The 144,179-nt window shown below is 44.0% G+C and overlaps 1 protein-coding gene, 1 long non-coding RNA gene and 1 pseudogene across 4 annotated transcripts; all 3 read right to left on the bottom strand.

The window, feature by feature from the left end:
• Positions 1–42,647: 42,647 nt before the first annotated feature.
• LOC112253823 lies at positions 42,648–78,696 on the bottom strand. Its single transcript, XR_002954072.2, has 8 exons — positions 78,345–78,696; positions 77,115–77,210; positions 76,527–76,616; positions 76,180–76,312; positions 75,829–75,914; positions 45,043–45,183; positions 42,849–42,990; positions 42,648–42,779 (listed from the first exon to the last, which is right to left on the bottom strand). It is a non-coding gene; the product is annotated as an uncharacterized LOC112253823 (long non-coding RNA).
• Positions 78,697–86,277: 7,581 nt separating this feature from the next.
• On the bottom strand, positions 86,278–92,995 carry LOC112253813 (fibroblast growth factor 8-like). 3 transcript variants are annotated; one of them, XM_024425836.2, is made up of 5 exons: positions 92,139–92,995; positions 92,004–92,040; positions 90,802–90,949; positions 88,785–88,891; positions 86,278–87,578 (listed from the first exon to the last, which is right to left on the bottom strand). In XM_024425836.2, exons 1-5 carry the CDS (start codon positions 92,168–92,170, stop codon positions 87,294–87,296), a joined length of 609 nt encoding a protein of 202 aa, XP_024281604.1. In that variant the 5' UTR covers positions 92,171–92,995; the 3' UTR covers positions 86,278–87,293. The 3 variants fall into 3 exon arrangements, with proteins under 3 accessions (XP_024281604.1, XP_024281595.1, XP_042179392.1); XM_024425827.2 differs by having other exon boundaries at positions 90,802–90,982; positions 92,139–92,993; XM_042323458.1 differs by lacking the exons at positions 92,004–92,040; positions 92,139–92,995 and adding an exon at positions 91,390–91,794 and having other exon boundaries at positions 90,802–90,982.
• A 27,530-nt stretch (positions 92,996–120,525) lies between these two features.
• On the bottom strand, positions 120,526–143,605 carry LOC112260751 (annotated as a pseudogene).
• Positions 143,606–144,179: the final 574 nt, after the last annotated feature.

Raw genomic sequence — 144,179 nt, 5'->3', positions numbered from 1 at the left:
TTGTCTCAGAATCTACGTTCTCTAAAAAGCTCCCTCTGAGTTTGCAAGAAAGCCTAGGGCTGTTGCTGAAAGACCCAGGTGGAAGGCTACTGAATTCAGACAGTTTTTGTATACATTGGGCTAGTTGTGCTGTACAATGTTTTGAGTGCACCAGTGTACAATAATTTCATAATCCTTTCAGTTGCAATATCAATTCTTGCTAATCCTTCCCTATGTGTTCGGATGTGTGACTTTGCTAAAACTTTGCTGGTGTCTTTTGTAGAGCACTTTGGCCAGCTCTATGGGGATAAGAATTGATGATGTGAAACAGCACGGTCACGTTAATACCATCTTGGGTTTTCCTTTTGAAAACTTCTTAGGTCAATTTTTTTTAAATGGTTAGAAGTCCACACTTTCCTGTGGCACAAGTTATATGGCACAAGTTATAAGACGGATATTGGAGTTGGAACACATGACCATGGTTGTAGTGACATTTCTTACCGTTTTGGAAAAAATATCACAATGATGGTCCTATTCCACATGTTACCTGTCCAGTCAGTGAATACAAGGAAATATATCTAGCCACATTCTGCATCAAGGTTGTCAGTGGTGACAAATGCATCAAAAGCAAAGACAGTATAGGTTTAGTTAGAAATGTAATTTTGATTATCCATGTGTTGTATATAATGAGTTCATTTCTGTCACAGACTTTGTTGACGATCCAGTTAAATCATCACAGTTGGGAGTCTTCCTTCTGTCAGATATGTCTTTGAATCTGAAATGTGTCAAGGTAGATGAAAGCCTTCTGAAGTATGTGCTCTTGCCATGTAAAAACAAATATGTGGGTATGCGGCTTCTTCATTTGGTTGAAGGTTTTAACAGCTGCAATCTGTAATCTAACAGATATTGCCAGATACTTGATACTTTCACAAACATAATATATCAAACTGCTGCATTTTGGTTGGATGCCAGAGCTGAGAAATTGTTTTTTGTAACAGTATGTAAATTCTTGTATAAAAAGTGTGAAATAAATGTAACTATTCTAAATACAAATATGTCTTAAGTAATGAGCACTACATCATTCATATCATATTGAAATTTTAAGTAATACACATATATACTGTGATCATACATAAGTCACCAACGAGCATGAGTAAGTAAACCATGTCTAAAGAAATAACCATGACACAAATACACGATCTAGTGGGTTAAATGTGGGACATTCAGTCAGTAAGGGTCAGCGGTTACAATCAACACCAACCACAGCCTGCGTTTGGCTGGTCAGCAGAGCTAGTCCTCTTATGAGAGTCTTACTTTCAATACTATAAATGATGCATATTCATTCTCAATTTACACAGCACGTTTCACATTGTGGACTTTACACCCGTGGAGAAGAAGGAGACCAAAGTTGTGCCTTCACCATGGGCCATGGGTCCAGGATGGCATGTGCTACTGGCCCCCCCTTATACATCCACACAACGCTGCACAAGGGCAGTGAAACGTCAAGAAGAACCCGACGAAACAGCAGCTCCATAGAGATGATGATGATGACGACTTGGAATGAAATAGTAAAGTCATCAAATAAAACTCATTGAATAGCTAAAATATTTGATTAAAGTCATCAATGGTTAGTAAGTGATAAGCAGTAATGGGTAGTCACTACCAACATGGGACCTTTATGAGTTGTTTTATTCTGTGTTGTTGCAGCATTCAACTCACATAATGCATACATTTAACGTAAAAACAATATATTTCAAAGTGAAAACCGTGATTATTTTTTAAATAATCGAACTGAAACTGAACTGACCTCAGTGTTGCCATTTAGTGAGTTTTCAGAACCCTCCAGCAACCTTTATTGGTAAGAGAATAGCGACAAATGTAGCTACTTTTTAAGGCTGCCCCGGCGACTTCTGGTTGGTTTAGCGACTTGCGTGTGCTTGCTCGGTTGAGCTCAGCTGTGCAGCTCTGCAGTCTACTTCCTCTCAGCAGTTCCACCTCTACCGGCTGCTGCATATGTGTGCACCCATCACTTGCAACCCTTTCCCCACCTCTCATCACTCTAGCCCAGTGGTACTCATTGCGTGGTCCGTGAGCCCTGGTTTTCCTATTTTACATTCTTAATACATAACAATGATACAATTTCAATTCAATGTGTTTAATGCAGGCCTGAATCACTTCAATGAATATAAACTCAGCAAAAAAAGAAAACGTCTGTCAGCAAACTTAACATGTGTAAATATTTGTATGAACATAACAAGATTCAACAACTGAGACATAAACTGAACAAGTTCCACAGACATTTGAGTAACAGAAATGGAATAATGTGTCCCTGAACAAAGCGGGGAGGGTCAAAATCAAAAGTAACAGTCAGTATCTGGTGTACCAGTACCAGCTGGATTAAGTATTGCAGTGCATCTCCTCCTCATGGACAGCACCAGATTTGGCAGTTCTTGCTATGAGATGTTACCCCACTCTTCCACCAAGGCACCTGCAAGTTCCCGGACATTTCTGGGGGGAATGGCCTCAGCCCTCACCCTCCGATCCAACAGGTCCCAGACGTGCTCAATGGAATTGAGATCCAGGCTCTTCGCTGGCCATAGCAGAACACTGACATTCCTGTCTTGCAAGAAATCACGCACAGAATGAGCAGTATGGCTGGTGGCATTGTCATAATGGAGGGTCATGTCAGGATGAGCCTGCAGGAAGGGGAGGAGGGAGGAGGATGTCTTCCCTGTAACGCACAGAGTTGAGATTGCCTGCAATGACAACAAGCTCAGTCCGATGATGCTGTGACACACTGCCCCAGACCATGACGGACCCTCTACCTCCAAATTGATCCCGCTCCAGAGTACAGGCCTCGGTGTAACACTCATTCCTTCGACCATAAACGCGAATCCGACCATCACCACTGGTGAGACAAAACCGCGACTCATCAGTGAAGAGTACTTTTCTAGTCCTGTCTGGTCCAGCGACGGTGGGTTTGTGCCCATAGCTGACGTTGTTGCCGGTGATGTTTGGTGAGGACCTGCCTTACAACAGGCCTACAAGCCCTCAGTCCAGGCTCTCTCAGCTTATTGCGGACAGTCTGAGCACTGATGGAGGGAATCTGCATTCCTGGTGTAACTCTGGCAGTTGTTGTTGCTATCCTGTACCTGTCCCGCAGGTGTGATGTTCGAATGTACTGATCCTGTGCAGGTGTTGTTACACGTGGTCTGCCACTGTGAGGGTGATCAGCTGTCTGTCTTGTCTCCCTGTAGCTCTATCTTAGGCGTCTCACAGTACGGACATTGGAATTTATTGGCCTGGCCACATCTGCAGTCCTCGTCTCTCCTTGCTGCATGCCTAAGGCATGTTCACGCAGATGAGCAGGGACCCAGGACATATTTCTTTTGGTGTTTTCCAGAGTCAGTAGAAAGGCCTCTTTAGTGTCCTAAGTTTTCATAATGGTGACCTTAATTACCTACTGTCTGTAAGCTGTTAGTGTCTTAACGACCTTTCCACAGGTGCATGTTCATGAATTGTTTATGGTTCATTGAACAAGCATGGGAAACAGTGTTTAAACCCTTTACAATGAAGATCTGTGAAATTATTTGTATTTTTACGAATGATCTTTGAAAGACAGGGTTCTGAAAAAGGGACGTTTCTTTTTTTGCTGAGCTTATATATGGGAGATACATATGGTTGCAAAGGGTCGGAAACTTTCCGGTAAATTTCTGGATTTTTTTCTGGAAATTTTCCATTAAGCTGATTTGACCAGCAGCATACCACCCAGCATACCACCCTGCATACCACTGCTGGCTTGCTTCTGAAGCTAAGCAGGGTTGGTCCTGGTCAGTTCCTGGATGGGAGACCAGATGCTGCTGGAACTGGTGTTGGAGGGCCAGTAGGAGGCACTCTTTCCTCTGGTCTAAAAAAAATATCCCAATTCGTGATTGGGGACACTGCCCTGTGTAGGGTGCTGTCTTTCGGATGGGACGTTAAACGGGTGTCCTGACTCTCTGAGGTCATTAAAGATCCCATGGCACTTATCGTAAGAGTAGGGGTGTTAACCCTGGTGTCCTGGCTAAATTCCCAATCTGGCCCTCAAACCATCATGGTCACCTAATAATCCCCAGTTTACAATTGGCTCATTCATCCCCCTCCTCTCCCCTGTAACTATTCCCCAGGTCGTTGCTGCAAATGAGAACATGTTCTCAGTCAACTTACCTGGTAAAATAATGGATAAATAAATAAATAAATAAAATTTTAATGACCAAAAGCTCGTATTTCTGTGTGTTTATTATAATTAAGTCTATGATTTGATATTTGATAGAGCAGCCTGACTGAGCGGTGATAGGCAGCAGCAGGCTCGTAAGCATTCATTCAAACAGCACTTTACTGAGTTTGCGAGCAGCACTTAGCAATGCTTGGCGCATAGCACTGTTTATGACTTCAAGCCTATCAACTCCCGAGATTAGGCTGGCAAAGGTATATCAAAGGTATATGAAATACAAATGGTATAGAGAGAAATAGTTGACGTGTCATAATTCCTATAATAACTACAACCTAAAACTTCTTAACTGGGAATATTGAAGAACTGGGAATATTGAACCACCAGCTTTTATATGTTCTCATGTTCTGAGCAAGGAACTTAAATGTTAGCTTTTTTACGTGGCACATATTGCACTTTTACTTTCTTCTCCAACACTTTGTTTTTGCATAATTTAAACCAAATTTAACATGTTTCATTATTTATTTGAGACTAAATAGATCTTATTTATGTATTATATTAAGTTAAATAAAAGGGTTCATTGTTCATTCAGTATTGTTATAATTGTCATGATTACAAATACATATAAAAAATGTCCGTTTAATCGGTGTCAGCTTTTTTTTGTCCTCCCAATAATCAGTATCGGTATTGGCATTGAAAAATCAGAATTGTTTCGACCTCTACAAAAGAGTTGTTTATTCTTACTGCTTTACTATTTATCTGTACATGGAATTGTATTTGGAGGTTTTTTTTACTCATTTTTTTCTAATCTTTACAGCAGTGGTCACCAACCTTTTCTGAGTCAAGATCATTTTCTGAATCAAAATGCATGCCGAGATCTACCGCTCAGACTGTTTTTATTAACATGACTTAAAAAATGTAAGCCTATGCAACATTAACCAATTAAAAACAGTACTGTAGCAATGAGGTTTGTGCAGTATGCTATAGGCCCATGAATAGCTTTCATTTCTCAGAACAAGAATATACTGACGAGTTTCAGAAGAAAGTTCTTTGTATCTAGCCATGTTGAGCCTGTAATCGAACCCACAAATGTCTAAAGAAGGCCAGTTTTATTGCTTCTTTAATCAGAACAACAGTTTTCATCTGTGCTAACATAATTGCAAAAGGGTTTTCTAATGATCAATTAGCATTTTTAAATGATAAACTTGGATTATCTAACACAACGTGCCATTGGAAGACAGGAGTGATGGTTGCTGATAATGGGCCTGTGTAGATATTACATTAAAAAAACTGCAGTTTCCAGCTACAATAGTCATTTACAACATTAACAATGTCTGCACTGTATTTCTGATCAATTTGATGTTATTTTAATGGACAAAAAATTTGCTTTTCTTTCAAAAACAAGTACATTTCTAAGTGACCCCAAACTTTTGCATGGTAGTGTACATTTAAATAATTTGCTTTTTATTTTACTGGGCTGATGGTGCCAGCATCTGATAGTCAGTCTCAGCGGAGGGAGAGAGCAGCAGACTGAGGGTCCGTCTCTCAACATCCCTCTGCTCTCCCTTTCCTCCACTGACACTGACCAAAAAGGACACCATCTTCCAGCTGATGGCGAAACTCGAGTCACACCGCATTATTTCTGCCTCATGCACAAATTCATGTTGTTACTCCTATGAACAGAGAAAGTGAAATATTCCTTGATATTAAAAAAGACCCAATCCACTAATAATAACAATAACACAAGCCTATAGATACACTTTCCTACTCATTTTTTACTGCTGCACTGCTTGTTGTAGCGCTGAGTGGAAATAGGAAGAACGCGCATTTTATGGCTTATAAAAGTGTTGAATACAAAGTGTTGACAGTGCTGAGTAAGAACTTAAACATGAACTCACTCATAAAAACAGCATTCAGCTCTTTGCTGTATTCGTTGATATTCTCCCTCTGGTTTTAAATGTTTTGAAATCTCACAGTATCAATTTTGCTGTAGCATTCTTTTATGCCTGCTATGTTACTACAGACTCAGTCAACTGAGCAATCTGATTGGCCAGTTGTAGCATAGTGCACTTGATTTCCTCTCCAGGACCACAGGGAAGGCAGAGTTTGTACCTTTATACACATGAAATGGCAACAGTTTGCCTACCCGGCACGCAGGGCAGCTGAATTGGCTGCACCTACCACCAACAGCCCAAGACAAATTTTAAAAAATGTGATCTTTATCTTTGTTTTTTTTACAGAAATGCTAGACTAGAAATGCCTTGGAGTTCGACAAGTTGATCGCGATCGACAGGTTGGTGACCACTGCTTTACAGGAAAATGCCACGGGCACTATCTGATGTGTGGAGACATTTCACTGCAGCTAATGTAGAAGGAAAAGCTGTGCCAAATCATATGTGAAGAATGCAACAAAGATGCAGAATCATCTGGCCAAGTGCATAAAGTTCCCTCAGCATTCACAACAAGCAACCTCTGACAAAAGTCACTCTACTTCTATTCGAGGTGAAAATGATGAATCAGACACCTTATCGATAGCAAGAGCTCATGGTCCTCCTGGAATCAAAAGTTTTTTTGACTCAGTGGAGGAACACAGTCAGAGAAATGCTGATGAATGTCTCGCTCGAACTGTGTATGCAACTGGTTCACCTCTGATGCTCACAGGCAATGTGTAAGAGATTTCTGAATATTCTTCACCCAGCATACACCCCTCCAACCAGACATGCTTTATCTACTCATTTGCTGGATGCAGAGTTCAGAGTTCAAGTGAAGGTCAAGTAAATCATAGAGAAAGCGTACTGTATTGCAATCATCTCTGATGGGTGGTCGAATGTTTGTGGAAAATAAATAATTAACTACATCTCCACATCTCAACCAGTATTCTACAAGAGCGCAGATACAAGGGACAACAAACACACCGGTCTCTACATTGCAGATGAGCTGAAGGCAGTCTTCAATGACCTTGGACCACAGAAGGTATTTGCACTGGTGACAGACAATGCTGCGAACATGAGGGCTGCTTGGTCTAAAGTGTAGGAGTCCTACCCTCACATCACACCCATAGGATGTGCTCTTCATGCATTGAATCTGCTCCTCAAGGTCATGGCACTGAAAACAAGAGAGCCAAGGAAATGGTTAGGTATGTGAAGGGTCATCAAGTTATAGCGGCAATCTACCTCACCAAGCAAAGTAAGAAGAATAAGAGCACCACATTGAAGCTGCCCAGCAACACCAGTTGGGGTGGTGTTGTCATCATGTTTGGCAGTCTCCTGGAGGGGAAGGAGTCTCTCCAAGAAATAGCCATATAACAGTCTGCCGATATGGACAGCCACATCAAGAGGATCCTGGTGGTTTAAAAAGTAATAGTAAATCGATCAATAATATAATAATACTCTTGGCAAAATGTTTATCTTAATTTACAATATGTAGAATCTATGAGAATAGATAGGTTCAGAACTTTAACTGTGAAACAGCACAGTTAAAAAATATATGGCAAATAGAAATCAAAACTGGATGGTGTTCAGAGATAGATGGGAGGGGTTGAGTGGAGCTGGGACTAAAGGATGGGACTAAAAACAAAACAAAAGATAACTTTTGTAAAATAAACTGTGTCCATAAAATGTGTAAAGTATGTACAGTTGAAGTCGGAAGTTTACATACACCTTAGCCAATTACATTGAAACTCAGTTTTTCATAATTCTTGACATTTAATCCTAGTAACAATTCCCTGTCTAAGGTCAGTTAGGATCACTACTTTATTTTAAGAATGTGAAATGTCAGAATAATAGTAGAGGTAATGATTTATTTCAGCTTTTATTTCTTTCATCACATTCCCAGTGGGTCAAAAGTTTACATACACTCAATTAGTATTTGGTAACATTGCCTTTAAATTGTTTAACTTGGGTCAAACATTTCAGGTAGCCTTCCACAAGCTTCCCACAATAAATTGGGTGAATTTTGGCCCATTCCTCCTGACAGAGCTTGTGTAACTGAGTCAGGTTTTTAGTCTCCCTTGCTCGTACACGCTTTTTCAGTTCTGACCACAAATTTTCTATAGGATTGAGGTCAGGGCTTTGTGATGGACACTCCAATACATTGACTTTGTTGTCCTTAAGCCACTTTGCCACAACTTTGGAAGTATGCTTGGGCTCATTGTCCATTTGGAAGACCCATTTACGACCAAGCTTTAACTTCCTGACTGATTTCTTGAGATGTTGCTTCAATATATCTACATAATTTTATTTCCTCATGATGCCATGTATTTTGTGAAGTGCACCAGTCCCTCCTGCAGCAAAGCACCCCCACAACATGATGCTGCCACCCCCGTGCTTCCCGTGCTTCACGGTTGGGATGGGGTTCTTCGGCTTGCAAGCCTCCCCTTTTTCCTCCAAACATAACAATGGTCATTATGGCCAACTGTTTTTGTTTCATCAGACCAGAGGACAAAAAGTATGATCTTTGTCCACATGTGCAGTTGCAAACCGTAGTCTGGCTTTTTTCTGGCGGTTTTGGAGCAGTGACTTTTTCCTTGCTGAGCAGCCTTTCAGGTTATGTTGATATAGGACTCGTTTTACTGTGGATATAGATACTTTTGTACCTGTTTCCTCCAGCATCTACACAATGTCCTTTGCTGTTGTTCTGAGATTGATCTGCACTTTTCGCACCAAAGTACGTTCATCTCTAGGAGACAGAACACGTCTTCTTCCTGAGCGGTATGATGGCTGCGTGGTCCCATGGTGTTTATACTTGCGTACTATTGTTTGTACAGATGAACATGGTACCTTCAGGCGTTTGGAAATTGCTCCCAAGGATGAACCAGACTTGTGGAGGTCTACAGTTTTTTTTCCGAGGTCTTGGCTGATTTCTTTTGATTTTCCCATGATGTCAAGCAAAGAGGCAATGAGTTTGAAGGTAGGCCTTGAAATACATCCACAGGTACACCTCCAATTGACTCAAATTATGTCAATTAGCCTTTCAGAAGCTTCTAAAGCCATGAAATCATTTTCTGGAATTTTCCAAGCTGTTTAAAGACACAGTCAACTTAGTGTATGTAAACTTCTGACCCACTGGAATAGTGATACAGGGAATAATAAGTTAAATAATCTGTCTGTAAACAATTGTTGGAAAAATGACTTGTGTCATGCACAAAGTAGATGTCCTAACCGAATTGCCAAAACTATAGTTTGTTAAAACTTTTTAGGGCTGAAATCCCGTTATCGGGATCGATTTGACAACAGCCAGTGAAAGTGCAGGGCACCAAATTCAAAACAACAGAAATCTCATAATTAAAATTCCTCAAACATACACATACACATCTTATACCATTTTCAAGGTAATCTTGTTGTTAATCCCACCACAGTGTCCAATTTCAAATAGGCTTTACAGTGAAAGCACCACACATGATTATGTTAGTCACAAAAAGCAGAAATATAGATAAACTTAATCACTAACCTTTGATGATCTTCATCAGATGACACTCATAGGACTTCATGTTGCACAATACATGTATGTTTTGTTTGATAAAGTTCATATTTATATCAAAACATCTCAGTATACATTGGCGAGTTATGTTCAGTAGTTCGAAAATATCCGGTGATTTTGCAGAGAGCCACATCAATGTAAAGATATACTCATTATAAATATTGATGAAAATACAAGTGTTATGCATGGAAATTTAGATACACTTCTGCTTTTTTTTTTAACCTTTATTTAACTTGGCAAGTCAGTTAAGAACAAATTCTTATTTTCAATGACGGCCTAGGAACAGTGGGTTAACGGCCTGTTCGGGGGCAGAACGACAGATTTGTACTTTGTCAGCTCGGAGATTTGAACTTGCAACCTTCTGGATACTAGTCCAACGCTCTAACCACTAGGCTACCCTGCCGCTTAATGCAACCACGGTGTCAGATTTAAAAAAAATCTTTACGGAAAAAGCAAACCATGCAATAATCTGAGTACGGCGCTCAGACAAACAAATACTTATATCCTCCATGTTGGAGTCAACAGAAGTCAGAAATAACATTATAAATATTCACTTACCTTTGATGATCTTCATCAGAATGCACTCCCAGGAATCGCAGTTCCACAATAAATGTTTGATTTGTTCGATAATGTCCATCATTATGCCCAAATAGCTACTTTTGTTAGCGCGTTAGGTAAACAAATCAAAACTCACAAAGCGCGTTCACTAGTTGCAGACGAAATGTCAAAAAGTCAGTAGAAACAGTCCGTAGAAACTTGTCAAACGATGTATGGAATCAATCTTTAGGACATAAATCTTTAGGACATCTTCAATCTCTGAACATAAATCTTCAATAATATTCCATCCGGAGAATTCCTTTGTCTTCAGAAAAGCAAAGGAACGGAAGATACCTCTCATGTGAAATGCGCATGGCCAGCGCGTGACTACTGGCAGACCTCTGACTCATTCCCATCTCATTCGGCCCCACTTCACAGTAGAAGAACCAGGAACTAAGGGGTTCTTGGCATGCCAACCGCTACAGGTCATCTGCTTCCATGGTAACAATTAACAGTACAGTCAAAGCACTTTCCAGGCCTGGTCTTAGTGTGTTTGTGTGTCGTGTGTGTACTTGCACGGGTATGTTATCCACTTACCATATCCATACCAGTTTAATTTCAACTGTCCACAGAGGACACGTATAAATCCTTCCCCGTGTTCCAGTGTGTAGGCCCTATTACTTGCTTTGTCAGTCTCACCATATAAATCTGTCTCCCTCTCTATGAACACTGAGAGACTGCACTGTAGCTCTGTCCCAGTGAGTATATTACTCTGTACTACAGTAACTGTATCTCTAGCCCTGCTTGCTGCAGTGCATAAATCACCTGAGTATGAGTTGCTGGGATTTGACCTGACCGTGGTACGTCTTGTCCACGTCGGTTACCCACAGGAGATGCTCAACTTTGTCTATGACCCTGCCTTCCCCACCAGGTCTGCCTGGCTGACATCACAAGTTTACATCAGTTAGTAATTAGGTTTATGTTGTTCCAACTGGCTCATTAATCCCCGCTTCCTCTCCCTTGTAACTATTCCCCAGGTTGTTGTTGTAAAAGAAAATGTGTTCTCAGTCAACTTACCTGGTAAAATAAAATTCTCATTAATACCTTTTATATAGTTGTCTTTGACTCTATTTATAACTCTATTTCTTTATGTTGTCTAACAGTATTTGGTTTGAGCTGAATTCATTTCACAGATATTATTTCAAAATAATAACTTAGGGTTTGAGAAAATACCCCCCCCCCCGGTCTGGCCCAGGTTAAGAGTTATACATCTCAGTTAGTAGGTCCTTTTAGAGATGACGGCTGTCCCTCCTATCTCCCACACATACAGTATACACTGTTCTGACAAGTTGTCCTGCCACCCTCTGGTTCCAGGGACCTGGTGTTTGACACGATGCACAGGGATCTGCTCAAGGTTGACCCATATGACAAGATCCTGGTTCTGTGCCTACGGCTTCAATTTCATGAGGGGGTAAGTTCTGAAGCTCATAATTATATCACACTCATATGCAACATTTACCATGTACTCATACTAAATACCCTCATATTGCACCTACTTACACAGTATAGTCGTATCATACTCATTCACTCACTCTCTGTTGTTCCTTTAGGCCTGAGATCAGGGAGATGCTACCCAACAAGTTTATCCAGCATGGAGACACTGACCGCTTCTACATTCTGATCACACTGTTCACAACCTCCATAGTGAGAGACTTCACTGTAGCCCTTACAGTGACCTTCACTAAACTGTGTTCACAGTCTCTCTGATACCGTCCACATTGTAATACTTCTTACACGTAAATAGTCCACTGTTTGTTAGTTTGTTTGTTTTCTTCAGAATGTACAGTACCAGTCAAAAGTTTGGACACACCTACTCATTCAAGGATTTTCTTTATTTTTTAAATAATTATCTACATTGTAGAATAATAGTGAAGACATCAAAACTATAAAACAACACATATGGAATCGTGTATCAACCAAAAAAAGTGTTCAACAAATGAAAATATATATTAGATTATTCAAAGTAGCCACCCTTTGCCTTGATGACAGCTTTGCACACTCTTGGCATTCTCTCTTGTTATTAAAAGGCACATGAAAGTTCACATTTTCAACAAGGCATGTCTGAAAAAAAGCGTTAGTTCAAGTGCCTCATGTGCAGCGGTGCCTTGTGTCATACGGTCAGCCTTCTGTAACGGAATGTACCACAGAATGTTGAGACAAGTATAGATTAATATAGCTTGACTCAACCAAAGCCCAATTCAATAGAACGTTCTCAATGTCCACAGACATCTTGACAGCAGCAGCAACGAGAGACCTGATATCAATTCCCTCCAGCACAGAATCAAGGTACAAACACACCAGGGTTTCTGTTAGCTGGTAATAGCCGGCTTTTGGCCAATGCAAAAAATGTAAAGCAAATAAATAAAATGAGCGCTGGCCAATTGTCCGGGAGAAGAAAAAAGATATATGTTTTTGGCTATTCATTGTTTGAAATACCAGTCGATAGCGCGAGAGCTGCTGCTACACTGTTCTAAATAACAGAGGTTCTAAATAACAGGGTAAAAACAGACGGACAACTATAAAAGCTCAAACCAAGTTTATTCACCCAATGGGTCAGACAGCTGAACAGACAAAGACATGTTCCCACCAGCACAAGTTTATATATAGCCCTAATTTGGGTGAAGTCTCCTGCTTCCCTCTAAACATGACATATTCATTGCTAGGCAGGAAGTTAAGTGATGAGGGGAATAAACTGTTCATTCTCTCTTAATGTGACCTGACCTGATCTCGGCCCCCATTCCTCACTAATCTACAGCTCTCCACCCTTATTAGTGACCGCAACCATATACATTCCTCCTACAGATAACCTTTAACATCTGGTGTAGAAATCAGACTGTGGCCCTTCTCCTTTCCATAGGCTACCTGATGATTAACAATATTTCAAGTTTAGAAGTCAGAACCCATCACCACCAAGACTCTTCTTAGAGGTGCCTGCTCGGCCAAACTGAGCAATCAGGGGAGAAGGGCCTTAGTCAGGGCGGTGACCAAGAACCCGATGGTCACGCTGACAGAGCTCCAGAGTTCCTCTATGGAGATGGGAGAACCTTCGAGAAGGACAACCATCTATGCAGCACACTACCAATCAGGCCTTTATGGTAGAGTGGCCAGAGGGAAGCCACTCCTCAGCAAAAGGCACATGACAGCCCTACGGTGAAGCATGGTGGTTGCAGCATCATGCTGTGGGGATGTTTTTCAGCGGCAGGGACTGGGAGACTAGTCAGGATCAAGGCAAAGATGAACAGAGCAAAGTACAGATAGAGCCTTGATGGAAACTTGCTCCAGAGCGCTCAAGACCTCAGACTGGGGAAAATGTTCACCTTCCAACAGGTACACAGCCAAGACAACGCAGGAGTGGCTTTGGGATAAGTCTCTGAATGTCCTTGAGTTGCCCAGCCAGAGCCTGGACTTGAAACTGATCGAACATCTCTGGAGAGACCTGGAAATATCTGTGCAGCGACGCTCACCATCCAACCTGACAGATCTTGAGAGGATCTGTAGAGAAGAATAGGAGAAACTCCCCAAATACAGGTGTGCCAAGCTTGTAGCATCATACCCAAGAACACGCTGCCAAAGTTGCTTCAACAAAGTACTGAGTAAAGGGTCTGAATATGTTATATTTCCGTTTTATATTTTTAATACATTTGTAAACATTTCTAAAAACCTGGTATTGATTTGTTATTATGGAGTATGTATGTGTAGATTGCAAACGATTTAATCCATTTTAAAATGGCTCCCGATTGGCGCAGCGGTCTAAGGCACTGCATCTCAGTGCTAGAGGTGTCACTACAGACCCTGGTTCGATCACAACCGGCCGTGAGCGGGAGTCCCATAGGGCAGCGCACAATTGGCTCAGTGTCGTCCTTGTTAGGGGAGTGTTTGGCTGGGGTAGGCCGTCATTGTAAATAAGAATTTGTTCTTAACTGACTTGCCTAGTTAAATAAAGTAAAAAATATATAATAATAAGGCTGTAACGTAACAAAATGTGGAAAAAGTCGAGGGGTCTGAATACTTTCCGAATGCACTGTATAGACAAGTTCAGTATATCTGTGTGTAACTTTTGAATAATGTTTGAAAGGGAGACAGCCCAGGTAAAAGTAGTCCTGCTGTTTGTCATTTACTGTAAAAGGGTTCTGAAGGGATGTGTTGATGTTGTATTTAATGTGCATTTCAAATGGCTGTGGTTCAATGACGTTGCATTAGTTCATGGCATGCTGCCTGAGTACCTACTGTATGTCCAGAGACAATATCAATATCAACAAATGATTATTATTGTTATTATTATTATAAAACTCATCAAATTGGAGGCATTATGTTGAGAGCTGGAAAAACATGGTATTGAAAGGCATCTGCGCTTCCTCAAACCTGGCTTAACTACTGTAAGTATTCAGCTGCATTAATATATTTTTCTAAGAGGTAATTCTGCACTGAAAGAATCGTTTTCTTATTCCTGCAATAGTATAGGGTTCCTGAGTATATCCGGCGTCTCTCTTTGGGCGTACAGTTGTGTACGAGTGTTTATGGTTGATGATGAGTCATCAACCATCAACCATAAAAACATAGCATGACTCAGAAACTGGTTCATGTTGCCCCAACCCATTTTCCCTCGAATGGTTTGTTCCCACACTTGGGACTGACTCTCTATTGGTTACACAGACTTATGGCCTCCCATCCTATTCTAACCACCTCTCGTCGGCTATGTATTTGTGTTATCTGATGAAATTGCTGTACAATATGATCTTGTTGCCATCTGATGCACATTCAGATGTCATAAATCAGCACTGCAGAGCTCTCCCTGTCCTGTGCCGTGCCTTGATTGTATTACTGTTGATGATGTCTGGAAATGTGCATGTACACCCTGGCCCATCTACAGTTGCTAGCCCCAATTCTGACTTGTGCTCTGATATCTGCTTCACTGATTTCTGCTCTTGTAAAAGCCTGGGTTCTCTGCACCTTAACACTAGAAGCTTATTACCTAAAATGGATCAGTTGAAAGTGTGGGTTCTCAGCTCCAATCTAGATGTGTTGCTTATTACTGAGACGTGGTTAAGAAAGAGTGTTTTGAATGCTGATGTTAACCTTTCTGGTTATAACCTTTTTCGGCAAGACAGACCTTCCAAAGGTGTGGGAGTGGCAATCTTTGCCAATGATCACCGTCAGTGCTCAGTTGCCTCCACCAAGTCTGTCTCCCAAAACTTTGATTTGCTGGTTTTAAGCAAATAGCTCTTTGTTGACTGTTGCTGGGTGCTATCGTCTTCCATCAGCACCGGCCTGTACCCTACCTGCCCTAAGCTCTCTCCTGGCCACTTACACTAAGTCTGAATTTGTCCTGCTAGGTGACCTAAACTGGGACATGCTTAAACCACCTGACCAAGTCCTAAAGCAATGGGACTCCCTAAATATTTCTTAGATTATCACTAATCCCACAAGGCATGCCTCTAAACACCCAGAAAAGGGTAGGGGGCACTATTTTAGGGTAGGGGGCATTATTTTCACCTCTGGATGAAAAGTGTGGCCAACGTAAACCGCCTGCTACTCAGGCCCAGAAGATAGGATATGCATATGATTGGTAGATATGGATAGAAAACACTCTGAAGTTTCCAAAACTGTTAAAATAATGTCTGTGAGTATAACAAGACTGATTTCGCAGGCGAAAGCCTGATGAAAATCCATCCAGCCATTACAGTATCCATTGACTTAGGACTCAAATTGCAGTTCCTATGCCTTCCACTAGATGTCAACAGTCTTTAGAAATTGTTTCAGGCTTGTATTCTGAAAAATGAGGGAGTAAGACCAGTCTGAATGACTGGACCCTAAAGTGTCACAGAGCTTTTTCATGCGCAATCCTGAGAGCGCGCCTTTCTTGTTCACCTTTTATATTGACGACGTTATTGTCCGGTTGAAATATGATTGATTATTTAGGCTACAAAACAACCTGAGGATTGAATATAAACATCGCTTGACATGTTTCTATGAACTTTACAGATACAATTTAGATTTTTTTTCTGCCTGTTGTGATTGCATTTGAGCCTGTGGATTACTGAAGAAAACGCGCAAACAAGGTTTTTGGATATAAAGAGAGACTTTATCGAACAAAACAAACATTTATTGAGTAAATTAATGTCTTCTGAGTGCAACCATATGAAGATCATCAAAGGTAAGTGATTAATTTTATCTCTATTTCTGACTTGTTTAACTCTTCTACTTGGCTGGTTACTGTTTGTAATGATTTGTCTGCTGGGCAATGTTCTCAAATAATCGCATGGTATGCTTTCGCCGTAAAGCTTTTTTGAAATCTGACCCCATGGTTGGATTCACAAGAAGTTAATCTTTAAACCTATGTATAACACTTGTATGTTTTCTGAATTTTTATAATGAGTATTTCTGTTTTTGAATTTGACGCTCTGCAATTTCACTGGATGTTGGTCAGGTGGGACGCTACCGTCCCACGTACCCTAGTTAAGGAGCAGTTCTCTCTCTGTGGGTTTAACCCCAAGAAGTTCTGGAAAACGGTTAAAGACCTGGAGAATAAACCCTCCTCCTCACAGCTGCCGATGTCCCTTAATATTGATGATGTGGTTGTTACTGACAAAAAGCACATGGCTGAGCTTTTTAAATCAGCACTTAATTAAGTAAGGATTCCTATTTGACTCAGCCATGCCTCCTTGCCCGTCCAACATTTCCTCATCTCCCACCCCTTCCAATGTGACTATCCCTGATGCTTCTCCCTCTTTTTCCCCTGCCCCCGCTACAAAGTTTCTCCCTGCAGGCAGTCACAGAGTCAGAGGTGCTAAAGGAGCTCCTTAAACTTGACCCCATCTGGGTCAGATGGTTTAGACCCTTTCTTCTTTAATGCTGCTGCCCATATCATCGCCAAGCCTATCTACAACCTTTTTAACCTGTCTCTCCTTTCTAGGGAGGTTCCCATTGCTTGGAAGGCAGCCAGAGTTTGCCCTTTATTTAAAGGGGGAGATCAAGCTGATCCTAACTGTTACAGGCCTATTTCTATTTTGCCCTGTTTATCAAAAGTGTTGGAAAAACTTGTCAACAATCAACTGACTTGCTTTCTTGATGTCAATTTATATTGTATTAATTAATTAATGAATTTTAATCCCAGGCCCCCGTCCCGGCAGGAGGCCTTTTGCCTTTTGGTATACCGTCATTGTAAATAAGAATTGCCTAGTTAAATAAAGGTTAAATAAAAAATCTTTGCATTTTACCAGTAGGTCTCATGAGTCTTCTCAAGTTCCCCCTTTGGGGTGGAAACCACTGTCCTCCAGTATGGAACTGGACAGACTCCCTCTACTGGAAGTGTGAAGACTGCCATTGACTCAAATGTTTAAGTTCAGAGGTCCGTTTACCTTGAGGCGGATTTAGCTGCTGTATAAAAGCACCGCTAACTGTGCCAATGAATGTAATGTTTTCCAAATTTAAGAATGATCATATTTTTTATATGTTCTGAGTTTTTCAAAAGTTTGGAGACAGCTGTTTTTTAAAATTAATTGTAGAATGTGATAGACTTCCTACAAAAGAAAACCGTGCCAAAGGATTTAATGCAATTTGTTTGTGCATGTTCTGCAGTTGCTGATTGTTTTTAAGTGTGTATTTTGATTCAGAGAATGTTAGTTTTACTGGGGAATATACATTTTGATGTTAAATAAAACATATTGCTCTATCACAATAGGTTATATGCAATGTTCCCGTACTCTACACAGACCAGTGCGCCATAACCAATCAGAGCTGCAGTAGGCCTATATGCAAATAGACCATTGCCATATATGGATCTGTGCCAGTCACTTTGAACTGGACTGTTTCTACAAAATGAGCGGTCATGAGTAGATGAGTAGCGCTTGTTTTGAGATCAAAGCGAGAGCTACATGTAGCGACGTGTGCACATTTGTACTTATGTTCATATCCTTCGCTAGTTAGTGAGTTATTAGCCCAGTTATAGATCATTTGTAGTCAGCAATGGGGGAGTGATTGATTCCTACAAGAACACAAAATGTATGCATTTCTAGATAAGCCAGTCAGGTAAATTGTTTTTTTGTCTTAAAGGGGCAGTGTTGTATTTTGAGACAGGTTTGAATAAGATAATTGGCCAATAGGCAGAGGGTAGCATAATCTGTCTGATTATCTGTAATAATGTTATGGAAATAATGATGCGTTTTATTTTGTAAAGTGGTTTCGTGCATCAAACAACACAACATTTTCAGTCACCTCCTTGTCTGAAGGACAAGTGGATAAACAGGTTAATGTCAAGCTCTGTTTGTTTTTTCCAGAAGTCTCATGGAATGTAGGCTTACACTGAACAACACACATTGGCTGCTACTGTAGGCTGAACGATAGAACAGCTATTTCAATGTTAAAATGTTATGGGATGCATTTCCTCCATTGTTTTTGATGGTAGGCCACACTGGTAGGCCTACACTATGATCAAATAGCCACAGTAGCCTACCTGACTAATGTTAAAAATCATTTAAAATGGGTACAGCCTCAGTACTCACAGAAAACGTGCGCCGGAAGTTGCACAGAATTTTCACAATGTTCAAGTTTGCGCTCAGCAGACCTGAAATTTACTCAGTGACGAAAAATGTTTGACGGAACATTGGTTATACAGTATGTCACACCTTTTACTCCATTGAGTAGCTTACAATATCATATTAAACTCTGCCAAACAGCAGGACTAGTCCAGACCCTATTCAGGTACTGAGGTGACAGCAATCTCTGGGGTTATTGATTGTGGGAATGTGGCCAATTTATTAGGTACAACCATCTATTACTGTGTCAAACTCCCCTTTCTCTCCAGAACAGCCTGAATTCTTCAGGGCATGGTTTCAACAAGGTGTCAGAAATGTTCGTTGCTCAATTATTTTCAAAGGACCTACCATCTGCCAGGAAAACATTCCCCACACCAGTACACTATCACGACCAGTCTGTACCATTGAAACCAGTCAGGATGGGTCCATGGACTCATGCTGCCTACGCCAAATGCTGACTCTGCCATCAACATGACGCAACAAGAACGAGGGATTCGTCGGACCAGGCAACATTTTTCTACTCCTCAATTGTCCAGTGTTGGTGATCGCATGCCCACTGGAGCCACTTCTTCTTGTTTTTAGCTGATATGAGTGGAACCCGTGTGGTAACCTGCCTAAATGATTACCGCCCCGTAGCACTCACATCGGTAGCCATGAAGTGGTTTGAAAGGCTGGTCACTGCTCACATCAACACTATATTCCAGAAACCCTAGACCCACTCCAATTTGCATACCACCCCAACAGATCCACAGATGACGCAATCTCAATTGCACTCCACACTTCCCTTACCCACCTGGACAAAAGGAACACCTATGTGAGAATGCTGTTCATTGACTACAGCTCAGTGTTCAACACCATAGTGCTCAGAAAGCTCATCACTAAGCTAAGGACCCTGGGACTAAACACCTCCCTCGGCAACTGGATCCTGGACTTCCTGAAGGCCGCCCCAGTTGGTAAGGGTAGGCAACAACACATCACTGGGGCTCCTCAGGGGTGCGTGTTTAGTCCTGTACTCCATATTCACCCACGACTGCGTGGCCACTTTAGCACCCTGCACATTGACTCGACACCGGTACCCCCTGTATATAGCCTTGTTATTGTTATGTACATTTATTGTGTTACTTTTTGATTGATTCTATATATTTTTTTACTTTAGTTAATTTAGTAAATATTTTATTAACTCTATTTCTTGAACTGGATTGTTGGTTAAGTGCTTGTAGGTAAGCATTTCACGGTAAGGTCTACATCTGTTGTATTCGGTGCATGTGACAAATACCATTTGATTTGAACACTCAATCGAACAGTAACAGAATGCCATCCACAAAGTTTTTAATGCTTATCAATTGCCTTGCACAAAGTATCAAAATACTACACAATAATTTCATTTACATGTTCATTGTATTTTTTGATTACAGAAACAATGAGAAAATATGGAAAAATAAATATTTAAATGTTCATTATATAAAGCATCCCGTGTAATCATCTGCCAGAGAGTAGCAACAATCGGCCCGAGCCGCAAGTTGTCACGCCCTGACCTTAGAGAGCCTTTTTATGTCTCTATTTGGTTTGGTCAGGGTGTGATTTTGGGAGGGCATTCTATGTTTTGTTTTCTATGATTTTGTGTTTCTATGTTTTGGCCGGGTATGGTTCTCAATCAGGGACAGTTGTCTATCGTTGTCTCTGATTGGGAATTGTTATATTATTTTTAAAAAAATATATATATATATATATATATATACTTTTTAAAACAATTTCTTTATCTCATTTGCAACTGCGACCTGGCCAAGATAAAGCATAGCAGTGTGAACAGACAACACAGAATTACACATGGAGTAAACAATGAACAAGTCAATAACACAGTAGAAAAAAGGGGGAGTCTATATACATTGTGTGCAAAAGGCATGAGGAGGTAGGCGAATAATTACAATTTTGCAGATTAATAACACTGGAGTGATAAATGATCAGATGGTCATGTACAGGTAGACATATTGGTGTGCAAAAGAGCAGAAAAGTAAATAAATAAAAACAGTATGGGGATGAGGTAGGTAAAAATGGGTGGGCTATTTACCGATAGACTATGTACAGCTGCAGCGATCGGTTAACTGCTCAGATAGCAGATGTTTGAAGTTGGTGAGGGAGATAAAAGTCTCCAACTTCAGCGATTTTTGCAATTCGTTCCAGTCACAGGCAGCAGAGAACTGGAACGAAAGGCGGCCAAATGAGGTGTTGGCTTTAGGGATGATCAGTGAGATACACCTGCTGGAGCGCGTGCTACGGATGGGTGTTGCCATCGTGACCAGTGAACTGAGATAAGGCGGAGCTTTACCTAGCATGGACTTGTAGATGACCTGGAGCCAGTGGGTCTGGCGACGAATATGTAGCGAGGGCCAGACGACTAGAGCATACAAGTCGCAGTGGTGGGTGGTATAAGATGCTTTAGTGACAAAACGGATGGCACTGTGATAAACTGCATCCAGTTTGCTGAGTAGAGTGTTGGAAGCAATTTTGTAGATGACATCGCCGAAGTCGAGGATCGGTAGGATAGTCAGTTTTACTAGGGTAAGTTTGGCGGCGTGAGTGAAGGAGGCTTTGTTGCGGAATAGAAAGCCGATTCTTGATTTGATTTTCAATTGGAGATGTTTGATATGAGTCTGGAAGGAGAGTTTACAGTCTAGCCAGACACCTAGGTACTTATAGATGTCCACATATTCAAGGTCGGAACCATCCAGGGTGGTGATGCTGGTCAGGCGTGCGGGTGCAGGCAGCGAACGGTTGAAAAGCATGCATTTGGTTTTACTAGCGGTTAAGAGCAGTTGGAGGCCACGGAAGGAGTGTTGTATGGCATTGAAGCTCGTTTGAAGGTTAGATAGCACAGTGTCCAAGGACGGGCCGGAAGTATATAGAATGGTGTCGTCTGCGTAGAGGTGGATCAGGGAATCGCCCGCAGCAAGAGCAACATCATTGATATATACAGAGAAAAGAGTCTGCCCGAGGATTGAACCCTGTGGCACCCCCATAGAGACTGCCAGAGGACCGGACAGCATGCCCTCCGATTTGACACACTGAACTCTGTCTGCAAAGTAATTGGTGAACCAGGCAAGGCAGTCATCCGAAAAACTGAGGCTACTGAGTCTGCCGATAAGAATATGGTGATTGACAGAGTCGAAAGCCTTGGCAAGGTCGATGAAGATGGCTGCACAGTACTGTCTTTTATCGATGGCGGTTATGATATCGTTTAATACCATGAGCGTGGCTGAGGTGCACCTGTGACCGGCTCGGAAACCAGATTGCACAGCGGAGAAGGTACGGTGGGATTCGAGATGGTCAGTGACCTGTTTGTTGACTTGGCTTTTGAAGACCTTAGATAGGCAGGGCAGGATGGATATAGGTCTGTAACAGTTTGGGTCCAGGGTGTCTCCCCTTTGAAGAGGGGGATGACTGCGGCAGCATTCCAATCCTTGGGGATCTCAGACGATATGAAAGAGAGGTTGAACAGGCTGGTAATAGGGGTTGCGACAATGGCGGCGGATAGTTTCAGAAATAGAGGGTCCAGATTGTCAAGCCCAGCTGATTTGTACGGGTCCAGGTTTTGCAGCTCTTTCAGAACATCTGCTATCTGGATTTGGGTAAAGGAGAACCTGGAGAGGCTTGGGCGAGTAGCTGCGGGGGGGGCAGAGCTGTTGGCTGAGGTTGGAGTAGCCAGGCGGAAGGCATGGCCAGCTGTTGAGAAATGCTTGTTGAAGTTTTCGATAATCATGGATTTATCGGTGGTGACCGTGTTACCTAGCCTCAGTGCAGTGGGCAGCTGGGAGGAGGTGCTCTTGTTCTCCATGGACTTCACAGTGTCCCAGAACTTTTTGGAGTTGGAGCTACAGGATGCAAACTTCTGCCTGAAGAAGCTGGCCTTAGCTTTCCTGACTGACTGCGTGTATTGGTTCCTGACTTCCCTGAACAGTTGCATATCGCGGGGACTATTCGATGCTATTGCAGTCCTCCACAGGATATTTTTGTGCTGGTCGAGGGCAGTCAGGTCTGGAGTGAACCAAGGGTTGTATCTGTTCTTAGTTCTGCATTTTTTGAACGGAGCATGCTTATCTAAAATGGTGAGGAAGTTACTTTTAAAGAATGACCAGGCATCCTCAACTGACGGGATGAGGTCAATGTCCTCACAGGATACCCGGGCCAGGTCGATTAGAAAGGCCTGCTCACAGAAGTGTTTTAGGGAGCGTTTGACAGTGATGAGGGGTGGTCGTTTGACTGCGGCTCCGTAGCGGATACAGGCAATGAGGCAGTGATCGCTGAGATCCTGGTTGAAGACAGCAGAGGTGTATTTGGAGGGCCAGTTGGTCAGGATGACGTCTATGAGGGTGCCCTTGTTTACAGATTTAAGGTTGTACCTGGTGGGTTCCTTGGTGATTTGTGTGAGATTGAGGGCATCTAGCTTAGATTGTAGGACTGCCGAGGTGTTAAGCATATCCCAGTTTAGGTCACCTAACAGAACAAACTCTGAAGCTAGATGGGGGGCAATCAATTCACAAATGGTGTCCAGGGCACAGCTGGGAGCTGAGGGGGGTCGGTAGCAGGCGGCAACAGTGAGAGACTTATTTCTGGAGAGAGTAATTTTCAAAATTAGTAGTTCGAACTGTTTGGGTATGGACCTGGAAAGTATGACACTACTTTGCAGGCTCTCTCTGCAGTAAACTGCAACTCCTCCCCTTTGGCAGTTCTATCTTGACGGAAAATGTTATAGTTGGGTATGGAAATCTCAGAATTTTTGGTGGCCTTCCTGAGCCAGGATTCAGACACGGCAAGGACATCAGGGTTAGCAGAGTGTGCTAAAGCAGTGAGTAAAACAAACTTAGGGAGGAGGCTTCTGATGTTGACATGCATGAAACCAAGGCTTTTTCGATCACAGAAGTCAACAAATGAGGGTGCCTGGGGACAAGCAGGGCCTGGGTTTACCTCCACATCACCCGCGGAACAGAGGAGGAGTAGAATGAGGGTGCGGCTAAAGGCTATCAAAACTGATCGCCTAGAGCGTTGGGGACAGAGAATAAAAGGAGCTGATTTCTGGGCATGGTAGAATATATTCAGGGCATAATGCGCAGACAGGGGTATGGTGGGGTGCGGGTACAGCGGAGGTAAGCCCAGGCACTGGGTGATGATGAGAGAGGTTGTATCTCTGGACATGCTGGTTGTAATGGGTGAGGTCACCGCATGTGTGGGAGGTGGGACAAAGGAGGTATCAGGGGTATGAAGAGTGGAACTAGGGGCTCCATTGTAAACTAAAACAATGATAACTAACCTGAACAACAGTATACAAGGCATATTGACATTTGAGAGAGACATACAGTAATCACAGGTGTTGAATTGGGAGAGCTAGCTAAAACAGTAGCTAAAACAGTAGGTGAGACAACAACAGCTAATCAGCTAGCACAACAACAGCAGGTAAAATGGCGATGACTAGGCAGGGAGGGTCGGATTAACTACACACAGAGCCTGAGTGCGGCTGGGGCCGACAGATAAAACATAAACAAGCAGAATGGAGTACCGTGATTACTGGACAGTCCAGCATGCATCAGCTATGTAGCCAAGTGATCAGTGTCCAGGGGGCAGCGGTGGATCATACAAGTGTTTACCTATGTGAAAATGGCACATTCCTATTATCTGAAAAGATAAGAAAGGTTCTTTAAAAAAATCCTAAATGTAAAGAACGGTGATTTTCAAAACCTGCAATTCGTTTTTAGCCGGGGGAGGGTGTTTTCTTGCTTCCCACGTCACCGCGAATCTCAGTGTTGAAATATTTGAACTTTTAATGACGTCATCAGACACACACCAAATGTTGACTTTATATTTTTTGGTACAAAACATAGAAACGTGCAGTATTGTGCTGGAGATAATGAATATCAGGTTGAAAAGTGGTGGAATTGCACTATAACTAAACCGCTTGTATCTGTGGGGTGGAGCAACTAAAGTAACGTTAAAGGGAAACTTCACAATTTTTCAACTTCCTATTCATCCTCTCCAGCATCACCCCAACATCAACATATGTGAAAATGGTGCGTTTCCATGTTTTGTAGTAAAAAAGATAGATAAATGTTTCCTTTGACATCATTGGTGTACATTGTGTGCTTTTGACCAGTTACTAGATGTCTACTAATTGTCTACTAATTGGTTGATGATGTCATTGAAATCACATCACATTTTATTTGTCACATGAGCCGAATACAACAGGTGTAGACCTTAAAGTGAAATGCTTACTTACAAGCCCTTAACCAACAATGCAGTTTAAAGAAAATACCTACAAAAAAAAGAAAGAAATTGGAATAACAAATAATTAAAGAGCAGCAGTAAATAACAATAGAAGGGCTATATACAGGGGGTACCGGTACAGAGTCCATACCGGTACAGAGTCAATGTGCGGTGGCACCGGTGTCGAGGTAATTGAGGTAATATGTACAAGTAGGTAGAGTTATTAAAGTGACTATGCATAGATAATAACAGAGTAGCAGCAGCGTAGAAGAGGGACGGGCAATGCAAATATTCCAGGTTGCCATTTGATTAGCTGTTCAGGATGGCTTGGGGGTAGAAGCTATTTAGAAGCCTCTTAGACCTAGACTTGGCGCTCCAGTACCACTTGCCATGCAGTAGCAGACAGAACAGACAGAATGACTAGGGTGGCTGGAGGCTTTGACAATTTTTAGGGCCTTCCTCTGACACCTCTGTCACCTCTGACACCTCTTCCTAGCGCCTTGCGGTCGGAGGCCTAGCAGTTGCCATTCCAGGCAGTGATGCAACCCGTCAGGATGCTCTTGATGGTGCAGCTGTAAAACCTTTTGAGGATCTGAGGACCCATGACAAATCTTTTCAGTCTGAATAGGTTTTGTTGTGCCCTCTTCACAACTGTCTTGGTGTGCTTGGACCATGTTAGTTTGTTGGTGATGTGAATGCCAAGGAACTTGAAGCTCTCAACCTGCTCCACTAAGGCCCCATCTATGAGAATGGGGGCATGCTCGATCCTCCTTTTCCTTTAGTCCACAATCATCTTCTTTGTCTTGATCATGTTGAGGGAGAGGTTGTTGTCCTTGCACCACATGGTCAGGCTGTCTGATTGTTATCGGTGATGAGGCCTAACACTGTTGTGTCATCAGCAAACTTAATGATGGTGTTGGAGTCGTGCAGGAAGTCAGGAAGTCCAGGATCCAGTTGCAGAGGGAGGTGTTTAGTCCCAGGGTTTTTAGCTCAGTGATGAGCTTTGAGGGCACTATGGTGTTGAATGCTGACCTGTAATCAATGAATAACATTCTCACATTGGTGTTCCTTTTGTCCAGTGGCGAAAGGGCAGTGTGGAGTGCAATAGAGATTGCGTCATCTGTGGATCTCTTGATGCGGTATGTAAATTGGAGTGGGTCTAGGGTTTCTGGGATAATGGTGTTGATGTGAGCCATGACCAGCCTTTCAAAGCATGTCATGGCTACAGACGTGAGTGCTACGGGTCAGTAGTCATTTAGGCAGGTTACCCTAGTGTTCTGGGGCACAGAGGCTATGATGGTCTGCTTGAAACATGTTGGAATTACAGACTCAGACAGGGAGAGGTTGAAAATGTCAGTGAAGACACTTGCCAGTTATTCAGTGCATGATCGGAATACACATCCTGGTAATCTGTCTGGCACTGCGACCTTGTGAATGTTGACCTGTTTAAAGGTCTTACTGACATCGACTGCGGAGAAGGTAATCACACAGTCGTCCGGGAACAGCTGATGCTCTCATTCATGTTTCAGTGTTTTTTGCCTCGAAGAGAGCATATAAGTTATTTAGCTCGTCTGATAGGCTCATGTCACTGGGCAGCTCTCAGCTGTGCTTCCCTTTGTAGTCTGTAATAGTTGCAAGCCCTGCCACATCCGACGAGCGTCGGAGCCGGTGTAGTATGATTCGATCTTAGTCCTGTATTGACGCTTTGCCTGTTTGATGGTTCGTCGGAGGGCATAGCGGGATATCTTATAAGCTTCCGGGTTAGAGTCCCACTCCTTGAAAGTGGCAGCTCTACCCTTTAGCTCAGTGCGAATGTTGCCTGTAATCCATGGCTTCTGGTTGGGGTATGTACGTACAGTCACTGTGGGGATGACGTCCTCGATGCACTTATTGATAAAGCCAGTGACTGATGTGGTGTACTCCTCAATGCCATCGAAAGAATTCAGGAAAATATTCCAGTCTGTGATAGCAAAACTGTCCTGTAGTTTAGCATCTGCTTCATCTGACCACTTTTTTATAGACCGAGTCACTGGTGCTTCCTGCTTTAATTTTCGTTTGTCAGCAGGAATCAGGGGGATAGAATTATGGCCAGATTTGCCAAAAGGAGGGCGAGGGAGAACTGTGTGTGGAGTAAAGGTGGTCTAGAATTTTTTTTCCCTCGGTTGCACATTTAACATGCTGATAGAAATTAGGTTTAACTGATTTAAGTTTCCCTGCAATAAAGTCCCCAGCCACTAGGAGCACCGCCTCTGGATGAGCGTTTTCCTGTTTGCTTATGGAGGTATATAGCTCATTAAGTGTGGTTTTAGTGCTTGCATCGGTCTGTGGCGGTATGTAGACAGCTACGAAAAATACAGATGAAAACTCTCTAGGTAGATAGTGTGGTCTACAGCTTATCATGAGATTTTACATTTTTCCTCAGGCGAGTAAAACCTTGAGACTTCCTTTGATATCGTGCACCAGCTTTTGTTTACATATATGCATAGGCCCTCGCCCTGTGTCTTCCTAGAGGCTGCTGTTCTAACCTGCCGATAGAGTATATAACCCGCCAGCTGTATGTTCATAATGTCGTCGTTCAGACACGACTCGGTGAAACATAAGAAATTACAGTTTTTAATGTCCCGTTGGTAGGATATACGTGCTTTCAGTTGTTCCCATTTATTTTCCAGGGATTGAACATTAGCTAGCAGGATGGAAGGCAAAGGCAGATTAGCCACTCGTCACCTGATCCTCACAAGGCACCCTGATCTTTTTCTTCATCAAGTTGAACGCAGACTGCGCATCTCGCCCACTTGACAAATCAAAGTAGCTCAAGAAACGTTCCTGAATAAAGCCCTGATCATCCACATACCTGACGATAACTGACAACTGTGAGCAGACTGGTGGCACCATAGGTCCCAGAGCGGTGGGGCAATTTTTACCCTGTGGGGCCTGGAGTTGTTCCCTATATGTTAACCTAACTAGGAAAACTCTGGACCCTATAAGGAATGACAGTCATTAATCAGTTGTAAAAAGGTTTCATATTGGCTATGATGGGACCAGTTTTTCCTTATCAAGTCACATGGTTTTAAAAACTCCTGAAAAAAACTCTGTGGGGGGGTGAGGGTTTACAGATTTACTCCCGTGTACACCTGTGTCACGGCTGGGGTCCGCCCCTATATATAGACCCCATGGCCGCGACACACGTTCTCTTTCATTTTCTCATGTCCGTATGGTTTGAGGTCCAATCTTTCTGAAGTTCGCTTGGTAAGTCACTGGTAAGTGCAATATATTGCATGGACGTATACTCACTGGCTGTTTGCAGCCTGGAGCAGCCGGCCACAAGGCCAGCCCCTCCTTTTGGGTTCTCCACTTGCTGCACGGGGTTGACCCGAAGGTTACGTATGTAACCACGATTATGTGAGCTATAGGGATCACTCCAAACCTCTACGGTGCTAGAGGTGCCTCAAAAATGATGTAGAGAACTTGTGTCCTTGCCATATGGTCTATATATAGGGGCAAACCCCAGCCATGACACAGGTGTACACGGGAGTAAATCTGTAAACCCTCCCCTTGGATTTATCCCTCCGCTGCGGAGTGATACCAATATATTGGAGTGATCCATATAGCTCACATAACCGGGATTACATAATCAACCTTGATTATCATCCTTGCTAAATAAATACCGGAGGAAAGTGCAAAGTCTACTTGAGCACATGCAAAAAAAAGTGCTGCGTATACCTCTCTTTAATATAACCTTTATGTGATGGAAGCTATCAAATCATTCTGAATTGTTTTTGACATCCCAGAAAAGATGTTCAGCATGTAAAGAATCTTAACGTGCAATTACAGGCGGCTTGATGATAGGCTCCCTGTTAACCAGCTATATATTTGATACCAGTTGGGTATTAAAAGCCCTCACCTTTTCATCCTTCTTCATGAAACTGATCTCAGGCAGTGGTCGACCCTCACTTTTAATTCGCACCTTTTCCGTGTACCCCAGAGAATGAAAGGGGTTCTTCAACAAAAAGTCCATAACATTTCCAGCAGCGTTGGCCATTCTACCATTTTGGCAGAGAGAAATGCACACTCGCACTGGTAGCTAGCCAGCTACTGAAGTTATCAAGGCAAATTTAAATCATTGCACTAACTGGACACAAAAAATAAAGTTCTAAACCCAAGAAAACAATGTATAATATACCTCCTCCATCTCCTGTAATTTGAAAAAACTCATTTGAATTGAATAATGTCGCAAAAATACTCAACTATCACTGTTAATCTCTATCCAACAATGTCACCAAGCTTCTCAACACATAGAACCCCATAATGCTCTGTGGCACAATCCCAATACAACACACTAGGTTCATTCTCTGATCCTACATCTATGATTGGATGAACATGTCAGTTCATACCGCAAAAGCTTTGATTGGTTGGAGGACGTCCTCTGGAAGTGGTCACAATTACCATGTATGTCTATGGAAGGGAGTGAGGCCTACCAGCCTCCTAGGTTTTGCATTGAAGTCAATGTAGCCAGAGGAGGATGAAAGCTAGCTGTCCTCGGGAGGACACCATGGTAATAGCCCAGACAGTGCTGTTGAAGTTACTGTAGACCTTCAATGCAAAACAGTGTATTTTAACCAGTTATGTAGTGACATATGAATATATTTAATATAGTTTTATCTAAAAAATATAACTTTTTTAATGCTTCACTATTTTTATTTTTATGGATGTTCGTCCCCTTTATTTTTATGGATGGTCCTCCCCTTCCTCCTCTGAGGAGCCTCCACTGGTGTGTGCCTTTCCAAATCATGTCCAATGAATTGCATTTACCACAGGGGGACTCCAATCAAGTTATAGAAACATCTCAAGGATGATCAATGAAAACAGGATTTACCTGAGTTCAATTTTGAGTCTCATAGCAAAGAGTCTGAATACTTTTGTAAATCACGATTTTAATGTAAAAACATTTTATTTATAAACTCAGAAAAAAAGAAACGTCCCTTTTTCTGGACCCTGTCTTTCAAAGATAATTCATAAAATTCCAACTAACTTCACAGATCTTCATTGTAAAGGGTTTAAACACTGTTTCCCATGCTTGCTCAATGAACCATAAACAATTAATGAACATGCACCTGTGGAACGGTCGTTAAGACACTAACAGCTTACAGACGGTAGGCAATTAAGGTCACAGTTATGAAAACTTAAGGCACTAAAGAGGTCTTTCTACTGACTCTGAAGAACACCAAAAGAAAGATGCCCAGGGTCCCTGCTCATCTGTGTAAATGTGCCTTAGGCATGCTGCAAGGAGGCATGAGGACTGCAGATGTGGCCAGGGCAATAAATTGCAATGTCCGTACTGTGAGACACCTAAGACAGTGCTACAGGGAGACAGGACAGACAGATGATCGTCCTCGCAGTGGCAGACCACGTGTAACAACACCTGCACAGAGTCGGTACATCCGAACATCACACCTGCGGGACAGGGACAGGATGGCAACTACAACTGACAGAGTTACACCAGGAATGCACATTCCCTCCATCAGGGCTCAGACTGTCTGCAATAGGCTGAGAGAGGCTGGACTGAGGGATTGTAGGCCTGTTGAAAGGCAGGTCCTCACCAGACATCACCGGCAACATCGTCGCCTATGGGCACAAACCCACTGTCGCTGGACCAGACAGGACTGGCAAAAAGTGCTCTTCACTGACGAGTCGCAGTTTTGTCTCACTAGGGGTGATGGTCGGATTCGCTTTCATCATTGAAGGAATGAGCATTACACCGAGGCCTGTACTCTGATGCGGGATCGATTTGGAGGTGGAGTGTATGTCATGGTCTGGGGCAGTGTGTCACAGCATCATCGGACTGAGCTTGTCATTGCAGGCAATCTCAACGCTGTGCGTTACAGGGAAGACATCTTCCTCCCTCATGTGGTACCTTTCCTGCAGGCTCATCCTGACATGGCCATCCCGCATGACAATGCCACCAGCCACACTGCTCATTCTGTGCGTGATTTCCTGCAAGACAGGAATGTCAGTGTTCTGCCATGGCCAGCGAAGAGCCCGGATCTCAATCCCATTGAGCACGTCTGGGACATGTTGGATCGGAGGGTGAGGGCTAAGGCCATTTTCCCTAGAAATGTCCGGGAACTTGCAGGTGCCTTGGTGGAAGAGTGGGGCAAGAACTGACAAATTTGGTGCAGTCCATGAGGAGGAGATGCACTGCAGTATTTAATGCAGCTGGTGGCCACACCAGATACTGACTGTTACTTTTGAGTTTGACCCCCCTTTGTTCAGGGGCACATTATTCCATTTCTGTTAGTCACATGTCTGTGGAACTTGTTCAATTTATGTCTCAGTTGTTGAATCTTGTTATGTTCATACAAATATTTACACATGTTAAGTTTGCTGAAAATAAACGCAGTTTAGAGGACGTTTATTTTTTTGCTGAGTTAAATATCCGGATTTTGTTTTGTCATCATGGGGTATTGTGTGTAGATTGATGAGGGGAAAAAACTATTTCATCAATCAAATGTATTTATAAAGACCTTTTTTACATCAGATGTCACAAAGTCCTACCCTAAAACCTCAGACAGTAAACAATACAGATGTAGAAGCACGGTGGCTAGGAAAAACTCCCTAAAAAGGCAAGGACCTAGGAAGAAACCTAGGGAAGAACAAGGCTCTGATGGGTGGCCAGTCCTCTTCTGGCTGTGCTGGGTGGAGGTTATATGAATACATGGCAATTAAGAACAGATTGTTCTTCAAGATTTTTAAACATTCAAAGATGACCAGCAGGGTCAAATAATAATTACAGTGGTTGTAGAGGGTGCAACAGATCAGTACCTTAGGAGTAAATGTCAGTTGGCTTTTCATAGTAGAGCATTCAGAGGTCGAGACAGCGGGTGCGGAAGAAAGAGAGTGAGAGAAAAACAGCAGGTCCGGGAAAAGGTAGTACGTCCGGTGAACAGGTCAGGGTTCCATAGCCGCAGGCAGAACAGTTGAAACTGGAGCAGCAGCATGACCAGGTGGACTGGGGACAGCCAGGAGGCATCAGGCCAGGTAGTCCTGAGGCATGATCCTAGGGCTCAGGTCCTCCGGGAGGGGAGGGACAGAGAGAATTAGAGGGAGCATACACCAGATATAACAAATTACACCAGATATAACAAACTGACCCTCGGCCCCCAGCACATAGACTATTGCAGCATAGATTTCCATTTTAGAATAAGGCTGTCACGTAACAAAATGTGGAAAAACTCAAGGGGTCTGAAAACCTTCCTAATGCACTGTATTTAGTTGGGCCAACTTTTTGAATGTATAATATTGTATGTTTCTGGTTGTGGTACACTATAGCTTTGTTTATACAGGCAGCCCAATTGTGATATTTTTCCACTAATTGGTATTTTGACCATTCACATCAGATCTTTCACATTAGATCTTTTCCAGATTTGATTGGTGAAAAGACCAATTAGTGAGCTGTGTCAGACACGGGATGTGTCGGTCAGGGTGTGTGTGTGATCAATGAATTCAGCTAATTAAAAGCACATTATCTCCATTACAAAGTTCTACCATTGTCCCAAATGATACCCAATTCCCTACATAGGGCACTGCTTTTGACCTGGCCAATAGGGAATAGGGTGCCCATTTAATAACGCCATAGTGAATTCAGGGGTATCTCTGACTAGGACTCAAACGCGTGTCCAGCGACTGACATCCCAACACCTTAGCAGTTACACTGAGAGAATTGGAACTCTCGATGAGGTTGTTAGGTGTTGGGGTAAGGTCACTACTCCCCCTCCTTCCTTCTGAAGAGCACTACCTCCTTCCTTCTTAAGTATACATGCCCCCCCGATGGCCTTATGGGCGCCCTCCCACCACTGACACGAATAGCGAATTCGGGGGGGATTCTTAGCCGTTACGTCAAGAGATCTACACTTGACGTGGTGTTGGGTAAGTAGTGCTCATATTGTTATACCTTGTTATATTTGTTAATCACTGTTTACACTCTATTTCATACATTGCAGTAAATCAATGGTCAATCAATAGATTTGTTATGTGGATCACTTATTTTTGTGTTAGGTTAATTTTATTGTCACCATTTGTAAACAAATGAAATATTTTGTGGGTACATTTGTGTTTATGGCGGTCCAATAAAAGTTACTGCGTTAGAATTGTTTTGTCTCGCCCACAGGAGAAGCACCTTCCACCCGTAGCTGCGGGGAGTAGGGATGTTGTGGGTGCTGCAGCACCCCCTGAAAAAAATGTATGAAGAAAAAAAAGGAATTTATTACTCCTGTATTAGTAGATAAAAATACTCCTCAGCACCCCCAACCCAAAACATCTTCCCGCTGCCATGCTTCCACCATATAGTGCTTTCAAACCCAAGGAGGAGCTGAGTGAAGGCATGAGGAAGTCCAGAAAGCACAGGAGAATGCAAACTACTGCAGTGAAGGGTAAAATGTCCCATCCACAAACTGCACCTCAGCTTCCCTTGTGGTCCAGCCTTCTGTTTCGGATGCAGTCTCACCTTACGGAGCAAAGGACCAGATTGATGTTCACCTAAGAGACCTTTTCTGATGTAATAAATTGGTCTCATTACTTGCCTATTTATTTTGTAGCTTATTTATTTTCCACCGATGAAGGACTCAAAAACTGTGTGAAACAAAGTACAGAAATCTGGCCAGTATGATGCATTTTGCATCATATGATGTAATTTGCATCATATGGGCCACATTTTGGTATTCTGAAAGTTACATATCTTGAAAACGTGATTGCTGACAGGCAAAATATTTTGGGACTATATCAACAATGGACTAATGAAACAAATACTGTACCAAAAAATAGTTTTCGGGTGGAGTTTTCCATTAAGTTTAGTTTTTGCTTTAATTTCGGTTTCGTACACCAGCTTCAAAAGGCTGAAAATACAATATTTTTGCTTCGGAAAAATATATTTCACTTTGGTTTAGATGGTAAAATGATTCTCTACACTATACTTGTTTTGTCACATACTCTGAAAATAGGCGAACTATTAGAATTTTAGCAACTAGGAAATGGTGGTTTAAAACTTTCTTTAAAACTTTCTCGATACCTGTAGAATAGTTGTACCAGTGTAGATAGCTGTAAACTTTCCTTTGGTTATATCTATATTGTTTATTACATGTTTATTATAATATTAGGCATATATGTTGTTATTAATAATAATATATTGAACTTTCATACAGAGTCTCAAAGTTGCTTTTCAAAAAGCTGGCAGTTCAAGGGAGACTGTCTTCCACAGCTGGATTATACAAAGAAACACATGTCAGAGAGAATAGAAAACCTTATGATAACCCTATAACCTTATATAACTTCCCTGGCCGGCCCTGTCCACCACACGTTTTCATTGGTTGAGGCGCATTCGCATACTCGAGTTGGTATTCATGTCATAAGAAGGAATTCCCCCCGACCATGCCCATAAATTGGGGAAAACAAACATTATTTCCCATTGACCCCCATCGTAAAAGAGCAAACTTTGTTGTCTATTTTTTTCTCATACAATTTTTTTTTTTAAATGCTGAAAAGCTGCTCTGTTGTTCAATGCACATGTAACCAGGTCAACATGCTCCCACGTAGGGAAATGGAGCCTTCGAGAAGAGCTCTGTGGCTTCAAGCTATTCGGCGTGGGAGAGTGGGAAATGTGGGGAACCAGTGTCCAAGTAGGTTACATGTAGCTGTGTGTGGAAAATATTTTATGGATGGAGTTTAGGGTTAATTTCTGGATGACTTGATTGAGATTGATTCCATATCTCATTCTCCTGGAATCTATAGGAAGTGTATACTGGATGATGATCAATGGCTGGAGAAGAAAAATGGGTAATTCTAGGAACATGGTAAAGGCAATACATTAATGTAATATTGTACAAAAAAAACAAGAAAGCCCTACATGCTTGTTATAGAAATGAGATGTGGATCTCTTCCTCTCTTTTCCTCTGTCCCCCCTCTCTTTTTCTTCCCCTCTCTCTTTCCCACCCTCACTCATTTTCTTTCTCCCGCCCTAGTTCCCTCTCTTTCTCCCTTTCTTTCTTTCTTTCTCTCTCTCTACCTCCATCCATCTTTCCCTCCCTCTCCCTCTCCCTCTCCTTCGCTCTATCCCTCTCTCTGCGCTTGGTGGTTTCCTTTCCTCAGGGGAAGCCCTTTGAACCTTTCAGCCCAGTTAAAGGGAACAAAAGCAAACAAATCACATTGTTCTTTCAGGAATTTTTCTTGTTCACTGCCTTTCATTGCCTCTTTTTTTAGGCACTTCTCTCATTCATATCCCAGAAGTCAATGGTTCCTTACATCCCAGCTTGACAAGTCAGGAGGATACAAGCTAATCCCCTTAATCTGGTTTTTCTCCCGCGCGCAGCCACAGGGAGAGAGGGACCACAGAGAGTAATCCTATAGAGGACACAATAGGATTAGGCTGTGACTCTCAGAGTGACAATCAGGTATCTACTGACTGATCTGCAAAGTAGGGCCGACTTTCTTAAATTTTACTTATTTTGGCGGGGGGGGTTCTTTCTTTGAGGGCTGCTGGAGGTCCCTCTGACAGGCCTGTGTTCCTCAGCCCAGGGACCCGTGGATGACTGACAGGTGATGAGGGTGGAGTTAGAGTTGGGGGTGTGTGGGGTGGATGGAGGGGTTGTATGTATGTGAGTGGGGTGGGGGGGTAATGGTTGCCTTTCTTCATTCACATTCTGGTACAAACAGCGGTAAACACACACGCATACATTCACAATTAACACAATTAGCTCAATCTTGCTGTGTTGCAGTTTTTTGGTCTTCAGCTGAGACAATTTCACAATCACATAGTTAGACAAATAATACCGAAATGTTCTAAATAAAAATACAAATAAATACACAATCCCAATAAGCTAAATTACGCTAAAAAGATGTCTATTAGACGTCTTTTCCAGACGTTGACATCAAGTGGATTTCAGGTGCTGAATGAAAGGTTATAAGACATCTTTTTCCGACGTCGAAAATATGTACAGTATATCACAAAAGTGAGTACACCCCTCACATTTTTGTAAATATTTGAGTATATCTTTTCATGTGACAACACTACTCAAAAGTGAGTACACCCCTAAGTGAAAATGTCCAAATTGGGCCCAATTAGCCATTTTTCCTCCCCGGTGTCATGTGACTCGTTAGTGTTAAAAGGTCTCAGGAGTGAATGGGTAGCAGGTGTGTTAAATTTGGTGTCATCGCTCTCACACTCCCTCATACTGACTGGTCACTGGAAGTTCAACATGGCACCTCATGGCAAAGAACTCTCTGAGGATTTAAATTGTTTTTAAATTGTTGCTCTACATAAAGATGGCCTGGGCTATAAGAAGATTACCAAGACCCTGAAACTGAGCTGCAGCACGGTGGCCAAGACCATACAGTGGTTTAACTGGACAGGTTCCACTCAGAACAGGCCTTGCCATGGTCGACCAAAGAAGTTGAGTGCACATGCTCAGAGTCATATCCAGAGGTTGTCTTTGGGAAATAGACGTACGAGTGCTGCCAGCATTGCTGCAGAGGTTGAAGGGGTGGGGGGTCAGACTGTCAGTGCTCAGACCATATGCTGTACACTGCATCAAATTAGTCTGCATGGCTGTTGTCCCAGAAGGAAGCCTCTTCTAAAGATGTTGCACAAGATAGCCCACAAATAGTTTGCTGAAGACAAGCAGACTAAGGACATGGATTACTGGAACCATGTCCTGTGGTCTGATGAGACCAAGATAAACTTATTTGGTTCAGATGGTGTCAAGCGTGTGTGGTGTCAACCAGGTGAGGAGTACAAAGACAAGTGTGTCTTGCCTACAGTCAAGCATGGTGGTGGGAGTGTCATGGTCTGGGGCTGCATGAGTGCTGCCGGCACTGGGGAGCCATTGAGGGAACCATGAATGCCAACATGTACTGTGACATACTGAAGCAGAGCATGATCCCCTCCCTTCGGAGACTGGGCCGCAGGGCAGTATTCCAACATGATAACGACCCCAAACACACCTCCAAGACGACCATTGCCTTGCTAAAGAAGCTGAGGGTAAAGGTGATGGACTGGCCAAGCATGCCTCCAGACCTAAACCCTATTGAGCATTTGTGGGGCATCCTCAAATGGAAGGTGGAGGAGTGCAAGGTCTCTAACATCCACCAGCTCCGTGATGTCGTCATGGAGGAGTGGAAGAGGACTCCAGTGGCAACATGTGAAGCTCTGGTGAGCTCCATGCCCAAGAGGGTTAAGGCAGTGCTGGAAAATGATGGTGGCCACACAAAATATTGACACTTTGGGCCCAATTTGGACATTTTCACTTAGGGGTGTACTCACTTTTGTTGCCAGCGGTTTAGACATTAATGGCTGTGTGTTGAGTTATTTTGAGGGGACAGCAAATTTACACTGTTATACAAGCTGTACACTCACTACTTTACATTGTAACAGAGTGTCATTTCTTCAGTGTTGTCACATGGAAAGATATAAATATTTCCAAAAATGTGAGGGGTGTACTCACTTTTGTGATATACTGTATATTCAGAACATTGTAAATATGTATTTTCTGGACGTTGAAGCAATGTCTTATGCGGACGTTGAAAATAAGTCTTATGCGGACGTTGAAAATAAGTCTTATATGGACGTTGAAAATAAGTCTTATGCAGACGTTGAAAATAAGTCTTATATGGACGTTGAAAATAAGTCTTATGCAGACGTTGAAAGTAACTCTTATGTGGACGTTGAAAATAAGTCTTATGCGGACGTTGAAAATATCTATTTTTTTGGTCATCGACTCTATGGAGAAATTTCAACTGCACCTACATTACATTCTCAATGAAGTTAGCATTATATCACAATAATATAGGAAAGAGGAGACAACTGAAGATTGCAACAGATTATGTATTTTTGCTCCTATCTGTCACATTCAAAATCTTTAGAACTGGCAGTGAGGACGTTTAAAGTAGTCCAACCTACAGACCACTTTGAACAACAATACGATTTGCAGTAAAGGACGGTTACAGATTTGTTTATTATCTTGCTACGATTGTAATATGTTGTTGTTGACCGACCTTAGTTGAATGCACTGACTGTCAGTCACTCTGGATAAGAGTGTCTGCTGAATGACCTAAATGTAAAAACAAACACTCACAAAGCATGCTGTGTATTATTCTAATGAGCTCTGCCCCCAAACAAGTACATATTCGGCCAGTGTGGACCAAGTCCTAATCTGAATGAATCATAGGCTTCACAAGTTTGAACATCACAAACAATTATCACAGTAGAGTACTGTACAGTACGGTACAGGACAGTAGAGTTTAATTCAGTATAGTACAGTACATTACACTGTACTCTAAACATGTGAAACATAGATGTCTATGATTAGTTCAGATTTGGTCTGATCCGGATGAAAATTAAACTTCTGTAGACATTGAAATGAAGGCTGGTTTGGGCTCCACCCACCCAAAACAGAAAAAAAGACAGCTAGTCTGGGGGATATCTTTTGATCCAGTTTTCCTCCATTACTTCAGTGTTTTGGGAAAACATGCATGTCCTTTTTTTTCTTTTAAAAGGTGGAAGTTTGTGTGAAAATAAAATAAATGGAGATATTTTCATCGTGCCAATATACAGGTAACTGCCCACCCCAAAAAACACTCGAGTAAATGAGCGATGAAAAGTATATTGAAAGCAGGTGCTTCCATAGGTGTGGTTCTTGAGATAATTAAACAATTAACATCCCATAATGCTTAGGGTCATCCATAAAAATGCCCAGCTGCTCATTATTTAGGCTACCGTAGCTAGAAGAAAAGATTTCAGTGACTTTGAAAGAGGGGTCCCAAAGGATCATAGCGGTTTAAAGTGTGTGTGTGTGTGTCTCAGTCAACAGATCTCAATTGATTCTGGAGCGGAAGCTGAGACAGAGTTTTTCACCACAATCAACAAAACACAAAATGATGGAATTTTTCAAAATGATGGAGTCCCAGACACGTATCCTATTAAGACACTTTATGTTGGTGTTTCCTTTATTTTTGGCACTTACCTGTATTTTGTCTGCCTGCAACCAATGGTGGCAGATGTGAGTGGTAGTGGCAGTCTGGTAGTGGTGTCTTGCATGCATTTACTCTCATCATCTGTAGATGGCAGCATTGGTACAAGAATTCAAAGCTCCAGCACCTTTCGGCACATAACTGCAGACTGGTAAATCAGTGTAAAAACCTGCCAGCTCATTTATAACACAGTTCAACCACCTCCATAAAACCAATCTCAACCCTGGTATGATGCTCTGATGCTCAGCCCAGCATTGCTCTGATATCTGATCCTCTCCATAGTTGTACCACAGCCCACTGAGCCCACGGAAACAGGGCTCACCTCCACTGAAAGGGAAGCCCTTCCTTCCATTCAAGTCCAATGAACTTGGCCCAAGAAAACACTGTGTGATTCTTCACATGTTCTCATGTTACTCTGCTAGTCTTGCTAAGTGCTGAGGGTAAATGACAGGTTATCCATTGTGTGAGAAAACAAAGTCCAGGGATGTTGGATTGCTCTGAGACAGGTGCCAGTGGGTTACTCTGTTGATCTCGTGTGAACAGTAACAGTAGTGGTACGGAAATGACAATTCTAATTGGCCAAATCATATTGTGTTGAAAAAAGTTAACCACTATTCCTTCTCACATACAGCCTGGTTTGTTCCATCAGCTGTCATCTGCTAACACGTTTTGGCATAAAGCTAATGCATTTTGTTGCGAGTCATGCTCCACTGCAAGGTCGCGGCAGTACCAGACACCTTTATTTCCTCATCCATCATCTGCATGATCCAAGTGTGTGTGATTTACGTCTTAAACCAGGTCGCCACTAACCCAGACGCACCCCGATGCTCTTCACATGGTTCCCTCAGCTAAATATACCCTGCGTGTCTCAGCTGGCTGTGTTTCAGTTGAGGTCACGATGGTTTGCCCACTTCACACTTGCTACATGCCATATTTAGCCGCTGACTCTTCATTTAGAGATCCGGATAAACAAAGAAAAAGCCACCAATGCCAGAACATTTAGCTGAATCTAATAGACCTGCATGACAAGAACAAACCATTGATTTGATTATTTACGTCTGCATTTCTGACATGGGAATCATATTAATGATGTAACCGAGTTAATGTCACAAGAATGAAGGTATTGTGGCAGAGGGTGAGGTGAAATCCTTTGTCCCCCTGCTAAGCTCACCGTCACCTGTGTGACAGAGAGGTTTGTACAGGTGCCCTCTGCACCCCCCTCATTCTTCCTCATCCGTTCCCTCCAAACTGACACTACTGAGGGAGAAGGGCAGGTACAGGCAAAGCCCACATCACTCACTCCTGAGTCTGTGAGACGATGGTGTGTGCAAGTGTTACTAGGTGAGTGTGGTGTGTGATTGGGCTCTTTAGGTGTGACGAGAGGCACCACAAATACCCTTCTTGCAACCCTCAACCCAGCCCCCCCTCCACCACTTCTGTCCCAAATGGAAGTCTTAATTTCAGCCTTTTCCTGAGAGGGAGTTAGTTGGTTGGTGGGGTTGTGTGAGTCACTGTGTTGACCTTGTGACAGAACCTCAGACAACAGCACTGCATCGTTGGTACCAAGTAGTGTGGCCTGATGACACTTCAGTCTGTGGCATCCTCAGTGTGTGCGTGTGTGATTCCTTACACCTGCAAGGTCAGGCATTTCATACCAAGCCACACAGCAGGTGAAGAACGACGTTCTACACAATCAAATCATCATCAGTGCACAACCCGTATTTCAGTCTACTGCGTTACAGATAACAAAATACTGGCCACACGACTGAACAGCTTCTGTGGGGCCCCTCCCTGGGTCCATATGATTAATTCAACTCTGCACAGTCCCTGGGGGCCACATCTCCTGCATGGTTGTGCAATGTCTTTACGCAGCGTGGCCATTCCTCTTATCTGCTACCGTAATATTAGCTAATGGGAATATGATCTAATATATGCCATTAATGGCAAGCAGGAAGGGTCTCCGGGAATTCACAATGGAACCAAATGCACACACACCACAACCCCCAAACCACCCTCCCTCCCTCACAACCCCAAGCACAACACAGAATAAACCCCCAACTATCTCTCCCCAAATGAAATCCGAGGAAAACGTCAAAATGAGACCCGTTTATATCTACAGTGTATGACGCACCACCAGGTGTAAGTGGGGTTTGGATATGTGTCCAGAACTTTGATATGCCAGATGTGAGTGTATTTTATCTTTGTCCGTCAAATGATCCTCACATTATAACGTGGATTTTCAAAGGTTAAACACTTCAATCCTGACTGACTGCAGGTGTTGAGGTCAAATGAATGGAAACCCCAAACACTGTTTTCCTAAGTTACTGTCAGTGGCTAATATGGTTTTATCCCCTCAAAGCATCCGACAGAGCCCATAGTCACTCAAAGTGTGAGGTGGAAACACCTCCCTGTGTGTTCTTCAATGGAAGCGTTATCTAGGCTTCATCGTGTGTGTGTGTGAGAGAGAGAGAGAGAGAGAGAGAGAGAGAGCCTCCAGGCCACTAGATTAGTCCTGTAACAACATGTTCTTGCCTGCCGTCTAGTCCAGGATCTGTGTTGCCCTGGCAGAGGTTTCCATGTTGGTTTCAGGGCGTAGTATCCGCATATACAGTACCAGTCAAAAGTTTGGACACACCTACTTATTCCAGGGTTTTTTCCTTATTTTTACATTGTAGAATAATAGTGAAGACATCAAAACTATGAAACAACACATATGGAATTATGTGGGTAACCATAAAAGTGTTAAACAAATCAAAATATATTTCATATTTGAGATTCTTCAAAGTAGCCACCCGTTGCCTTGATGACAGCTTTGCCCACTCTTGGCATTCTCTCAAACAGCTCCATGAGGTAGTCACCTGGAATGCATTTCAATTAACAGGTGTGCCTTGTTAAAAGTTAATTTGTGGAATTTCTTTCCTTCTTAATGTGTTTGACCCAATCAGTTGTGTTGTGACAGATATGACAGATATGACTATCTTCTGTAAACCACACCAATCTGGAAAGAGACCAAGTCCATATTATGGCAAGAACAGCTCAAATAGGAGGTGTGATGGGCTCTCATGAAGACCCAGAGTTAGCTCTGCTGCAGAGGATAAGTTCATTAGAGTTACCAGCCTCAGAAATTGCAGCCCAAATAAATGCTTCACAGAGTTCAAATAACAGACACATCTCAACATCAACTGTTCAGAGGAGACTGCGTGAATCAGGCCTTCATGGTCGAATTGCTGCAAAGAAACCACTACTAAAGGACACCAATAAGAAGAAGATACTTTCTTGGGCCAAGAAACCCGAGCAATGGACATTAGACCGGTGGAAATCTGTCCTTTGTTCTGATCAGTCCAAATTTGAGATTTTTGGTTCCAACCGCAGTGTCTTGTGAGACGCAGAGTAGGTGAACAGATGATCTCTTCATGTGTGGTTCCCACCATGAAGCATGGAGGAGGAGGTGTGATGGTGTGAGGGTGCTTTGCTGGTGACACTGTCTGTGATTTTTTTTAGAATTCAAGACACACTTAACCAGCATGGCTACCACAGCATTCGCAAGCGATACGCCATCCCATCTGGTTAGTGGAACTATCATTTGTTTTTCAACAGGACAATCACCCAACACACCTCCAGGCTGTGTAAGGGCTATTTGACCAAGACGAAGAGTGATGGAGTGCTGCATCAGGTGACCACACTGGGCTGCTCACAGCGGAGGATAACTGCAACATCTGTGGCAAGGAAAACAACAGTCATAAATGGCCGTCACCCACACACAAATTGATTTTACACACACATACCTCTACGCAGCAGGTCTGCCACTTATCCCACATCTGCATGACGCCGTCGTAGGAGGAGCCACTGGCAATCATGTGATTCCCGTCCATCTGGATGCAGTAGAGGGCACTGTCGTGAGGCTCCTCCCACTCCATGACACACTTCCTGTTGGACAGGAGGATGTTTTTGAAAAAGTAGACGTGTTTCACTTGAAATACTATGAATTGCAGGAGGTGAAATAGTCCAAAACGAAAGCTTTACAGCATTCATTAGGTTCAACTTACTTTGATGACCTAGGCAAGGACCACTACTTCACAGTGCGGAATGTGACTGGATTTTGGAGAGTGTACTTTGAAGAATTTTAAGAAGGCAAATGTGTGTGTGCATGTTTTGAGTAAGTTAGATTGTGTATGTTGGTGTGTGTTTTGAGTAGGGTGTATGTTGTGAGGTTTGTGTGCGAGTTGTCTGGGGATGCTGAAACTTCATCTGTTGTTTACGGAAAGGCGCTGGGGTGTTGGGAGTGCTGGCTGGGTTTGCGGTGGGGAAGGAGGTGGTGGTAGGAGAAATATTTTAGGAGTTCTGCCAATGGAGATCGATCATCCATTAGAGCCTCATCAATAAGTGATGCACAGGGACCGGGTGCAGACAGCAAGGCAACAGAGGCGTCTGGAGTCAGTCTCACACACACACACACACACACACACACAGGCGTGCACACACACACACACACACACACACACACACACACACACAGGCACACACCGTTTCTTCGTCCTAATTTTAGCAATCCAATGAGCACGAGGTCAATTCACTGTCATTGGGTCCTAAAGTGTTGAGAGACACCAGATATATCCACATATAGCCCTGATTCGACCAGCCTCAAAGGAGTGTCCCTGTCACCAGACCACTTTACCTGTCTTGGCAACTGAGGTTAAAGTCAAGCAGTAACTTACTATTGTGTGTCTCTGAGGGAGTTTGGGCTGTGTCGGTTTCTTGGAGTGTGTTTTTCTGGGACAATGTGAGTCAAGAGTGCATGAGGTAGACAAGGCCCATTGGGCTGACTTCTCTTTCTCTCTCGTTTCCCCCCTCTCTGCCAAACCTATAGCCGACATGGTGAGAATGCAGCAGAGTTTGTAGAGAGAATGCATACACACTCTGACCATCTCACCCAGAGAATGTCACAGCCACGACACAAAAACCGACATCTCTACATAAAACTAAATAAAACAATACCACATCACATGAGAAAACTATTTGCCTTTACCCAATTCCAAAAAAAACATATTATAAATATAAAGAAATAACCCCAAAAATATGATGAAACAACGTGATACACAAAACGTACATATTCAACAAGACCATGAGATGATAGATCAATCTGATAAAATACACAACAACACTACACAACATTAACCCATAACAAGAGATAGGTGTTTGACAACACCAAGACAATAGTGTATATCAGACAGAGAATGAACTGTGTGTGTGTGTTGCTGTCCGCTGGTCGGATACCCTCCAGGCATCTGCAAAACTCAAAGTCCTGCTTTCAGCGGGAACCCAACGTCCAGACACCCCGCGCATCCTCACTGTCCCAGGGAGCCTCCTGGGGGTGCTGTGTGTGGTGTGAATTATTGATGTCTAAAGAGGGACCCCCATCCCAGCCCAACCCTCCACTCAACTCCCCAGAGCTAGCTGACAATCAGCTTTTATTTGTGTTACTTGACTGGACCCCTCCCCACAAAAACACCTCACACACATACACACACACCACCCAAATCAAATGGCCCCGTCTCCTTTGATAGCAGGACCAGGTTTGTTGTGGAAACGCTCCGCATCAATATGGGCACCGCCCAATGCGGACTGGATAGTAACATACTGCGCTCTTTCTCTTTGGAAGATGGAGGGGAGGCAGAATGACTAGACTGTGTTGCTAGTGCTCTTATGTGTGCTGTGCTGACTCATAGCACGTGTATTTAAGTGTATGATGTAGCCGTGACGTTAATTCTCATTTTGGCACGGCACAGAACGCTTTTTTGCAAATCATAATGCGTGGCCGGAATGAACAGTTTTATAATGTATATTGATGCATGTGCTATATTGGTAGCGGTACATTTTGCCATACAATATGAGCCACAGTACATTGACAATTTATACATACGTGAATACGAAAAAAAAAATATATTGATTGACAGCTTGCTTGATGGACGGACGGCGTACCTGGGGCTGAGGCGGAGGTCCCAAGAGCGGATATAGGCGTCGTAGCCACAGGTGAGCTGCTGGAAGGGCGACTCATATACTATATCCACCACACCTGCTTCCCTCTGGGACTCTGAACCTCGACAACACAGCAACTCACACCTGAGACAGTGAGAGGGAGGAGGGAGAAATAGAGAGAAAGTAGGAAAAAGCAGAAAGATGAAGAGAGAGACAGTTCAGTTCCTGCACCTAAGATCACAGACATGTTACATGTACACTCTTCCCTCTGTATCAACAAATGCCCGCTGGCTACTTTACGTCGAATACAGGAGGTCCATAGTGCTTCAAATGAGGATGTACAGTGTTCACTTACACCCATAAGCAACCACGAATAATCAATGGAGTCCTTACCAGGTATAACTCATCTTATCTCAAAGTGAGAGGAAGACAACACACTTTTGTCACCGGTCTAAGTCTTTCTTGGAGTTGATCCTTGATTCACCCCTAAGCTCTCTGTGTATATCTTCATATTCCCACAGACAGCCCTCTCTCCATCTCTATATTCCCAATCCCACCGGCTCCAGACCACCCAGAGGAGATCAAAGTCAACACCTCTCTATCTGGGAGAGGGCTCTGAGGCCGATTACAGGGATCCTCCCACGCTACGACACTGTGCGGGATGGAGGTGTGTGTGTGTGTGTGTGTGTGTGTGTGTGTGTGTGTGTGTGTGTGTGTGTGTGTGTGTGTGTGTGTGTGTGAGAGTGAGAGAGAGAGAGAAAACGGCGTGGTGTGTAAAAAAATATATATTTGTGTGTATGGGTACACAAAGGACGTGTATGGGTGGGTGTGTGTATGAGCAGTACCATGCTCTTGTGATCACAGTCCTCTGTTGGCTGCCCCCTCAGCGGCTCTGATTATTGGAGAATAACTTGCCCTCCACAGTGCGGATTATTGCAGAATAACTGTCTCTTTGTTGCTGTTTAATTCCTCCATGACCGTGACTGTGTGCGAATCGCAGACCTTTGATACCTGCTCCCTAGCAACCATTTAAAGGTGCCCGCTGGCCCTGGTGACCGCACTCCCTCCCCCTCCTCGCTCGTGCCCCCACTGCCCCAAACACCAGGGGCAGACTGGTAATCCGCCAGCCTCACCCCAGGGGGCCATCTTATTGGACGAGGGCTTTCCTCACGGGGCGTCTTATTGGATGAGAGCTTTCTCAGCCCTGGGGTCTAAGCCTGGCCAATGGGGAGTCTGTGATGAGGCTCTCTCTCTGGGCTATGTGTCTGTGTGGGGTACCGACCTCTCATTTTCTTTTTACTGCTAAAACCCAGGGCTTAATGCATGCCAGACAAAGAACACCTATACCACTCAAGCCACACGTGAATAATTGACTCATAACTCAAACGTGTCTTATAGAGAGCCCCCTATATCCCTCAACCCACAAGGATATAGGCCATTCAATTCATAGCCTGAATACAACGTCTCACAGACACAATTGAGCTGATTGCACTTGAAGGTCTTCGTGGCCCTCTGAAACGTCCGACACCAAGGTGAGATGATAAAAACCCGGATCCATGAAAGCGCTCTTCACATCTGCGTCAATATATTAAAGCCCGTAATAGCACTGTGTGACGGATGGCGAGCAGCAAAACGGGATTCTCAAATTGTTAGGTCACCACTTTTGTGAGCCTAGGAAAGGATTACAGGATGGAGCATAACCATATAATCTGTCAGAAGGACTGTATCTGCATGTGGGGCTGCCACTTGCCTTTGAGAGCTGCGGCTTGATTGTGTGATCTGACCATCTCATGTCTGGGTCCACACCGTCACATACCTGAGTCTGGCCCAAAGCATGCCTGAGTGGAAAGTCACATGGTTGAGACTATAAAATAACACTGACGAGTCATTACCGTCACATAACAGAGTCGGGCCCATGAAGTGAGCGAGTGCCTTTTGTGTCCCTTTGACATACAGTACCAGTCAAAGGTTTGGACACGCCTTCTCATTCAAGGGTTTTTCTTTATTGTTTGTATTTTATACATTGTATAATAATAGTGAAGACATTAAAACTATGAAAAAAAAACACATATTGAATCATGTACAGTAGTAACCAAAAAAAGTATTTATATTTTTCATTCTTCAAAGTAGCCACCCTTTGCCTTGGGACTCCCGAGTGGCGCAGTGGTGTGAGGCACTGCATCTCAGTGCAAGAGGTGTCACTACAGTCCCTGGTTTGAATCCAGGCTGTATCACATCTGGCTGTGCTTGGGAGTCCCATAGAGCGGCGCACAATCGGCGCAGCGTCGTCAGGGTTTGGCCGGAGTAACCCGTCATTGTAAATAATATTTTTTTCTTAACTGACTTGCATAGTTAAATAAAGGTTTTTAAAAATGAAATGACAGCTTTGCACACTCTTAGCATTCTCTCAACCAGCTTCATGAGAAATGCTTTTCCAACCGTCTTGAAGGAGTTCCCACATATGCTGAGCATTTGTTGGCCCCTTTTCCTTCACTCTGCGGTCCAACTCATCCCAAACCATCTCAATTGGGTTGAGGTCGGATGATTGTGGATGCCAGGTCATCTGATGCAGCACTCAATCACTCTCCTTGGTTAAATATCACTTACACAGCCTAGAGGTGTGTTTTGGGTCCTTGTCTTGTTGAAAAACAAATGATATTCCCACTAAGAGCAAAACAGATGGGATAGCGTATTGCTGCAGAATTCTGTGGTAGCCATGCTGGTTAAGTGTGCCTTGAATTCTAAATAAATCACCAACAGCGTCAACAGCAAAGCACCTCCACAGCATCACACCTCCTCCATGCTTCATGGTGGAAACCACACATGCGGACATCATCCGTTCACCTACTCTGCACCTCACAAAAACACGGCGGTTGGAACTAAAAATCTCAAATTTGGACTCATCAGACGAAAAGACAGATTTCCACCAGTCTAATGTCCATAGCTCATGTGTATTGACCCAGGCAAGTCTCTTCTTCCTATTGGTGTCCTTTAGTACTGGTTTCTTTGCAGCAATTTCAACACAGAGGCCTTTGTAGCAGGCCACTGTGTTCTTTGGGAACTTCAATGCTGCAGTAATTTTTTGGAACCCTTCCCCAGATCTGTGCCTCGACACAATCCTGTCTCGGAGCTCTACAGACTATTTCTTTGATGTCATGGCTTGGTTGTTGCTCTGACATGCACTGTCAACTATCAGACCTTATATAGACAGGTGTGTGCCTTTCCAAATCATGTCCAATCAATTGAATTTACCACAGGTGGACTGCAATCAAGTTGTAGAAACATCTCAAGGATGATCAATGAAAACAGGATGCACCTGAGCTCAATTTCAAGTCTAATAGCAAAGGGTCTGAATACTTATGTAAATAAGGTATATCTGTTTTTATTTTGAATAAATTTGCACCTCAAAAAATGTTAATCGCTTTGTCATTATGGGGTATTGTGTGTAGATTGATGAGGGACACTTTTTTTGAATCAATTTTAGAATAAGGCTGTAACGCAACAAAATGTAGAAAAGAGGAAGGGGTCTGATTATTTGTAATTACACTCCGGCCCCCCAACCATCCGCTCATCTAGTTGATGATCCCTACCCTAGACCCACTACAATTTGCATACCGCCCCCAATAGATCCACGGACGACGCAATAGTCATTGCACTGCACACTGCTCTATCACACCTGGACAAGAGTAACACCAATGTGAGAATGCTGTTCATCGACTACACTCAGCCTTCAATCCCATAGTTCCCTCCAGGCTCATCACTAAGCTCAGGGCCCTTGGTCTGAACCCCTCCATGCTTAACTGGGTCCTAGACTTCCTGACGGGCTGACCCCAGGTGTTAAAGGTAGGCACATGGATCCTCAACAGGGGGGACCCACAGGGGTGCATGCTCAGCTCAGCCCCTCATGTACTCCCTTTTCACCCATGACTGTGTGGCTCCGTAAGTCTCCAACTCAATCATCAAGTTTGCTGACGACACAACAGTGGTAGGCCTGATTACCAACAATGACGAGACAGCCTACAGGGAGGAGGGCAGAGGCCTGGCGGAGGGGAGCAAGGAAAATAAATTCTCCCTCAACGACAACAAAACAAAGGAGCTGATCGTGGACTACAGGAGACCGTAGAGAGAGCACACCCCCATCCACATCAATGGGGCCTAAGTGGAGAAGGTTAAAACCTTCAAGTTCCTCTGTGTGCACATCACTGAGGATTTGAAATGGTCCCTCCACAACGACACTGTGGTGAAGAAGGCGCAACAGCATCTCTTCAACCGAGAGCATTCTGTCAGGCTGTATCACCACCTGCTACAGCAACTACACCGCTTGCAACTGCAAGGCTCTCCAGAGGGTGGTGCGGTAAGCCCAATACATCACCGGGGGCACAATGCCTGCCCTCCCAAGACATCTACAGCACCCGGTGCCACAGGAAGGCCAAGAAGATCATCAAGGACATCAGCCACCCGAGCCACAGCCAGTTCACCCTTCTACCATCTAGCAGGCGAAGACAGTACAGGGGCATCAAAGCAGGGACAGAAAATTGAAGATGGCTTCTATCTCCAGGTCATCAGACTGTTAACCAGTCATCACTGGCCGGCCTCCGCTCGGTACCCTTTCCTGCACCTTAGATACTGTCACTAGCCAGCTACCACCTGGTAATCTTCCCTGCACCTTAGATACTGCCACTAGCCAGCTACCACCTGGTAATCTACCCTGCACCTTAGAGACTGATGCCCTAGGTACAGTGCCTTCAGAAATTATTCACACCCCTTGACATTTGCCACATTGTGTTGTGTTACAGCCTGAATTTAAAATGGATTAAATTGTACAGAAATTGTCACTGGACTAGACACAATACCTCATAATGTCAAAGTAGAATTATGTTTTATTTTTTTACAAATTCATAAACAAATTCATAAAAAGTTCAAACCTGAAATGTCTTGAGTCAATAAGTATTGTTATGGTAAACCTAAATACAAATTTGAGAGTAGGGAGTAAAAATTTGGTTAACAAGTCACATAAGTTGCATGTACTCGTGTTCAATAATAGTGTTTAACATTATTTTTGAATGACTACCTCATCTCTGTACCCCACACATACAATTATCTGGAAGGTCCCTCAGCTGAAAAGTGAATTTCAAACACAGATTCAGCCATAAAGACCAGGGAGGTTTTCCGATGCCTCGAAAAGAAGGACAGCTATTGGTAGATGATTTTAAAAAAGCAGACATTGAATGTCCCTTTGAGCATGGTGATTTTTTAATATATTTTTTCGAACCTTTATTTAACTAGGTAAGTCAATTAAGAACACATTCTTATTTACAATGATGGCCTACCAAGAGGCAAAAGGCCTCCTGCGGGGATGGGGGCTGGCATAAGAAATAAAAATGTAGGACAAAACACATCATGACAAGAGAGACACCACAACACTACATAAAGAGAGACCTAAGACAACAACACAGCATGGTAGCAACACGACATGACAACAACACGGTAGCAACACATGGCAGCAGCATAACATGGTAGCAGCACAAACATGGTACAGACAGCATCGCGCGAAGCAGCCACAAGTGTCAGTAAGTGTCCATGATTTAGTCTTTGAATGTAAAGACGGAGATAAAACTGTCCAGTGTGAGCGTTTTTTACAACTTGTTCCAGTCGTTGGCTGCAGCGAACTGAAAAGAGGAGTGACCCAGAGATGTGTATGCTTTGGGGACCTTTAACAGAATGTGACTGGCAGAATGGGTGTTGTATGTGGAGGATGAGGGTTGCAGTAGGCATCTCAGATAGAGGTCTTGCGCTGGGTATACAGAGATGGCCAGTTTACAGAGAAGTATAGAGTGCAGTGATGTGTCCTATAAGGAGCATTGGTGGCAAATCTGATAGCCGAATCATAAAGTACATCTAGCCACTCAAGAGCACCCTTACCTGCCGATCTATAAATTAAGTCTCCGTAATCAAACATGTGTAGGATGGTCATCTGAATCAGGGTTAGTTTGGCAGTTGGGGTGATAGAGGACCGATTACGATAGAGGAAACCAAGTCTTTATTTAACCTTAGCCTGCAGCTTGGATATGTGTTGAGAGAAGGACAGTGTACCGTCTAGCCATACTCCCAAGTACTTGTATGAGGTGACTACCTCAAGCTCTAAACCCTCCGAGGTAATCACACCAGTGGGGTGAGGGGGGAACCACATGACCTTTGTTTTGGAGATGTTCAGAGCAAGTTTAGTGAAACCTTGTTGGGCACTAAGAAAACTTTGTTGTAAAGTGTTTAACACAACATCTGTTGAGGGGCAAAAGACTGTATCATCTGCATATAAATGGATGCGAGAGCCTCCTACTGCCTGAGCTATGTTGTTGATGTAAATTGAGAAGAGCATGGGGCCTAGGATCGAGCCTTGGGGTACTCCCTTGGTGACAGGCAGTGACTGAGACAGTACATTTGCTGACGATACACATTGCACTCTTTGAGAGAGGTAGTTAGCAAACCAGGCCAAAGACTCCTCAGAGACACCAATACTCCTTAGCTGACCCACAATAATTGAATGGTCTACCTCAACAAGTTATTAATTACACTTTGGGTGATGTATCAATACACCAAGTCACTACAAAGACACAGGCATCATTCCTAACTCAGTTGCCAGAGAGGTAGGAAACCACTCAGGGATTTCACCATGAGGCCAATGGTGACTTTAAATCAGTTACAGAGTTTACTGGTTGTGATAGGAGAAAACTGAGGATGGATCAACAATATTGTAGTTACCCCACAATACTAACCTAACTGACAGAGTGCAAAGAAGGAAGCCTGTATAGAATAAAAAATATTCCAAAACATGCATCATGTTTGCAACAAGGCAATAAAGTAATATTGCAAAAATGGGCAAAGCAATTCACTTTTTGTCCTGAATACAACATATTATGTTTGGGGCAAATCTAATACAACACAGTTACTGAGTACCACTCTACACATTTTTAAGCATAGTGGTGGCTACATCATATTATGGGTTGGCTTGTAAACATTAAGGATTGGGGAGTTTTTTTAGGATTAAAAATAAAATGTAATGGAGCTAAGCACAGGCAAAATCCTAGAGAAAAACCTGGTTCAGTCTGCTTTCCACCAGACTCTGGAAGATGAATTCACCTTCACGCATCGCACCGATAGAAACAAACATCTCTCTGGTAAGAAAAAGGGCGGGGGGGGTATTCCTTATGATTAACAAGTCGTGGTGTGGTCATAACAACATACACAAACTCAAGTCCTTTTGTTCACCTCACCTAGAATTCCTTACAATAAAATGCAGACCGCATTATCTACCAAGAGAATTCTCTTCGATTATAATCACAGCCATGTATATCCCCCCAACCAGACACCTCGACGGCCCTGAAAGAACTCTATGTAAACTGGAAACCACATATCCTGAGGCTGCATTTATTGTAGCTGGGGATTTTAACAAGGCTCATCTGAAAACAAGACTCCCTAAATTGTATCAGCTCATTGACTGCGCGACCCGGGCTGGAAAAATTCTCGATCATTGCTACTCTAACTTCCGCGACGCATACAAAGCCCTCCCTCGCCCTCCTTTCGGCAAATCTGACCACAACTCCATTTTGTTGCTGCCAGCCTATAGACAGAAACTAAAACAGGAAACACCGGTGCTCAGGTCTGTTCAACGCTGGTCTGACCAATCTGATTCCACGCTTAAAGATTGCTTCGATCACGTGGACTGGGATATGTTTCGAATAGCATCGGACAACAACATTGATGTACACACTGATTCGGTGAGTGAGTTTTTAGCAAGTGCATCGGTGATGTTGTACCCACGGCGACAATTAAAACCTTCCCCAACCAGAAACCATGGATTGATGGCAGCATTTGCGTAAAACTGAAAGCGCAAACCACTGCTTTTAATCATGGCAAGGAGACCAAAAACATGACCGAATACAAACAGTGTAGCTATTCCCTCCGCCTTGGCAATCAAACAAGCTAAGCGTCAGTATAGAGACAAAGTAGAGTCACAATTCAACGGCTCAGACATGAGACGTATGTGCCAGGGTCTACAGACAATCACGGATTACAAAAAGAAAACCAGCCCCGTCGTGGACACCGATGTCTTGCTCACAGACAAACTAAACAACTTCTTTGCTCGCTTTGAGGACAATACAGTGCCACTGACACAGCCCGCTACCAAAACCTGTGGCCTCTAATTCACCGCAGCCAACGTGAGTAATACATTTAAACGTGTTAACCCTCGCAAGGCTGCCGGCCCAGATGGCATCCCTCACCGCGTCCTCAGAGCATGTGCAGACCAGCTGGCTGCTGTGTTTATGGACATATTCAATTAATCCCTATCCCAATCTGCTGTTCCCACATGCTTCAAGATGGCCACCATTTTTCCTGTTCCCAAGAAAGCTAAGGTAACTGAGCTAAATGACTATCGCCCCATAGCACTCACTTCTGTCATCATGAAGTGCTTTGTGAGACTAGTCAAGGATCATATCACCTTCACCCTACCTGACACCCTAGACCCACTCCAATTTGCGTATTGCCCCGACAGGTCCACAGACAACGCAATCGCAATCACACTGCACACTGCACACAGCCCTTACACATCTGGACAAGAGGAATACCTATGCTGTTCATCGATTACAGCTCAGCATTTAACACCATAGTACCCTCCAACCTCGTCATTAAGCTTGAGACCCTGGGTCTCGACCCCGCCCTGTGCAACTGGGTCCTGGACTTTCTGACGGGGCGCCCCCAGGTGGTGAGGGTAGGAAACAACATCTCCACCCCGCTGATCATCAACACTGGGGCCCCACAAGGGTGCGTTCTCAGCCCTCTCCTGTACTCCTTGTTCACCCATGACTGCGTGGCCATGCACGCCTCCAACTCAATCATCAAGTTTGCAGATGACACTACAGTACTAGGCTTGATTACCAACAACGACGAGACGGCCTACAGGGATGAGGTGAGGGCCCTCAGAGTGTGGTGTCAGGAAAACAACCTCACACTCAACAAAACAAAACAAAGGAGATGATCGTGGACTTCAGGAAGCAGCAGAGGGAGCACCCCCCTGTCCACATCGACGGGACAGTAGTGGAGAAGGTGGAAAGTTTTAAGTTCCTCAGTGTACACATCACGGACAAACTAAAATGGTCCACACAGACAGCGTGGTGAAGAAGGCGCAACAGCGCCTCTTTAACCTCAGGAGGCCGAAGAAATTTGGCTTGTCACCAAAAGCACTCACAACTTTTACAGATGCACAATCGAAAGCATCCTGTCGGGCTGTATCACCGCCTGGTACGGCAACTGCTCCACCCACAACCATAACGCTCTCCAGAGGGTAGTGAGGTCTGCACAACGTATCACCGGGGGCAAACTACCTGCCCTCCAGGACACCTACAGTAACCGATGTCACAGGAAGGCAAAAAAGATCATCAAGGACAACAACCACCCGAGCCACTGCCTGTTCACCCCGCTATCATCCAGAAGGCGAGGTCAGTACAGGTGCATCAAAGCTGGGACCGAGAGACTGAAAAACAGCTTCTATCTCAAGGTCATCAGACTGTTAAATTGCCATCACTAACATTGAGTGTCTGCTGCCAACATACCGACTCAAATCTCTAGCCACTTTAATAATTCTAATAATAATAATAATAATAATTTAATTTTAATAAATGGGATGTAATAAATGTATCACTAGTCACTTTAAAAACAATGCCACTTTATATCATGTTTTACATACCCTACATTACTCATCTCATATGTATATATTGTACTCTATACCATCTACTGCATCTTGCCTATGCTGTTCGGCCATCGCTCATCCATATATTTTTATGTACATATTCTTATTCATTCCTTTACACTTGTGTGTATGAGGTAGTTGTTGTGAAGTTGTTAGATTACTTGTTAAATATTACTGCATGGTCGGAACTAGAAGCACAAGCATTTCGCTACACTCACATTAAGATCTGCTAACCATTTGTATGTGACCAATAAAATGTGATTTGATTTGAACTTTCAGCAGGACAATAACCTAAAACACAAGGTCAAATCTAAACTGGAGTTGCTTACCAAGAAGACAGTGAATGTTCCTGAGTGGCGAGTTACAGTTTTGACTTAAATCTATGGCAAGATCTGAAAATGGTTGTTTAGCAATGATCAACAACATATTTTGACAGAGCTTGAAGAATGTTGAAAAGAATAATGTGCAAATGTTGCACAATCCTGGTGTGGAAAGCTCTGAGACTTACCCAGAAAGACTCACAGCTGCCAAAGGTGCTTCTACAAGTATTGACTCAGGGGTGTGAATACTTATGTAAATTAGTCATTTCTGTATTTAAATTTCAATACATTTGCTAAAATTGTGTCATTATGGGGTATTGTATGTAGATGGGTGACATTTGAATTTAGGCTGTAACTAAATTTGAAATAAGTCAAGGGGTATGAATACTTTCTGAAGTCATTGAGCACTGGTAACATTAATGTTTGCATAATGTTTATTGTTGTGAAATAGTTTATTTGGTTAGAAACGGATAAGGTTAGCATTCCTGCAACATTATTCTGCTGAAACATAGTTTGATTTAACTACACTGAACAAAAATATAAACGCAATATGCAATAATTTCTACGATATTACTGAGTTACAGTTCATATAAGGAAATCAGTCAATGGAAATAAATGTATTAGGCCCTAATCTATGGATTTGACATGACTGAAAATACAGATATGCATTTGTTGGTCACAGATACCTTAAAAAAGGAGGCGTGGCTCAGAAAACCATCTGGTGAGACCACCATTTGCCACATGCAGCGTGACTTATCTCCTTCACATAGAGTTGATCAGGCTGTTGATCAAGCTGTCTTCAATGGATGTGCGAAGTTGCTGGTTATTGGCGGGAACTGGAACACGCTGTTGTACACATCGATCCAGAGCATCCCAAACGTGCTCAATGGGTGAAATGTCTGGTGAGTATGTAGGCCATGGAAGAACTGGGACATTATCAGCTTCCAGGAATTGTGTACAGATCATGCTGAAACATGATGGCCACTGGCAGTTAGAAAAGCCAAGGCTAGCCTTTTTAAGCAGAAATTTGCTTCCTGCAACACTAACTCAAAAAAGTTCTGGGACACTGTAAAGTCCATGGAGAATAAGAACACCTCCTCCCAGCTGCCCACTGCACTGAAGATAGGAAACACTGTCACCACTGATAAATCCACCATAATTGAGAATTTCAATAAGCATTTTTCTACGGCTGGCCATGCTTTCCACCTGGCTACTCCTACCCCGGTCAACAGCACTGCACCCCCAACAGCAACTCGCCCAAGCCTTCCCCATTTCTCCTTCTCCCAAATCCATTCAGCTGATGTTCTGAAAGAGCTGCAAAATCTGGACCCCTACAAATCAGCCGGGCTAGACAATCTGGACCCTTTCTTTCTAAAATTATCTGCTGAAATTGTTGCCACCCCTATTACTAGCCTGTTCAACCTCTCTTTCGTGTCGTCTGAGATTCCCAAAGATTGGAAAGCAGCTGCGGTCATCCCCTCTTCAAAGGGGGGACACTCTTGACCCAAACTGCTACAGACCTATATCTATCCTACCGTGCCTTTCTAAGGTCTTTGAAAGCTAAGTCAACAAACAGATTACCGACCATTTCGAATCTCACCATACCTTCTCTGCTATGCAATCTGGTTTCAGAGCTGGTCATGGGTGCACCTCAGCCACGCTCAAGGTCCTAAACGATATCTTAACCGCCATCGATAAGAAACATTACTGTGCATCCGTATTCATTGATCTGGCCAAGGCTTTCGACTCTGTCAATCACCACATCCTCATCGGCAGACTCGACAGCCTTGGTTTCTCAAATGATTGCCTCGCCTGGTTCACCAACTACTTCTCTGATAGAGTTCAGTGTGTCAAATCGGAGGGTTTGCTGTCCGGACCTCTGGCAGTCTCTATGGGGGTGCCACAGGGTTCAATTCTTGGACCGACTCTCTTCTCTGTATACATCAATGAGGTCGCTCTTGCTGCTGGTGAGTCTCTGATCCACCTCTACGCAGACGACACCATTCTGTATACTTCCGGCCCTTCTTTGGACACTGTGTTAACAACCCTCCAGGCAAGCTTCAATGCCATACAACTCTCCTTCCGTGGCCTCCAATTGCTCTTAAATACAAGTAAAACTAAATGCATGCTCTTCAACCGATCGCTACCTGCACCTACCCGCATGTCCAACATCACTACTCTGGACAGCTCTGACTTAGAATACGTGGACAACTACAAATACTTAGGTGTCTGGTTAGACTGTAAACTCTCCTTCCAGACCCATATCAAACATCTCCAATCCAAAGTTAAATCTAGAATTGGCTTCCTATTTCGCAACAAAGCATCCTTCACTCATGCTGCCAAACATACCCTTGTAAAACTGACCATCCTACCAATCCTCGACTTTGGCGATGTAATTTACAAAATAGCCTCCAATACCCTACTCAACAAATTGGATGCAGTCTATCACAGTGCAATCCGTTTTGTCACCAAAGCCCCATATACTACCCACCATTGCGACCTGTACGCTCTCGTTGGCTGGCCCTCGCTTCATACTCGTCGCCAAACCCACTGGCTCCATGTCATCTACAAGACCCTGCTAGGTAAAGTCCCCCTTATCTCAGCTCGCTGGTCACCATAGCATCTCCCACCTGTAGCACACGCTCCAGCAGGCATATCTCTCTAGTCACCCCCAAAACCAATTCTTTCTTTGGCCGCCTCTCCTTCCAGTTCTCTGCTGCCAATGACTGGAACGAACTACAAAAATCTCTGAAACTGGAAACACTTATCTCCCTCACTAGCTTTAAGCACCAACTGTCAGAGCAGCTCACAGATTACGGCAACTGTACATAGCCCACCTATAATTTAGCCCAAACAACTACCTCTTTCCCAACTGTATTTAATTTTAATGTATTTATTTATTTTGCTCCTTTGCACCCCATTATTTTTATTTCTACTTTGCACATTCTTCCATTGCATAACTACCATTCCAGTGTTTTACTTGCTATATTGTATTTACTTTGCCACCATGGCCTTTTTTGCCTTTACCTCCCTTCTCACCTCATTTGCTCACATTGTATATAGACTTGTTTATACTGTATTATTGACTGTATGTTTGTTTTACTCCATGTGTAACTCTGTGTCGTTGTATCTGTAGAACTGCTTTGCTTTATCTTGGCCAGGTTGCAATTGTAAATGAGAACTTGTTCTCAACTTGCCTACCTGGTTAAATAAAGGTCAAATTTAAAAAAAAATGTTTAAATGATGTGATGGCAACGGATGAATGGCACGACAATGGGACTCAGGATCTCGTCACGGTATCTCTGTGCATTCAAATTGCCATCGATAAAATGCAATTGTGTTCATTGTCTGTAGCTTATACCTGCCCATACCATAACCCCAACGCCACCATGGGGCACAACGCCATACACGCTGTCTGCCATCTGCCCGGTACAGTTGAAACTGGGATTCATCCATGAAGAGCACACTTCTCCAGCATGCCAGTGGCCATCGAAGGTGAACATTTGCCCACTGAAGTCGATTATATATTCATTTAAGGAGATGCGTCGTGCTGCATGACGCAAATGGTGATCACAGCAGATACTGACTGGTTTTCTGATCCACGCCCAACCTTTTTTTTAAAGTATCTGTGACCAACAGATGCATAGCTGTATTCCCAGTCATGTGAAATTCATAGAATAGGGCCTAATGACTTTATTTCAATTGACTTATTTCCTTATATGAACTATAACGCAGTAAAATCTTTTAAATTGTTGCATGTTGAGTTTATATTTTTGTTCAGTGTAACTACTGCTGTACATACCTTTTTTCTACTTATATTCTGCCCATACTATCTATACACTTCACATATTTATATCCCGTACTCTGACATTGCTGGTTCTGATATTTCTTAATCTCTTGTTTTTTCTTATTTTTTCTTTTCTTTTTTTGTTGGGATTATTGGTGTATTATTACTATACTGTTAGCCATTTGCTGCACTGCTGGAGGTAGAAACAAAAGCAGTTTGCTGCACCTGCTTTAAATTCTGCTAATCTGTGTGTATTGCGACAATTAAACTTTGATTTGATACCTATTAGATAGACAGGTTACAAATGTTTTAACAATTTGCATTCAATTGCCCTTCCCTGTTACAACAAGCTTCCATTTCCTCTGTCACAAAGAGATTTAGGGCTGATTTAAGATGAAATTGTCAACCATGTTACAGTCAACCCTGTTACTTTATTTGGCACTTAATAGGCACTTAGTAAAGTTTTACAAAATGATTGAACCTCTTGAGATGGGAAAACGTGTTTTTTTTAAAGTTTGAATTTTTTCATGACAGAATGTTTAAATTAGGTGAAATCCTAAAAGGCATCGAATTGGTGTAACAACCTATCTGAGTTTGTCCAAATGTAGCCTGTCACATTATTGAGTCTGTGAAATCACAAGGTGAGTCATTATAGCATGCCGCCACGGATGATGTCTAACATTTGGACTGGGTTTGGACACATGGGAGTTCAGAGATCAGTAAGGGACACTAGGGAGGCGTGTAACCTGCAAAAGAGATCGCATGGGCAGTATACCCCAGAAAGATAGAGAGACGTGCTGCTCTCACACCAATGTTCTGTGACTGTGACCCTACTCAAAAACTACAGAGCAGCTTCAAATCAAAATCAAATCAAATTTTATTTGTCACATACACATGGTTAGCAGATGTTAATGCGAGTGTAGCGAAATGCTTGTGCTTCTAGTTCCGACAATGCAGTAATAACGAGCAAGTAATCTAACTAACAATTCCAAAAAAAAAACTACTGTCTTATACACAGTGTAAGGGGATAAAGAATATGTACATAAGGATATATGAATGAGTGATGGTACAGAGCAGCATAGGCAAGATACAGTAGATGATATCGAGTACAGTATATACATATGAGATAAGTATGTAAACCAAGTGGCATAGTTAAAGTGGCTAGTGATACATGTATTACATAAGGATGCAGTCGATGATATAGAGTACAGTATCAACGTATGCATATGAGATGAACAATGTAGGGTAAGTAACATTATATAAGGTAGCATTGTTTAAAGTGGCTAGTGATATATTTACATCATTTCCCATCAATTCCCATGATTAAAGTGGCAGGAGTAGAGTCAGTGTCATTGACAGTGTGTTGGCAGTAGCCACTCAATGTTAGTGGTGGCTGTTTAACAGTCTGATGGCCTTGAGATAGAAGCTGTTTTTCAGTCTCTCGGTCCCAGCTTTGATGCACCTGTACTGACCTCGCCTTCTGGATGACAGCGGGGTGAACAGGCAGTGGCTCGGGTGGTTGATGTCCTTGATGATCTTTATGGCCTTCCTGTAGCATCGGGTGGCGTAGGTGTCCTGGAGGGCAGGTAGTTTGCCCCCGGTGATGCGTTGTGCAGACCTCACTACCCTCTGGAGAGCCTTACGGTTGAGGGCGGTGCAGTTGCCATACCAGGCGGTGATACAGCCCACCAGGATGCTCTCGATTGTGCATCTGTAGAAGTTTGTGAGTGCTTTTGGTGACAAGCCGAATTTCTTCAGCCTCCTGAGGTTGAAGAGGCGCTGCTGCGCCTTCCTCACGATGCTGTCTGTGTGAGTGGACCAATTCAGTTTGTCTGTGATGTGTATGCCGAGGAACTTAAAACTTGCTACCCTCTCCACTACTGTTCCATCGATGTGGATGGGGGTGTTCCCTCTGCTGTTTCCTGAAGTCCACAATCATCTCCTTAGTTTTGTTGACGTTGAGTGTGAGGTTATTTTCCTGACACCACACTCCGAGGGCCCTCACCTCCTCCCTGTAGGCCGTCTCGTCGTTGTTGGTAATCAAGCCTACCACTGTTGTGTCGTCCGCAAACTTGATGATTGAGTTGGAGGCGTGCATGGCCACGCTACTTGTGCTACTGACCTTGGTTTTTGAGTCAATACAAAAATGAAGCCCAACAGTTATTTTGAGAGGTGAGTTGACTGTCCACCATAGGGGGACTGACTGATTGTTATGAGACGGTAGTGACTGTCTGTAGTCTGTAGTAGAGGGTCGCACACTTACTAGACTTTTCACAAAAATACCCTCGGCTACACATATTACTGCAATGTAAACTTGTGAACTTGTCACGTCTGGAGTAGCGCATAGACCAACAGTTGCCCCCCTCTAAGCAGGGCAGAGTAAACAGACTTGTCTCGTTGAGACAACACTCTTACAGTTAATACCAGAGCAATGTTTTTGAAACAGCTGAAATGTACAGACATTGTTCTTTATTTTTTAGACTTATTTAATAGATTTTTTTTTTTTTACCTGAAATTGTAGTAAACGCCTGTCACATTCTGAAACTGTCGCCGTAGCTTCAAATCTCCCCAGGAAATTACCATGGTTTACAGTCACAATTTGCTTTGACCTAATATAACGACATCCATGATATTGATTAATTTGAAGCCCGGTTTGTTCTAAGGTATCTTTAATACACTAGTTTAAGCCTAAGAGCTCCTATTTAGCTAGCTATGGTTCAGCTAAACATCAGCATTCAGATAACAGCCAGCACGTTGATGTGAGGATGCAGAAATTATGTTTAGCTAGTTAGCTAGCTTGCTAGTTAACGTAACCTAGCTGTGTAGCCTATATTATAATACGAATGACACTGTATAACGTTTTTACTGTACATTTATATTCGTATTGGAGGGGTAAACGTTCATTATTTATACTCTAATGTTACTTGATCCTGAAGCATGTTGCTAGTTAGCTAGCTAGCTAGCTAGTGGGAGTTATCTGTGTATTGTCAGCTAATTTAATGTGTATGGACAAGAAAATAAACCCTTTAATTGTCTGCACATACTTGTGAATTCTTCCATTATTAAAGAGTGTAATATGGTTTGGTTGCATTATTCAATAGTGTAATATGTTTTAGAAGAAAAGTTGGTTGGATTGTTAAATAGTTTGTGCATAATGGCTTGTGCTCACTTTTGATATTTACGGACAATTTGAGCTACGGACCAAGAATGTAGCATTGCCAGCCACAACGAAAGGTAAGGCAAAGATGTAATATGAATTGAAAAGTAGAAATCTCTTTTGCCACTCCTCAGACTCTCCTTCATTTTTATTAGTGGGAATAGGGCCTGTATGGTCTCACTGCAGGAGTCAGGTTGGCTTTAGGGCCACACACACTCACACACATACACACACCCAGTGTGTGAAAGGAACCATTAATGAATTGACAGACTTTTAAAAGGGAGAAGCTAAGGGCATTCTCTCTTGGTGTCGGGGGACTATTGAAAAGCAGTATGGGTGGGGGGGGCTCTTGTAAGGTTAAGTCTGGAGTCTAAACTGGGCCTGGGGACGTCCGCGCTGGGAAACAGCCACTCCTCTGAAAGGACGTCAGACAGGTAGAGAAAGAGTCCTGCTGGGGTTTTCAAGCCCTAAAACAAACAGAGGGGACTCAGGGAGCCACGCAACCCGCTGCACGTCCACCTAATTTAGCCCCGGTGCTGGGAGAACCGTGGGGCACAGAACTGGGCAGGAATGTACGGGTGGAACAATAGCCACCTTTAAATGTCACACGCGTTCTCTCCAAAAACAATGCCCGTGCAATTTGTATGACAGACCGACCTCCCAACGCAGACATTTAACCCCCTCTTTTCAGAGCGGAATGCCAGGAATCAGCCAGGCGATTGTGGGGCTCCTTTGACGGGAATCTCGGAGGGATGGTTGGGATCCTTTGATGCTTTTTCCCTGTTTATCCATGAGAGAAGGCACCATGAAAAGTTGGGGTGCGCTCGGAAGCGCCACTTGTGTGGGATCCATCTGTATGGCTGATCATAGGCTTTGTGCCATTGAGATGAAAAAGACACAGAATTAATTGCAATGGGTGATAAAAGAAACGTGTTAAATTAAATTAAAATCAAAGCCACAATGGGTGACCGGTCAAGGTTCCTTTGCCCCAGGTTCCTTTGCCCCACTTCTAGTGGCAACACTAGATGTATCAAGAAAGAGGAACTGATTCAAGAAAGAGGAACTGATTTTAATGAGACTGTTCTAGAATAAAGGCATGTATCTGTCATAAAAAGGTCCTGATTTCTTGAAAAACAAAGGGTACAATTCTTGATTTGTGAAACTAGAACAAATCAGACCTACCATTGTAATAGACAGAACAAATTGCTCCCTCTCTTTCTCCCCGGTCTCACTCTCTCCTCTGTCCCCTTTCCTCTCACCTTTTTTCTCCCTCCTATCTCTCACCCTTTCCCTGCATCTATATTTCTTCACCTCTTTCCCTCTCTTAAAAAACTGTGGCAGCCCATGACTTGAGCATCAGCATATTTGATCTCAGTCACATCCTGTGCCACTATTTTCCACCATCGGAAGACAAGTCATTCCTGGAATCAGCAGTATATTTTGGTTCCTTTCTTGTTCAGATCCTGATGCACCAGCTGCTTTACTGGCTATGTTTGGTGCTGCAGGTGTAACATTGTCTTAGTTATGATGTTTTCTCTCTGATGTGTCTACTGTCAAAGGGAGTGTGGTCACGCTAATGCACAGGGTTGGGGTGGGCTGATGCTGGTAGTCTTAGTTTGGGGTGGAGGAGGGGGGTGGATAGTTATGGTTGTGTGTCTGGAGAGGTTGAAGGTGTTTTGTATGTGTGGGAGGGGATTATCACGGTCTGGGTGGGGGGTTGCTGTGTGTGTGTGTGTTGTGTGTGTGTGTGTGTGTGTGTGTGTGTGTGTGTGTGTGTGTGTGTGTGTGTGTGTGTGTGTGTGTGTGTGTGTGTGTGTGTGTGTGTGTGTGTGTGTGTGTGAAAGCATCTGAGATATGGGAAATAAAAGACAGTTGCAGATACACAAAGTGCCACCATAACCCTCACCCTGCCCTCTCCCAGACTGCTTTGTGTACCTCAGCTGATTACCAGACAGGAAGTAACAATGGGGGACACAGATCAGCCAGGCCACTGGTGCCAGTCATCACACTACAGTAAAAACATCATATTTTTCAGGACTGGGATCTTTACTCCTCCGCTGAGAGAAAAACACAAACCACAAAACAAAAGACCTGAATACTATACGACATGTATGTACTACACAAGGGCATGTTGTTCATGTTGTCTAGCAAGAACGAGCTCAGGTACACCTTGTAACCGTGTCAATATACAGTACCAATCAAGTTTGGACACACCTACTCATTCCAGAGTTTTTCTATAGTTTTACTATTTTCTACATTGTAGAATAATAGTGAATACATCAAATCCACAAAATAACACATACGGAATCATGTAGTAACCAAAAAAGTGTTAAACAAATCCAAATATATTTGAGATTCTTCAAAGTAGCCACCCTTTACCGTGATGACAGCTTTGCACACTCTTGGCACACTCTCTTTACACACTCTCTCAACCAGCTTCATGAGTTAGTCACCTGGAATGCATTTCATTTTTAAAATTTTATTCAACCTTTATTTAACTTGGCAAGTCAGTTAAGAACAAATTCTTATTTACAATGGCGGCCTACAACGGCCAAAGGGACTGCAGTGACGCCTCTTGCACTGAGATGCAGTGCCTTAGACCGCTGCGCCACTCGGGAGCCCACAATTAACAGGTGTGCCTTGTTAAAAAATTAATTTGTGGAATTTCTTTCCTTCTTAATGCATTTGAGCCAATCAGTTGTGTTGTACAAGGTAGGGTTGGTATACAGAAGATAGCCCTGTTTGGTAAAAGACCAAGTCCATATTATGGCAAGACCAACTCAAATAAGCAAAAAGAAACGACAGTCCATCATTACTTTGAAAGTTTCTTCAAGTGCAGTTGCAAAAACCATCAAGCACTATGATGAAACTGGCTCTTCAGGAAGACCCAGAGTTACCTCTGCTGCAGAAGATATTGGAGTTAACTGCACCTCAGATTGCAGCCCAAATAAATGCTTCACTGAGTTCAACAGACACATCTCAACATCAATCGTTCAGAGGAGACTACGTGAATCAGGCCTTCATGGTGAAATTGCTGCAAAGAAACCACTACTAAAGGACACCAATAAGAAGAGACTTGCTTGGGCCAAGCAACACGTGCAATGGACATTAGACTGGTGGAAATCTGTCCTTTGGTCTGATGAGTCCAAATTGGAGATTTTTGGTTCTAACTGCCGTGTCTTTGTGAGACGCCGAGTAGGTGAACGGATGATCTCGGTGCGTGTAGTTCCCACCGTGAAGCATGGAGGAGGAGGTCTGATGGTTTATTGTTTCAGTGGGGAAGAAAAAAATAGGAAAAACTAAAATACATGTGCTCCTTTGATTGGATTGACAGGTCGGAATTAGTGGCCTAGGTATGCATAGTGATGCATGGGAGGGACAGGGGTGAAAGGAGAGGAGAGGGGGGTGGAGGGGTGTAGTAGGGTCTGTGTAGAGGGTGGGGTGGATCCAAGGGGAGAGTGCCGGTAGGGGGGCTTCTGTTGGGCTCTGCCCAGGTCTCAGGCTTAGGGCCTCCTGCAGATTTGACTGACAGGGGGAGGTCCAACACCCTGGGGCACAACTACCATTTGATTATCTTTTTTCTTTCTTTTGTACAACTAATTAATTTACTATTTTTCCATTTTACTTCACAGTTTCAGAATCAACTGCTTTGGCATACAATGTCAAACTAAACGCGGCAGATCTCAAATGAAAAACAACGAGACAGAATAGCCAGAGAGAAGGAGAGATGGACAGACAAGTTGACAGATAACTGTGCTGATGCAATGTTAGGTGGTTTGGTTGGCGTTTCTTCCTCTTGACGGCTGGGTGGGTTGGCAACAAGCCCCCAGTGTCCGGTCTGGGGCGTGAAGTCACTAGCTCTGCTGGTCAGCTACTACGTACCTAGCGGTGCCAAAAGCCCTTGTCTGCCCTAGAAAGCCTATGTAAATTACGATTGCCAGAACGCCCCCCCCTAAAACATGTAGATGACCGTTTTGGGCTCAAAATGTTGTTTTTTATAATCGCTACTGTGAATTATTTTAAAGTTCACTACAAATCGTGATATTGAATTAAATAGTGATCCATTTCCGACTACTACATTTGTCGTCACACAGGAACACGCGCTGATACAGACCAATCAAGGGCCGGCAGGCTACAAGGAGGTTCGCGCCCTCATGCACAGATCTTTGCACGTGCACTTAAGGGGGTGTGGTGTGCTATCCAGATGACAGCGCAGAGTCAACGAGCCTGTCAAGTGGAGATGGAGGGGCTTGACCAATGTCTACGGGGCTGACAGAGGATGACAGAGCAGAGAACAGAAGATGGACATGGAGATGGAGGATTGTCCTCACACTATGTTCGAAATATCAATTTGGTATGCAATTATAATTGAATAAGTAAATTATGTATCAATTCCAAAACTACATCGTATGTCCAAGGTTATTTTTTATGATGACAAAATGATGCAGTTGCACAAATGATAAAGAGTCTATAATCATATAAAAATAGAGATAAAATAATATAGTCCACTTTTTTCTCATGGGGTAATCCAATCTAGCCTAACCGAGTTGTGATTGGTTGTTGTGTTTTCAGGTGGAACAATCATGGTCATATGATATCCAGACTAGATAAGGTACTCGCGCGCACTTCACTTGAGTTAATTTGAGTCTGATTTTACAAAGAGAGTGACCATGCCGGCATGTTCTGTATTTAACTGTACTAATCGTCACTCGAAAGAGTCTAATCTTCATTGACTCTCTCCGGCAGGATGAAAATGACTACATCGACCATGATCCTTTGCTAGTTAAGGCCACTTTCATCATGAACCTTAGCAATTTTTTGGTGCCGCTTAGCTCCATTCAGCAATATGGAGCGTTTCAAATTCAAATACTTCCGGCTTCATATGCCATCGGGAGTTTTCTTTAGGATGACGCCAGCGCTATCACTATCTGTTGGTTTTAATGTCTAATGGTTTGGCGTTGAGACAGGGCGTAGCATGGGGGGGTACTGAGGCACAGGGACAGCTGTCAGGCCCGTTAAGTGGAGAGGTCCGTTAGCGAAGCCCATGTTAATTAGTGTTGGGTAAACTAATTTGGTCCAATCAGGGTGGCGGGCCCTCAGCGAGTATGACCTCTGACCCCTGGTGACACAGGATACAATAGGGTTAAGGTCACACTCGCTGGCTGGCCCTTATTACTCTCCATTACTCAGATTACTCACCACTCACTGGGCTCTGCTCTGCTGGGGCAGGAAGGGGGGGACAAACAGCACAGACTTACAATGAACCGGTTCTGTCCCTCCGAGCACTGCCCTGATGTAGGGTCAGACCACTCACTGATATTATAGCTGCTAAGGTCAAAGCCTCTCTCACCTGATGTGAGACAGGAGCCCCCTCCTTAAAACCCCTCAATCCCCAATCACCTCCCTGAGCTGCTACTACCACTCCATCCTGAAGTCATCACATAGCCCGCCCCCATCTCTGTGGCCCCCAACCCTTCTCCCTTTCCTTCCCAGTCCACTCCTCATCATTAGGACATGCTGCCGTTTGGGTAGACTCATCAGCTGGCTGCATTATCTAAGGACTTGTGTGGAGGGGTCACACAAACTAACTCAGCTCCTGCTGGGAACTCAGCCAAACTAATATACACACACACAATCACACGGTCAAGCATACACGCACATAATTACAAAAGAAATACACAGAGGCATGCACATGTGCACATTGCCACAAGCATGCATGCACTCGCACAGGCACACGCGTGTTCTCCTGCTGGGAGACGATCCCAACAGTACCAACAATGTTAGCTCCAAATCAACAAGCTGACTGCACAGGGCGCTCCACCCCTTCCTAAGACCACCGCAAAAGCTCCACTTGTGGTAACCCATCCCCATTCTTAGCCACAACATCACTTTCATTTTCCCTAGGAATCTATTCAAACAAATTAAACGTTCTGAAAATTATTTCTCAGTTAATAGGGGATTCTCCGACCCCCCTCCCCGGAAATAAAAAAAAGTTACCTATTTGAACCCACTTGGAGTCAAAATACAGGAAATCTAAATGAATTCTGAAAGTCAAACACATCAAAATGTAAACTTTGTGTCAAACACCATAAAGTCAATGTATGGACTTAGGGAGCAGCATTTCATCTATTCGCCCTCTGGTCTCTGGCTCAGTGACTCAGTGTTCTAATGACATGTCCATTCTACATCGCTGTGGGTTAGTGGTGTTCTTTGGTGTCAGGCTGCACATTTTAAGCCACCAGCGTGGCTTTAGCATTTGGCTTGCATCACAAGTCACTACAAAAGTATACCGTTTCCATGTGTATGACTTTCAGCTTACTACCTAAACCTTCTGAGAGATGGGCTACAAGGGAAACAGATGGACACAATGTATCCTTCGCAGTATTGTAGCTTATGGGCAAAATAAAAAAGTGAAGCTTCATGCAAAATAAATAAAGTTTAAACGTATAGTTTAAAATGGTATGTGGCTATCTGACAGCAAAATAGAAGGTTACATTTGACCTGACTCCAATACTTATTGCTAAAGATGTAAAGGACTGGCACCACTTCTGTGAAATTCCAAGAATCCCACACAAACCTATCACATGAAAAGGAATACTCCAAACAAAACTAGTAAGTCACCATTTATTTAAACTAAGCCCTAGCCAATTACAGAAGAATAGGCTAAATAGTAGAGACGAACACAGACCCATGCAGGCGCTGGGAATGTAGAGGCATGGCGATGGACTCCAGGGGCAATTTAGCTATGCCCCCTGCCCCCCTCTTCCTCCCTCCTCTAGCCAAAAGAGGTTGTTAATTTGTTGCGCTTGACCCCCGGCATTGTGTCCACTGTGTATCTAGTTTGTAAAAAAGTGCTTTTATCTGCTCTCTAAATATGTCTAAGCTCAAAGGGTTATGATGCTTTTATATCAGCCGGGAGGGGGACAATGGCAGGGGCTCGCCCTGACCCAACCCACACCCCCTCTACTCTCATACACACACACACACACACACACACACACACACACACACACACACACACACACACACACACACACACACACTGTCCCCAAGCCCACCCCCATACCCCCTCTTGGCCCTTTTGGCTTCTGTTTGTGTCCCCTCTGTCTGAGGTCACCAGGACAGCACCAGGACATTCCACACCCAGCCCCTCTGCTCTGCTCTGCTCAGCCAGCTGGAACAGAACAGAACAGCCCGCCACCATGTATTGAAAACACAAAACACCATCCAGTCTCGCTATAGTAACGGCTATCCTCTAACTAACAACAGTTCAACATTACATTTCCGATTATGCCGATTATGAGCAAAGTGGATTTCTATAATGGATTACAACAATAGACTATGCCATTTAGCAGATTATTTTATCCAAAGTGACTTACAGTCATCGTACATATATTTTACACATGGGTGGTCCCGGGAATAGAACCCACTATCAAATAGAACAACACCTCACAGCAAAACTCCCCTATCTGACCTAAATAACTCGTATGCATATGTATCTATACTGGTGTATGTATGTTTTTAACTGAAAGATGCTACTGAATGTAAATGAAATATATGAACATGGAAATGTAGCATATGAACGTATTTGGATGGAGGCCTAAAGTAATGGGTCTCTCTTGTTTTTCTCAGTGTTGTGTCAGTAGAACCTGTTTAGGTTCTGTTTGTTCTTATTAAAAATGTGTGTAGTTCAGTCCTTGAGCTATTCTTGTCTATTGACTTTCTGTTTTATGTCATGCTGCATGTTTTGTGTGGACCCCAGGAAGAGTAGCTGCTGCTTTGGGAACAGCTAATGGGGATCCTTATAAAATACGAAATTCTATCCGGGCGCTGCAAGTGCCAAGCTCTACCAACTAGGCTTTTTCCACATTTTGTTAGGTTACAGCCTTATTCTAAAATTGATTAAATTGTTGTTGTTTTCCTCATCAATCTACACACAATACCCCATAATGACAAAGCAGTTTTTTTTAGAAACGTTTGCACATTTATTTAAAAAATGAAAAATGGAAATATACATTTACATAAGTATTCAGACCCTCTACTCAGTACTTTGTTAAAGCACCTTTGGCAGCGATTACAGCCTTGAGTCTTCTTTGTTATGACGCTACAAACTTGGCACACCAATATTTGGGGAGTTTATCTCATTCTTCTCTGCAGATTCTCTCAAGCTCTGTCAGGTTGGATGGGGAGCGTCGCTGCACAGCTATTTTCAGGTCTCTCCAGAGATGTTCGATCGGGCTCTGGCTGGGCCACTCAAGGACATTCAGAGACTTGTCTCGAAGCCACTCCTGCATTGTCTTGGCTGTGTGCTTAGGGTCGTTGTCCTGTTGGAAGGTGAACCTTCACCCCAGTCTGAGGTCTTGTGTGCTCTGGAGCAGGTTTTCATCAACAATCTCTCTATAGTTAGCTTCATTTATCTTTCCCTTGATCCTGACTAGTCTCCCAGTCCCTGTAGCTGAGAAACACCATGCTTCACCTTAGGGATGGTGCCAGGTTCCTTCCAGAAGTGATGCTTGGCATTCAGGCCAAAGAGCTCAATCTTGGTTTCATCAGACCAGAGAATCTTGTTTCTCATGGTTTGAGAGTCCTTTAGGTGCCTTTTGGGAAACTCCAAGCGGGCTGTCATATGACTTTTATTGAGGAGTGGCTTTCGTCTAGCCACTCTACCATAAAGGCCTGATTGGTGGAGTGCTGCAGAGATGGTTGTCCTTCTGGAAGGTTCTCCCATCTCCACAGAGGAACTCTGGAGCTCTGTCAGAGTGACCAGCGGGTCCATGGTCACCTCCCTGACCAGGGGCCTTCTCCCCCGATTGCTCATTCGGCCAGGTGGTCAGCTCTAGGAAGAGTCTTGGTGGTTCCAAACCATTTAAGAATGATGGAGGCCACTGTGTTCTTGGGGACCTTCAATGCTGCAGAAATGTTTTGGTACCCTTCCCCAGATCTGTGCCTCGACACAATCCTGTCTCGGAGCTCTACGGACAATTCCTTTGACCTCAAGGCTTGGTTTATGCTCTGACAAACCATTTCTGTGCACGGGGCATTGTCATGCTGAAACAGGAAAGGTCCTTCCCTAAACTGTTGCCACGAAGTTGGAAGCACATAACCATCTAGAATGTCACTGTATGCTGTAGCGTTAAGATTTCCCTTCACTGGAACTAAGGGCCCTAGCCTGAACCATGAAAAACAGCCCCAGACCATTATTCCTCATCCACCAAACTTTACAGTTGGCACTATGCATTAGGACAGGTAGCATTCTCCTGGCATCCGCCAAACCCAGATTCGTCCGTTAGACTGCCAGATGGTGAAGCGTGATTCACATATATACGGTGTACCATCCCATGTTCACTGGGCAGTTGTATCAATGACCCACTGTATGCTATGATGTAGACCACAAGTAGTGTTGTATCCATTCTGTACATTGAACAGCAGGCCTTGTCTCTCAGGTAGAGCAAGTGAACACCAGGAACACCTGTATGAGGTGTTGTGTAATGAGAGGCCTGTGAGATGTGTGTTTGTGAGGTACGTATGAGTTGTGCGCATGGGTGTGTGTTTGAAGTAGCTTAGGAGTGTGTAAATTTGAGGTACCATATGTCTGTGGGTGTTAGGTGTGTATGTGAAATGTGAGTTATGTGTAAAGTGTGTGTGTGTGTGTGTGTGTGTGTGTGTGTGTGTGTGTGTGTGTGTGTGTGTGTGTGTGTGTGTGTGTGTGTGTGTGTGTGTGTGTGTGTGTGTTTGTGTGTGTGTGTGTGTAATGAGTGGTTCAGAGGAGCTGTGATTATTCTCGCCTCCTGCAGTGCGGGTCCTCCGGCTCTGTGGGCCCCAGAGAAAGCGCCCTGTATTTAGCGTGTGGGAACGCACATTCTGCCCCTTATCGCTGCATTGTTGCAGTCTCTCTCTTTTCTTCTCTTTTTTTAACTAATTGAATTCTTGACTCCTGAGCCACAGGCCCAGCCTGAGAGAGACAGAAGAGAAAGACATGAATTTCAGGCTTTTTCTTGCGGTTGAGTGGGGCAGAGCAGTGGGGGTGAAATTGGAGTGGGGGGGCTGGAGGGGGCGTCTCCCTGTACTTTGATACTAGAGGTCAGAGGTCAGCCTCCCTCCGTGGTGAGAAAGTGGCGAATCGGGGCGGTTTATCCAACAATCATTTTCTTTGGAAACTTTCAAAGGCATTGCCCCTGCAACATCTTTGTAGTTGTGCTTGAGGAATTCTAGACAAAACAAACCCCAAAAAAGCGCCCCTTTCTCACCTCTCCTCAGGGTAGCTTCTCCCTCCAGTGGCTTCCAGCCCCCTCTCCTTTACGAGTGGTCAGTGTAACCCCCCCTCCCTCCCCCACCCCCTAGTCTTCCCGACATACATTGTGTGCCTGCATTTTGGCGCTGAGAAATGGATTGATCTCATTGGCTCTTTGACACTGAGCGTCAAACCCTAATTGGTCCTTTGAAGTAGTCTGTTATTGGCTATCCCTTGCTGCTCACCCTGTAACACGGTGTAACACATGCACACAGGTGATTCTCTGGGTGTGTGAGTGACAGCTTTTGTGGTGACTCTCTCATGGACACACAGTTATCTGATTAACTGATTAACACCAGAGTTCCAATCAATCAATTTATCAAATTGTATTTGTATGGCTGAAGTTTTTCAAATAAGCCTATATTTGTGACAAAGTGTCCGACATAAACCCACAATGAAAGAGCCAAGGTGACAATGGCAAGAATTCCCTAGGAGGGATAAACCTAGCTTTCATTACATTGGTCCTAGACCATTTCCTTACTCTTCCTACAGAGCAACACAGCAGCAGTAAACAGCACCACAACTCAACGCAACAACCTATGGTAGGAAATCCAATCAGCTGTGACGCCATGCTCTCTCCCGTTGAATAGTGACCTGCCTCGGCAGCTCCAGCGCCCAACCTGTTCGTTCTTGTTGGCCCAAGCCTGTCTGCAGGAAACACCTCAGTCAACTATTAACCACCTGCCCCGCTTCCTTATAATTCAAAAGCACATCACCAAGAGTGGAAAGTGAAGACCAGTAACTGAACCCATTTTCACCCTCATCCTCTGTCACTAATACAGCAAGTCCTCATATCTAATGTGTAGTACGGGGTTGGGGAGTAGGTCTGTCCCTGATCATGTCAGAGTCAAGTCCAAGACCCGATTCGACCCCTTTCACTCAATTGCTGATCGATGACAGAAAACCTCTTGGACATGGACCCAACAGAGCCCAGGCCTATTCCAGTAACCACGTGCCATATGAGGTGGGCCTCTGGACACATACAGTATCCCACAGCGTGGTGTGGAAAGATACACTTGATTGAGAAAAGCAATCTGAGAGAAAAGGCCAGGGCCAGATTTACTGCTGGGATCAATCTCGTCCAGCACAGGCAGGGACAACACGGAGCCGCATCAGCCTTGGCATTTCACTGCGGCCACAATACACCTCTCTGTAATCCTCTAACAGACCTTGAGGTGATTTTCACTGTAAAACGAGAGAGAGGGAGATGGAAAACAAGGGACACCGAGAGAGGAAGATTACACAGAGAAAGGGGGAGCGGGGAGGACGAAGAGAGGGAGAGGGAAACATTTCAAAGCCCCCAGCCTGAACACTAGGGTCAATATAAAAAGAGCAGTGGCAGTGTAGTGTAGCGGAGCGGAGGGATGACCATTGGGTAATAGCAGTATAGAAGTGGTACTATTGACAACAGAATATGGATATGACCATTGTTGGTTAGCATACACTCAATGGCATGACAGCATAACAGATACTGTGGGAAAGCAGCTCTAGAGGAGTAGTGAAGCTACAGTACGGTAGCATCGCTACAGCAAGGCATAGCCACGTTAGCAATAGTATGGCAACCCCCTGTCTCCTGCTGCCCCCCCCTCTCTCTACTCATTAGATTTCTTCATTTTAGAAATGTATGTAACCTTTATTTAACTAGCCAAGTCAGTTAAGAACAAATTGTTATTTACAATGACGGCCTACCCCAGCCAACCCAAACCCAGACGATGTTGGGCCAATTGTGCGCCGCTCTATGGGACTCCCAATCACGGCCGGTTGTGATACAGCCTGGAATCAAACCAGGGTCTGTAGTGACGTCTCTGAGACGTCACTACATGGCACTACTGAGATGCAGTGCCATAGACCGCTGCGTCACTCGGGAGCAGGGACAATTATATTGACAACACAAGGGGCTCCCTCCCTCTCTCTCTCTCTCTCTCCCTACAACACCAAATCAAAAACATGGCACCACCACCCCGTCGCTTTCGACTGTCCTTTAAAACAACATTAAACCAACTTTAAATTCCATGGTTAAACCATGTCATGCAACACAGTTGGAAGAGTGGAAAGCTGTACAAAAAAAATAGTTGTTTATCAGATTTATTTTGAGCCATGTCCTTATTGACAAGACCTGTGTCATGCAATCACTTACAATGTATTGGCGGTACCATCACATCACTGACTCTGGCTATGACATCTCTCTCCTTGTATCCCCCTAGCTCTAGAAGTGATCAGTTTGAAGGGGTAGGTGAGTTTATAGGTTTATCAGTGAGTTGACACCTTGATTCCAAGGGGCCTTTTAATTAACCAGGTCATTGGCCAGTGTGTGGAAGGAGCAGATCCATTATCAGGGGGCAGCAGGCTGAGGCACGGCTGCTATTTCAGCCAGCAAATTGGAGAATTAATGAAGTGGATAATCGGCCCGTACTCTCAGAGCTGACGTCCTGGCTGAGCAGACAAGGCCACCGGGGCTCAGCGTGAGTGTGTGTCAGTGTGAGAGTAATATATACTGAAGGAGTGTGTATGACAGAGAGAGCGAGTGAGTTCATATTGTCCGTGACCCTGTCTGTGTGTCTCTAAAATAAAAGTGTGTTTGTGAAGTTGAGTTTCTGTACTGAATGAATGTATGGCTGAGGGGACAGGGGTCAATGAGCAGACACAGCCAGTCTCACTACAGTATCACAGTCTTCCAGGTCTACCCCATTTCTATTCCAGTCAATGAATGGAAATGGAATGCATGAATCTGAACAATCCACCCAGAAGATGATGGGTGTCTCTGATCACCTGAATTGAACGGAGTTGACCCAGGGCCTGTTATCCGAGGGGAGCTGCTCTCTGTGATCGTGACTCATGGTGTTTCCACTCTGCTGCGGCTTTAAGGCCAGTTTGACGGATCAGCTGCCTGCCGGTCTGGGGCAAGTGGTGAAGCAGGGATACTGTTACAACCTTGTGCGTCTGTGTGTCATTAAGGGTGTCTGTTTCTGTGTGTGTGTGTGTGTGTGTGTGTGTGTGTGTGTGTGTGTGTGTGTGTGTGTGTGTGTGTGTGTGTGTGTGTGTGTGTGTGTGTGTGTGTGTGTGTGTGTGTGTGTGTGTGTGTGTGTGTGTGCGTGCGCGTATGTGTGTGCGCAAGCAACATTAAGTGTGTGGGTGTGTACATGGCTGAGCAATCAAAGGGCCTATGAAGGCAACCCCGCTTTGCCTTGATATCCTGTTTTTTCACCTCTCTCGATCCCTCTTTCACTGTTCCCCAGACCACCTGAGGGAAAGAAATATCGTCCTATGCAGTAAAAGAGGACAATGAACCCACTGCTAGGGTTCATCTAGCCCCAACCTCGACCATCACCTAAACCCAAATTGGTGGCTGACAATTGTTCACATAATAATGGCATTACCGAAGCCAGTGTTGTACTGGACCATGGGGCTTGTCCTGAGGGGGCAGGACTCTCATATATGATGTTAATGTAGCTGTCCGACTATATTGGAACATTCTAGGCATGTACGTACCTCTATGTGGGACTAATAGCCACAGACCACACCTTGTCATTCATGGGGATAGTGCCTCCGGGGCAGTTGGAAGACAATGTCCAAATCTAAAAGAAAACGTTAGGAAAATACTAACATTATAACCATTGTAAATGTGATAAAACCATAGTTGTCTGTGGTTGACAGTTAATATGCTAATATGCCACAGGGTGGAACACACAGAGTTTCTGATGGCAATTTATTCGCCCAGCTTGCATTTGACACACACTCTTGGGTTGCCACCCAATGGGACACTGCAGTAGAGCTCTGTCAGCCAGTATCATTTCAAAGAAACTGACACATTATGTGCTAGCACACTAGTGTGTGTCTTACCCGGGCTTTTCTGTCTCTGGAGCCGCAGACCATCAGTCCTCCTATGCAGCCCGGGCAGTTCACCTCCTGCTTGTGACCTGAGTACTCTACAGAGAATCCATTCCTCCTGTGGTGCACCAGGATCTTACCATCTCTGTAAGAGACAGATAATAGTTCACCATAACAGACGCGAGTGTGCTTCGATGGCCGTGGGTCTGCAGTAGTGATGATGCTTCTATTTTCGTTAGTCTAAATATGTTCACAGCAGGAATTGGCATATGAGTACTGAAGCAAAATGCTGGACTGATAATAACCACTGATAATATTCCTTCCAGGAATTTGGGTCAAGGCGATTATTGCTCGTTTACCTTCCTCCACTAACGAGGTGCACACTCCGATGTCTGCAGCCTGAGACAGATACAGCACATCCCCATCGAGGCTGTATCCATGGCAACAAGCTGTGGGGGGGGAACACACAATCGAAACATTTGTTTTTCTACACCTCACTTCAGACTTCACGGACTGAGGTGACACGATGACTAAAAGGAGATAATGATCCTCCCTTTAGTTGAAACCTTGTCAATTGCACAACCAGAAGGGAACACTTTTTAAAGTCATCTAAGGATGGACCGTAAGCCAACCATTGACTCTCTGGATAGGGCATAGCAGTACTCCTAATGAGCTTCTCAGCCCCAACATCGAGAACTATAAGCTATTCAGCAACCATTTTTCAAAGACATTAACACCTAAATATCTAATACCATTTACTTGTACACAGCTTTATGAAAACAAACTAACAATAGCGCTACAGGAACTCATTGTCAATTATTTCTCCCTAACACTTCACCTTGCCAATCCCTGTCGTGTTTTCATTGGGGCTAGAGATGAGATGGATTAGGATAACTTCTGAATCTACACTATGTCACCATGAGGCCAAAACTCACAAACACACTCACTTAATCCTCCATTTGAGCGTGACTTCCTTTCTGCAGATCCCATGGCTCCAGTTCTGAGATACCTTCACTCTGTCCTTCAGCGGGATGTGGAGATACCTGTAACACGGACAGTGATGTGATAACACAATTATAACCCCCGAAGAATAACAAATAAACATAACCGCCGAACAGACGACGCTCACAAACAATTCCCTAAAAAGGCTTAGAATTACAACATTGCATGACATGAATATCACACGGCATAGTGGGACACCTCAAACAGAACCATATTTTTTATATGCATGTTGCAATTAGGATCTAGAGGGGATAAGAGCAGTTAGAAAGATAAAAGACTGGTCAGACCTCAACTCAACAACGTCATCCAGGTCTGGGTTCCCAAAAGCATTGTAGCAATAAGATCATCTTAATTCCATTTACACTAAATGGACAAAAGATTATCTTAGTGCTACAACGTTTTTGGGAAAACCCAGTCCAGAAAAGTAGCATATGCATTCACATGTGTTCAGGAGGCTGTGCCAGAGGGGGTGGATACGGGCTGGAGGAAACAGCCTGCTCCTCTCACAGAGCTGAGGGATGTGGTATCCTGTAGCTCTCAGCAGGAATGCCAAGTTCATTTACACTGGCGTTAGGCTGCATCTCAAAGGAGACCCATGGTTCGATTAGAGTGGCTGTCACTGTGGCACATGGAGCTGTGCTGGGGGGAAGAGGCAGTGATGCCAGGATGGCTCAGGTCCAATTCACAATGTTAGGTTCTCTAGACCAGTCAGTCAGACTCCACAGCAGCAAGTGGGAAGAAATAGGCTATTTCTTACAATGAATGTGTCATGAAATACAGTGTCGCCATGTCAACGTAACTACAGTCATTGACCGAGTATTTTATTCTCAGCATTATGTAGCAGCATGACTGTGCGCAATAAGGAATGTGTTATTATGCAGCTATAACTGATTTATAAACGCTGTAAGTCATATCTATAGCATGTAACCACCAGGCTATCTGCATACATTTTTACAAAGAAACAGAAACGTATTCCTGGGGCACCATACTGAAGCATTGTAGCCCATGCACTACATGCTACAGTGTTGCATAATGTTGCATCAAGGAGGACAAGTGGTGTGACAGACTGTAGCAAGCCGGGAAAAGATGTAAACAACGCTTGGGAATTCATGATGCTTACTTATCATGAAACGACCACTGTAGCCTACTGTACGAATAACAAATGTATTTCTTACACATGCGCTTCTTGTCATGACATTCCAGTGTTTATGAACTCTTTCTCTATCTTCCTCCTTACTGCGTCCCGATTAGCAAAATGGTAAACAGTTTTGCAAACTTGAGAAAGGCGACTCAAAGACTTGTATTCCAAATTTGACATGATGTGGTAGAGCACATCATCTGGTAACTTGAATAAGAACATTTTATGTTCTTATTGAAGAAGGTTTCCCTTTTCCGTTTATGTGTTGCCCTGTATATTTCTCTATGAGGTGTATTGCCTCTTCTGTGGTAGTAAAAAAAAAGTTATAATAATAGCGGTAAACGGTATTCCGTGTTTTCAGAGCGCGTTCAATAGAGAAGACACAAGAAGCCATTCCAAAACAGTAACAGCAGAGCACGCGATGACGTCGTGCGACGTAGTGACGTCATACACCTATAACCTGTTGCTCTGTCAGGGTACATGTATAACGTAGCAGGCGTGAAAGAAACGCATGAAACTAGATCGCCTACCTACTGGTTTTGACGAGAAGGGGGGAAAATACTGTGGGGAAGTCATTTTCTGCATGTTCAACCAATCCAGTAAATGTTAATAAGGATGGAGTGTTGCCTTGTTAACGTCCAAAGGAAGTCCTGTCAAAGGCTCTTTCCATTTATCCTGAAAACCGGAACATCTGTTGGGGACATAGCAAAGGCTAGGGTATATGAAATTAAATGTCTCACTCTCCAATTATTATATTGCTTGTATTTGCAACAGTATAAGCAACAGTGACATGTATTGCTTTGCTATACTGTGGCATTTTGAGGTGTTGAAAACCTACACACACATTCCACAGTGCTCTATAGCTAACTGCTGTAATGTTTTGTTTTAAATCAAATCAAATTTTATTTGTCACATACACATGGTTAGCAGATGTTAATGCGAGTGTAGCGAAATGCTTGTGCTTCTAGTTCCGACAATGCAGTAATAATCCAACAAGTAATCTAACTAACAATTCCAAAAAAAACTACTGTCTTATACACAGTGTAAGGGGATAAAGAATATGTACATAAAGATATATGAATGAGTGATGGTACAGAGCAGCATAGGCAAGATACAGTAGATGGTATCGAGTACAGTATATACATATGAGATGAGTATGTAAACAAAGTGGCATAGTTAAAGTGGCTAGTGATACATGTATTACATAAGGATGCAGTAGATGATATAGAGTACAGTATCAACGTATGCATATGAGATGAACAATGTAGGGTATGTAAACATTATATTAGGTAGCATTGTTTAAAGTGGCTAGTGATATATTTTACATCATTTCCCATCAATTCCCATTATTAAAGTGGCTGGAGTTGAGTCAGTGTGTTGGCAGCAGCCACTCAATGTTAGTGGTGGCTGTTTAACAGTCTGATGGCCTTGAGATAGAAGCTGTTTTTCAGTCTCTCGGTCCCAGCTTTGATGCACCTGTACTGACCTCGCCTTCTGGATGATAGCGGGGTGAACAGGCAGTGGCTCGTGTGGTTGTTGTCCTTGATGATCTTTATGGCCTTCCTGTAACATCGGGTGGTGTAGGTGTCCTGGAGGGCAGGTAGTTTGTCCCCGGTGATGCGTTGTGCAGACCTCACTACCCTCTGGAGAGCCTTACTGTTGTGGGCGGAGCAGTTGCCGTACCAGGCGGTGATACAGCCCGCCAGGATGCTCTCGATTGTGCATCTGTAGAAGTTTGTGAGTGCTTTTGGTGACAAGCCGAATTTCTTCAGCCTCCTGAGGTTGAAGAGGCGCTACTCCGCCTTCTTCACGATGCTGTCTGTGTGAGTGGACCAATTCAGTTTGTCTGTGATGTGTATGCCGAGGAACTTAAAACTTACTACCCTCTCCACTACTGTTCCATCGATGTGGATAGGGGGGTGTTCCCTCTGCTGTTTCCTGCAGTCCACAATCATCTCCTTAGTTTTGTTGACGTTGAGTGTGAGGTTATTTTCCTGACACCACACTCCGAGGGCCCTCACCTCCTCCCTGTAGGCCTTCTCGTCGTTGTCGGTAATCAAGCCTACCACTGTTGTGTCGTCCGCAAACTTGATGATTGAGTTGGAGGCGTGCGTGGCCACGCAGTCGTTGGTGAACAGGGAGTACAGGAGAGGGCTCAGAACGCACCCTCGTGGGGCCCCAGTGTTGAGGATCAGCGGGGTGGAGATGTTGTTGCCTACCCTCACCACCTGGGGGCGGCCCGTCAGGAAGTCCAGTACCCAGTTGCACAGGGCGTGGTCGAGACCCAGGGTCTGGAGGGTACTATGGTGTTGAATGCCGAGCTGTAGTCGATGAACAGCATTCTCACATAGGTATTCCTCTTGTCCAGATAGGTTAGGGCAGTGTGCAGTGTGGTTGAGATTGCATCGTCTGTGGACCTATTTGGGCGGTAAGCAAATTGGAGTGGGTCTAGGGTGTCAGGTAGGGTGGAGGTGATATGGTCCTTGACTAGTCTCTCAAAGCACTTCATGATGACGGAAGTGAGTGCTACGGGGGCGGTAGTCGTTTAGCTCAGTTACCTTAGCTTTCTTGGGAACAGGAACAATGGTGGCCCTCTTGAAGCATGTGGGAACAGCAGACTGGTATAGGGATTGATTGAATATGTCCGTGAACACACCGGCCAGCTGGTCTGCGCATGCTCTGAGGGCGCGGCTGGGGATGCCCTCTGGGCTTGCAGCCTTGCGAGGGTTAACACGTTTAAAGGTTTTACTCACCTCGGCTGCAGTGAAGGAGAGTCCACATGTTTTCGTTGCAGGCCGTGTCAGTGGCACTGTATTGTCCTCAAAGCGGGCAAAAAAGTTATTTAGTCTGCCTGGGAGCAAGACATCCTGGTCCGTGACTGGGCTGGTTTTCTTCTTGTAGTCTGTGATTGACTGTAGACCCTGCCACATACCTCTTGTGTCTGAGCCGTTGAATTGAGATTCTACTTTGTCTCTATACTGACACTTAGCTTGTTTGATAGCCTTGCGGAGGGAATAGCTGCACTGTTTGTATTCGGTCATGTTACCAGTCACCTTGCCCTGATTAAAAGCAGTGGTTCGCGCTTTCAGTTTCATGCGAATGCTGCCATCAATCCACGGTTTCTGGTTAGGGAATGTTTTAATCATTGCTATGGGAACGACATCTTCAACGCACGTTCTAATGAACTCGCACACCGAATCAGCGTATTCGTCAATGTTGTTATCTGACGCAATACGAAACATATCCCAGTCCACGTGATGGAAGCAGTCTCGGAGTGTGGAATCAGCTTGGTCGGACCAGCGTTGGACAGACGTCAGCGTGGGAGCTTCTTGTTTTAGTTTCTGTCTGTAGGCAGGGATCAGCAAAATGGAGTCGTGGTCAGCTTTTCCGAAAAGAGGGCGGGGCAGGGCCTTATATGCGTCGCGGAAGTTAGAGTAACAATGATCCAAGGTTTTTTCAGCCCTTGTTGCACAATCGATATGCTGATACAATTTAGGGAGTCTTGTTTTCAGATTAGCCTTGTTAAAATCCCCAGCTACAATGAATGTAGCCTCAGGATGTATGGATTCCAGTTTGCAAAGAGTCAAATAAAGTTCGTTCAGAGCCTGTGATTATAATCGAAGAGAATTCTCTTGGTAGATAATGCGGTCGACATTTGATTGTGAGGAATTCTAAATCAGGTGAACAGAAGGATTTGACTTCCTGTATGTTTCTGTGATCACACCACGTCTCGTTAGCCATAAGGCATATGCCCCCGCCCCTCTTCTTACCAGAAAGATGTTTTATTCTGCAGCTCTATTTACTAACTCTGAGTTTAAGCTCGTCATTGCTTGGCCAGGTGGCCTCTTTGGCTGTTTCTCCTTGTCTTCACTGTTTTCTATTGGCTATTCTGGCATGGGCATGAGTTCCCCGGCAGCAGACATGCTCCGTGGCTTGTGGAATGCCCCTCAGTCCTTCTGAGGGGCTGAGGCATATTGACTGACCCAGTCTCTCTGATGTTTTTGTTGTGGGTTTCTTTTTTGTATGGCGAGCTTCTTGTCATTGCTGGCGGACCCCCATCTTGTCAGTATTTAAAGCTGTCATTGTCTGACATGTTTTTCTATTACAGCCACAATGGGCCCGTTTGATCAAGGGTTATATGGTATGTGATAGGCTGTTTGATCAGAGGTCATGGTGTGTGATTGGCAGAAATGCAGCTTCTAGGTGGCGCTTTCTATTTAGACCAAAGTGGCAGCGTAGCCTTATCTCATTCCACGTTGTGACTGTGTTGCTCATAGAGAGGTGACGGAACTGAAACCAAGTTCCCTGCAACAACTGGATGGCGACCAGGTCAGACACAGGTGACCAGGTCAAACCACTATAGGACCATAGGAACCACATCCCACATCAACATTATGATTTAAAAAACAATATCATTGACTCTATGTATGTATCTGACGAATACTGTTTCTAAGCAAAAAGCACCTGCGGTTCTTGGGATGATGCCAACTGTGAAATACTAGAATACTGTGAAAAAGAGTACTGTGGAAAAGGCTTTATAATGCAAGGACAATGGTTTCAAAAACGTTTTATTTTCTCTGGACAAGTTTGTATGCATTGTAAATCATGTGAGAACCACATATGTTAAATCTCTCTGCATGCAAAATATTGCTCCTTTTCACCTGCAGTTCTAATCTATGTCCAGAATTGAAGGTTATTCACCAAAAGCAATAAAGTACCAAAAGTTGTACAGTGGTGAAATTACTACTAATATCGACCATTCAACTGTCGCAAACCTCAACAGTTTCGTGTCACTAGCATCAATTTGTTCACATTCACATCACGAGGGTGCTCTAGCCTTCAGTTACAACAGGCAGCCCCAAAAGTCCTTGATCAGCTGTGCATAACGGCACATCACTGAAATATGCAGATCGTTTCTTAGAGACGTGTCCTCGGTTGAAAGCTGCATACACTGAAAGGCCATGTCCCAAACACTGGGACATCTAAAAAAAAACATTTATGGGTCGGGTCTCCAGCTGAACTGACATGGCTAAAAGGAAATGAAGAGGTTGGGAGGAGAGAGCTGGGGAGCAGAGGGGTACGCGGGGGGGGTATTCCCTTTTGATCTTTTTAAGGCAGAGAGGGGGGACTCTCCCTGAGCAGGCAAACACATTTAACTGGTAATTGTTCAGATCATTCTGACAATCAGTCTTGGAAATGCATGGACAAACAAAAGTTTACAGCTCCAATTGGAAAAGTCAACAGGTCTCCCGGTAAGGCCCGTATAAACAAATGAAACGTATGAGTTGGAGCTCCTCTTTGATCAGTGTTTGCGTTTCAATTATTCAGCTTGGTTTGGCTGCTGGCTCTTCCCTAACATTGAAGGAAGAATAAGGACATGGATTTAAGGGGATCTCTGTCACATGGAAGGAAAATCAATACAAATAGTATTCTGGGCTCCAAGAATGAAATGAAGAAAATGGGAGTTAACTGTGCACTATTTCTGGACAGTGTCAAACACACAGAAACCTCAAACCCACTTGGTTATTGATTGCTGCTTATTGTGGTTTTCCTGTTGTTTTTTTGTAATATTCTCTATATTGAGAAAAGTAGATGGCAAACATACCTGAGACCTCAGTATGAGTCTCCTGATCAGGAAGATAATAAAGGAAAGTTTGTGGTATTTGATCTCACACAAAAGTTTTACTTTTCTAAAATTAAGATATATTTAGATGTTATGAGTTTTTTTTTTGATCAGGGCAGTTTGCAGCAGTTCTGCATAGGGAGGCAGGGTCGTGCTCCTTGCTCACCCCTGCTATTCTCCTTTCTCAGCGGGGGGGGTGGGGCTAAATTGCTCCCTAAGCAAATGAAGAAGGTAGTTCTTGTTTATCTGGGGTTAAGGACGATGGTTGTGGCTCAATAAAAAACGAAAGAAAGCAATTTTACCCTCTGTTTCTGCTGCAGAATTGCTCTGCATTTGCAAGGCTTCACAGGCTACACAGAAGGTGCGACTTTTCCCACAACGTACTCCTTCCCCAGTGTCTTCTGGGACTTTAGAGTCATAGGACCAACACAGAGCTGTAACAGAGTGAGCAGACTAGGGAGTCACTACAGAGAGCCCAGGGGGACAGAAACCCTGTTAATCCATCATGGAAGGACTCAATCAGATTAATGTCAAGTTTTGTGAATAGACCTTTTAATTCAGTCTTCAAGTATGGAAGAGCATTTCAACTCCTAAGCACTGACTTAACAATTAAGATGTGAGGTTAGATACGGTAAGATATAGTAAGGCGTAAGAAAGGAAGGGTGGGGGTGGGGGGGGTAAAATCATGACCATAGAATAAAAAAGGCATTTGGGATAATGATCCTCCCCAAGACAACAGACTCCAGTCAACATTGAAAAATAGTTGTATGTTTTTTATTTTATACCTTTAGGCAAGTCAGTTAAAAACAAATTCTTATTTCCAATGACAGCCTAGGAACAGTGAGTTAACTGCCTGTTCAGGGGCAGGACAACAGATTTGTACCTTGTCAGCTTGGGGATTTGAAATTGCAACCTTTCGGTTACTAGTCCAATGCTCTAACCACTAGGCTACTCTGACGCCCCAGAATCAGATACAGTAAATCTTAGACATAAATGCTCTGGACTTTCAAATAAGGGACATTACCAATTTGAATCTACAATGAACAGACTCCTTGAAGTATAAGTTGCCAGTGAAGCCTGCCATGCTGCTCTTCACTGAGTTCCATAATTAGACTTTGCTCTGGCATACAGAGCTCAACCAGAAGGCCTTACTATGCCTTAAGTAGAACACACACCAGAACGATGGACGGCCGAGTGCAACCGAGTGCCTCTAACCAGAATATCGGACGTCATTTTCTGTTCATTTTTCGAAGATTCTTCACCCTCGGTAGGTGGTCCTTGTAACACACAGTGGCCATATCAAGATACTGAATAGCTGCCTGCTGCGCTTGGTTGCCCCTCATTCTGATATGTGTGGGTTTCTTACAGAGATGCATCACCAGGTCTTGTTCTGCCATGCAGAGCTGCATCAAGAGACCCTTCTGTAGCAAGATAGTTCTGCTTAGTCTGATATGGGGGAGCAAGAGAAGCAGAAGGGTTCAGAAGACATCTTGGAAAGAAATGAATCCCTGGAGACACTGTGGCTAAGAAGTTGTCAGAACCCAACCTCCCTCACTCAGCACAGCTCTCCACCCATGAGGACACCGTCCACAAACAAACACAAACACACACCGGGGCTGTCCAATCAGATTATAAACACACACAACGGGGCTGTCCAATCAGATTAAGCCCTGAGGTGTTAAAGGAGTGAGATGAAAGAAAAACAGCCGTCTGCACACAAAGAGACACAGACAGTTACTGAACCTGGAGAAACCAAAGCCTTAAACAAACACATTGCTATCATCTATGAGACAGTTACTGAACCTGGAGAAACCAAAGCCTTAAACAAACAGATTGATATCATCTCAGGAGGACCAAGTAGAAGAAGACCAACACACTTCTATATGCTAAAGGGCTCCAACATCAGTGACCTGCTGTAGTCTTACACTGCTTGCTATAGAGTGCTGCTTGGCCTTCTAGGGGGATAAGAGTAGCATTTCAAACAGAGCAAAGCAGGTGGGAATCTCTTCCCAACTCTTTATCAAACTTTACAGATAGATATTTTTCTACTGCATGGTTGGAGGACAAAAACATTTCCCACTGTAAAGTTGACATTTCTAAGATCAACTCAGAGAAACGGCAAATAGAAAGACATCTCTCTTAACAACAGAGTTCAAGGGTTTTAGATGTCGGCATTAAAGGGCTTGAAGGCTGGGAAGGGATGACCTTCTGTGTTACGTATCATCAGAATGCTTTTGTGATCCAAGTGACCTGTGCGTGTGCGCGTGGAGTGACTTAAGCCATCTCCAGTGTGTGCTTAATGACACTTCCACTTTCCAAGGCGGTTCAATGAGTGTACAACAACCACTTAACCAACAAGAGTTTAATATCCGTATTCTAATGTACATTTATTACACATTTTAAATAAATATCCTGTCATTAAAATTATTTGCACACATCCTCAAATAAAAATAGATTTATATATGTATAAAAACAGACAAACCAAAGGGCAACAAAATCAAAGGGAGTTTCCTACATGTCGATGCATTTTTACACCTCTAATTTAGTTAGAACTATAGCAAGAAACCTGTGATTATCAATGTAGCTGCCACATGTTCCATTGTGTGTCCTTAAAGCTCTGTTTGCTTTAACTGTGTTTGTCTGTATAGAATTCCAGAAGTAGCAGGGGCACACCACAGTGTTCAAAGCAGAGGTGCCGTGGCTGTGTGTAAGACTGAACGCGACATTACCCAATACTGAGCTCCTGAACGCAGCATTTATGCTTTGTGTGTGTGTGTGTGTGTGTGTGTGTGTGTGTGTGTGTGTGTGTGTGTGTGTGTGTGTGTGTGTGTGTGTGTGTGTGTGTGTGTGTGTGTGTGTGTGTGTGTGTGTGTGTGTGTGTGTGTGCGTGTGTGCGTGTGTGTGTGCGTGCGCGTGTGCGTGGGGTGTGTACTGTATGTGTCGCTGAACACAGCGTATTCTGGCAGTGCGGTCGATCAGGGCCCTTCAAGTCTCTTGGAGCAGCAAGTGTGAGTCCAAACAACTCAACCGTCAAACAAAAGTAAAAACACAACCTAAAATACAGAGATGATAAAAAGTCCACTCTCTACGAAGAGAGGTCAGCACCCCAAATGTCCGATGAGTTATGTGCATCTAGAAACAACTTAACACAGGTCAGTACTAAAAGTCTCAAGTACAAAAATAGACTTCTTATTTGTTTCTGTTTTCTTTACTTTCTGAAAAAAAAAATGTAAAAACTACATGTTAGGTATAGTAATGTTCAGTACAAAAACAAATGTCTCTAGAGGTTTTGGACAGAGGAGTTCATTTCAGCTTCAGTCAGTGTTTTTTCCTCCTCCTCTTTTCCTCCCTCTCTGACCCCCCTCAGCGTTCGGCTGAGAAGCGTGTGCGTTTAGTCCTGGGGCTGAAGGGGTAGTGGACGAAGTCAAAGGGCTTGTGCTGGGCCGGATGGGTGGGATGGGATCCCAGAGGCAATCGTTTCATAAAATGGACCTCGCGTTGGTGCTGCCGCGTTCGCGAGCCTTTCCGGGGGCGTCCACGTCGGGTGAAACCCATGTACCAGCCCTCGTAGCGTGCGTTCCTCAGCGCCGTGTAGTTATTCTCCAGGACAATCTCTGAGAAGATGCAGTCGTGGCCTTGCCCATTTCTCTGTGAAAGACAAACACGCACACACACACATACATACCAGGTCAGTCTGAGGTTCTGAAGGAGCTTTTGATGAAGATTTACAGATGGAAAATATCAGATGTATGAAGGCTATCCCGAACAGTATGTCCCTGCACACACACACACAAATACACATGCGTGCAGCCCTCCCCACACACATGAAGCATATGCTACAACCATTACAGGCCCAGATCAGAGAGGGGGGATGACAGTAAGCGATGAGTCTCCCCCCTCAGTAAACACAGAGACGCAGGCAGTGCACCAAGGACCACTCACGGGTCAGCAGCCTAAGACACCATCATAGGAGAAATACCTCAGGAGTTCAAATTCTTTATCAGCTTCATGTGTGGATAAACTAGACTAGTCTCCCTTCGGTACAATCAAATACATGGTTGACTAGCATCCATTCTATCTATCTCTACGTTTTGAGAAATGGTCCGACAGGGTGGATTTTTTATTTTCCTGCTGGCTTCTACAGTGAGAGCGAAGGGAGTTTGTGCTCTTGTATTGTGAGCAGTAGTAGCTAGGCCCTGCGTCCTCCCACAACCCCTCCAGCCCAAAATCCACTGGACTGTGACACGTCACACACCGGCAACAGTAACTTAGCTCAACGAGCTCAACCTAGATGGACAAAATGGGCTGTTAAAAATAAATCTAGCATTCATGCAGCCAGCTAGCAAGTGCAACATACACAAATATACACATAGTCATTTAAACACACACACACACACACACACAGGCTGTTGCTGGGCCGGTATGGCAGAGAGAGGCAGCTCAGGGCAGATGGTGCACCTGGCAGGGTTCTGTGGGGGGGGGCGGAGATGGCAGCCCTGTTTATTAGCCAGCACAGCGAGAGAGGAGCAGAGACACCCTCGGACCCACAACACGTTACACAGAGGAGGAGACTTCCAACAACATACAACGACCCCTCTCACATGCAGAACCTACCAGAGGTGGACTGTTCTGGAGCCTAGCTCTAGAGAACCAACAAACAGAACCACGGCCACACTGAACTATGGTAAGAACTGTTGCAGACTGGCCATACAAAATCCACTGGTCTTAGAACCCCCAAACAGAACTACAATATAATCAAACAGCGGAACCACCGACGAAGAACCTCGAAAGCCCGAGCCAATGGAAAATGATGATAACCCTCAGTGGAGTGCTCAGAGGAACTGTTCGCTCTACCTTTCCGACCAGCTTCCCCCTCTTGTTCATGCAGATGTAGAGTCCTGTCTCTGCTCCTTTGATCCGCACGCGACTTCCAAACGTGTCCGTCTCTACGACGAGTTTGGCTGAGGAAACAAAGGGGTTTTGTTATCAACCAGGCGTTGCCACTATTAGTAATGGCACGTTGCTCGAAGACATCGTTTGGTTGATTCAGTTTATACTTTTATACGAGCAAACTCTATATATCATCAGACACACACACACACAAAACCTGTGGGGACCATTCCTGAGGATTTACGCAAGCTTAAATTCTTGCAGAATGACAAAAACATGTGTACCTCAACTCTTTGAAAACTGAAGAGGCCATCCTGGAAGGACTATCAACTTTAAAAAAATACAAAAATAAAAATCTTTACATTTCTACTCACTTCACACATAAGCGCCACATTCATAGATCACGCTTGGAATCAGAAGAAAGAAAACACATAAACAGAAGTGCGTTCAATGGTTTATCTATGTGTCTATGTGTACTGTAAGTCTCACAACTGCTTCAATGGTTGTAAAATAAGGAGGTGTGGGTTTATCAAACTCAAATGTGTTTATCTATGTTGTTGTGGCCTTCCACGGAGGCACACCATGTCGACAAAGCCATTATAAATCAACTTTTCATAGGCTTACAAACCGTTATTATTCCACCCCCCTTACCTACATGACGATGACACACACATTCATAGACCAACATTGGGAGAAATAAATAACCCATGGTGCATCTGGTAGTTTTACTGCTCAGCCTCTATTCTTGTTAAAACAGATCAGAATTCAACAAATAGGACTACAGACATTTCAAAATGTTAGCCACTTGTACATCCCTTATTAGAGATTCTAACCCCTCTTTGATTCATGCACACTGTGGTCATTGAGTTACAGTTATAATCAGATGGTTGGACTAAACAATAAAAGCCACAGCTGCAGACCCACACATACAAGCTGCTACCAGGGTAAAGGTGGCACTGGCACAGGTGACCGGAGCACCTCCACACCCCCTGGTGCAAACCACAAACACACACACTCAATAAACCACATTAGACAGGATACACACAGAGCCAAAGGTCCAGTTTGCGGCCAAATTATATTTAATTCTAAAACCATTTAATGGCAATAAAAAAATAAAAAGTTTTATTTTAAAATAGAAATTCCAAGTCTGAACAAAATATCCATCTTTGTGAATATGCAAAGATGATTAGATAAATGTAGCCTGGCTGTCCAGGGGAAACTGTGCGTAAAATGCAAGCGGGCTAGTTGGAAATTCAGCGCGGTCTATTTTTTTTAGTAAGCTGGTCAGAGTAAAGAGAGAGAGAGAGCTATGCAGGAAATGTTCAGAATGTTAAGGTAAAATTATTTATAATGGCTCTTCCAGACATGCGTTTCCCCGGAGAATCACCTACAGCACAATATTCAATCCAATTTAAATTTGAGGTCCGCGGCCTCTTCTCAACAATACCTGATAGATACCGTGGCGTGTTATTTACCGTAAATTTTTTTTAGAGAAAAACAACTTATGTTTAATGTAGTCGCTGTATTAGTTTACTAACCTCCCACTGTGCATAGATGTCAGTTCAATGACTAGATTGTATTTAGGCCTACATTTGGTTGAGTTGTCAACGTGAAATCAACTAAAATGTCACCATGTCATTGGATTTATGTTAAAAGTTGGGTGAAAAATATATGAAATGCCCTTACATTGATTCGTTTTTCACGTTGATTCAACGTCATCACATAGATTTTTGGGGTTGAAATGATGATCCAACCAGTTTTTACCCAGTGGGTTCTTGCACATGATTGTAATACAAAGAAAATGGCCCTTTAGACCCTATATGCCTATATGCAAAGCCCAACTCTGTTATATCCATAGGGCCTACGTTAATTTTAGTAAGTTAGTTTAGAGTTTTAAACGTAATGCATTTTGGTTAGTTAAAACTGAGAAAAAGTGTGAGGAACTTGAAACAAGTACACAAAGTTTGTATATTGGGCTTACCGTATACGTCTCCATCGTCTGCCATGGCGTTGATCTTCTTGTTGGGCAGAACCTGTACGTGCTTCCCGCTGGTTCGGCTGTAAAGCTGGTAGGTCCGAATTAACCTGCGGCTCACACGGTCCGTCACCTTGCTCTGTTCGCTTACATGCTGCGTGAAATTAGGCGAGGACTGATTGGTTACCTGTCAGAAATTAAATGTCATCACAATCAGTATTTTGAAAAAATGGCCTCAAAGTAGGCTAATTACAGTTGCCTATGTTTTAAGCAATGATATCCTAATTTTGCTCTAAAACCAAAATAAGCCAATTTGGAAATATGTTTCCATTTTTCTTTAGGCCTAATAACGCACCACTTGATAAAATGCAATAGACCATAATGATTTAATCCTAATGCCAAGGCCAACAGTTCCTTAAATGATGTATGCATAATTTGTAATGTAGGAAAACCTTGAACTGAAAAAGTGGGCGCAAGGTGCAACAGCGTGTGCGTAAAAGTGAGTGTAGGCAGATAGCGTGGTGTTAGATAGATACTAACATGTCTAAAATATCAAATAGGCTATACATAATAAATGTTTAATATTTAACTCACAATAAAATGGAGCAAGTGGGCATATTAATGACTATCTTAAACGTTTCCCTATTTGACACTTAGCCATACGCCCTCGTGTCTGTTTCAAGAAACGACAGCTAAGGAACAATGATGGAAACGTCTGGCCCTAATATTTGAACCCCAAGAGATTTTTCAGACTTTCCTTTCCCCACGCGATGCCCCTTCTGTGCCCACGCATCCTGCGCGAGGGAAGTATGTTCGCAAGATACCTGCCAAGCTGTGACGCGGGCGGCATGCAGCGCGCCCGCTGCCCCTTGCGCCTTGGGGCCCAGCTGATATGTTATATCACAAATGATATGACGATCCATCACCTCTCTCTCCCTCACTGCTCGCTATTATTACCCCGTGCTTTCAGTCCCAGAAACCATATGTTTTAACAATTCACATTTGATGTTCTACGAATTTTCAAGATGCTAAAATAACGACATGTCGTCCAATGAGATTTACAGTTTTATCCAATAATGAATAAATCCACTGAGACTGAACCGTTTGTAAATTATTGGTAAATGAATCGAAAACGCGTGAGATATTTAAAATCATAATCAATCATTAAAATAAATGTTACATTTCAAATCACATGCATATGGACATACCTGAGCATAGTAGCAGAATGCAAAGAAGTGTAGGAACCTGAAAAAGAGAAACATAAATTAGTTATTATACATTAGGGCACGTAAATCACACATTAATCAACAGAAGGAGAATTGAGGGTTGCAGGAAATACTCACAGATAACTCAACTGGGATGGGAGGCGTCGCATGTTGATTGTGTTGATTGTTCCTTCGATAAATGCAGCTGACAGGGCTTGCAGTGTTTCAAAATCGAGGTTATTTGGTAAAGATAGGCTTTGTGAAACACTGGTTTCGGTTGCAATCCTCGCTCTTCAAAGACTTCATTAAAATCCCAAACGACCAAGGCTGGAGGACGTGGTTATTTTTTTGTCGTTGTAAAAAAATGGGCTACATTTCACGTCAAATAAATGTCCATAGCCTGTTTTGGAAAGACGGACGCTCACGAATTATCGTCAACCTTGACAGTGAAATGCTAAACTGAAAATGATCATTGATAACAATGATGAATGATTATTGATAAGTGTCTGTCTGTCGGTCAGGCGGCCCTCTAGTTTACCAACGTTTAAGTGCACTTAGAAAAGGTGCATTCAAGTTTTGTCAAAAGCGCTGGTGAGTTTTCTAATAATAAGAATACAAATGCAAAAGCAAAAAAGGTCATCCTATGCCAATGAAGATGACAGTTCATTCGCTGTAATATTTATCTCTTTGTAATTCCTTCAGAGAATCCTCAGTAGCTATCTTCCAGTTTAGCCGGTTGTAGAGAGTTTATATATCGGGCTTCTCGGTGGTGGATAACGTGCGCGTCCCTTGCGTTCAGAACGGGTGATGTTGCCTCATTGATCGGTAGTGCAGGACTGGCGACTCTCCAGTCTCCCCTCCTCTCCTCCCATCGCAGGCTCCAATGTCAACCCCTTGTTCGCACTCACACCCCTGGTTAAAATGGAAGGACGATCTGCGAGGAACAAGCCCCCTTTTTCTGCAGAACAAAAGCCACCCCCCTCCCCCTGCATTTAAAACATATATTCACCTGAGGAAAAGTCAACACTTACGAGGAGAAGCAGGAGGAGTCTTACATCCCCAGTGCGCAATGACGCTTCTGCGCCGAATTACCGAAGGAATTCATGAAATAACAAGAGTTAACGGAACGTTCCTGGTAATTTAACATATATTAAAATCTATTCCAAATGAAAGAGAAAAATTCAAACACAAATTTGCAATCTCTTTTAGTACAATGACCGCATATCATCAATGCAAATGATTTTGCTATAGTTTACAGCTACATTATGGCTATAGATTTGGCTGGTTTTTCGTTTTAAGGATGAAACAGATGTGTCACTGGGATGAGTGCAGACTTGTAAAATGCGTATCTTGTGTATTGCCTGAGAAAAGTGAGAGACTGACATAATAACAGGATTACAGGCGATTAGCGTTTTTAAAACACCCCCTCCCTGCATTTGATAAAGGGAGCTGCATTAATCTCCAGTATCCTACTTTAAGATAGAATCCATAATTGAAACGATAACAAAGCGTACTCCCCACCCCTGTTTCACCAAAAAGCTAAGGGATGGGGCTGGAGAAATCGAACTACTCTCACATTCATAGTCAGAGCTATGGATGCAAGGACTGTGTAATTGACAAATGTATCCTTTTAACCATGTTTTGAGGCTATACAGTGTTTGTTTACATTTACGCTGTTTACAAAAATTGGAGTAAAACACGTATATATTTTGGGTTCTGATGGGGTACGACAGCTGAACAAAGCTCATGGGCCATTTATAAATTATATTCTTTAAGAAGCAATGGGTATATATCGTTAATAGAAACACAAATACCCCCCCCACCCTGCTAAACCCCTGGTATTGTAATGGTGAGTGGTAAGCATGCCCTGGGGGTATGATATTTGTTCTTCTGTAACTTTCACACTCATCATTATTCACGACTCATTCAGGACTATCCGCAAACATTGTAGCATCCACATGAATGAGGAAGTGTTTATAACATATTCAATACTTATTTACAATAAGAGTGACAAAAGTGACTCCAAAATGTCACAATACATTATTTACCATTCATTTATATCGGGCACAAAATAATCTGAAACACAACCAAAACAAAAAGCAAATGCATCCAACACGTTTGTAGAGTCACAAGCTTGATATGATCATTGCTTGCTAGGGAAATTGGACCAAATACTAAACTTTTGACTACTTTAATACACCCCTAACATGGTGGGACTATGTACAAAAAGTGCCTTTATTTCTGAATGGTTCACTCGATATGGAGGAGAATACCCTTAAATTAAAGCCTATCAGTCTGCACTTTAACCTCATAGTCACTGTATTATTTCGGATCCCAAGTGCTGGAGTACAGAGCTTAAACAAAAACAAATGTGTCACTACTGTATATAGCCTACAGTATAAGTCCAAAAATGGATGTGGCGACTAAGGATTCTAGGTTTAAACGGCCTCTCTCACCCAATGTTTCTCATGGGCTCTTGGACATTGAGGCTTTAAATGAAGAGAACTAGGGTAGATAAACAAACATAAGGGCACTTGTATATCTTTTCAAAATGGGACCTTACATTAAACTGAAACAATAGCCTATTGATTAGCCTATCCAATGGATCATTCACTGTCCCGAATGCAACAGACTTCTTAAACGAAAACTCACTTAATTATGAGAGAGACCCGACAGAACAATTTATTAATGAGTTGTGTGAGAGGACATTCTCACCTCGAATGGATGAAGGGGCCATTAGAGGGGACATGTTTTCAAATGAATCAGTACATTATTTTATTTTGGTTAAGAGACTTATCAAAGCCCCCTTAAATGCAGACTCCACCCCACACTTTATATATGGAACCCAGAACATGCCCATCACCAAGAAGACCATCTGGTTTATTGATTGCCTGCAATTAATTAGGCTGTGGTCCAGCAAGCGCAGACTTTCTGGTGGTCGGATCCAGAGTTTAGTTTCAGTGACGTGATGGTCAGACAGACGCGCAAAGGCATGCCACTCATTTGAATATTTGATTGACATCATTTGAAGTTTATATTTTAAATTAATGTGTAGGACCTACCCTAACTTTACTGACTGGCTTACCACACACCCCCGCAGTGCGGGTTGTGGGCCCCCTGGAGCTCGCCCCCCTCCTCAGATATCATATGAACATGATATGACGCACACAAAAAAAATAGAATTACGGGAAATTAGCTTTAAAACTGCAAATGCAAACTGGCTATACCCCCGGCTATAGTCCCATTTTTGAAATTTATATTATGAAAAAAAAACTTTAGAGCCCATCGTAAAATCATTCATTGAAACATGCCTTTATGTATTCGATATTTAATGGTCTAATATTGTTATTTAGCCTATGCGTTGTCTGTTCTGATGAGTTATTTGTCAAACCAATAAACAGACTGAATAGGCCAGAAATGATTTGGACTACATAGATACTACAAATGCATCAATCCATCTCTCAATCATGCGTCTCATCTCATGCAAGTGAGTGCCTACTAACCTTTTTAAGCACACTATAATGGACGGACGCAGTACTCTGTCACTGACAAATCACACGATCAATTGTCCTTGTCACCCTGCCCGCAGTTACTCCTCTGAACCACTAGAGGGGACCATGTCTGTCTAATACTCTATTACATTGGTACAAGAAAGAATGATTATGTTAGTAAACGCCAGACATTTACACTATATTGAACTAAAGCCATCTTTAGTTCCTAAAATATCCCTAACAAATGGTCAGCAAGATTATACAGAGATGTAATGACTATTAAAATGAAAGGGTGTATTTATTTGATAATCTCTCATTGATGGCAATTTCACCATGCTTAACTTTAGTCATCTGTGAGTAGTAGGCCTAGCTCTTGAACTGTCGAGCTTCTCATTGCTAGCTGGTTCGTATTTATGTTTCCTTCCCACTCTCCCATTAGCATTGTCTACTTGTTCTTTCTATCTGTGTGTGTGTGATGAGCGGCAGGTAGCTGCCACTCTGCAGCCCGGCACAAGGCCTGCCTGCCCTCCCCTTAACCCCAGGAGCCCCACATCTATCAGCAGCTCTGTGGGGGTCCCCCACCACCCTCCTTCCCCACCACTCCTCTCTCTCTAACTCTTCCCATCTCTCTCCCCGTTCATTCTCCTCCCACTACACCTCTTTATTCCTCCATTGCTATCCCTATTCATTCTCCTCCCACTACACCTCTTAATTCCTCCATTGCTATCCCTATTCATTCTCCTCCCACTACACCTCTTTATTCCTCCATTGCTATCACTATTCATTCTCCTCCCACTACACCTCTTTATTCCTCCATTGCTATCCCTATTCATTCTCCTCCCACTACACCTCTTTATTCCTCCATTGCTATCCCTATTCATTCTCCTCCCACTACACCTCTTTATTCCTCCATTGCTATCCCTATTCATTCTCCTCCCACTACACCTCTTTATTCCTCCATTGCTATCCCTATTCATTCTCCTCCCACTACACCTCTTTATTCATCCATTGCTATCCCTATTCATTCTCCTCCCACTACACCTCTTTATTCATCCATTGCTATCCCTATTCATTCTCCTCCCACTACACCTCTTTATTCCTCCATTGCTATCCCTATTCATTCTCCTCCCACTACACCTCTTTATTCCTCCATTGCTATCCCTATTCATTCTCCTCCCACTACACCTCTTTATTCCTCCATTGCTATCCCTATTCATTCTCATCCCACTACACCTCTTTATTCCTCCATTGCTATCCCTATTCATTCTCCTCCCACTACACCTCTTTATTCCTCCATTGCTATCCCTATTCATTCTCCTCCCACTACACCTCTTTATTCCTCCATTGCTATCCCTATTCATTCTCCTCCCACTACACCTCTTTATTCCTCCATTGCTATCCCTATTCATTCTCCTCCCACTACACCTCTTTATTCCTCCATTGCTATCCCTATTCATTCTCCTCCCACTACACCTCTTTATTCCTCCATTGCTATCCCTATTCATTCTCCTCCCACTACACCTCTTTATTCCTCCATTTCTATCCCTATTCATTCTCTCTCCCACTACACCTCTTTATTCCTCCATTGCTATCCCTATTCATTCTCCTCCCACTACACCTCTTTATTCCTCCATTGCTATCCCTATTCATTCTCCTCCCACTACACCTCTTTATTCCTCCATTGCTATCCCTATTCATTCTCTCTCCCACTACACCTCTTTATTCCTCCATTGCTATCCCTATTCATTCTCTCTCCCACTACACCTCTTTATTCCTCCATTGCTATCCCTATTCATTCTCCTCCCACTACACCTCTTTATTCCTCCATTGCTATCCCTATTCATTCTCCTCCCACTACACCTCATTATTCCTCCATTGCTATCCCTATTCATTCTCCTCCCACTACACCTCTTTATTCATCCATTGCTATCCCTATTCCTTCTCCTCCCACTACACCTCTTTATTCCTCCATTGCTATCCCTATTCATTCTCTCTCCCACTACACCTCTTTATTCCTCCATTGCTATCCCTATTCATTCTCCTCCCCACTACCTCTCTCTCCCTCACCTTCGCCCTCACTCTCCCCACAGTCTATTTTTTTTCCCTCCCTCTCTCTCCTCCCTGCCTGTCGCTGCTCCCTCAAGCCCTCTCCTCCCTCCTTCTCCCACTACCTCTACTTTCCTTTCCATATCTTCCCTCACTTAAAGTTGACGTGTTACGGGGGCCTATAAGATCAGAAATATGTCAAACACACCTTCCCTCAGTTTCTCTTACAGAGATAAACACCACGTTCACCCAAGAGAAACTAGACACTTGCTAATTGTCATGTCAGCTCTCTTCTCGTAAGAGATTGAGACAAAACATAAACTCCATTAAAACGTAAATATTGATTAGGCTATTTATAAAATGACAGATGAAAAAGATATTCCGGGCTGGTAGACTTGGGTAACAGATCATATATCCATGTTTTATCATTGTGGACAATCAGGGGTACTAAATGTTCCTCCAAAGTCATAATATGCGCTGCAGCCTTTTTGTCAGTCATACCTGCCTTCTGGCATTCTGCAGTGTCCCGAACCTTAGTGTCATAGTTAAAAACCTAATAAGCTATAGTAATAGAGGATCAGTTCTAGGATGACAGTGTCACAGGACAGGTCTACAACACACAAAGCTGAATCAGAAATGTGAAAAAGAGTTCAACATTAAAGTAACTGTTTCACGACATCTACTCGGACGTTGCCTAAATGCCTGCGGTCACCCAGCCCCAGTGACTTTCTCAGGCATCTTGCTCCTGAGGTGTGCTTTTCAACTGTTCATCCATCTGGAGAGAGAGGGGAGCGAGAGGGTCTCTCCCTGGCATGTACTTATTGAGAGCCCCCGACAGCTGATCCATTCCCAGTCTCAAAGCCAGGGGTGCTATCATAGCCCTGTTGGGTTCACCCAGATATGTGTTTTCACTGAACACATGTTAGTAATACCTATTCCATATGAGCTCCCAACAACACCATGGTTTTAGCATCTAGCCTGCCCTTTGTTTCAAGACTCCCTCGTCATGCCAATAGAAATGGGGTACGAACCAGGCAAACAGACCATAATAATACAAGCGGTGCTCCGTCTCAGCTCGCCAAACTGTGCCCTAGATTAGTCTATTCCTAGACTATTTTTATATTATATGCTCTATTCCACTCAATTTCAATGCCATTTCATTGTTTACTCAGTTTTTGTGGGGTCTGTGGTCTCTGAGAAGGTAAAGAATTTGCGGTGTTAAGGTGTGCTGTAGCTGAACAGTAGGAGGTACCAGACAGAAGGTGACCTCTGACCCCTGATTACACGCCACTCTATCACACACACTTCTAATTACACGCACAGACCCACACACACTCTCAAGTCAGGTGGCCTAGGTTACAGCCTTGGGGCAGCAACTGAAAGGTCGCTGGTTCGAATACCCGAACCGACAAGGTGAAAAATCTGTCGATGTGCCTTTAAGCAAGGTACGTAACCCTAATTTGCTCCAGGTGTGCCGTACTACTACGGCGAACTCTGTAAAACAACACATTTCACTGCACCCATCCAGTGTATATGACCATAAAAACACATTTTACACTTCCCTCTGACACACACTCCCCAGGTCCCCCCTTTATATTGCCTCCTACCCTCACCGTAACCTCACTTCTTCTGACCCAGCCATGCAAGGTCACACTCAGCGAGGCAAAAGGACACGCTCTCTACAGTTCTGCCCCTCTGTCATACATGTAGTTTTTGGTTCATGCATGTATCACACCTATCGCTCGTGTGGCCTTGAGTTCTATGATGTTTCATATGAATAATGTTCGGTTCACATGTTTTACACACCTTCAGCACTCAGGTCAAGCATGTTTCACAGGTGGTGGCTAAGAAGCCTAGCATGTTTCACAACATGAGTATTCAGGGCCACTCCATGGCTCCACGACACAGAGAGACACAAACACAGAGAGACTGACAGACAGACACAAACACAGAGAGACACAAACACAGAGACACAGAGAGACACAAACACAGAGAGACTGACAGACAGACACACAGACACAGACACGGAGAGACACAAACACATAGACACAGAGAGACACAAACACAGAGAGACTGACAGACAGACACAAACACAGAGAGACACAAGCACAGAGAGACTGACAGACAGACACACAGACACAGACACAGAAAGACACAAACACAGAGAGACTGACAGACAGACACAGAGACACACACACACACACAGTCCTTATCCCCTGGGCTGAGCCGGGACATAAAACCATATGCCTTAGGAAGGAGAGAGAGCGAAGGAGTGAGGTAGACGGGGCAAGGAAGGAGAGTCCAGCCTTTATGTGGAACGGACAAAAGCACGGGAAATTGTTTCCACCAGTTGGCGAATTGCGTCACACGGGACTGCGTGGGTTTAAGGCCTGGAGCGGCAGAACCCTGATGGGCTCTAGAGGTGCTCATAGTGTGAGGTGGGGGAAGAGGTACTCCAGTGATTCAAATCACAAATGTGTCTTAAGTTCCTCATTCAGACTACTGACCCTCCATGCTAGTGGCCTGGCTGTGTATGTGAGAGAGTGGGAATACATCTCTATGGATAGGTCACTTTGGATGCCTAACCAGAGGTTGCCCTGTGAGGGTTGTATGTGGGGGGTTAACAAAGAGTTTATGGAGTTTCTCTCTGCCTTGCTTGTCTGTGTTTTTCAATTATGCACAAGCAAACACTTGCGCGCACACACACACACACACACACACACACACACACACACACACACACACACACACACACACACACACACACACACACACACACACACACACACACACACACACACACACACACACACACACACACACACACACACACACACACACACACACACACACACACACCACACACAAGATATAGAGCATAAAGTGATGATGCTTCAGAAGTCCCAAGCAAACATGTGAGAATCTTACACAAGGCTACCATCTCAAACTACTGTGAATGACATATTCCACAAGACACAAAGAATGCAGTATGGCGATATCCTCTGATAATAATGCAATTTAATATTCATATTTTCAAATGGAATAAGAATTGACGGTAACCCTGTCTGCCCTGTCGATGGACAATGTGTGACAAATTCAATTAAGCCAGATGAGTAAAGTGTCCAGTAGAGAGAGCAACACTCCTTTAGCTCACTTTTCTGTTAATAGGTAGTGTCAGTTGTCCTCCGAAGGAGATTATTTCGATAAAGAGACTCATTCACTACTCAATGTGTTTTCTGAGCGATAACTTCTCAGATACCTCACTGAAGGTAATAGATATACATTATTTCTCTCGCATGTATTTATAAAGCCCTTTTTTTATTTATTTCACCTTTATTTAACCAGGTAGGCAAGTTGAGAACAAGTTCTCATTTACAATTGCGACCTGGCCAAGATAAAGCCTAGCAATTCGACACATACAACGACACAGAGTTACACATGGAGTAAAACAAACATACAGTCAATAATACAGTATAAACAAGTCTATATACGATGTGAGCAAATGAGGTGAGATAAGGGAGGTAAAGGCAAAAAAAGGCCATGGTGGCAAAGTAAATACAATATAGCAAGTAAAACACTGGAATGGTAGATTTGCAGTGGAAGAATGTGCAAAGTAGAAATACAAATAATGGGGTGCAAAGGAGCAAAATAAATAATTTAATTAATTAAATACAGTAGCGAAAGAGGTACTTGTTTGGGCTAAATTATAGGTGGGCTATGTACAGGTGCAGTAATCTGTGAGCTGCTCTGACAGTTGGTGCTTAAAGCTAGTGAGGGAGATAAGTGTTTCCAGTTTCAGAGATTTTTGTAGTTCGTTCCAGTCATTGGCAGCAGAGAACTGGAAGGAGAGGCGGCCAAAGAAAGAATTGGTTTTGGGGGTGACTAGAGAGATATACCTGCTGGAGCGTGTGCTACAGGTGGGAGATGCTATGGTGACCAGCGAGCAGAGATAAGGGGGGACTTTACCTAGCAGGGTCTTGTAGATGACATGGAGCCAGTGGGTTTGGCGACGAGTATGAAGCGAGGGCCATTTCTACATCAGCCGGTGTCACAAAGTGCAATACAAGAAACCCAGCCTGAAACCCCAAACAGCAAGCAATGCAGATGTAGAAGCACGGTGGCTAGGAAAACTCCATAGAAAGGCAGGAACCTAGGAAGAAACCTAGAGAGGAACCAGGCTCTGAGGGGTGGCCAGTCCTCTTCTGGCTGTGCCGGGTGGAGATTATAACAGTACATGGCCATTAAGGCCCGATTGTTCTTCAAGATGCTCAAACATTCACAGATGACCAGCAGGGTCAAATAATAATCACAGTGGTTGTAGCGGGTGCGCCAGGTCCATACCTCAGGAGTAAATGTCAGTTGGCTTTTCATAGCAGAGCATTCAGAGGTCGAGATAGCAGATGCAGTTGAGAGAGAGAGAGAGAGAGAGAGAGACGAAAACAGCATGTCCGGTGAACAGGTCAGGGTTCCATAGCTGCAGGCAGAACAGTTGAAACTGGACCAGCAGCACGACCAGGTGAACTGGGGACAGCCAGGAGTCATCAGGCCAGGTAGTCCTGTGGCATGGTCCTGGGTCTCAGGTCCTCCGGGAGGGGAGGGAGAGAGAAAAGAATTAGAGGGAGCAAACTTAAAATCTCTCCCTCATAACGTGATCTCATAAAAATCCCCAAAGTAACATTGTTAACTGTTTAACAAAGCCAATAAACATGAAGGGATGAAAGAGAGGAGGAAGGGAGTAGAGGGGATGCCATGTCCTTTAGGGACTCTGACTGTTGTCTGTTGTCTCAGCCTACTCCTAGCCAATCCCCTACTCCACCCAATATCATATAATATCCTCTCCTTCCCATCCCTCCTGGACCTCTTATCGCTTCTCCTTTCCTCTCTTATATGTTGTTTGGTAATGCCTGGCACTTCTCAAATGTATCTAATTGAGATGGAATTGACCCCAACCCCGAACTCTGGAATAGAGCCACAGTTAACACCCTAGATTCCCCCAGAGATGAATTAACAGTCCCACCACGACAATGACATTATAGGTTTCCCTAACTGGTCTGAGGTCAGTGCAGTGACAGTGTTCACGTTCCTGGAGAGGCCCGGGGCAGCACCATATGGCCGGAGGGGAGCTGAGTGGAGGAGCATGTGTGACGTCTCTGACAGACGCCGGACACGCTGCATTCCTCTACGGCAGGGGACACGTACCCAAAATGTCACAGAGGGACAATGTGGACAGTCATCGATGTACAACTAATAGAATGTATAGATCACAGGAGGTTGGTGCCCCCTTAATTGGGGAGGATGGGCTTGTGGTAACGGCTGGAGCGGAATAGTATCGAACACATGGTTTGATGCCATTCCATTTGCGCAGTTCCACCATTTATTATGATCCGTCCTCCCCTCAGCAGCCTCCACTGATAAAGATAGTTATTTCACTCTCTCTGCTACAGAGAGAGCGCAATTTATATCAGCCCGGTACAGCACGCAATGGCACACGCAAGAGTTAATATGGGCGGCCATCATGGAAATAGAGACTGGAATTGGTTGTGTCTAGTCATAAAGTAGGCTCTAATTGGTCAACGACCAATGCTTCCTGTGCTTTACCAATATTCTCTCCCTATGCTTAACACTATCACTTTTTCCAGACTACTGCATGACACCTATCACTATATTTCCTAGGAGCACTCAGAGAATACTGTACCTCATGACCTGTCTGTGCACTCACGGAAACAGCCAGAGAAGGAGTGAAAGAAGGAGTGTGAGGGCGGGAGAGCAATAAGTAAAGTGAGGAAGGGAGGGGGGTTAAGTAGAGTGAGTGAGTGACAGAGCAGGGAAGGAGGTAGAAAGGGAGGGAAAGAGGGATCTGCGAGCAAGCGAGGGAATAAATGGAAAAAGCAGAGGGGAGCAGGGTCTAGCAGGAATTTGGAGGGAGAGGGTTAGTTGAAAAGAGAGACACAGCGTGTTGAGAGCTGTTGTGTTTGAGTGGTCCCCTTCAAAGGGAAAGGCCTGATGTCTTTACCATGCGCTGCAGGACTGCAGGTTAGGGCCAGTGGGGCTGGGGTTTAGGCAGTCTGAAACCCCACACAGCCTGCAGCCTACACAGACACACTCTACATGAACCTGCACAGAGCAGGCATAAGGATGAAATAATTTTTCGTGGAGATTGCTGCGGTGCTACGCTGAACTGAGCTGCGCTACTCTAGACCTTATGGAGGTCTGCATGGCAGACATGCATGCACTCTCACAAACACATACATGCACGCACGCGCACTCAGACACACACCCACGAACTGCTGTCCCTTGGAGGTCTACTGTCAGGCCCTTCTACACCCACTTCCTGTAAAAGCCAGTAATGTAGTGTTTTCCATGGCAACGCAACGTTACAGACAAGCTGGGGAACGAATCATGGATTCCACCCGGCAGGCTACACGCCTGTACGCCCACAGGGGCTGACCTATGACTTAAGAGGGCTGTAGTGACCCTGTGGGCAGGGGGCCAAAGGGGAGGAGGGTTCAAGGTCCCAAAAGTGGTTGGGTTGTGGGTCGGGTATACAACTGTAACCTCTGCATTAGATCAGACTTGATTTACCCAGTAGGCTACTAGAGAAATAACAGATATGCACACTGCACACGTCGCTGATGTTCTATTGGATCTGGGGTTAAACTACAAAATGTAGTTTCTGATTTGCACAATGCTTTCAGAAAGTATTCATACCCCTTGACTTATTCCACATTTTGTTGTGTTGCAGCCTGAATGGATTCAATTCATATTTTTTTCTCACCCATCTACCCACAATACCCCATAATGACAAACTGAAAACGTGTTTTTAGAATTTTTTGCACATTTATTGAAAATTAAATACAGAAATATTGCATTTACATAAGTATTCACACCACTGAGTCAATTATAGCTTTGAATCGTCTTGGTTATGTCTGTATCAGCTTTGCACATCTGGATTTGTGGATTTTCGCCCATTCTTCCCTGCAGATTTTCTCAAGCTCTGACAAGTTAGATGGGGAGCAGCGGTGAACAGCAATCTTCAAGTCTTTCCAAAGATTTTCAATGGGATTCAAGTCTGGGCTTTGGCTGGGCCACTCAAGGACTTTCACATTCCTGCTCTGAAGCCTTTCCAACGTTGCTTTGGCTGTAGGCTGAGTCATTGTCCTGTTGGAATATAAATCTTCACCCCAGTCTAAAGTTGTTTTCACTCTGAAGATGTTTCTAATCAAGGATATGCCTGTTTTTGGTCTCAATTCATTGTTCCCCTCTATCCTTACCAGTCTCCCAGTCCCAGCCGCTGAAAAGCATCTCCATAGCATGACGCTGCCACCAACATGCTTCATGGTAGAGATGGTGTTAGACGGGTGATGAGCTGTGCCTGGTTTATAGCACTTTGCATTCAGGCCAAAGAGTTACATTTTTGTCACATCAGACCACAGAATATTTTGCCTTATGATCTCAGAGTCTTTCTGCAAACTCTAGGCATGCTGTCATGTGTCTTTTACTCAGGAGTGGCTTCTGTCTGACCACTCTCCCAAAAAGCCCAGATTGGTGAAGTGCTGTAGAGACTGTTGTCCTTCTGGCAGGTTCTCCCATCTCAGTAGTTCTGTCAGAGTGGTCATTGGGTTCTTGGTCAGTTTGATTGGACTGCCTGCTCTAGGCATTCTGGGTAGTTCCATATTTGTTCCATTTCCCTGTGCTCAGACCACTGTCCTCTTTGAAACTTTCAACACTCTAGAAATGGTTTTATACCCTTCCCCAGATAAATGCCTCACCCAATTCTCTCTCGGAGATCTAGGGACAGTTCCTCAGACTTCATGCTATTGTTTCTGCTCTGATGTGCACTGTCAACTGTGGGACCTTGCAGTATATAGACGGGTGTGTTTTTTCTAAGTCAATTAAGTTGTAGTGACATCTCATTGATGATCAAAGGAAATTGGATTAACCTGAGCTCAATTTGGAGTGTTTTAGCAAAGGGGTGTGAACAGTTATGTAAATTAGATGTCTGTATTTAATTTTCACTTTGTCATTATGGGGTATTGTATGTATATTTGTATATTTAGTCCATTTTGAATTCAGGCTGTAACACAACAAAATGTGGAATAGGTCAAAGGGTATGAAGGGTACTTTCTGAAGGCACTGTATATCATTAATAGAATTTCAGGTCATTTGAAATCCAGAACTGAGCCCAAACCCTATAACACCCTGGCTGTTGCTAACACACAAAGCTATGGAACTCTTACCAGATCATTTACTCTGGGATAACTGTCATTTCATCAGTGTCATCCTTAACCAAGCTCTTTGATCTTTCAATTGATACTGCCATTTTTAGCAGACACCAATTCTGACCACCTTTTACAGTATGTGGTGTTCATGTCCTAAGAGATATTGTGAATGATTTGCGTTGCATTTCCTACCCATCACTGTTGTGTATACCTAATTAGGTAAACAGTCTGTATTTAGAGCTGTGGTGGAACCTTGAGGAATGTTCTACGGCTGGGGTGGGGATGGAGGGTGAAAGAGAGACGACAGAGCGCACATTCCGCCAGCAGCGTTCTCCGTTTTCTCCCTCAGGCGTCAATCAGGTGTGTTATCTCTGTGCTCCCGCGGGGTCTGTCGGTGTGGCTGTCACCCCTCTGCGCTGACAGAGGGACCCTCATATCTGGGGCCCTGATAACCTTCGGACCCACAGAGCAAGACCCTCACTGTCCAGCGAGACACACCGACCAATCTCCCCTCATCTCCCCCAACACACAAGCAATCAGGCCCCTTCCCATACACCCCCCCAACTCCAATACAGCCTCAGACTAAGTCCACACACTATTGAAATTCAGCCACAAACTCCAACCCCCAAAAAGCTATAGTAACCAAATACAGTATCTGTAATTGTTTCTGAATGGTTAGTTCCCCATGGAGTAAAAAATACTTTTGGTGGTTCAAAGCAAAAAGGTTTGGGAACCAATGGCCCACCCTACTTACTCTGCCACCAGTTCCCGTCCCTCTTCCCCCGACCTCATTTCCCTCCAAAAAACACGATGTCCTGTTATCAGAGAACTGAAATAGCCACCAGGGTCAATGAGAAGCTTTGTCTGACACTTGCCCAGCTGCAACCTCACATGAAATCCAGCACTTCATGCCAATAAGGTCATAATGGACAATAAACATATTGTAAACTGTCACACTGCTGTATTTTCAGGACATTTTGTGTACTGTCACATATTTGTCTCTCGCTATGGGCTAGAAATGTTCCTACGAATCCATGCAGTATAAAGACTTACTTTCAATGTTAAATCCGTTATAGTCTACTCAAAAACAGTAAAGTTATCAGGAAAATGTATATTTTTGTATCCCTCTCTAAGTCGTCAGAAACATGTCTGTGAGTTGTGACTCTAGGAGTCTCTGTGATGGAGTAGGGGTGGGGCTCGGGGAGTAGGGTGGGGGATGTTGACGGGACCAGTTGATACATTTCATGTGGGGTGTGCTTGACTCTCTGACAGGAGCTGTCGCTGGAATAGCAGGGGGGTCCTTATCAATCAACCCCCCCATCTGCCAATCAAACAGCTTCACCGTGACAACCACAGCCCTGCTATCTGTCCAGCTGTCTCTCCCTCTCTCTCCCAGCCTGAGATGGGCTTGTTAGGAGGGAACGAGCCATAGAACACAACCATAATGGTTTGTCCTAGACAGCCATTTTAGAAGGGACAAGATAGGGTCAGAGCGGAGTTATGGGGAGAACAGAGGAGCTACTTGGTTAGGGTTAGGGCAAGAATTAAGGATGTACACATCCACATGCTCCCCAGTACACTCTCTGTGGCTTTCTGAGTGCTTCAGAGGGGAGAAAGCGACCTGTGGCCTTTATTTAACAGCAGCAGAATGAATATGTAAAGCAGAGCTCATAAATAGAGGGCTGAAAAGCCCCCCTGTCGGGAGCAGAGCCCTGCTCTGAGGCTGCATCTACCCAGGCCACGGCAGGGACCACACTCACACACTGTCCTGTCCACACACACAAAGACAGCCTGCGACTCTGTCACTGTCCACACACACACAAGCACAGGCATCACTCAATCAGGGAGAGATTGAGGGGCCCTAAGGGAAATCGTTTGAAAGAGACACAGCACAGTGTGAGAGAGTGTCATGATTTCCCCAACATAACTGAGTGATTAAGGTCTTTCGGTGGTAGGGGTCAGGTATTAGGGATCAGGTATTTCCTCTGTTTGTGTGTGCAGAAGAATGATTATGATGTTTGTGTGTGTAGAAGAATGATTATGATGTTTGTGTGTGTAGAAGAATGATTATGATGTTTGTGTGTGCAGAAGAATGATTATGATGTTTGTGTGTGTAGAAGAATGATTATGATGTTTGTGTGTGTAGAAGAATGATTATGATGTTTGTGTGTGCAGAAGAATGATTATGATGTTTGTGTGTGCAGAAGAATGATTATGATGTTTGTGTGTGTAGAAGAATGATTATGATGTTTGTGTGTGTAGAAGAATGATTATGATGTTTGTGTGTGTAGAAGAATGATTATGAGGTTTGTGTGTGTAGAAGAATGATTATGATGTTTGTGTGTGTAGAAGAATGATTATGATATTTGTGTGTGCAGAAGAATGATTATGATGTTTGTGTGCGCAGAAGAATGATTATGATGTTTGTGTGCGCAGAAGAATGATTATGATGTTTGTGTGTGCAGAAGAATGATTATGATGTTTGTGTGTGCAGAAGAATGATTATGATGTTTTAGAAGAAGAATGATTATGATGTTTGTGTGTGTAGAAGAATGATTATGATGTTTGTGTGTGCAGAAGAATGATTATGATGTTTGTGTGTGTAGAAGAATGATTATGATGTTTGTGTGTGTAGAAGAATGATTATGATGTTTGTGTGTGCAGAAGAATGATTGTGATGTTTGTGTGTGCAGAAGAATGATTATGATGTTTGTGTGTGCAGAAGAATGATTATGATGTTTGTGTGTGCAGAAGAATGATTATGATGTTTGTGCGCGCAGAAGAATGATTATGATGTTTGTGTGTGTAGAAGAATGATTATGATGTTTGTGCGTGTAGAAGAATGATTATGATGTTTGTGTGTGTAGAAGAATGATTATGATGTTTGTGTGTGTAGAAGAATGATTATGATGTTTGTGTGTGTAGAAGAATGATTATGATGTTTGTGTGTGTAGAAGAATGATTATGATGTTTGTGTGTGCAGAAGAATGATTATGATGTTTGTGTGTGTAGAAGAATGATTATGATGTTTGTGTGTGTAGAAGAATGATTATGATGTTTGTGTGTGCAGAAGAATGATTGTGATGTTTGTGTGTGCAGAAGAATGATTATGATGTTTGTGTGTGCAGAAGAATGATTATGATGTTTGTGTGTGCAGAAGAATGATTATGATGTTTGTGTGTGCAGAAGAATGATTATGATGTTTGTGTGTGTAGAAGAATGATTATGATGTTTGTGCGTGTAGAAGAATGATTATGATGTTTGTGTGTGTAGAAGAATGATTATGATGTTTGTGTGTGTAGAAGAATGATTATGATGTTTGTGTGTGTAGAAGAATGATTATGATGTTTGTGTGTGTAGAAGAATGATTATGATGTTTGTGTGTGCAGAAGAATGATTATGATGTTTGTGTGTGTAGAAGAATGATTATGATGTTTTGTGTGCAGAAGAATGAATGATTAGAAGAATGATTATGATGTTTGTGTGTGCAGAAGAATGATTGTGATGTTTGTGTGTGCAGAAGAATGATTATGATGTTTGTGTGTGCAGAAGAATGATTATGATGTTTGTGTGTGCAGAAGAATGATTATGATGTTTGTGTGTGCAGAAGAATGATTATGATGTTTGTGTGTGTAGAAGAATGATTATGATGTTTGTGTGTGTAGAAGAATGATTATGATGTTTGTGTGTGTAGAAGAATGATTATGATGTTTGTGTGTGTAGAAGAATGATTATGATGTTTGTGTGTGTAGAAGAATGATTATGATGTTTGTGTGTGTAGAAGAATGATTATGATGTTTGTGTGTGTAGAAGAATGATTATGATGTTTGTGTGTGCAGAAGAATGATTATGATGTTTGTGTGTGTAGAAGAATGATTATGATGTTTGTGTGTGTAGAAGAATGATTATGATGTTTGTGTGTGTAGAAGAATGATTATGATGTTTGTGTGTGTAGAAGAATGATTATGATGTTTGTGTGTGCAGAAGAATGATTATGGTGTTTGTGTGTGTAGAAGAATGATTATGATGTTTGTGTGTGCAGAAGAATGATTATGATGTTTGTGTGTGCAGAAGAATGATTATGATGTTTGTGTGTGTAGAAGAATGATTATGATGTTTGTGTGTGCAGAAGAATTATTATGATGTTTGTGTGTGTAGAAGAATGATTATGATGTTTGTGTGTCGCACGTGTTGCTTGCGTGCGTATGCGTCAAGGTAGATCTCTGTTTGTCTCAGGGTGGAGGAGCAAAGCCAGCCCCTGTGGGCAGCCTTTATTCTGGGGTTAGCTCTGCTGTCTGTCTTCTCCCGTCCACCCATCCCTCCTGCCAAGGCTCAGTAACCATTATGGTTTTGTGACAGTCACTGTCACTCCTGTAATCATCATAGTTTGGGGTTGTTTTCAAGCGACAGAAAACAACAGATTGTCCTACAGGTTGATTTGGACAAACTGCAATGGGATGTCTTCGCCTCTCCGCGAGTGAAAAACATTGGTTAGGTCACAAGAGTTGAACGACAATGCTACTTGAGGTGGAGGGAAGAGAAACTCAAATCTTTGTCCTCTATAGTGTGTCTTTCTGTTCTTCTGTCTTATAGAGTGTCTGTCACGGAATTAAAGAAACTAGAAGTGGTGCGCAATGGATGAATATCTAGCATAGTTTGATGCCAGACGTTTGTTGATTGAAAGAGAGAAAATAACCCCTTCTTCTGAAAGTTACAGACAGACATTAAAAGAAGAAAAACAAGTTTGAAAACATTTCATAACAAGGCTGTGGTCGCCATTTGCACCAGTTTGAAGTCGCGCCTGCTGCATACAGTGTATTCTGTGTTGTATACCATGATGGGGAAAGAAAGGTGATTTATTCGGGCCTATCAGCAACAGGAACAGAGAATACCACACAGACTTACAAAGAGCATGGTCACTCTGACGGTCAGCTGTGGCTCATGACCTGACCATACAAGCGAAAGTGTTGAACACACCTCATCAACCGCAGGTCAATCCTGCATGGTCTGAACTCTGACCACCACACCATACTCCCATAGCTCAACCCATGGCTGTCGAAACCCTGATAACACAGGACACCCTCAGAGGTTAACCCAGGTCAACATACCTGATCGAAACCCTGACCGCACTTAACGCTCACCGCCCTACACAGGAAACTCCACGCAGTTAAAACTCTGACCGTGTTTTATCATGATAGTTGAAACCCTACAGTACACGGTTAACCCTGCACGGTTAAACATCTGACCACACTTTATAGGTTCTAGGTTCACCCTACACAGTTAATGCTGGATGGTCAAACCCGTCCAGGGTTTACACCCCGCTCCCGTCACAGGTTAACCCAGCTCGACCGCAGCCTCTTTTGTGTCTCTTTCTTTAGAGCCGTAAAAGAGCCTTCCAGAGGGCAGCTCCCACTGCGGGATCACACTGTCACAATGCAAACTGGGAAACGGCGTGTATTGTTATTCGTAGGGGCAGACACTCAGGTCCCTTTGACTGGGGGACTCCGCCATTACAGGTAGTTGTGAACTGTCACCACTCGTTGAGATTAGGCTCAGTACACAAAGAGAAAACGGAGGCACAATGACTTCAAATAGGTTTCAAGGTTAACTCCCTTTCGAGTGGAAGAATAGGCAAGTCACAGACATGGGCACCTTGCGTATTGCGACTGGCTGTGTATTGGCGCATTGTTTTTTCACCTCATAAATGAACAAAGTAAGATGTCCCCCTGCATTTGTGACTGAATGGGCTGGTTTTGTCATGGCCCCACAGAGTAATAATGTTGTGATCACACGACGTGAAGCAGCAAAGCAAGGCCGGGGTAACGATACATGATATGCATGCTGAAAACCTTTGTCTTATACATCAATGGTATTCTCTCAATGCCCCCCCCCCAAAAACTGTAGTCATCGGCTATGAAAAGCCAACTGACATTTAAACCTGAGGTGCTGACCTGTTGCACCCTCGACAACCACTGTCAATATTATTATTTGACCTTGTTGGTCATCTATGAACATTTGAACATCTTGGCCATGTTCTGTTATAATCTCCACCCAGCACAGCCAGAAGAGGACTGGCCACCCCTCATTGCCTGGTTCCTCTCTAGGTTTCTTCCTAGGTTCTGGCCTTTCTAGGGAGTTTTTCTAGCTACCGTGCATCAACACCTGCATTGCTTGCTGTTTGGGGTTTTAGGCGTGTCATGTTCTGACCTTTATTTCCTTTGTTTTGTCATTATTTAGTATGGTCAGGGCGTGAGTTGGGGTGGGCAGTCTATGTTTGTTTTTCTATGATTTGGGTATTTCTATGTTTCGGCCTAGTATGGTTCTCAATCAGAGGCAGGTGTCATTAGTTGTCTCTGATTGAGAATCATACTTAGGTAGCCTGGGTGTCACTGTGTGTTGGTGGGTGATTGTTCCTGTCTCTGTGTTTGCACCAGATAGGACTGTTTAGGTTTTCACACGTTTCTTGTTTTTGTAGTCAGTTGTTCATGTGTACATTTACGTATTAAAATAACCATGGACACTTACCACGCCGCATATTGGTCCTCTGATCCTTTTCGCCTCTCCTCTTCGGTAGAAGAGGCTGGGTTTCTGTACAGCACTTTGTGACATCAGCTGATGTAAGAAGGGCTTTATAAATACATTTGATTGATTGAGTGATTGGTTTATTCAAGGAGAGCAATTGACAAGGAGTGTGGGCTGACCAAAGTATTACATTTGATCTTGGTTGTTTCTCTGTAAAAAGGTCTAGAAGCTGTCATATTTGACGTTAGACTGGAAAGCATTACATGAGTGTGTCTGTGGCGCCCTCTAGTGTCCGGCTGTGCCTGGTGCCTCTGTGGCAGGGAGGCAGACTGACTTACTGAAGGAGCACTTGGGCTAGAGTAAAGACAGCAGACAGCACTGAATATTAATAGCGAGGTCAATAAACCATCAAATAAACCCACAAAAGCATCCGTAGATTAACCAACATTTAAGAAAAGAAAGCAGGGATTGAGATTGCTACATTTACCCAACCACTAGGCTTGTGCGGACTTCACAGCTACAGCACAACTCCAGGAAAATAAACTCAACTGATAGGTGAAGTTGTGTGAAGTCCAAGCTCATAGCATAAGCAATATTTACTAATAAGTGCTATTTATTTCATTCTCTACAATACTCTCTATAATAGAATTATTTCAGGCAGTAGTAACTGACACAAAGCAGGACCTCTAACTTACGCTACAGACTCACTTTACAACCAGCAGTCATGAGATGGGGCAGACAACAGACACTTAACAATACAGCTCACTGACATCAAAGCCAACAGGTGGAAACACCCTGACTAATACACATCCAAAAATGAAAGGGGCCAATCAACATCTTAGGGCTTTAATGATCTCTAGGAATAAACATGTCAGAATGTCAGAACACCAGAGAAACCCACTCTGCTCCCTAAAAGCCTGAAACCAGCCCTGGATGCTTATTGGGGCCCACATTAGCATCAGCAGTGTTGTCTGTGGCCCTCGGGCAGGGCTGGATGATTAGCAAGTAAAACAATCTCACTGTGGCCCCGGAGAACACACCTCTGACTCTGGCCCCCGCCCTAGTATGTGTGTATCTGTGCATGTCTGTGTGAGTGAGTGTGTGATGTATGAGAGAGTGTATGCATGTATGTGTGTCACAAGGTCGTGGTAAACAGGAGACTCAGGTTGTAACACAGACTAAGTAGCAAATAAGTGCCACATTCAGCAGCTATCCGCTACCATGTTTACAAAAGGAACAGTAACAGAGCTGACACAATGAGAAGAGAGAAAGAGGGAGAAACAGAAATAACAAAGGGGGGGAGAGAGAGAGAGAGGGAGAGAGAGAGAGAGAGAGAGAGGGAGAAACAGAAATAACAAAAGGGGGGGGAGAGAGAGAGAGAGAGAGAGAGAGAGAGAGACAGACAGACAGAGGGAGAAACAGAAATAACAAAGGGGAGAGAGAGAGAGAGAGAGAGAGAGAGAGAGAGAGAGAAAGAGGGAGAAACAGAAATAACAAAGGGGAGAGAGAGAGAGAGAGAGAAAAAGAAAGAGGGAGAAACAGAAATAACAAAGGGGAAAGAGAGAGAGGGGGAGAGAGAGAGAGAGAGGGGAGAGAGAGAGAGAGAGAGAGAGAGAGAGAGAGAGAGGGGGAGAGAGAGGAGAGAGAGAGAGAGAGAGGGGGAGAGAGGGAGAGAGAGAGAGAGAGAGAGAGAGAGAGAGAGAGAGAGAGAGAGAGAGAGAGAGAGAGGGAGAGAGAGAGAGAGAGAGAGAGAGAGAGAGAGAGAGAGAGAGAGAGAGAGAGAGGGGAGAGAGAGAGGGGGAGAGAGGGAGAGAGAGAGAGAGGGGAGAGAGAGAGAGAGAGAGAGAGAGAGAGAGAGAGAGAGAGAGAGGGGAGAGAGAGAGACAGAGAGAGGGGGAGAGAGAGAGAGAGAGAGAGAGAGAGGGGGAGAGAGAGAGAGAGAGAGAGAGAGAGAGAGAGAGAGAGAGAGAGAGAGAGAGAGAGAGGGACATATTTCTCTATGATTACACAGATCCAGAAAGAATTTAAAAACAAACCAAATTTTGATAATAGACTCCCGTATCAACTGGGTGAAATACCACAGTGTGCCATCACAGCAGCTAGATGTGTGACCTGTTGGCACAAGAAAAGGGCAACCAGTGAAGGACAAACACCATTGTAAATACAGCACATATTTATGTTGATTTATTTTCCCTTTTGTATTTGAACTATTTGCACATCATGTGACATTTGAAATGTCTTTATTCTTTTGGAACTTGTGTGTGTGTGTGTAATGTTTACTGCTAATTTTGATTGTTTATTTTGCTTTTGTTTATTATCTACTTCACTTGCTTTGGCAATGTTAACATGTTTCCCATGCCAATAAAGTCCTTAAATTGACATTTAATTGAGAGTGCGAGAGAGAGAGAGAGAGAGAGAGAGAGATGGAGAGAGAGCAGCAGACAGAGAGAAACAGAGAGATGTAATGTATGTTTTAGGGCTCCCTGGGTTCCTATTTTGTATTCCTATTTTTATTTTTATTTTTTTCACAAACAGAGCCCCAGCTTGCTTAGGGGACTCTTCTCCAGGTTCTTCTCTCTGTAGGGGATGGCTTTGTTATGGAAGGTTTGAGAATCACTTCCTTTTAAGTGGTTGTAGAATTGAACGTCTTTTTTCTGGAAGAAAGAGGAGGAAGGGAAGCGCACTAGAACACTAAAAGTTAGTTCTAACCTTACATATGACTGGGAGAAGTGTCAAGAATAAGAATGCTAAATATACCATAGTACACAAGAACACAGCAAAACATGAACAACAACAGTCTAACCATAACTGAGGGCAATAGAGAAAAATGTCCACTGGATGACAGCAAATGGACCCATCACGACCCTACAAGAAGGGTGAGTAATCCATATCTCCATTTAAACCAGGGTATTTAGTGGCCTGTAGTTTGTAAATCCAAAAACTTTCCCTTTGGTTTAACTGTTTAAGACACTCCCCTTTTCTAATAGAGGCCGGGAATATGATCAATACCCATAGCTTGTAGGGAGGCAGGGTTGCCATGGTGTAGTGACTTGCAGTGCCTTGCCATGGGGTAGTCTTCATTACCTACCCGTATGGTGTACTTGTGTTCCGCTAAGCGGTCTTGAAGGCGTCTCTTCCAATGTAGAACACCTTGCACTGTGGACATTCCAATCTATAGATGACATGAGTGGTTTTGCAGTTCATGAAATGCTTGACGTAATACTCCATTTAGGAAGCTGTGTCAACAAAATACATCTTCTGTACAATATTACTGCAATGGTTGCAATGGTTACATTTAAAAGAGCCCCTGGGTTTGTGGTCAAGCCAAGTTGTTTGAGAGTCACCCGGAAGTTTTAACTGTGGACTAATTTGTCATTTAGGGTAGGACATCTCTTGAAGCTTATGACTGGTGGCTTAGAAAAGACTTGGCGTAGTAGCGTATCACTTTGGATGATTCCCCAATTGTTTTTTAATGATTATTTTAATGCTCTCTGCTTCAGTGCTGTATCTTGTAACAAAATACACTCTCTCCGATGTATCACGAGGCTCTCCCCTTCGCAACAAGTTCTCTCTGTCAAGTAATCCAGCCCTTATACCGGCATCTTTCGGGACCTGAACGCTGTAGCCCCGATACAAGAAGCGATTCTCCAATTCAGCAGATTTGACACTGTAGTCTGTTTCCTGATCGCAAATTCTGCGGACTCTTTGGAATTGGCCATATGGAATGTTTTCTTTTTTCTCTTTTTCTCATGATTTGGTTGGGTCTAATTGTGTTGCTGTCCTGGGGCTCTGTTTGTGAACAGAGCCCCAGGACCAGCTTGCTTAGGGGACTCTTCTCCAGGTTCTTCTCTCTGTAGGTGATGGCTTTGTTATGGAAGTTTTGGGAATCACTTCATTTTAAGTGGTTGTAGAATTGAACGTCTTTTTTCGGGATTTTGATCATTAGTGGGTATCAGCCTAATTCTGCTCTGCATGCATTTTTTAAATGTTTTACGTTGTGTACAGAGGATATTTTTGCAGAATTCTACATGCAGAGTCTCAATTAGGTGTTTGTCCCATTTGGTGAGATTGGTGAGCTGACCCCAGATCTCACAATCTATAAAAGGGCAATGGGTTCTATAACAGATTTTTAGCCAGATCCTCATTTGTATGTCAAATTTTATGTTCCTTTTGATGGCAAAGAAGGCCGTTCTTGCCTTGTCTCTCAGATCGTTCACAGCTTTATGAAGTTACGAAGTAACCTGTGGCGCTGATGTTTAGGCCGAGGTATGTATAGTTTTTGTGTACTCTAGGGCAACGGTGTGTAGATGGAATTTGTATGTGTGTGTAACGACTTCCGCCGAAGTCGGCTTCTCTCCTTGTTCGGGCGGCATTCGGCAATCGACGTCACCGGCTTTCTAGCCATCGCCAATCCATATTTCATTTGTCCATTTGTTTTGTCTTGTTTCGTACACACCTGGTTTTCATTCCCCAATCAATCTACATGTATTTAGTCCTCTGTTCCCCATCATGTCTTTGTGTGTAATTGTTCATTGTTAATGGTGTATGTTCATGCGTGATACTTTTATAGTTTGGTGGTCCTGGTAACTGGACCTTTTTTGGAACACCATTATTTTTTTGAGATTTATTGTTAGGGCCCAGGTCTGACAGAATCTATGCAGAAGATCTAGGTGCTGCTGTCTCTCTCTATCCACGTAGTTACCTCTCCTCCTTCCACCTATCTCTCTTTCCCTCCTCCTAGCTACCTCTCCTCCTTCCTCTCTTAATTGGAGCCAGCGAGAGCGGCCTAAATCGAATTAGCAGAGCTGTGTGGGGGACTCATCAATCTTTTTTTATTATGCCATGACAGGGCTGGCCATGGAGCGCCCCTTCCATTTGTCACCGGCCTCATTCACTGATAACGGGCATTTGTCACTGTGTTGCCTGCACTTTAATGCCATCAGCGGCCATGACAGTAGCGCGTCAAGGGAGTCACGGCGACACACACATCCGTCAGCGGCAGGCTTCCACGGCCACAGGGACACACTGCAATAAGGCTTCCCACAGAGCTTGTGATGACAGTGCTGCTGCTATTAATTACACTGCTGCAGAGAGAGAGAGAGAGCTGTGTTTGTGTGTGTACTGTAGTGTGTTTGTATCCAAGACATATGTACTTGTGTTTGAGTGAGCTTTTGCAGTAGAAGTGAGAAAGTACATATGAACATGTAGTGATGTCGGTAAGAATATAGTACTGTTGTGTACTAGTTTTAAGGTAGACTACAGCCCTCCCACAGCCACAGCGTACTACAGAACTATAACGTCGCTTCTCTTTCTGGCCACTGGGTGTCAGAATTGGGAGTCTGCCCTGCCAGCTGAGACACAGTAGATTCCTCTACTTCTAATTAGACAGAGGTTGTTGCCTCTGAACATCCTGTGGGGAGACAGGAACTCCATCATGTGTTGTATCACAGTGAAATAGTTCACTCTGTCTGGGGGATTCACGTTGTAAATGAAAAGGCACAAGTCCACAGGTTACAGAGCCAAGCATGAGTCAGTCAGTGGGGGCTAACCTCTGTCTCTTTTTGCCTTACTAGAGAGCTGTCTAGGAGGCAGAGACATGTGCAGTACATCTGCAGAGCTTGCCAGGGAAGTTTAGTATGATGCACAAGAGCACTAGAAACAGTACTCGTGGTAACACATTCCAAACAACCCCAAACCCCAAAAGTTCATTTCCAAAATCCATACATCATGTTCTGTGTTTGATTCCAATGACTAAAACAAATGTTAACGTCTCTCCTGGATTTCACTGACCAAAGTATTTTATTTATCATTTACATCAGGGATGGGCAACTTTGATGGGTGTGGGGGCCACAAAAACTCATCGTGAGGGGCCTCAGTGGCTCGTGGGTCTGCATACCCATATCCATACTCACACATGCATTCAGAGCCTTCTGGGGGCTCTAAGCAACATTTTGTTGGGGGCAATTTTTTGGATGCAATTCTACACCTTTTGCTATTGGGTGGAGAGAAAAATGAGCAGTTTTAAAGCTAATTCCCTGTACTTGTCTACATTTTGCCATAACTTATGTCTGAGAGTGACTTACAAAATAAATTGGTCTGTAATTCAACCATGATTACTACAAGTTTAGATAGTTTAGTCAGCTAACTTACCAATCAAATGTGTTTTTAGCTTACATGGGTTCATTGAGTGGCTGTCAGTGACTGACATAAGAGAAACTGTGGATGCACAAATTTCGAACTTGCACCTTGTGTATTCTACTATTCAAACTCTCAACAGTAAGTTGAGACTGACTTCCATAAAAAAAAAAAAAATTGGGGGGGGACTGACCCCGGGGCCAACAAAAGTTGCCCATCCCTGATTTACGTCACAAAGCTTAGCATGTTATTAATTTTTATAGAATATTTGATTCAAATGCAGTAATATATTAGAAAATAACACTGGCTTTCGATAAAACTGTACTGTAGGGTTTATTAAACACATCTAGCTACACCCTGTTCAGCTACAGACCTGGCCGTCCCGATATCTACTACCCACTTACTGCTGCAGCCTTCGCAATGACTGCAAAATAATAGGCACTGGTTTGAAATAGTAATGTAAAAGACAAAAATAAAGAATGCCCGTGTTTCTGAATAATCGCAAACACAATTTAATAGTTAGCACATACAGTACGTTGTTGTGCATGAACAGCACAAACTCCCTTGAATGGTTCGACATACTGTATCTTTATGAAGTAATTAAAAGGGGTATTTTGTAAACTGAGGCCGCCTAATAGAAAATGGGCGAATTGCAACAACACTGAATTCAAACAACTCTCCTCCCTCCTCTGCATCACTTCCCCTGCAATGTTGGTAGATACTCGTTCGAGTCTTTTACTTTCAGTTTGGTCCACCAGCTTCAAAACAGCTGAAAATACAATTTTTTTCATTATTAAAAATAGATTTGGCAGTGATTTAGATGGTACACTGATTTTCTACATTGTTTGTTTTGTCACATAAACTGAAATTAGGCAAACAATGTCACATTTAATTGTTGTATTACATTTTTTATTTAACCTTTATTTAACTAGACAAGTCAGTTAAGAACAAATTCTTATTTACAATGACGGCTTACGTGTGCTTGAGTGAGCTTGCCTGGTGCAATGGAATCAATGGAATAGTCTCAAAAGTGCAAACCCTACCTGCCCATCTGGCATTCCAGGTAGGCTCAAGCAAACGCTCAGGCACAAGCAAACTATTTAAACCCAGGTCTGGATGGCATCTGAGCAATTGTTTGACATTGTAACGGAGGTAATAAGCAACCTTAGCTGAGACCTGAAGACTTGTATTAGCTCCACAAACGAATGCCTTGCCTTTAACTCAAGCAGGCTAACACAATCTTGATTTTCTTTACACAAAGAAATCTTTTGCGCCATAATGTAAAGGGACTTGTATTTAGAAAGACCCTTTATGAATTATGTCGAATAAATGTGTTATGAATGTTGTATGAATGATACTGCAACATTCATTAAAGGGTGTAATGACTGGTTTCATAAAGGTGTCATGAATGCTTTATGTATATAAAGTGTCACCGGAAGTGGACTGTCTAATAACGTCTGGTCACAAGTGATGACTCAACGCCTTGTGTAACTGCACCGCTAATGACCCTATGAATGAACATGAGTCAAGGCAGCATTATTTGTGCATAATTATTTGTGCCTGATTGTTGTGGGTGGCGGAGGGATAACACTTTTCGACTGATGAGGAGTTAGGCAAACGATTCATTATTCATCTTTATTTGCTCTTGAGCGGCAGCATACATCATGTTTCTGACCAATGAGGCGCGAGGAGGCTTAATTATTGACAGGATCCCAAACAGAATGAGCCAATCCACGAAGGATCAAAGGGGGGTGTAGGCGGGACTGTACCTACATACATCACAGGCTGCATACATCTCTCTACAGAACACTCACTCATTTGTCTCTTATACAGGGGATATAAACATCATCATCACACAGGCAGATAATTGGGAGATTAGAGCAAGGCCATTGGCTGCATTTACAACCGCTCAACTTAGACCTCCAGAGGGCGCCATTTCCTTACACAGCAGCAAAGTGCACCAGGGGTCGGAAACCAGCAAATCGGGTAAGCCACCCGCCCCAGTGTCTCCCTGTATGAAGCCTGAATGTGTGTATGTGTGTGTGTTTTCAGCTCAAATGAATGGAAACTTAAAGTAAGATAAAGTATGTAGAAGAACGCAGCTCACCTTGCCTAATGCAGAAACAAGTAATGACACAGGATCGCACATCCAACACTGACATAAGGCATGAACGGTAAGTGAACCTGTAAGCATAGTGAAGTAGAAGAAGTAAGTTGCCATGACCTCACTTAGTCAGTATATTCCATGATGTTTCTATCATAGTTGGCCTTTAATCTCTACCCAGTACAGCCAGATAAAGACTGGCCACCCCTCGGAGCCTGGTTCCTCTCTAGGTTTCTTCCTAGGTTCCTGCCTTCCAGGGAGGTTCCCCTAGACGCTGTGCTTCTGCCTCTGCATTGCTTGCTCTTTGGGGTTTTAGGCTGGGTATCTGTAAAGCACTTTGTTAAAACTGCTGATGTAAAAATGGCTTTATGAAATAAATGTGATTGATTAATCAAATATTATAAAGTACTCTGTCGTATCGCAAGGAGGAAATGAATGTAGTAAATACACGAATGCAGTGCCCCCCACCCCCCCCCACACACACACACATAAAAATGAGGGAGAGAGTGATCCAAGCACAGCAGAATCCCATGACTAGAAACTCCCAGGTGAGGAAAGGCCTTCTGCCCAGATTCTCTATTGTAAAACACTAGAACGAGAGAGAGAGAAACATGAGATACTGTACAAAGAGACGGAAAGCAACGAAACTTTAATAACAGGACCGTTAAGAGAGAAAGCTGTGACAGCGCAAACTAACAACCGTTCTCATGACTCCTCCATAGACTCACACCAGTGAGGTCAGCGATGATCTTGACGGCTCCTGTACCCACTGTAGTGTACTGGATCACTGGGGCTGGGATGCCCGCGTTCTCAAAGATGTTGTTGGTATAGAACCAGAGCTGCAAGAGAGAGACAGACACATTTGGGCTTGAGTGGCATGGGCACAGGTGGCACAGCATGGGCACAGCATGGGCAGAGTGTAACAGTGGACAACCACTCACATTCAATTTCAATTCAATTTGGGGCTGTGGGGGAGGTTGACTCTAGACACGGGGGGTAATCAGCATGAGGAACAGACGGAGATAGTGAGAAACCAACACACACAGGTATACACTCCCATTAAACACACAAATACACTCCTCTATCCTGTTGCGCACACAGAAACGGTGACAAGACCTGCCACTTGTCACCTCCACTTAACTTACAGCTCACCTCTGGTATCTGTCTGATACCATCATCATCATCACCACCACCATCTTCATCCTCACTCCCTGTGTTTCAAATAGATTGCCAAAGCTAATTAGCTGCTAAAAATACATTGCAGAGATGAGGCTTCTAATGAGTTCAGCTCTGATGGGTAAAATGTGCACTTGTTGGCCCCAGTCCTCTGGTAACGATTTGAATAATGAAAGCATCTCAGTAGCATAATTCAGGAAGGGATTTAGCTAATCAAATCGCTGTTCATTGATGACTCGTAGTTTTTGGCTCTTACCACACGATCACGAGGCTTCTAAAAGATTAGGCAATATTTGGTCTGCCTTTCAAATGAGCCTCTTGGTGTAGTGGGCCCGACTGTGGTGGGTATGGGTGAGTATGGGTGAGGAGTATGGGTGAGAGAGGGAAGAAGGTACGAGTGGGAGGAGATCGGGAGAAGAGGGTGAGAGAGGGATAAGAGGAAGAAAGGGGGAGTGTAGGAGAGAGAGGGTGAGATATCGAGGGAAGGACATGCAAATGAGTGTGAGGAGGGTGTAAATGATGGGTGAAAGTGGTTGAGGTAGAGAAAGGGCAAGGATTGCTAACAAAGAGGACAAAGAATAACAGAAAGGGCTATAGGGGTGAGGGAAGGAGAGGAGCACTATAGCAAAGAGCTGAGTAGTCTGACAACGTCGCTGCCGGAGAGCTGCATGCCAATGTTGAGGAACACATCAATGAGCAAATGCGAACGCATAGACAGATCCAGTATCGGGCACCATACCGACACAGTCTCCACCGACAACAGAGAGCGCTCCTCCTCCTGCATCTCCTCAATCTGGGGCGGCAGGTAGCCTAGTGGTTAGAACGTTGGACTAGTAACTAAAAGGTTGCAAGATTGAATCCCTGAGCTGACAAAGTAAAAATTTGTCCTTCTGCCCCTGAACAAGGCAGTTAACTCACTGTTCCTAGGCCGTCATTGAAAAGAAGAATTTGTACTTAACTGACTCACCTCGTTAAATAAAGGTAAAAATAATAATAATCTCCAACTGGATGTTTCACTTGGGCCGGTACCATTTCAATGCTGATGTAGGAAATAAAACAGGAAGTTACAACACTGACCCAAGGAAAATGAATATTACTTGAACTTTGTTATTCACGGTTGACTAAAGATGTTGGCACATGACTAGAATAACAAGATTGACACAGGAAATTAACACAGCCATGAGGTTACACGATTCACACTATTCAGACACTAAGTATGTGACCTTGTCCCAATGGAGTCAAGCATTCTGACCTGCAATGGTGGCGTAGACATTGTGCTTCTCAAACAGCATGTATTGGGGCTCTCCGGAAACCATGGCAACAGCATCAGCTGGACGAAGGTGGTTACCACCACCAGCGAGAGGAACAGGGTCCGGGGCTCCTCCTGTAACCATGACAACAGGTGTCCCTAACATATCGTCCACATGTAGCCCAAAATAAGCGATACCTAAACCATTGAAAACAATTTCACCATTCAATGTCAATGACACTGCAGATGAACACATAAACATGACTAAACATATGCTTCTCTAAAGTAAGATAAATATAAGCATATGAACGCCACGTTTAAAGTTGAATGTTTTTCCTGGAAATGGTCTTTGGCGTGCCTTTCCCAGAAGTTTGTGTAGACCCAGGATCTGGGCCGAGAAGACCCCACCACGCAAGTTCTTAGCAGCTATCCCCCCCATGTTCATGGCATCACACTCAGAGAGGTACCTACACAATAAAACACAACAATGACAACGGGGATGTTTTTTTCCCCAGTCTGAAAACAGACAGCAGTGAGCAAACCACTCACCTTCTTTTCATTGCAACATCCGTAACTTTATCCAGATACTGTGCAACATTTACATGTGTAGATTTCTGACTGATTGAACCTTGACCCTTATCCTAATATTAATTCAAACTCTCACCCCTGAACATCACCCCTCTCATTGAGTGGACACACTGGTTTGTTTGTAACGGAGTGGATCCCCGTGACAAAGCGGCAGAGAGCTACAGATCCTTCTGAAGTCCATGAGTGATCCAGTGATGAACACCAACACTGTCAAGTTCACCACCGTGCCTTTCCTACATACACATGCACACATGCACAAACACACACACACACACACACACACACACACACAAGCTATGGTTGGCCGTCCACCATTAAAACGCTTAGATTATCAGAGCCAGCTAATTAATGTACCAAACCCAAAACTGTTGTATTTATGCATTTGCACAAGCAGTTCATAAAAGCACACGGACCAGATGCAATAGCAGGCGTACGTATATTCGTTTTATGACAGAGTAGTAAAGTCTCCCCCCAATATACAGTCAAGGAGGACGTGCAGAGTTCTGATCACCCATAAAACACTGCTGGGTGACGAACTTGATCAGCTCATACCTGTGCTCGTAAATTGTTCTCTTTCATTAGCATATAAATGTCCAGTGAGATCGTTTGAATGCTTCAGATAAATAAGATCTAAGCCAGCACTGAATACCAAAAAAGATTTAAAGAGTTGGGCAGAGGGTACAGAGAGGGCACTGACTGCACGCCAATGGTGTGGTGCCCCATAACCAATCAGAGTTGCGCCATAACCAATCAGAGCTGCAGTAGGCCTATACGCAAATACGCAGCGGACTATGGCCCTGCATCGCTAGAGGCGTCACTACAGACCCGGGTTCGCTCCAGTAGCTTGTAGCTTGTCGTTCACATTCGCACCCTTGGGCCAGACTACTATGTATAGGGGACAGGTAGTGTGCAGTGCAGAGGGGACAGAGCGAATGTACCGCAATCTTCCATCTAAGCCGCGCAGCTACACCTGGACTGCCGAGCAGAAGAAATATCAGCCCCTGTGAAGTTCACTCAACTTTCTAGAGTTTCCCCTGTTAGTTAAAACCTCTACAGGATCGGTGTCCCCCCAACGGGATGGTTATGCTAAGGTAGGCTTATGTGATTAACATGAGGTTGTAAGTAACGTGAACATTTCCCAGGATATAGACATATCTGATATGGGCAGAAAGCTTAAATTCTTGTTAATCTAACTGCACTGTCCATTTTTCAGTAGCTATTGAGGTGAAATAATACCCTGCTCTTGTTTGAGGAGAGTGCACAATTATGAACTTGAAAATGTATTAATAAACCATTAAGGCACATTGGCGCAGTTTTGATACAACATTTGAACATATATGAACATAAATGGTTCATTTGATCAGTCTAAAACTTTGCACATACACTGCTGACATCTAGTGGCCAAAATCTAAGTTGTGCCGGGGCTCGAATAATACATTACGGCCTTTCTCTTGCATGTTTTTTTCCTTGTGTTATCTTTTACCAGATAGAATGTGTTATATTCTCCTACATTCATTTCACATTTCCAAACATTTCAAAGGTGTTTCCTTTCAAATGGTAACAATAATATACATATCCTTGCTTCAGGTCCTGAGCTACATGCAGGTAGAGTTGGATATGTCATTTTAGGCAAAAATCGAGGGTTAGATCCTTAATTAACACTATCAACGTTTCCCTTTACTGTGGGAATTGTGATCGAATCAACGCAATATTAACCACTTTCAATGCAACATAACAAAATAAACTATGCAAGAGATTTTGTTGTAGGCAGAGTGCATCGGAGTAGGACCGTATTCTACACAGACCGGTGCGCCATAACCAATCAGAGCTGCAGTAGGCCTATACGCAAATACGCAGCGAACTATGGCACTGCATCGCTAGAGTCATCACTACAGACCCGGGTTTGATCCCAGGCTGTGTCGCAGCCGGACGCAACTGGGAGACCCATGAGGTGGCGCACAATTGTCCCAGCGTCCTCCACGTTAGGGGAGGGTTTGGCCGGCCGGGATGTCCTTGTCCCATTGCGCTCTAGTGACTCCTTGTGGCAGACCGGGCGCATGTACGCTGACTTTGGTCGCCAGCTGTACGGTGTTTCCGACACATTGGTTAAGCGAGCTGTGTGTCAAGAAGCAGTGCGGCTTGGTGGGGGTCGTGTTTCGGAGCAAGCATGGCTCTCGACCTTTGCCTCTTCCGAGTCTGTACGGGAGTTGCAGTGATGGGACAAGATTGTAACTACCAATTAGATATCACGTAAAAGGGGTAAAAAGTACAAACACAAAAAAACTATAAATAAACAAAACAATGTAACTTAAAGCGGGTACAGGCTGTGTTCACAGTAAACACAAGCCGGAAGTTGCACAGAAATTCACTCAGTGCCGGAAAAAAAGAGAGGGAACATTGGTAGCTTGTACAAAGAGTTACAACTCTAAAGGGCACAGGGTAAGTAAACACTATGCACTCTGAAAGGCAGACAGGACGGACATTGTGTACTCTGAAGGGCAGAGGAGACCAAGGGAGCCAGGACAGAGTGATCTCTAGGGTCAGAGGGCAGAAGGTCACTCAGGGGTGATAGATGGAGGCACAATCTAATGCCCTCAGTGGTGTGTGTATATGTGAGAGGCTCAGAGTGCCAGGCAGGGTGCCATTGCCCAGAGCTCCAGATGCTGCAGTGTGTCTCTGAGGCTGTTCATGTCAATTGGCCAACAGCCAACCTGCAGCTGCAGAGTCTGGAGGGCTTAGCCATTGACCAAAACCAAATCAAAGGTCTTCAAAGGACACGACTTTCCAAATCTAGTCATGTCTTCCCTTTCGTTGGGTCCATTCTAACAACATGCATTACACATACAAAGATGTAAATACAGATGTACACCGTCTCGAATGGGGAGCAGAGAATAGTTGACTTATGAAACCCAATACATTATGGTGGAATCATCCTGTGTAAACCCTGTATAGGACTTGGAGTCACTGGGTCTCACCTGGTGACCAGCATGCGCACCATGAGGGATCCCAGTACACCCCCAATGGCAAAGATAGACACGGTGAGAGAGAACATGCGGGTCAGAGCCTCCCCATCCAGCCTTTGTGCCATGACTGACATCCTATTGTAGAAGTCTAATGTGCTGAGGGATAGAGAGAAACAGAGAGAAAGACAGAGAGAGAGAGAGAAAGAAAGAGGGGGGATGGAAAGAGTATTACTTCAACAGTATTACTACTGTTAATCACTATGTTGATTTTTCATTGATTTCATTTGTTCTTGTGCTCTTGCTTTGGCAGTGTAAGTAAGATACCGATCATGCCAATACAGCTCATTGAGTAGAATTAAATTGAGAGGAGAAAATAAATGTTATCACATAACCATCATCTGACACCATTCAAATCACTGTATGACATATCGTGTGTCATACATCGTACAATGGGTTAGAAAATGTCACTACGACTTCAATTTGTCACCGGCATCAAAACATACAACGCACTCCCTAATTGCCATTCTTGCATTCCTAAAATGACTTCCAAAATGCCAATGCCAATGAGAAAGCCCCACTCACATTCAATCCATCTCGATCTGGCCAATCAGAGCCTATGGAGGGGAATGCAGAATCACAGCCAAACTGGAAGTCCTTGTCATGAGGCCCGTGCTGCTCCTCTCTCCTTGGCATTTTCGGGTCACAGACCAGGACTAATTCAATTCCACTTGCATTGTTCACTCGCACTGTCAGCTAGCTCCATTGTGTCTGTGGAATGTGTGCGTGTGTGTGCATGTGTGTGTGTGTGCGTGTGTGCGTGTGTGCGTGCGTGCATGCGTGTGTGTGACGTTTGTTCTGACAGTAATTTGACCTTAGTGTGTTTCAACCATAGAAACAGAAAAATGTTGATCATGCTCTAAATATATGAAAAAACAAATGGTGACATTTTTTATTATTCAGTCTACTTCCTTCAATCAGTCAATATTTTTTATAAAGACCTTTTTACATCAGTAGATATCAAAGTGCTTATACAGAAACCCAGCCCAAAACTACCAACAGCAAGCAATAAAGATGTATAAGCACAGTTTCAAGGAACAACTCCCTAGAAAGGCAGGAACCCGGGAAGAAACCTAGAGAGGAACCAGGCTGGGAGGGGTGGCCAGTCCTCTTCTGGCCATGCTGGGTGGTAATTTGAAGAGTATATTGCTATTAAGACCAGATCATTCTTCAAGATGTTCAAACGTTCGTAGATGACCGTCAGGGTCAACTAATAATCACAATGGTTCCATAGCTACAGCCAGAACAGCAGAAACTGGATCAGCAGCATGGCCAGGTGGACTGGGGACGGGGACATCCAGGAGTCATCAGGCCAGGTAGTCCTGAGGCATGGTCATTGGGCTCATGTCGTCCGGGAGGGGAGAGAGAGAGATGGAGAATTAGGGGGCGCATACTTAAATTCACACAGGACACCAGATAAGCCAGACTGGGGGGTGGGTTGTGGGGGGGGTGGGGGGGGCTGTCGCCCCGTCTGATGATACCCCTACCCATATCCAACCAGGCAGGATATAACCCCACTCACTTTGCCAAAGCCCAGCACCCACACCACTAAAGGGATATTAACAGACTTAACTTACTACCCTGAGACGAGGCAGAGTATAACCCACAAAGATCTCCTCCACCTCACAAGCCCGAGGGGGCTCAAACCGGACAGGAAGATCACGTCAGTGACTCAAACCACTCAAGTTGAGAATAGCGAGAATAAAAGCCTGGCACAACGTCAAGCACCCTGTCACGCCCTGGTCTTAGTATTTTGTGTTTTCTTTATTATTTTGGTCAGGCCAGGGTGTGACATGGGTTTATTGTGGTGTGTTTTGTCTTGGGGTTTTGTTAGGTATTGGGTTTGTGGCTTAGTGGGGGTATCTAGCATAGTCTATGGCTGTCTGGAGTGGTTCTCAATCAGAGGCAGGTGTTTATCGTTGTCTCTGAATGGGAACCATATTTAGGCAGCCATATTCTTTGAGTGTTTCGTGGGTGATTGTTCCTGTCTTTGTGTTTGTTGTCACCAGATAGGCTGTTTAGGTTTTCGTACGTTTATTGTTTTTGTTAGTTTATTCATGTATAGTTTTCTCATTAAAAATCATGAATAACCACCACGCTGCATTTTGGTCCGACTCTACTTCACCTAAAGAAAACCGTTACACACCCCTCCTAGGGACGGCATGGAAGAGCACTAGTAAGCCAGTTACTCAGCCCCCGTAATAGGGTCAGAGGCAGAGAATCCCAGTGGAGAGAGGGGAGCCGGCCAGGCAGAGATAGCAAGGGTGGTTCGTCGCTCCAGTACCTTGTCATTCACATTCACACCCTTGGGCCCGACTACACTCAATCATAGGACCTACTAAAGAGATAAGTCTTCAGTAAAGACTTAAAGGTTGAGACCGAGTCTGCATCTCTCACACGGATAGGCAGACCATTCCATAAAAATGTAGATCTATATGAAAAAGCCCTGCCTCCAGCTGTTTGCTTAGAAATTCTAGGGACAATCAGGAGACCTGCGTCTTGTGATCGTAGCAGACGTGTAGGTATGTATTTTTCATTGAAATGTCGCATAATAGTGAAAGCTGTCATTGTGTTTCCGAATGACATCACCAAGAGGTAGAATATACTTTCTTAAATGTGTGACTCAGTGTTCTGACGAGAGTTCAAACATGGAAATCCAATGTAGAACTGCATGACATTTAAATGTTTGGCTTACATGGGGGGAGATGGACTTACATGGGGAATTGATCCCAAAATGCTAATTGTTTGTAGTAGTTAGTTTAATAACAAAACTGATTGCAGTCACTGCAAGGTAAGGAAACAAATATCTAATTATAGCACGCACCCCTGAGGGGCACCCGTGTTGAGGATCAGCATGGCAGATGTGTTGTTACCTACCCTTACCACCTCGGGGCAGCCCATCAGGAAGTCCAGGATCCAGTTGCAGAGGGAGGTGTATAGTCCCAGGGTCCTTAGCTTAGTGATGAGCTTTGACGGCACTATGGTGTTGAACGTTGAGCTGTAGTCAATGAATAGCATTCTCACGTAGGTGTTCCTTTTGTCCAAGTGGGAAAGGGCAGTGTAGAGTGCAATAGAGATTGCATTATCTGTGTATCTGTTGGGGTGGTATGCAAATTGGAGTGGGTCTAGGGTTTCTGGGATAATGATGTTGATGTGAGCCATGACCAGCCTTTCAAAGCACTTCATGGTTACAGACGTGAATGCTACAGGTCGGTAGTAATTTAGGCAGGTTACCGTAGTGTTCTTGGGCACAGGGACCATGGTGGTCTGTTTGAAACATGTTGGTATTACAGACTCAGTCAGGGAGAGGTTGAAAATGTCAGTGAAGACACTTGCCAGTTGGTCAGCGCATGCACAGAGTACACATCATGGTAATACGTCTGGCCCTGCGGTCTTGTGAATGTTTAAAGGTCTTACTTACATCGGCTACGGAGAACGTGATCACACAGTCATCTGGAACAGCTGATGCTCTCATGCATGCTTCAGTGTTGCTTGCCTCGAAGCGAGCATTGAAGTAATTTAGGTAGTCTGGTAGACTCGTGTCACTGGGCAGCTCGTGGCTGTGCTTCCCTTTTGTAGTCCATAATAGTTTCCAAGCCCTGCCACATCTGATGAGCGTTGGAGCCGGTGTAGTAGGATTCAATCTTAGTCCTGTATTGACTCTTTGCCTGTTTGATGGTTCGTCTGAGGGCATAGCGGGATTTCTTATAAGCGCCCGGGTTAGAGTCCCGCTACTTGAAAGCGGCAGCTCTACCTTTTAGCTCAGTGAGGATGTTGCCTGTAATCCATGGCTTCTGGTTGGGGTCTGTACATACGGTCACTGTGGGTACGACGTCATCAATGCACTTATTGATGAAGCCAGTGACTGAGGTGGTGTACTCCCCAATGCCATCTGAAGAATCCCGGAACACATTCCAGTCTGTGCTAGAAAAACAGTCCTGTAGCTGAGCATCTGCGTCATTTGACCATTTCTTTATTGACCGAGTCACTGGTGCTTCCGGCTTTAGTTTTTGCTTGTAAGAAGGAATCAGGAGAATAGAATTATGGTCAGATTTGCCAAATTGAGGGAGAGCTTTGTACATGTGTCTGTGGGAGTAGTAAAGGTGGTCTAAAACATAAAACGGCAGCCATCCCCTCCGGCGCCGTTCTTCCAGAATTGTGTGATGTGGGTGTTGTGTTTGTTTGTGTTCTGTTATGTAGTTTATTACATTCCTATTTATTTAAAACCAATATGATCTCAGCTGCATTTCATGTTATGCACACTCTCAGACAACCATGTTTGGCAAAAGTGTTTCACAGTTCTCGGCGTTCGCTCTTTCTGTCCTTTTCATTCTTTCTCTCCTCCTTATTGCCCAATGTCTGTCTGTCTGTCTGTCTGTCTCTGTCTCTGTCTCTGTCTCTGTCTCTCTCTCTTTTCACCACCCTGTGACTCCAGATTGAAGATTGTGTTTATTGAAGGAGAAGGGGTAGAGTTTCTTAGTGAGTGTTCCTTGCATTGGCTCAACACACCATAGACCTGATCATGTTAAGTCACTTAGATTGACGGCTCAACACACACACACACACACCACATACAGTTAACTGTGGTTGAATGTGATTAGGGACTGATAAAATAATAGGATAATGAACTGCTGACTATACAGGCTCTCAATAGTGCTGTTGGAGCAGGGAGGCCCCCTGGTGGCCATGTCATTGACCTCTAAGTGACACTGTCTGATTCACATATTCCTTGGCTGCCCTCTGCATGTGTGACAACTGACGATGCAGCTTTGTGCCAGCCTCACACAGTGAGAACATTCCACGAGTTAATGTTCCCCCTTATTCTCCCGGCAATGCATTCATTTGATTTTCTACCTGTTGTCGAATTTACCTTTAAACATTTCCTACCATGTTGTAAGGCTATCCCAGTAATTGTAAATACTTACCAAAGTCATCTTACTCAGTGTTTCCTGGTCCTGGGGGGACCCAAATGGACGTATAGAAAGTCAATGAGCTAATGTGGACCAGACCCAGCTGCTATTGCATTTGTGTCTATGGGAGACCCACCCCGTTAAGTAGACCAGAACTGACAAAAAAATGTCAATGGTAAACGGCCTGAGTGAACTATCTTCCTTTATCCACCATCTTTGGTAAAGACTGTTGTCCAGAGCCTTCCTGGCCGTGAGACACGTTACTTTCTCAGAGTGAGTCAAGAGGAATTCACTGAGGTTGGATGGATCTGGGATTGACAGAGAGTTCTGACCTCAAAGAAGAGATGAGTAAGGAATGCAGTTCCAAATTGAACATTAGCACCTGACCTTGGGACTTCTTGAAGATAGGGATTGGATTGGTCCAATCAGAGGTCGTCTAGATGGAGCTGTTACTAAATTGCTCATTTCTAGCCAGATCTGCAAGAATCAAATCAAATCAAATTGTATTTGTCAAATGCGCCGAATACAACCCTTAACCAACAATGCTTTAAGAAGTTTTAAGAAAATAAATAGATAAGTAGAAAATAGAAAATAAAAGTAACAAATAATTAATCAGCAGCAGTAAAATTACAAGCGAGGCTATATACAGGGGGTACCGGTACAGAGTCAATGTGCGGGGGCAACGGTTAATCGAGGTAATTGAGGTAATATGTAAATGTAGGTAGAGTTAAAGTGACTGCATGGATTATTAACTGAGAGTAGCAGCAGCATAAAAGAGGGGTCTGGGTAGCCCTTTGATGAACTGTTCAGCAGTCTTATGGCTTGGTAGTAGAAGCTGTTAAGAAGCCTGTAAGCATGATATTGGGTTAAGTATTGGGACACAAGTCCTGTGTGCTGCACTGAACTCCGTCCCCCATGTCACCCTGTGCTGCATTCAGTTCTTTCCCCATGTGCTCCCTCCTCTGTTGTGGTGCCATTGGCTGCGGCCCCTAACGGTCTCTGGGGCGGTAGCTAGGGGGAGGGGCAGGAAGATGGATTACCCTCCACCATATTGGCCATCAGCTCCAATCAGCAGTGGGGCAGGAAATGGATGGTTCTAATTTGTTATCATTATTATTATAACAGCCATAATGCTCAGACAGACACACACACGCCGCTCGCTGTCATCACCGTGAAATGCACCCATTAGTTATGTGGGAGACAGCCTGTGTGCGTGTGCGTGTGTGTGTGTGTGCCTGCTGCAGTGAGAAGCTATGGCGGATTCACACGCAGTCCCTCCCACTCCCTTCACTAGCATGATATTGCATCTAATTATTCCCTCTCCACAGAGGCTCAGAGAGACTGAGCACACATTCATTTATACCACCACAGCAGTCTGGTATGGATTCATAGACACACGTTTCTAATGCTGACAGAAATATTTAAAATGTGACCGTTTTGTATGATTTTCCAGGCAACTTTCTTGTGAAGCAGTCTATTCATTCTGAATGTACTGTAGTCATTGGCGGGATAATGCAGTGGCCACTGTACACCTAAAGCTGTTGGTCTCTTTGTCAAGTCTCGTGTGTGTGTGTGTGTGTGTGTGTGTGTGGCCCTCAGGGTCTCCGTGGAGGCTGGGCTCTGAGATGAAAACACTGATTAGATCTGATCTCGAGTCCAAATGTTAGCCTCCAGTTTACACACACACCAGCCCAGAAAGCAGAGTGAATAACACACAATCAATACTGTCCATTACTGAGCTCTGATACACTTCTCAGTCTGACCCTTGCCTCAACACCCACAGATTGTGTTGTTCACAGACCCAAACTGCCCTTTCACTGGCAATGTGCGTTCGTGTTAATGTGTTTGTGTGTGTCATAGTATTTGTGCAGTGTGGTGTGGCTGGGTCTTGGGTGCATGTGTTCTGAAGTGTTGGGTCTGTGGTGTGGCCGTGTTGCTGTTGGTGTTTGGTTGGGTCTCTCCCAGCCTCTCCAGTTAGGTCTGCTCCCTGAAGCATGAGCAGCACACACTCAAGCTGCCTCAACAGCCTGCCAGCTAATGGGCTTTGGGCATGTTGTGTGTGTACAGAATACACCAGACTAGATAGAACGTCTATGTAATTTCCAGCCTTCTACTCTATTTCATACTGATGGTGGGAACCATACTTTCTCTGCACTGATAATGTATTCACCCAGCTTGGAATGCATCCAGTCCTCCGTTAGGCTAGGTTAATCAATAGGCACTTTGTGTTTGTGTGTGTGTGAGTGTGCATGTGTGCGTGCGGGTGTGTGTTGTGTTAAGGTCAGCAGTCACTGGCAATGTGTGTTAAGAGGCGGTGGTAGAGAGTTGTTTAAAGCTTGCACCAATTAACTTTCAGCATGATGAATGAGGGGGGCGTGCAGCCGTGTGTGAGTTTGGAGGGCCGCTTTGTGTGCGATGACAGACTCAGCTGCTCATCTTGAGGAGGGATGGGGGGGGGGGTTCATAAATCTGCAGATTGCTGGGTACACCCACCTATAATGATGTCAATCTGCACCCACACACACACACGTACACTCACACACACACACATTGGAGCTGTCAGGCTGTGATCAGTCACAGCTAGCTCTGACAAAAGACTCACACGCCCGGGACAAACACCCTTCTCATTTGCATAGAGAATGAACCCCTGCAACAGTGGGTAGAGGCACAGGGGTCAAACATCTTTATAAGGGGTGTCACTAATCTCCCACACCTCACCCACCGAGTGTGCGAAGCAGGGATTGTGCCTCTCTCTCTCTCATACACACATACACACACACACACACACACACACACACACACACACACAAAGAGTAGTGGGGACTGGGCTAGTTCCGTGGGCTGGTTGCCACTGGTATACTGAGTGCCAATCAGTGGAGGCTGATAGGAGGAGCTATCGGAAGACGAGCTCATTGTAATGGTTTGAAGTGAATAAATGGAATGGATTCCATATGTTTGATGTGTTTGATACCATTCCATCAATTCCATTCCAGCCTTTACAATGAGCCCATCCTCCTACAGCTCCTCCCACCAGCCTCCACTGGTGCCAATGTATACTTGTGTTAATTTATTTAAGTCACTTTGTCTGCACAGTGTTTGTGTGTGTGTGTGTGTGTGTGTGTGTGCACAGGCGTGCGCAGGCGTGCGTATGGTCTTGGCTTCAAAATCTCACCAGTGGGAGCACACTGCTGTTGTAATCCAATTACGGGAGCATAAGCAATTTGTTAGACAGTTCTTATAATGTAGCCGTGTCCTAATAAACTCTGACTGTAATAACTGTGCTGAGCAAGAGCATAAATCTGAGAGGGTTTGGGAATACAGCTGCACTGCTCCCAAAGCCATCATCAGCACTGTGTGTCTGTGTTTGTGTGTGTGTGTGTGCATATATGAGATCAGCAATTTGTAGTTTCTCTCTCTAGCCCTGTACTAAATGTTGTCCTTCCATCAGAGATCAGAGACTCTTTAGTCTGTAGTCAGAGTAGCTGCAGTTTGGGATTCTACCGTTATACAGTACATTCAGAAAGTATTCAGACCCCTTGACTTTTTCCACATTTTGTTACATTACAGCCTTATTCTAAAATGTGTGAAATGTTTTTTTTACCTCATCAACCTACACACAATAACCCATAATGACAAAACAAAAACAGGTTTAGACATTTTTGCAAATGTATTAGAAATAAAAAAAAACGGAAATATTACATATACAGAAGTATTCAGACTCTTTACGTAGTACTTTGTTGAAGCACCTTTGGCAGCGATTACAGCTTCAAGTTTTCTTGGGTATGACGCTACAAGTTTGGCACACCCGTATTTGGGGAGTTTATCTCATTCTTCTCTGCAGATCCTCTCAAGCTCTGTCAGTTTGGATGGGGAGCATTGTTGCACAGCTATTTTCAGGTCTCTCCAGAGATGTTCGATCAGGTTCAAGTCCGGGGTCTGGCTGGGCCACTCAAGGACATTCAGAGACTTGTCACGAAGCCACTTCTGCGTTGTCTTGGCTGTGTGCTTAGGGTAGTTGTCCTGTTGGAAGGTGAACCTTTGCCCCAGTCTGAGGTCCTGAGCGCTCCCAAGACGGTTTTCATCAAGGAACTCTTTGTACTTTGCTCAGTTCATCTTTCCCTCGATCCCGACTAATCTCTCAGTCCCTGCCGCTGAAGAACATGGTAGGCATGGTGCCAGGTTTCCTCCAGACATGATGCTTGGCATTCATGCCAAAGAGTTCAATATTGGTTTCATCAGATCAGAGCATATTGTTTCTCATGATCTGAGAGTCTTTAGGTGCCTTTTGTCAAACTCCAAGTGGGCTGTCATGTGCCTTTCAATAAGGAGTGGCTTCCATCTGGCCACTCTACAATAAAGGCCTGATTGTTGGAGTGCTGCAGAGATGGTTGTCCTTCTGGAAGGTTCTCCCATCATCACAGAGGAGCTCATAAGTTCTGTCAGCATGACAAATCAAATCAAATGTTATTGCTCACATACACATGGTTAGGAAATGGTATTGTGAGTGTAAAGCAATATCTAATCCCTGACCAAGACCTTTCTCCCCCAATTGCTCAGTTTAGCTGGGCGGCCAGCTCTAGGAAGAGTCTTGGTGGTTCCAAACTTCTTCCATTTAAGGATGATGGAGGCCACTGTGTTCTTGGGGACCTTGGGTGTTTGCCTTTCCAAATCATGTCCAATTAATTGAATTTGTCATAGGTGGACTCCAGTCAAGTTCTAGAAACATCTCAAGGATGATCAATGGAAACAGGGTGCACCTGAGCTCAATTTCGAGTCTCATAGCAAAGGGTCTGAATACTTATGTAAATAAGGTATTTCAATGTGTATTTTTTATACATTTGCTAAAATTTGTAATAATCTGTTTTCACTTTCTCATTCAAATCAATCAAATCAAATCAAATTTGACGAGTCACATGCGCCGAATAAAACCTGTGTAGACCTTCCAGTGAAATGCTTTCTTACAAGTAGACCTTCCAGTGAAATGCTTTCTTACAAGTTGACCTTCCAGTGAAATGCTTTCTTACAAGTTGACCTTCCAGTGAAATGCTTTCTTACAAGTAGACCTTCCAGTGAAATGCTTTCTTACAAGTAGACCTTCCAGTGAAATGCTTTCTTACAAGTAGACCTTCCAGTGAAATGCTTTCTTACAAGTAGACCTTCCAGTGAAATGCTTTCTTACAAGTAGACCTTCCAGTGAAATGCTTTCTTACAAGTAGACCTTACAGTGAAATGCTTTCTTACAAGCCCCTAACTGACAGTGCAGTTAAGAAAATATGGATTAGAATGAGAGATACAAGTAACAAGTAATTAAAGAGTAGCAGTAAAAAAAATAACAATATATACAGGGGGGGGTGCCAGTACAGAGTCAATGTGTGGGGGCACCGGTTAGTTGAGGTAATATGTACATGTAGGTAGAGTTAATTAAAGTGACTACGCAGAGATGACAACAGAGAGTGGCAGTGGTGTGGAGAGGGGGGGAGGGGGGGGGGGCAGGGCAATGTCAATAATCTGGATGTTCAGGAGTCTTATGGTTTGGGGGTATTGTGTGTCAATTGATGAGGGGAAAAGTATATTCAATACATTTTAGAATAAAGCTGTAACGTAACAAAATGTGGAAAAAGTCAAGGGGTATGAATACTTTCTGAATGCACCGTATATGCCAAATATATATTTAAATGTATTTTTTTCCCATTTCTGTATACACAGGAGGCAGTCTGTAAGTATCAGTCACCACAGAGATATACCACATACGAGAGGAAGTGCTGACTGATGTGTAGGGCGGGCTATGTCCCCAATGACTCATCAGGAGATATTGACCACCTGTCATAATTGTCTGAATGTAATTCCAAATATGCTGGCTTTGATAAAAGTATGGTTTAATGGACGTGGACAGCATGAAAGGTAAAAGCAGGAACAACTAATGCCACATGTTCAACGAGAAAACAACTCAAACTTATTCAGTGCCGTAAAACCTGCTAAGGTAGACGGTATGTATGCAAGAGTTCAAGGCATTTTCATTGACAACCTATTTAAAACACCCTATCGTAGTTTGACCGAACTATATATGGGTTAACATGCATGTAAACAGAGTGAAGGCTAGAGATCATCTATTGAGATCAGATGCGGCTTGTCCAAAACATAGCAGAAGGCCATTTCTCACTATATTCATCAAGCACTGTGTGTTGATGGGTTCATTACCATCAAATTAGTGCTAGAAATCATGGCGGAGCTCTGAAATGAGGTGGAAAGACAGCCCTGATAAGATTAATGATAAATACATTAGCCAAGTGCTAGCATAGCTCTGGAGTGATTGATGATGTACACATTAGCAGTATGGTAGCATGTAAGACTGGTAAGATAAATGATAAATACCTTAGTGTTGTGTTAGCCATGTGCTAGCTTGTAACACGTTTGAGACCAACCACTCACAGCCCACTAGTATGTGCTGGTAGGGGTGCCATCTTAACAACTGGTGAAAAACAAACAGTTTGTCTGCAACCCTTTTGTAACAGTTCGCAGAAATCATTTGTAGCCTATTTATTCTTCAAAAATACACTGAACAAAAAATATAAACGCAACATGTAAAGTGTTAGTTCCATGTTTCATGAGCTGAAATGAAAGATCCCAGAAATGTTCCACATGCTGAAAATGCCTATTTCTCTCACATTTTGAGCACAAATTTGTTTACATCGCTGTTAGTGCGCATTTATCTTTTGCCAAGATAATCCATCCACCTGACAGGTGTGGCATATCAATAAGCTGATTAAACAGCATGATCATTACACAGGTGCACTTTGTGCTGGGGACAATGAAAGGCCCTTCTAAAATGTGCAGTTTTGTCACACAACACAATGCCACAGATGACTCAAGTATTGAGGGGAGTGTGCAATTGGCATGCTGACTGCAGGAATGTCCACCAGAGCTGCTGCCAGATCATTGAATGTTCATTTCTCCAACGTCATTTTAGAGAATGGTATTTGGGCAGGCATATGCTACGGACAACAAACATAATTGCATTTTACGGATGGCAATTTGCATGTACAGAGACACCGTGACGAGATCCTGAGGTACACTGTCACGCCATTCATCCGCCGCCATCACCTCATGTTTCAACGTGATAACGCACAGCCCCACATCACAAGGATCTGTACACAATTCCTGGAAGCTGAAAATGTCCCAGTTCTTCCATGGCCTGCATACTCACCAGACATGTCACACCTCGAGCATGTTTTCGGAGGCTCTGCATCGACGTGTACAAAAGTGTGTGCTATTTCCTGCCAATATCCAGCAACTTCATACAGCAATTGAAGAGGAGTGGGACAACATTCCACATGCCACAATCAACAGCCTGATCAACTATGGAAAGGAGAGTAAAATGGTGAGTAAAATGGTGGTCACACCAGTTACGGACTGGTTTTCTGATCCACTAACAGTTGCATATCTGTATTCCTAGTCAGATTAGGTTCCTAATGAACTCATTTCAATTGACTGATTTCCTTCTATGAAATGTAACTCAGTAAAATCTTCAACATTGTTGCATGTTGCATTTTTATTTTTTTGCTATAAATTAGGCGGAAAATTGAGCTATCCAGGTGAAAAAACAAACGTATTTAGCAGTGACAGCGGAGGGACAAACATTAGAGGCTCAGACAGTGGAGTGTGTGATATGGATATACTGTATGGACTGAGTCTCACTGTTGAGAGTGGCTGTCACAGTTGACAGGGTTTAGCATGGCAGCTAATTTCTGCCGTGGGGGGAAAGAGAATGAAACGGTAACAAACAGTAGTCTGAAGAGCTGCCTCAGGCCCTGTGCATCTGCCATGGAGATGGATACAGGGAGAAGAGGGGGGGGGGTTTAGTCGAGAGGGAGAGGATGAGAAAAGATAGGGAAGGGGCGTTACGATGTGTACATATGTAAATAGTACAGATATATAAAGGGAGGACTTGTTAGAGTGTAGAACCGTAACATTTTGTGAAAAATTATGAAAAGGTAGGAATTAAAATACTGGTAGCATTCAGTGAGAGTATGGCTTGGACTATAGACCCAGAGCTCTGTGTCCCTCTGTAGTGCCCTTTGCTACCTAGGCCCTAGGGGGCTCTGCAAGTGCATGTCAGGGTCAACTGCACCACTCCCACTATATATCAGTTATTATGAGTCTTTAAGTTTTAACTATTAATACACAGTAGATGTTTTGTATCGGATGTCCTAGTGGTGAAGTTTGGTGTAGCAGTAAATAGTTTGTGTGGTAATTATCTGGAGATGAAATGGATCCACAGAGCCAGCAGGAGGGTGATAGCCTCTCTGCCTCCCATTTCCCACCCACTGCTACCATCCCTCACAACGTAGGCAGACATGCGAGAAATTAAGACCGGGCCAATACGGATCGCTACTGCTAACAGGCCAGTCGCATACACATACTGTAGCGGAAACACTCACATAGACAGATACACACACATACTGCTGCGGAAACACTCACACTGACAGATACACACACATACTGCTGCGGAAACACTCACACTGACAGATACACACACATACTGCTGCGGAAACACTCACACAGACAGATACACACACATACTGTAGCGGAATCACTCACACAGACAGATACACACGTACTGTAGCAGAAATCCTCACACAGACAGATGTACCCTATGGCAGAACGCACATATTGAATTTTTCTATTTAAGATACACATCACATACACATCAATGGAGTTGATCACATGCGCGCATACACCCACCCACACACACACACACACACACACGAACACACGCACACACACGCTCACCCAGGCACACCTCCAGTGTCTCCACTGAGTAAAGTGAGTATCCATCTGAGAGAATGTCATCTGTGTAATGGTCAGTCGTTCAGACGGTCTCTTGTCCATTGTCTTCTATGGTCAGATTCAATTTCAGCTGTGTGATTACAGGCTACTGTGCTACTGCAGCCATCTCCCTCTCACTGGTGGGGACTTTAGGGGTCTGGACAAATGTGAAGGCCAATTGAGTTTTAATTTAAATCACGCTGGGATGCTGAGGGCACATCCCTATGCTGGAAATTAACATCCTCCCAAGCACACCCCCACGTGCACACACACGTTGTGAATGTCTACAGCCTGCATGGACACACACACGCGCGCGCGCACACACATACGCTCTGTAGATGTCTACAGCCTGCACCACACCACAGCTGTGTTCACTTCCCGATGTCACTCAGTATATTGCCCCACTGCACACCTGAGTAGTGTTTGCATGCTGCATAGCTTTAGCCCTATCTTTCTCTCCCAATTTTTCACACTGTACCTGTCCCTACCTTCCTCCCTCCACACCCCCATCCATCCCACACTCACTCATCTCCACTCTCTCTCTCTCTCTCTCTCTCTCTCTCTCTCTCTCTCTCTCTCTCTCTCTCTCTCTCTCTCTCTCTCTCTCTCTCTCTCTCTCTCTCTCTCTCTCTCTCTCTCTCTCTCTCTCTCTCTCTCTCTTTCTCTCTTTCTCTTTTTCTCTTTTTCTCTCTCCATCTCTGTGGATTATGAGCCAGAGAGGGATTCCTATTATCCTAATGGGAGAGGCGATGGTGCCCTCCAGCCACGCTCCGATTGGCTCCAGAGCTGTACTTATACACAGCAGCAGAGTTCACTGTGAGTTCAGTGGAATGTGTGTGTGCGTGTGTGCATGCACAGTGATGGGGGAAGAGGAGGCTAGTGAGAGATGGGTAAAGACAGGAAGAAAGAACAGGGTTGGAATCATTAGGAAAGAGTGTTTTTAAATGGTAAATGGTCAGAATGCTATACAGATGAGCATAGATTTTATGCCAGCTGGTTATGTTTTTGCTGACTGATACAAAACTATGAACAAAGTTAGGGAACAGGGCAGGCTACACCTGGAATTATCAAACTATGATTTAGATTTGATTAACATAATCAACACACGTGCACAACACACACACACACACACAGACACACACACACACACACACACAAGGAAGTAATTAGGGTTGCCGTCTGCTACTACACTGTGTATCTTTAGTCCTGACTGAGCAGTCTGGGACACCTGCCCAGCCCCACCCCACAAGTCTGTATCAGTCACAACAACACTAATAGCAATCTGATGCTGTCAGAGTCTATCTAGAAGATAGCGAAGGAGTCAGGCGAAGGACACAGGTAAGAGTAAATAAAACACTGTATTTACTCAATCCAAGACCGTAACAAAAATCCCGTTATCAAACAAGGACAAAACATGATAGAACTCCAACACACGAAAGACAATCACGCACAAACAGAAAGGGAAACCAGAGGGTTAAATAAGGAACGTAATCATGGGATGGGAACCAGGTGTGTAAACAGACAACACAAAAGGAAAAATGAAACATGGATCGGTGGCAGCTAGAAAGCCGGTGACGTCGACCGCCGAACGCCGCCCGAACAAGGAGAGGGAACAACTTCGGTGGAAGTTGTGAAAGTACCCCCCGACGCGCGGCTCCAGCAGCGTGCCGACACCGGCCTCGGGGACGACCCGGGGGACAAGACGCAGGGCGATCCGGATGGAGTCGGTGAAATTCCTTGAGTAACGATGGGTCCAGGATGTCCCCCACCGGTACCCAGCATCTCTCCTCCAGGCCGTACCCCTCCCACCGGGCCTCTCGCCCGCTACCGGCAGGGCAGGTGAAGGGGCAGGTGAAGGGTCGAGAGCCAGACCCGATCCCCCGGTGCATACACCGGGGCCTCACTGCGGTGGCGGTCGGCACTCATCTTCTGCCGCCTGATGGCCCTTTGCAGACGTACATGGGCAGCGCCCCATGTCTCCTCCGAGTGCCGAAACCATTAATCCACCGCAGGAGCCTCGATCTGACTCTGATGCCATGGTGCCAGGACCGGCTGGTAACCTAGCATACACTGAAAAGGTGACAGGTTTGAGCCATCTCTGCCCAGGGGAGAAACACTGCCCACTCCCCCGGCCGGTCCTGGCAATAGGACCGCAGAAACCTACCCACTTCCTGGTTGACTCTTTCCACCTGCCCGTTGCTCTCAGGGTGAAAACCTGAGGTAAGGCTGACCGAGACCATAAACGCCCTCCAGACTTTGGACGTGAATTAGGGACCCCGATCAGAAACTATATCCTCAGGCACCTCGTAGTGCCGGAATACGTGAGTGAATAGGGCCTCCGCAGTCTGTAGGGCCGTAGGGAGACCAGGCAAAGGAAGGAGATGGCAGGACTTATCCCGCGAGGGTGGAAGATCCGTCAGGAAATCCCCCGAGAGGTGTGACCATGGTTGTTGTGGAAGGGGAAGGGGTTGTAATTTCGCTCTGGGCAGGTATCTAGGTGCCTTGCACTGTGCGGACACCGAACAGGAGGACACATAAACCCTCACGTCCTTGGCTAACGTGGGCCACCAGTACATCCCAGCAAGACAGCGCACTGTCCGGCCGATGCCAGGATGACCAGAGGAGGGTGAAGTGTGGGCCCAACAGATCAAACGATCGTGGACATCGAACGGAACATACTTACGCCCAACCGGACACTGGGTAGGAGTGGGCTCTGAACGTGACACCCGTTTCTATGTCTGCGTCCACCTCCCACACCACTGGTGCCACCAGGCAAGAAGCTGGAATAATGGGAGCGGGATCTGCGGACAACTCCTCTGTGTCATACATCCGGGACAGTGCGTCTGCCTTAACGTTCTGGGAACCTGGTCTGTAGGAGAGGGTGAAAGAAAAGCAGGTGAAAAACATGGCCCACCTTGCCTGGCGAGAGTTCAGTCTCCTCGCTGCTCGAATGTACTCCAGATTGCGGTGGTCAGTCCAAATGAGAAAAGGGTGTCTGGCACCCTCAAGCCAATGTCTCCACGCTTTCAAAGCCTTTGACAACAGCCAACAACTCCCGGTACCCCACATCATAGTTTCGCTCCGCCGGGCTGAGCTTCTTCGAAAAGAATGCACAGGGGCGGAGCTTTGGTGGCGTACCCGAGCGCTGAGACAGCACAGCCCCTATCCCTGCCTCGGACGCGTCCACCTCAACTATGAAAGCTAAGGAGGGATCAGGATGAGCCAGCACAGGAGCCGAGGTAAGCAGAGCCTTCAGGTGACCAAAAGCCCTGTCCGCCCCAGCTGACCACTGCTGTCGCACTGGTCCCCCCTTCAGCATTGAGGTAATGGGAGCCGCTTACCTGACCAGAACCCCGGATAAACCTCCGGTAGTAGTTGGAAAACCCTAAAAACCGCTGCACCTCCTTTACCATGGTTGGAGTCGGCCAATTACACACGGCTGAAATGCGGTCATTCTCCATCTCTACCCCTGACGCGGAAAAGCGGTACCCTAGGAAGGAGATGGACTGTTGGAAGAACAGACATTTCTCAACCTTGACGTACAGGTCATGTTACAACAGTCGACCAAGCACCCTGCGTACCAGGGACACATGCTCGGCGCATGTAGCGGAGTATATTAGAATGTCATCTATATACACCACTACACCCTGCCCGTGCAGGTCCCTGAAAATCTAATCTACAAAGGATTGGAAGACTGATGGAGCATTCATTAACCCGTACGGCATGACGAGGTACTGATAATGCCCAGAAGTGGTGCTAAATGCTGTCTTCCACTCATCTCCAGCCCGGATACACACCAGGTTGTAAGCGCTCCTTGAGGTCCAATTTTGTGAAGAAGCGCGCCCCGTGTAATGACTCGGTCATACTGGCTATGAGCGTTTACCGTGATCTTA

This window comes from Oncorhynchus tshawytscha, linkage group LG01 (genome assembly GCF_018296145.1).
Source record: "Oncorhynchus tshawytscha isolate Ot180627B linkage group LG01, Otsh_v2.0, whole genome shotgun sequence".
Taxonomy (NCBI): Eukaryota; Metazoa; Chordata; class Actinopteri; order Salmoniformes; family Salmonidae; genus Oncorhynchus; species Oncorhynchus tshawytscha.
This window is presented reverse-complemented; position numbering and strand designations above follow the sequence as displayed.

What these genes read in the sequence shown, in the direction of transcription:
- LOC112253813 (XM_024425827.2), bottom strand. Translation starts at nt 92,170, where the DNA reads ATGCGACGCCTCCCATCCCAGTTGAGTTATCT. An exon ending in CCATCCCAGTTGAGTTATCT is followed by an intron (nt 92,041 to 92,138) that starts GTGAGTATTTCC and finishes TCTCTTTTTCAG; the next exon opens with GTTCCTACACTTCTTTGCAT. An exon ending in AGACGATGGAGACGTATACG is followed by an intron (nt 88,892 to 90,801) that starts GTAAGCCCAATA and finishes TTGTTTCCTCAG; the next exon opens with CCAAACTCGTCGTAGAGACG.